The sequence below is a fragment of the Colossoma macropomum genome, unplaced genomic scaffold, assembly GCF_904425465.1.
Source record: "Colossoma macropomum unplaced genomic scaffold, Colossoma_macropomum, whole genome shotgun sequence".
In the NCBI taxonomy this organism is placed as follows: domain Eukaryota; kingdom Metazoa; phylum Chordata; class Actinopteri; order Characiformes; family Serrasalmidae; genus Colossoma; species Colossoma macropomum.
Window position 1 is genome coordinate 21461986 of NW_023494788.1, and position 144179 is coordinate 21606164.

Here is a 144179-nt window from a genome sequence, read left to right on the forward strand (position 1 = left end):
GTGGTCATCGAACACTGGTCAGAATGCCAGAATCTGTTCTCTGTCTACGTAGCACCTTTATACGTGTAGCATGATAATTCACTTGACAGTATAAAGTGGGAAATGTATACAGGTATACAGCTGTCAAACAAGATGTCTGTATTCACTCCATTGTGATATGTGTTTTTGGCTTTCAGTAAAAGCTGACGTGTGTATGGTCGGAATGCTGACCTGGTCCGCGAGGCTCTCCTGGCTGCGCAGCCAGAGCTGCGTGTGGTGCTCAACCCCCAGAAGCCTCGCCGGAACAGCTTTGAGGTGACACTGGTGGAGGGAGGCAAAGGTAATGGCACAATTGAACATAAAACCATAGCTGTTTCTAAAATGGTGTACTTCCATACTACACTTTGGCATTTTTAGTAGAGTTTTGGTACTGAAGGCCTTGACTAACTGGACCATATTCCAGGTGGAGGGTTAGCCAGCTATGCATTGGAAAGACCCCAAATGTAGTTGACCGTCAAGGCACATTTGGTTTCCAAAATGTGATTTGTGCCCTTTTGAACTGAGGCTTACAAGGCTAATGTCGATAAGAAGTAACAGCCAGTTGTTTAGCTTTGTGCAAACTGCCTGCCTAAATCATCACACACTTGCCTCAAATTACTAAGTCATCTCAAATAGACTTACTTATGTGATTTCTGATGCTGTATGACATACTTTTCACTTGTGTAGATAATACTATGTTGCATAACTAAAAACAGTGTGAGCAACCACAGTTTTTCTCTTTTGTTTTCTCCGTGGCAGAGGTGGTCCTGTGGACCGGCATCAAGAAGGGTCCTCCCCGTAAACTGAAGTTTCCGGATCCTGCGGAGGTCGTGACTGCCCTAGATGATGCCCTAAAGAGCAAGTAGAGATTTTTGAGGAGACAGGTATGTTTACAATTTCCAAAATCTAAATTGCATATTGTAGATATGGAATTGGTACATAAATGGAAATGTGCAGTAAGTCATTTTTACCTTTTTATTTACAACCCGATTTCCAAAAAAGTTGGGACGCTGGGCAAAATGTAAATAAAAACAAAAGTGCAAATCATTTAAATCCTACATTTCACTGAAAATGGTACAAAGACAACATATCAAATGTTGCAATTTTATTGTTTTTTGAAATATATGCCCATTTTGAATTTGATGCCAACAACACGCTCCAAAAAAGTTGTGACAGGGGCATGTTTACCACTGTGTTTCATCACCTCTTCTTTTAACAACACTCTGTAAGTGTTTGGGAACTAAGAAGACACTGCTGTAGTTTTGAAAGTGAAATGTTTTCCTGTTCTTATGTCATATAGGATTTCAGCTGCTCAACAGTTCAGGGTCTCCTTTGTCATGTTTTTTATTTCATAATATATACTTTAAAAATATGGTTAACATGATTTGCATACTGTTACATTCTATTTTTATTTACATTCTGGACAGTGTCCCAACTTTTTTGGAAATGGGGGTGTATTAATAAGTCAATATTCCTTTTCAGTCAATCATCTTTGGTTTTGTGGATGCATAATGACGAGGATGGACCAAATGGGCGACTTCCAGTCTGTTCTCTGATGACTTGCTTGGCATCCTGACCTGGATTGTTGCAGCCTCCTTATGATCTCTGCTTACCTCTTGAGTTCACAAACTTACTTTAGTTCTGATCTGTTCTGACTTTAACTGTGGTTTTACTGTTATAGCTGTGGTTGAGTAGCCTTGAGTAGACTTATACATCATTATTTCTTGGTGAATTTTTTGTGTATTTCACAAGCAAGATGTCTCTTAGCTGGATGACTTGGGCCAAAATGATACAGCTACTGGGAACATCCATTAGCTCTCCTCCTATTGAACAGTGGCTCAAGTTATCTGGCTAAATGAGATCCCGCTTCATCCTGCACAGCACTCAGGATCTGTATGATGTTGGGGTTACGAATGCATCTTACCATCTAACAGGACTGTTATATGTTCTTGATGAGAATAAAGCTACTATATTTGTACTTCAGATTTGTCTCCTTTTGTGGTGTATGTTATGACTTGATTTATCTTTTCATTAATAGTTAATAAAAAACACACTTCTCAAAGCTTTAGATTATCAGAAGTTAGAACAGCTACTTTATTTAATTTACAAACAGAGGGAAAAAATATTATGTATTTTAAAATAAGCGTCCACTCACTGTAACTATGGCATCTGGGTGGTTAGTTTCCAGTCCAGTCCTGATATGAAATGAAGTATTAATAAACAAACACGCAGAAAACAAGACGTGACAGCTGAAATAAAATCCAATGACTTTGGGGTTACTCCATGCTGGATCGCGTTCAAAACCACTCATGGACCAATGGGATAATTCAATGAGAAGAGCTGGATTTCGACTCTACAGGCTCGTCACCTGGACTGGTTGCTCTATGGGGTGACGGGGAGCTGCCAAGCTGTCAGTATCCAAGGAGTGAAGTGGATGCGCCCTTCGTTTCTGGGGTCATGGGTTTTAGCTCAGCCTGGGTCCTTCACTTTGTTCGTCTGAAACTGAGTATGTTAGTGTAGACATACACCGATCAGGCATAACATTATGACCACCTCTGTGTTTCTACGCTCATTGTCCATTTTATCAGCTCCACTTACTATATAGGTGCACTTTCTAGTTCTACAATTACAGACTGTAGTCCATCTGTTTCTGTGCATACTTTGTTAGCCCCCTTTTACCCTGTTCTTCAGTGGTCAGGACCCCCATGGACCCTCACAGAGCAGGTACTATTTGGGTGGTGGATCATTCTCAGCACTGCAGTAACACTGACATGGTGGAGGTGTATTAGTGTGTGTTGTGCTGGTACGAGTGGATCAGACACAGCAGTGCTGCTGGAGTTTTTAAACCCTGCCCACTCTATTAGACACTCCTACCTTGTTGGTCCACCTTGTAGATGTAAAGTCAGAGATGATAGCTCATCTGCTGCTGTACAGTTTGTGTTGGTCATCCTCTAGTCCTTCATCAGTGGTCACAGGACGCTGCCCACAGGACGTTGTTGTCTGGATATTTTTGGTTGGTGGACTATTCTCAGTCCAGCAGTGACAATGAGGTGTTTAAAAACTCCAGCAGCACTGCTGTGTCTGATCCACTCAGACCAGCGCAACACACACTAACACACCACCACCGCATAAGTGTTACTGCAGTGCTGAGAATGATCCACCACCCAAATAGTACCTGCTCTGTAGTGGTTCATGGGGTCCTGACCACTGAAGAACAAGGTAAAAGTATGCAGAGAAACAGATGGACTACAGTCTGTAACTGTATAACTACAAAGTGCACCTATATTGTAAGTGGAGCTGATAAAATGGACAATAAGCGTAGAAACAAGGAGGTGGTCATAATGTCATGCCTGACCGGTGTATGTACATACAATCAATAATTAAAAATAAACATTGGGCCCCTTTTGCCTACCGTTCTTAATAAAAGAACTTTTTTTCTGACATCTACCAATGTTTTCTTATATTCTGGGATTTGTTACTAGGTAAGAACAGAATCTGCACACTCAAAAGCACAAAGCTGTGAACAATCCCACGGTTTAAGATCCCATGGTTTAACCCATCATGAATCTGACGTAGATTTTTTCTTAGGACCTTTCTCAAGAACACATTTAAGAAAAAACTTAGGAAGATATTGGTGAATGAGGCCCAAAGTTCTGAAAGCGTTAGATTATCTGAAGTCAGGATAGGCTTCTTATTTCATTTAAATGAAATAGAAAGCCTAATGTTTAAAAAAGATTTGGTGTGTGAAGGTTTGGGGTTTTGGAGGTCATGGGAGGCGGGGCTGGGGCGAGGCAGTCACTGTGCTTGTAGTGCATTGATCTAGATAAAACTGTACTTTTAGTTATAACTTTTTTAAAGGTGCATGCATTTTTCTGCAGGTTTTAGTATTTTTTCTGTATTTATGCAGTGATTCAAAATAGTCACAATATACATCAAAATTGGTAAATTAAAAATCCAACAGCAAAATAAAAATAAAAAAACTACACATATACAAGCTAAAATTCTACACATATGCCAACAATACTTAAAAGAAATAGGAATAATCATAATCATCATCATCATTATCATCATCGCCATAAGAGTAAAATACAGGGCCATTCAAAACAACTGTACATGGCAAAAGTCCAGATGTTTTAGGAATGCACTCCTTTGCTTATTGTTCATTGTAAAGGATGTAGCCAAGTGCTGTCTGTCTGTGAATCGATATTTTTAAAGAAATTTGAGAATGTATCTTATTTAATATAAATGTTATATAATTCGTTTTAAAGTTTTAAACTAATGTCCGGTTATTTGGGGGAAAGTCCATTTCCATTTGAGACCTCGTGCACTGTTCTCTGACGTCATCGGCGCGCGCCCGAGTGGCCCGACGCTGGTGGCTGAGTGAAAACATCGATCCGCGTTTGGAGATTTTACCTTTGGAAAAAGTAAGGCCTGAAAACACAACATGGTGCTGTTTACCAGGATTCAAACACATGTAGGTGCTAAAGAAGCCACATTTCGTCTTAAACGAGGCTTCCGCGAAGGAATGAAAGTCCAGACAGTAGAATAAAACAGGCAGCTGTTTAACGTTAACGGTCTTTTAGAGTCGAGTTGGCTTTCAGCTGTAAATGTCTGTGTAAACGTTACTTTCACCCACAAAACCTAAAGCGATTTACTTATCTAGTACTAAATCACCTGAGCGCAGCCTCATACTTTTTCTCGTGCTTTTACATTTTAACAAGCCTGAAGTTGGCCTCCCATTCGCCAGCTTTTTGTTCTCGTTTTCCTTGCCCACCTTAAATAGTGCCTCACGCCAGAGTGTAACTACTGCACCATTTAAGGTGGAACGGAAGAAATTGAACAAGAAGCTGGCGAATGAGAAACTGACTTCAGCTTTGTTACATCTCACAATATAAACAGTGCTCATGGATTCATGTGGCTGTGATTTCACTTCGAGTTTTAAAAGTGTATGATCAGGTGGAAGTGGAGCTCTTCAGACAATGTGCCAGTTGATGAAATGTCTGAGAAGGGCAGCCTATTCTTGAAAGAGAAAATTATTGAATTTCTAGTAAATATTTTGATTGACACATGTATATTTTCAGTGTGCTCTATAGGGTGATTCTTCAACCAAATATATGGAAGATGGATCTTCATTTGTTGTATAAGTCTCTAAAAGTGTGAAAAACAAGAAAGCTGAAATGTTAACTTTAATTGACCACTTTTTTGATTGACAACGTCCCTCATTAAGCTGTCTTTTTTATTATATTTATCCATTTATTTGCTTTTATTTTGCTCCCCTTTTTGTCTCTGTGTTTACTATTCAGCATGGTGGACTTCGAGTGTTCTGCTGGGAATATATGCCTTGTGTGTTTGTACACTGACAGCAAAATTCTTTATATATGTAAGCCTGTCCAGTTAGTTAACACAGACATGGTTTTGTACTGTTATGTCTCTGTCTTTACAGCCATGAGCACAGAGGCGACCGAGAAACCAGGTGAGGAGGGAGGGACCACTGTCGGAGGTGCTGGAAGTGGAGGGACACGTTTCGACCTGGATAAGGAGACTGAGCTCCGCTTTGAGGTGGAGGCTGGAGAGCGGGTCCAGCTGGAGCTCTTGAACGGCATGGCTGAGGTTTTCGGCTCAGAACTGAATAGAAACAAGAAGTACACTTTTGGGCCAGGCTCTAAGATCGCCGTGTTCACCTGGCAGGGCTGCAGTCTGTCGCTCTCAGGAAAAACTGAGGTGAGGATAATGAGTCTATGTCTAAAGGTATCCAGATAGCCATTGTACTTGGTGAATTCAGCTACTTTAAGGGTAACCCATTGTTGATTAGGTATTTACAAACATTTGGACATATTTGGCCATTTCTGAGGATTTGGGGTCTCTAAGTGCGGAGGTGGGTACAGTAGTGTAAACCCATACTAAAATAAAGTATTGTTACTTCAGCAAAAATGTCTTTAGGACAAGTACAATAACTAAACACAGCTTTAAAAGAAATACAAAAGTACCAGGTCAAAAAATACATAACTACTGAATAACAGTATGACCAGTGTATGACCATAAAATCTGACATTTGTTAGATTCTTCTCTTTTTTTTATACACTTTTGGTCCAGTGATAAACCTTAAAAGCCAGAGGTGTGAATCATAAAGCAGTACAAGTGCTGTCACCAGTGTAACATATAAAAATTACACACACAAAAAAAAGAATTGACTAAATGTTATTGACTAAAATATAACTGAGTAAAAAGCACGTGGATCTGAGTAACTGTACTTTACTACCCACCTCTGCCTAAACAACATCCTACTCTTGGGCCACCTAAATCATCTTATCAACTATTTATGCCATGAAACAAATTGTCATTAATTTTGAACATAAGACAAAACCGCTAGCACAATAAACTAATAATTAATTATATATAATATCATTATCACTGATGGCCGTTCGTATCTGCATCTTACTGTCTGTAGGTGGCGTATGTCTCCAAAGACACACCTATGCTGTTGTACCTGAACACACATGCTGCCCTGGAGCAAATGAGACGACAAGCTGAGAGAGACAATGAGAGGGGACCACGGGTAGGTTACTGTACCACACACACCACTCCTCCTATGGCACTTTTTCATTGGAGACGGTGGTATAGCACGGTATGGTTCTAAATCTGTGACCACGAGTTTTGTTATCATTTCCATTACCAAGTGACTCGTACCATACTGAGTACCTCTACTGAATTTGGCTACTCTTCTTGGCCAGGGTACCAAGCATATCCATCCAGGGTGTATGTGTGGAGCTAGAAATAGAGCAAATCATTTATTGGTTAAATGCAGTTGTCACAGAATTGTAGTCTCAGCTTCAGATGCTCTGGCCACAGAGGTAACAGACTGTCTATTATCTGATGCATGCTAAGCTGACCACAACTATCAGGATTTTGTCAATAGCATTTATTACTGGTTATCTGTATGTCCGTGTGTACGCACTGCTGTGACTAGTTTTAATCTCTCTGATGGAAAACAGAGGGGAAACACAGTTTTGCAAACATTTAGTCAAGACTACAGACATAAAGCTCAAACTAAACACTGAAAACTGCTGATGGCGAGATGGAAAACTTCTTATCAGAGCAAATTCAGTATTTCAGTAAATATTAACCTTTTAAGTTCGAACAAAACGTGGCTACGCAGCGTTTATTTGATATGTAAAGAATTACCTAACAAAAACAAAAATTCAAAGATTTTTGTTTAGTCTCACAAATTATGTCTTTCAACAAATAAAAATCATTTTAATGGGAATATGGTTAATACATTAGACATGATGTATTGTTACTCTTGAACAATGTAATTATTTATTATAAGCGCTTATCCATCCAAACTGTTCTAACAAACAATCCGACAATAAAAGAAGCCTTGTGCATCTTTTATACAGTGATGGGAAACAAAGTAGCTCACTGAAAGCTCAGATTCTACGTGCTGATATTTTTAAAACTTAATATTTTGAATCATTTGTGAATAATATGTCGGCCCTCAGGTATTTTAACACAGTACAATCTGGCCCTCTTTGAAAAAAGGTTTGGACATCCCTGATTTGGAACATAGTAAGCAAGATATTTTTGTGTGTTTTCCAACACATACCACTTTGTTTTCTGTGGGTGTGTTTTTGCTGTAGCCCTGTTTTTAAAATGACCTGCATTTAAAACTCACACAAAACAGTGGTCTGTGATTGGTTATTTTGCATGTTCATCAGATGCCCCATTCCTGCTGAATGAGGTGTTTTTTTTTGCCATATTAAGCAACAAAATGCTCCAGACTCCCTGACTAGAGTCACACATTCAACATCTCTAAAAAAACCTAGCTGCAGCAGAATCACTGTCTGTGGTCTCTTTGCATAAAACTAAACGTTGATTAGAAAGTAAATCGGAAGCTCCTCCTTTGTTGCTGCTGCTTTTTTGTTTAGTGTTATTATTAGCCATGTCACCACCACAAGCTCCAGAGAACCCCGTCAAGTACTGTTATGAAATGGGAGAAAAACACAGGTGCTCAACCTGGATTTGGATAGTTCGGGGTTTAAATTAATAACCATACCGTGCCATACTGCAGTGTCCTGTGGAAAAGCATTATTACATAGTGTCTTTGAAAGCCAGGTCATGTGATAGACATGTATGTAGTGACTAAGATCTGTTTATCCTTGACTTTCTGTTTCTGTATCCATACAGGTCATGGTGGTCGGTCCAACAGATGTAGGGAAGTCCACAGTGTGTCGGCTGTTGTTAAACTACGCTGTGAGGCTGGGCAGGAGGCCCACGCTGGTGGAGTTGGATGTTGGCCAAAGCAGTGTAAGACAATATGATTTACAAACTCTCTCCAGTCATTTACAAGCAGTTATTGTGACAATGATTGCAGTTGTATCTGTAGTTAATCAGCTGAAAAAAGTCAAATGATGACTGATGAAATGATGAAAGTTTAATGATGATGTGTTCAGGTGTCTGTTCCTGGGACTATGTCAGCGCTGTGCATTGAGCGTCCAGCAGATGTAGAGGAAGGCTTTTCTGTGCAGGCCCCCCTTGTCTTCCACTTTGGCTCCACCACACCAGGGACCAACATCAAACTCTATAACAAGGTGAAAACAAAGCCACTCAATGCTAAATTTCACACATCTAGGTTCACATAATTTCTTTATCTCTGTGGTAATATATGGACCTGTTTATCTGAAGGAGTTCATTGAAAATCATAAATCATGATGAAAGTTTAGTGTCATTTGTACAGAAGCCCTTTATTTGTTTTCTCAAAGTTCTGAATTACTTGTTATTATTCCACCATAACAGGTGTTCTTTTTTCAAAATGATGAGATCTTATGAAACACTAAACCTAGTTTTTTCAGTATAACAAAATAATTATTGTGGAGTATTCTAATATTTTATACTAATGCTGTTTGCTATCCGGTGTCGACCAGAAGAGGATGGGTTCCCCTTTTGAGTCTTGGTTCCTCTTAAGGTTTCTTCCTCTTGCTCTTAGGGAGTTTTTCCTTGCCACTGTCGCCATTGGCGACGCTCATGGGGGCTCAGACCTGGATTTTTCTGTAAAGCTGCTTTGTGACAACACCTGTTGTAAAAAGCGCTATATAAATAAACTTTGACTTGACTTGAGTAAATAAAATATATGAATCCTTGCCTTTTCAGGGCTTCTGTACAGTTATAGTAGTTATCAATTGCTAAGTTTAGGCCAGACATTTTGAATGACCATTCTGTTTCTTTTCTAATACCCGTTTCACCTGTCTTGGTATGCACATGCAGTTGACATCATGTCTGGCCGAGGTGTTCTCCCAGCGCTGTGAGGTGAATCGCAGGGCAAGTGTAGGAGGTTGCATCATCAACACCTGTGGCTGGGTGAAGGGCTCTGGCTACCAGGCATTGGTCCACTGCGCTTCGGCCTTCCAGGTGGACGTGGTTCTGGTGTTAGATCAGGAGCGCCTGTACAACGAGCTCAAACGTGATCTGCCACACTTTGTCCGTGTCGTCCTCCTCCCCAAATCCGGCGGCGTGGTAGAGCGTTCCAAGGACTGCAGGCGAGAGACACGCGACGAGAAAGATCCGTGAATATTTCTATGGCTTCCGTGGGGTCTCCTTCTACCCACATGCCTTCGATGTGCGCTTTTCAGACGTACGTATTTACAAGATTGGGGCACCCTCCATCCCGGACTCATGCCTGCCGTTGGGCATGTCCCAGGATGACACCCAGCTGAAGCTAGTGCCAGTGAGCCCTGGCCGGGACTTGACCCATCACGTGCTCAGCGTCAGCTGTGTGGAGGATGAGGTGGAAGGAGGCCCGGGCCGCAGTAGGGGTATTCTGGAGAGCCCAGTGTGTGGGTTCATCGTGGTTACAGCTGTGGACACTCAGGCGCAAGTGATGACTGTGCTGTCGCCCGCTCCAAGGCCGCTGCCACGGCACACTCTGCTCATCATGGACATTCGCTTCATTGACCTCAAATAGAAGACTGACAAGAAGGGAGGGATTACTTAGGGGAGGACAGTTGTGCTGGGTCCACAGGAGGTCAAATAATCTGTTCAGAGCTTTTGGGACTTCTGTTTTGTTCTCCAAAGGAGTTTTTTATTTTAAACTTATTTTGATAGAGAAACTTTTATTACAACAATGTGATATTTATGAAAGCCTGTATCCGCCACTGGAAAAAATCTGTAGCCATTTAGTTGTAATTTTGATTTGCTGTCTCATAAGCATCTCATAATTATGAATCATATCAGTACTTACTGTGACGTAATTATAACTTACAATCTCAATTATGTATTATTGTCTCATGGCTTAGTATGTCATAATAATGCGATTCAAACTCATAATTATGACTTAATATCTCATAACTATGACAGCATTTTATTATAATGATGTCATAATTATTACTCGGAATCTTGTAATTACGACTGACTTTCTCATAATTTACATTGTCACAGTTTCTCATAATTATGAGAAGCTTTCTCATTATTATGAGATACTTATTAGAAGGTTTTCCATAATTATGACTTAGTATCTCATAATTATGACATGGCGTCTAATTATCGTGACTTGCTATCTCGTAATAATGACATTCTGTCTCATAATTATGGAAAACTTTCTCATTATTATGACTTACTAAATGGCTATCTATTTTTCACGGGATTCCATAGATTTTTGCATCTTTTGTGTTAAAATAAACACTGTTATGAATTTATAATAAACTGAACTCTGTCAGTGTAATCTTTTTAATGTTAATTTTTCATTAAGGTTCATTTGCTTTCGTGCATTAATAGAACATCCCATGAGGGCAGCAGTCTTTCGAAATCCTCGGTCTCCTCGTGTCATACCTGAATCAAAGTCAAGTTAGAGTTAGTGTTGGTTTGTAGGGGGAGCCCATCAGAGCATCTCAGTACAGTTGGACACAGGAATCAGGCTACAGTAGAATCAGGTAACTACGGCATTTAACTCATGCCTATTTTACATTTTAAAATAACAGCAAAGTGCAGGAATAGTAGCGTTACCACTCTTTAAGCCAGCTAAATAAAGATTACAGAGTGCTGCATTAAAGCTCGCTCGCCAGCAAGAAATATGAACTGTGGGCACCGCAGCGTTAGGAAGACAACCGTTAAGCTAACCCACATTAACGAAAATGCTCATTTTGGCACACGACGTGCTAGATAAACAAGAAAGTAAGTCGGTTGTTCCTACATACTACACGGCTAACCTATTTTTAGCTTGCGGGAAGGAGCATAAACAAGAGGATTTTAACCGCCCGTCCCTCTGCCTCCCTCTCGTAGTGGCTAGCTGAGCTAAATCCAGAGTACCAGCAGGTCGGCCTAGCCGAGATAACTCTAGCTAGCGTTAGCATCGAGCTCTCCGACTAGGACACCTCTGTAAGTCATTTTCCAAAGCTTATTGCAGCATTTATGTCTCTTTGTTCCTTTCCAGAAAAAGTTCAGGGCAGACAAATTCTACCTACCAAGCAGCAACTAGTAATTTGAGTCAACTTTGAGTTGCTTAGCCTAGCCAACGTTAAGTTAGCCGAACTGTTTGTGGGCCGTTTCTGTTTCTGTTTTGACGTGTGCCGTCAAACTTTTCCGAGTCTTTCTCTGTCAACAAAGATATTTGACAATGTGTAAACCAGTCCTTTGGGCTTTTGGCGAAGTATGAAGGAGCTCCATCACGTTAAATTACTTTATTGGAGGTTCTCTGGAGATACTTTGCGACTGGGGCATTAGCTAGCGTTAACTAACTAGCCAACAGTCATTAACGAGGCTGAGGTTGGCTCATGATTCGCCAGCTGTTTGTTACAATTTTCCTGTTCCACCTTAAATGGTGCAGCAGTTACACAGCAGTTACATTCTGGCGCATCGAGCTGCTGCACCATTTAAGGTGGAACGGGGAAATTCGAACAAGAAGTTGGCGAATAGGAAGCCAACTTCAGCCTCGTAATCATGAACTATCAGAGTAAATTTAAGGTAAGGCTACCTAATCTGAATCGCTCCTGTAAGACTGCGTTTGTATACGTTTTGACTTAATGTATCTCAGGATCTGACAGGCATTTGTAAGGCTTTTACATAAGTTTACATAAGTTAGGTGGCTAGCCCCTGCACCACCGTTTGTAGATGGTCAGTTAACTAGGCAAGACGAAAGGACGAGAGTTTTTATGCCATCACAGTTTGTCATAGTGTTAACCTACATATCATTGAGGTTCGTTGTCATAATTACAGCTGATTGTGTTGTGAGTCAGACGAAATGGTATCGAGATGGGCGATAATGCCCGAGGCAGTTGGTAACGAGGTGTATTATAGTTTCACTTTGGTTCAGATCTCAGGTGGTGATGAATGAGAAAATGTGTATAGAGATGGGTGATATGGCAAAAGTGTAATATCACAGTAATGTAAGGTTTCACGATACACAATTTGTTAAATTGGTTCTATATTTTTTTCTAACATCTAATAAATTACAACAGACAAAGCAGTGCTACATTTAAAAATACACTGTGAAAAACTGAATGAATTATGTTCAACATTTCACATACTGGGCTGCACTAAATCCAATTGAACAGAACTAATAATGCTTTCTTTGTAATCAAACATGCAGTTGGGATAGACTGACAACATCCACGATATGATCACAAAAGCATGTTGTGACATAATTTATCACAATAATAATCCATATTGTTATATTGCCCAGCCCTTTTCTGTACTAGATGTATAACATTATGTGTGCATTTTGAATTAAAGGGCATATTCTTCTCATGATCACAGTGACAACACAATACAGGAACAAAAGATCAAATTAGACTGAGCTATGAGGTTAGCAGTGGCATCTAAAGAGATAAGAGCACGGAGAAAGTGTAAGATAGGCACACCCTTTTCCTGGTGACTCAGATGTGACACCAGGAAGAATGAGAATGATCAAGTTTCAACATGTTTTGTACACACACCGCACAGAAGGGCTGTGTGCTCCCACACTCTCACATTAGAGGTGGAATGTGTCTGTTGGAGTAAGACAAGCACACAATGTTATTGTGGATTGGACCTTTACAGTTCAAGTCAGTGAGGCACGAGTTAAGCTGAGTTTAAGAGCCAACTGTTGATGATGCCTTGAGGTCTTCCAGAGCTAGGTAAAGTATGGACCATAACAGTACAACTGCATCGATGCTTTTCAGTTTTAGGTATATATTTTGTAGATCATGAGTGTCATATCTAGGGATGGGCAGTATGACAGTATTGATTGTTGTCGTGAAAAAGTATGACATTACTTTTCTGAGCATATCATGGATATCATGAGTACCTAAAGAACACTGACCAACTGCATGCTTCATCACAAAAAGCACATAATTAGACCTGTTTAATATGCTCGTATATTTTGGTTTTTCCATCAGAATTTACATGACCAAATCATAAAGCAAATAATTCAGTAACTGCATGAAATAGGTGTAATTTGTATTTTATTTATTTATTTATTTTTTGTAAAAGTTCCCCTCAAATTAACAGAAAATGTGTTTTATGATCATACACATATTGCTATATGCTTACAATTTACTGCTGAAAGCCATAAATCTTAGACGCTCTTTATATTTTTGTATAAAAATATTTTTTCAGAGTATATCACTTAAGAGACATTATAGGAGTAAAATTATAGGAGTAAAATTACGTTACCCATCTATTTGACTGGAAAGTAGACAGTTGCAGCTCTCATGCGACACCCACTTTTTGAATGAAGCCTATGAATATGAAAGTTATGAAGAATATGACAAAGTGCGTTTTGGAACCACCGGTGGTTCCAAGGAGTTTAAAAGGTTAAGTGGGTTTAGTGCAGTGCTGTATTCGAAACATTAAATATCATTGTACTCATAGTTTTTGAGACTATATTATTGGCACTCTTGTGTGTTCTAGCTTATCAAACCTCAGAAGAACCAAATACATTTCTATATCCCATAGATATGAGTACATTTTTTTTATAAGCTGCAATTTTATCTATAGCCTACGTTGGCGACAATGTTGTCTGAACAAGTTTTAAGTGGAGGAGTTTAACCTAATAACACAGAGCTTGCGAGTTGCTCATAGATTAATTAGAGCAATTGGAAGCAATCAAACACCAATATGTTGTGAACATGACAACACAACCACAGCTGACTGGCGGTATGACACTCTACGTTTAGCTTTCAAGCCTCATTCATATCTTTTTTGCACCATTTGTCAGCTCCACTTACCCTTTGCAGTGTTTTAAGACTTTACAATAAGTGTGCTTGGAAATTTGTGGTTTGTAAAAATGGTTACATTGACCACCATTATAAGTTAAGAAGTTTTTTTTTGTTATGCTATAAAATTACCAGGGAAGGTTTTGTTCTGCCAGCAATGATATTCTGGTCTTTATGTCCAAAAAACTAGTCCTGGACCTCAATTTATGGAAAATTATTGTAATTATAAAAATGTATTTAAGTATCATTATGTTATATTTTTGCCCAGGCCTAATTAAATCCATGATATAAAAATAGTGGTGTTCCTGTTGCAAAGCATTTTTTTATTTTTTGGTTCTGTTTTTGTGAGCTTTACTCATGGTACTCATGGTACTACAATGTAAAAGTAAAAACAAAAAAAGTAACAAATATCCTCTATGAAAAGGTGCTTTCCGTCTGGTTAATTTTTCCAATACTATGTAAAGATCATCTTGGTGTAATTTTAAGAGAAGATAGCAGAACAAGACAGTCCAATCAAAGCAAGCTATGTCATGCGTCGTTCTTAGCATAGACTACCACCCCTCAGGAAGCATGGGCTCATTGGGTTTGTTAATATAAACTTAAATCTCATCTGATTGTGTGATGTACTTGGGTAATATTGTGATATTGAATTTTATCAGTGTCAGTTAGCACTGCTGTCTTCTGATCTGAGTTTTCGCTTTTTCCTCAAGGTGCAACTTCCGGCCTGCTAGTGGGATATAAGAAGAAAGCACAGCAATTCCAGATACACTGCATTGTTCTCTGTCTGCTTCAAACAAAGAGGGGTGTGATGGATTATAATACAGGGCTAAAATGCTTCTGGACGCTGATGTGTCACCTGGGCGCCACAACATGCACACTTGCCACAGCAGGCGCACGTGCAGGCGAGGGAGGTTTGTGTGTGCCTGTGGCCCTCTGAAGGACTCCTCTAAACATACCTGTATGAATACTGTTGTAAAGTATTCACAACATTGTGACCAGAGAGAGAATTTATTTTTTGCCTGGGACATGTTTTTGCTCTAAGTGCTGATTGTTCGAAACACAGTTGGATTGAAATATGAGCTTTTATTTGGGCCAGAAGACTGCAAGAGCGCCATTGTGTTCTTCATTTTCATAATTAAGGTCTTTTATTAGACGAACTGTCCCACTGGGTATTGGGACTCTGGACACTGTGGCAGCGTTTTATTTCTTTCTTTTTTTTTTTCAGTTTTACTTTCTGTTGGGCTCATTGTTTCCGGGTACCCCTCTGTTGTCCCCTCCCTTGTTTTCTTTTTGGACTCCCTCATGTTGAATCATGCGTTCATGTTCACTCATCAAGTACGCTGAAACACATGCCTTGTGACTAAGAAAGAGTATTGTAAGTCAGTTAACTGGGCTTTCTGCATCAGTGACTGGGCTTTTGCTGCTGTTTCTCTTTCTTTTTTTTCTGAAACATGGGGCTTCTTAGAGATTTGCACTGAAAGAGCTTTGCTATCACTTGATTTTTCCTTTCTCTACCAAAATCTTGTCACATCCAAGCCATATAAATTTATTTTTGATGGAACTATAAATATTTTTTATATCACAGTTTAGTCATATCATATATTGTATATGTATTTTTTTAAGTATAAGGCACAGACATACAAATCAAAGGCACCTGCACTGTGTTGGGTCACATTCTCTTTTTGCAAAATTTAAAAATTCACTAGATTTCTGAGCTTGTCATATTTTAATGTCGTTTGCTTCTGTTTCCCTTTTTTCCACCATTAATTGACACAGTAATTAGCTGCTCCCAAACAGTTACTTTTATCATGACAAAACATTCCTCCTGTAGCTGGGCAGACGGACAGAGGTCCCTGCCTCTTTGACCTTATTTTAGCATTCGGACCTCTCCCCAATGCCTGCGGGTCTCAGTGTGGGCGGGGCTCTCGGAGACCCCTCCCCTTCCCACCCATTCCGTCCCAGCCGCTATGTGCCTGTCTCTGCGGCAACAGCCTTCCTGGTTGGGGCCACGACTCTCTTCCTATGCTTCACGTGAGTCACAGACTTTTGCGCTCATGCGATGCGTTTATCTCTTTAATTTGCTAGTGGAGCGTGACACTGTATCTTTCTCTCTGTAGTTGTCCTTGGCTAGCTGAGCGTTTCTCCTCTTCTATTCCGCTCTACAACGCTGTGGTCTTCCTCTTCACGCTGGCCAACTTTTGCATGGCCACGTTTATGGACCCAGGCATCTTCCCCAGAGGTACACACTTGGGTGTCTGTCTGTTAAATTGTTTAGATGAGATGTTGTGATGGTACAAAGGGACTGAGCTCCATTAAGAGTTTTTTAATTAACTGATGAAATGATCACATTTATTGTCTATTTGCTGAATTTAACATGTTACAAAAAAAACATAAACAATATTCATACAATATTTTGAGCTTAGCAAATAAATAGAAATTTTGGACAGAATTTACAGAAAAAACACCATATTATGTGTAAACTTATTTTCAATTAGAAAATCAACAAAGCATGTAAACTGACTGGGGATGTTCAAACTTTTGCATACAACTGTGCATCACCAGTATCATCAATACGTCTAGAACACTGAACAACTGCACGTATCATTAAAAAAGAGACCAGATTGGATGTCAAGCCATTATACTATTTTGTTTTATTAATTATTGCTACAATTTTGCCAATATGCCAAAGACTGCTTTACTTACAACTCTTATTGTAAGTTTCCTCCTGTTCCTTCTTGAATAGTTTACTCTGATAACTGATGAATTAAAAATATGCCTTCAGGTTCCATAACATTGTATTTCTTATGTCTCCCGCCCTTGAAGTTGCAGTAGTTTAACAGCATAAACTCTTTGCTTATAATTCAGTTGTTAATCATAAGGCTTATTATGCAGTAACTACTATAAATAAATCAAATACTGTTATAATAATGCTATACAGTCTGTAGTTTAAGTAGTTAATAACTGGTTGCATTTATGTTTGTGTTTGCTTTTTGCAGCTGAGGAAGATGAAGATAAGGAGGATGATTTCCGGGCTCCGCTCTACAAGACAGTGGAGGTGAGAGGAATTCAGGTGCGCATGAAATGGTGTTCCACCTGCCGCTTCTACAGACCACCCCGATGCTCACACTGCTCTGTGTGTGACAACTGTGTAGAGGTATGCATCCACACATCTGTTCAAGTCCTAACTGCTCATGTTTATTTATTTATAAATTTATATTACTTTATCCTGTATTTACATTTCTGCATTGATGTGCCTGCTGTTAGGAGTTTGACCATCACTGTCCGTGGGTGAATAACTGCATTGGGCGACGAAACTACCGATATTTCTTCCTGTTCCTGCTCTCCCTCACTACTCACATTATGGGAGTGTTTGGATTCAGCCTACTTTACATCCTCAACCACACTAAACAGCTGGATGAAGTTCACTCTGGAGTAACGTATCCTTTTTACTCTGTCAGAGAAAAGGTCTTTAAGAACTCACATCTGTAGTATTCTGGAAGAGGTGTTAACCATAATGCTCAAATACAAGAACTACCTGTTTGCATTCAAAGTTAAGCATCATAAGTAACCAAACACCGGTATAGGAAATAATAATCATTAAAGGGGAGCTCCACCAATTTTACACATAATTCAATCACTAAGATGTAAACAATTTCATTCAGAGTGTTTTGTTGTGAAACACTCCTTTCTAGAGAAACTTACATTTACTTCCTTTTTTTAACTTAATCAGAATACAACACTAGCAATTTAATTTCAACATCAGAAAGGGTTTCTGCCCATATTAGCCAGGCTGTTATTAGCTAGCTAAATTAACCCCTTAAAATCCCAGGATTATTACATTCAAAGGCTTATTATTCAGTAACTACAGGGACTTCAGTGCTGACTGGCTGAGCTATTCTTAGGTTGCAAAAATGTGTAATAAAACTTGGGGCCGATGGTCTCCAGCCGTTTAAGGGGTTAACCTATTCTTAAAAGAGGAATACCGCCAGTACAAGTAAAGTATTTTGTGGACAATTTAGTACTAAGCCAGCATAACTTCCAGTGCTCAATGGCAGATAGATGGACTTTAAAGTTTGCCCTTTCGAGTTGTGGTGGTTGTAACATTGAATTTTTATTTTATATATATTTTATTTTATACTATATTTTGCTTGCAAATTTTATTTGAAACATTGAAACATTGTGCCTTTCCTTACTTTGAACTTTGTACTGCCCACACCTTTATGCATCTGTCTATTTAGAGTATAAATAACCACATATAAACAAACTACATACTTGTCGTGTTTACAGTGTAGACATGTACAGTGTAGATGCTTACAGTGTATACTGCACTCTAGCAGCACTTTTTGATATTGTTTAGATCCTTTAGTTTAGACTTATGGATATGAGAAACATTATCCTTAACACTATCATCAGTATGGCAGTGATGTGCATAGCTGGTCTGTTCTTCGTCCCAGTAGCAGGACTCACTGGGTTCCACATTGTACTGGTGGCCAGAGGAAGAACTACCAATGAACAGGTTTGTATGTATGTGTCTTTGTAAGGGAAAATGAAGGCAAGAGATTATACTGTACTGCTGCACAAAAAATAAGTATGTTAACAGTGAAACTGAAGGAGTTTTAGAGTTCTTTTGCTGTCCAGCCACATACAGTCATGTGCAAAAGTTTGAATAACCTGGTCCAGTTACATGTTTTGTTGATTTTCTCATGAAAGTTAAGTTAATACATCCTCTAAAGGGAAGTACACAAATGATATTTAAATGCATTCAGCTGTGAGGAGGGCTGAATTCTCTCTTTTTTTTCTCTATATCTGCAGGTTACAGGAAAGTTCAGAGGTGGAGTCAACCCTTTCACACACGGATGTTGCAAAAACGTTTCTCATGTGCTCTGTAGTTCCCAAGCCCCAAGGTTTACACTGTTATTTGTTTTATACAAGAACAATGTTCACATCAGTGTGTACATTATTTAGAGCTTTCATTGTTCTGACCTTGATGCTTTTGTGTGTAGGTATATGGGGCGGTTGCGGGGGAGTAAGTCACTTCAGGTCCAACCTCCATTTCTGCGGCCTCAGCTTTCTGAAGCGCAACTTGCTGCTAAAGTTCTGGACAACGGCATCCAGCAGGTAAACACATGCTAACACAAACATACATGCTTAATGCTGGCAGTTAGTAAAAGACCTAGCGAAGCAGAGCTGTAATATTTTGAGCCTGAACTGGCCTGCTAATCTTGACATCGTCCTTGCAGATTCCTGTAATGTTATGTATTTCATTGTTGCTTAAACCTGTTCTGTATTGCATGCAATTCTTTTGGCTTTGAAAATTAAATAATGAATATATTTATTGACGACTAAAAGCCCACACTTTTATTGCTAACTACATATAGTGTCATGTACATTAGTTTCATGGTAGTCATAGTATAAATTATAGGTGTTATTGAATAATAAGTCTTAAAACTGTCAACATTAAAGGAGAAATCCACTGATTTTTCAAAATTTCTGTAGAATTCAATTGTTGAGATGTCAACAAACTCATTCAGAGTGGTTTGATGCGAAGTGTAAAGTAACTTACAGATTTTTTTTACAGTGCTGGTGATAGTAACCAGGGCCCATGGTGTTTACAAGACCAGATATTTAGTGTCTTAATTGACCTACATGTGCTTTCTGAGGTTTTTATATGTAATGTCAATAATGTTTTAGGCTAAAACTTTATCTCAAAACATCTCAAGCATCAGGCAATGAATTTATAACCATTTTGTGGATTAAAATTCTGTGAGATAGATTAAACAGACATCTGGTTCCAGTCACCCACTGTGAAAAAGTCTTGGCTCTGAAAATTTCTCTAGAACAAAGCATTTTGAATCAAATGACTTTTCACAATTTATACTGACATTTTGAAATTGTTGGAATTCCCCTGTAAGTTTAGAAACACACATTTGCCACCAAAATATGGATCTAAATCTGAGCTGACTAGAATTTGGATTTCCATGTGCGTGTTGTTTTGTATGTGTTTCAGTCTAAGAGCAGTCTAGAGGCCATGGAAAGTCAGTCTACAGATGCTGATCCTCCTCCACCTCCTAAACCGGAGCACAGATACCAAGGGCTGCCTCACACACACAATGAAGGTGACCATTCACTCACCCACGTCAAGACACGTACACAAATCATCAACTACAAAGAGAACACCTCTTGTTACAGCATGCATTAATTTGCATTTGCTGTGCAATATTACCTGAATCATTTTCAATAGTAAAATTTAGAGACACCACTGACCCAGAATTATGATCTCATACTTCCATGTGAGGTGACCATGACTGCAGTACTGTATATCCAGTCATTTAAATCACTCTGAATTTTCATATAATTTATTTCCTTTTGTCGTTTCCTCTCCCTCAAAAACAGAACAGCAGCAGTTCACTGTCATTATTTGACTTTATTATTCTTCAATAGCTCTCAGTGGGTGGGAAAGGTTAATATGTGAAGTGTTATTGTTAGCAACAATTTAGCTTCCATTTAGCTTCTATTTAGTTTGCTTATTGCTGCTGTCGGAAGAAAACTTTGTATGTCCAAAATGGTAACTTTACATGAGAGGGAAAAAACTTACATTACTTTTAATGTATATCAGTGGAACCAGACTTTTTTCCAAGTCATTTTGGGACATTTCTTTTAGTCCATTTGTCATGAAATTTACACAGAATGTAATATGCAACAGGTATGTTCAAATTATGTCATATTAATTAATATTGCATATAGTTTGCATCTACAAATTTACATCACAAGTGGCGATTATTCGGGTCCAAGCATTACACGATTACATGTGGAACTTGTATAATAGGGCAGAGTTTTTAGAATGGCCTTGATTTATAATAAATTTGAGGTCTCAAATGGACACAAAGTACACAATGACATTTTGACCTTGATAAAGTAATCAACATATTTTTAACAAATAAATCAAAATACCTAGAAACAAGCATGACTTATTTACATAGTTGTTGAGCTAAATAGTTTCCCTAGTTTTAGTCTCAGGAGAAATTATCTACTTAAAAGTAATAAAAAACTCTCTTAGGAGCGATGCTGCCGAGCACCACCACAGGGGATTCATTTCTGAACTTCTCACCGTTTACTGCTTATGAGTTTTCATGTCTGACGTTACAAACGTGGACTTTCCCTCATGATTGTTTTAATATCCCCCAATCAGAGAGCAGCTTGCTGACTGAAGCACCACCCACACCTTCATTATATAAATACCGGCCGGCCTATAGCAGTCCGGGAAAAAACCATACAGCCTTAACACATTCCAGCAAGGTAAGAAAGTATCCTGATGTAAACACAGTGTACCAGATTGTTCCAGATGGTCAGCAGTTCTTGTGTTGCATTTAGTGTTGTTTGTATGCGTGCACTTTCTGAATTTATACCCCTGTTAGTTATTTTTATATTTTTTGTTTAATTTCTTGGTGAATCAGTGGCAAACAGCCAACGAGTAAGTTTTAGCTTTGTGTGCGTGAGTGGTTATGTTTGTTCTTCGTGTCTTCTTGCTTTGTAAGTTTTGCTGTGTGGTTGTATTTGCCTCATGCTGTGTTCATTCCTATCAACATGTTCCTCATGGTCTGCAGTGTCGTATAGAGGCCAGCTCCTGTTTTCCTTACCTGCCCCTTTGATTAACATGATGTGAAACAAACCAGTCTCTTCAGTTCTTTGGACATAAGAGATCACTGAAGATTAGTTCGGTGAAAAAAATCTAATTTAGCCAATTTTCCCCTTATCCCAGATGCAGACGGTCAGTCAAGACAAGTTTGTCTTAAGTTTGCTTTTTTAGTTTTGTATTGGAGCTATGAAGCTAATGTAGCTCACAAGGGATAAAAGCTCATACTGTGCCTGTTAGCATTGTGGATGTCAAAGTCATCACACAATTGCCTCAGACCACTTGCCTCATGTCAAGTCGTCAAGTCATCTCAAATAGACCGCCCACCCCGAACGCTGGGCGGCTTTTGTAGTGCATGACAAACTGTTATCTATATGAATAAGCAGAAGTACATTGCATAGCTTTAAATGCAATGTAGTGGCAGCCATTGTGAATTTTTGTATGTATACTTTTGTCCATTTTGATAGATAACAGTATGTCTTGCAGTGTCAGAAAGTACATTTGGGGAAAGAGAAATATTGTGTAAGTTTTTGCTGAACTTTTGCTTGAAGTGCAGTGATCATTTGATGGCTCAAGAGTTGGTTTTCACATCATCGTAAATCTCCCTGGTGTAGCTGCTATTTGGAACGTTTGGTATACTCTCTCTCTCTCTCTCTCGCTCTCTCTCTCTTCTCAGATGACTCGGGGGGACAGTATGACGGAGTCCCCCTCGATCCCACTCTCTACCAGCCATCCCAGCTACCGCTCTGACCCCAGTCTGTCAGGCCGGGGCGGCGCAGGGTGGCGATCGGGAGGGGGAGGGGAGGGAGGCAGAGCAGGCTCGGGAGGGCTGGGCGGAGCCTCCGTTCTGGGTGGGCGGTCTTACCCCTCCTTCACCGACACTCTCCTGCAGTCAGCGGCGGCTTCGTGCTCCTCCAGCATCCGCTCGGCACACACGGCCCACAATGCACTGGGGCCGCTGCTCTCGGAGGGCACAACCTCAACTAGTTACAAGAGCTTGGCCAATCAGACGCGGAATGGCAGCCTGTCCTACGACAGCCTGCTGACGCCCTCCGAGAGTCCCGAGTTTGAATCAGCCGCTCATGAGCTGTCTCCACCCAGACCACAAGCCCCGTCCTCACTTGGCACCGCCCCCTTAATGGGTTACTCCTCCCCTTTCCTGTCCGCTCAGCAGAGGGAGGGCTCTCTCCAGGCCTGCCCTGCCCCCCTAAGACCCTCCCCCAACAGAGCTTTCCTGCGCCCCACAAGCCCGCCCCCTTCCCGAGCTCCTCCTCCTCTGTCTCCTCGCGCTCGCTCATTGGGCTCCCCTCCTCCCGGCCCCGCCCCCGGCAACACTCCTCTGGGCAAATCGTTGTCCTACACAGGCGGAGCCGACTTACAGCAGCGGCCAACTAACACTGGGGGTGGGACTTCAATGCCAAAGTGAGTAACGCCTGTAGACCTCTGCCGATCTTTCCGCTAGGGATGGGCGTTTTAACAGTTTTTGCTGATATCCGTTTTTAAGTGACTAGTATTCAAATACCTCAAGAAGATTGTTTTTCACTGCAATTAAATAAAAACCGAAAACACGGAAGGATTCATGTTTACATGCTGTTAGCATACAAGCTCGTCTGTATTTGATTGCTCGGTTGATTCAGTGATTTATCTTTCTTTTGTTTTTGATTTAGCAGACAACCAGTTGACCTACAGAAAAATATAACAGTTTTTGTTTGAAATATTATCCATTTAGCCTGTATCTTTTTTTAGATCCTGCCATTTTGCTCAATATGAGACGCATTACCAGCTGTTTCTGTCCTGACATTGTCTGCAGTTGCATCACTAGTTCAGTCAAAAACGGATTTAAAAACATTTACAAGAAAATAAGCGATAATTTAATTTTATTTCCAAACTGCAGATGCCTTATTCAAACATCTGATTAAAGGAATAGTTAAACAGTAAAAAATCTAAATAACAAAAAAGCTAAATTACATTAGTTTTCCACTTACCCCAGATGTAATCGATCAGCCAAGACATGCTTATTTTAGAACTGGAGCTGCAATGTTGATGTTGCTAACAATCACTAGAACTCAATAGTCACCCAAAGAGCCCAAATCTTGTCCGTATAAACATCTCCAGATTTGTCTCAACCCACTCAGATCACATCCAGGTCTTAATTAAAGTCGCACAGGCTTGTCTGTGTGGTTAAGAACACAGTATGGTTTATTGTAAACTATAAAAATTAACAAAACTTTGCCATGTAGCTAAACACTGCATGCAGCCGTTATAGACAACAGTGTCTATATTCACAAACCATTTCAGGCTTATGAGTGCATCAGGAGTATGAGTAGCCTTGGTGTTGTCTGAAGCAATTAAGTTTTGTTCATTTTTATTGTTCACAGTAGGGGTGGTCAATATGGCAAAAATATATCACTATGCTTAGACATTTTCACAGTACATAATGCATATCACAATATTTTAACACACAGACACAATGCAGTAGTATTGCCATATTAGAAAACAGCAATCAAAAACTTTGGGCACAGTGATGTTTATTCAACATTTCACATTCTGTACTGCACTAGGATCAAATATATAGGACTAATTATGTTATCAGCTACACCTGGGTTAAGTGGAAAATTGTGTGAATTAGATTTTTTGCCAAACTATTCTTTTAAGTAAACAAATACTGAGATGAGTTCAGGTATCTGTACATTCAAATAACCGTGCCCATCCCTACTCCCCCCCCACACACCCCCCACGTTCTTTCCTGAATGATGGTAAAGTTTGACATCCCCTCTGAGGTTTGGTGTAGCATGTTCTGTTCCTCTCCCCGTGTTCAGTAATGTGATATCTTTCTCAGTCTAACTACTAGTCATTTATACTCACCTCCTGCCACTTCCTTTGCCCATATCTCGTCCCTATGTCTGCCATCTTCATGTACCCCATTATCCCTTTTTCCTCCTGTATTTTTCTGTTCACTTGTATCCGCCTGCTCTTTCTTCCTCACCTCTCCTGCCTTGTGGCCGTTAAGGATGACTCTGTCTCTGTGCTAAGGTTTGTCTCTCTTTGTATGTCCAGTTCGTTGCGTCTCACTCAGTGTGTGCTGATATGTTTGGAGAGTGTCTGGAGTGTTAGTGATTGTGTGCAGTTTTTTAACCTGAGTGCATGGCATCAGTATGTCACTCTCTCTGTAGCTCACTGTAGGGGTGGGCGATAAGGTATTAAATTACTGATATATAATATATTGGCATTGTCACAGTATAATAAGGCTAGTTGTCACTATAAAGATGATGCCATGAAGGAAATGTATATAAAAATACTAAAGCCCTATTTGGACAGGATTCGTTTTCCATGGAGAGGTGGGGTAATGCCAGTTTACTACAGGACATCTGTAATGATTATTTGCATGAGATAAGAAATCTTGTCATCTTAAATGTCATTGTCATTAGCATGGGAATTCATAACCAACAGTCAACATCACAGCACAAAATCAAAACCTTTTCTGTAGTTTTCACATGTTCCGAGTTGCTCGTGTGAGGTAGGACAGTAACGTTACATATTGGCTTGATTTAGCCACAAATAAACACTTCTTTGAGTGCCTTAATATTTAAACTCTTACTAACCTTATTAAACCTCTTATTAAACACTTTTCCACAGCATACAATAGCATTTTTACTGACTATGTCGATTCGCACAGGATTAATATAATCTGGGTTTATTTCCATGAACATAAAAGGTACCAGAATCTTTACTGATGTGGGAGTATGCAGACAGTGACTAACATGGTACATTCATACAGGATTATAATGACTGAGAAACGCCAGACAAAACCGACATTACCCCATCTCCTCTTATAAAACTAATCCCACCCGAATAGAGCTTAAGACTTAGATATTTGTGGTTAGCAAGATGTTCTTTGAAATGTTTCTCTTTCAGTAGTTGTTCTCAGACCAGACCAGGATAAGTCTGAAAGTTTAAGGAAAGACATAATGACTGAGAAACAGTGTTTAACCCTTGGAAGTCACAAAATCTTGTTGTTATTGTATATTATTTAATTTTGACTCTGAGCTCACTGAAACTAGCAGATATGTTGTCAAAAATGCAGCTTCTAAATTTTCCATCAATATTCCTTTTGTGTTTGTAAGTATAAAAGGTGATGCGCTATATGTTCAAAAGACACTTCTTCTAATTAGTGAATTTGGGTATTATAAGGTGCATCCATTGCTGACGCAGGCATTCAGTTGCGCACACACATGGGAAGCTCTGGAGCAGCTGCACATGCCCACCATGCTTAATTCCAAAGGTCAGCAGGAGGGGTATAAAGTCCCCAGCACTGGCCTGTGGAGCAGTACAACTATGTTCACTGAAGTGATGTTGCTCTATCCAAAACTTTTGGGATGAGTCAGAGTGATCCAGAACTGATCATCCAACAGTCACTAATGCTCCTGTGGCTGAATACATCTTTGATTTCAGAAGGAATGTTGGATGAGTAGGTGTCTACAAACCTGTAATAGTAATTCGTTATGTAACTAAGCATGTAATTACTTAAAATAACTAAATAATTAAAAAGTGCCAAATCCCAATAATAACTCTGGTCTTCCAAGAGTTAAACTACACTATTTGTCCAGAAGTTTGTAGACACTTGCTCATCCAATGTTTCTTCTGAAATCAAGGGTATGAATAGGGAGTTTGTCCTCCTTTGCTGCAGTAACAGCCTTTCTTTTCTAGGAAGGCTCTACACTACATTGCTGTGAGGATTTGATTGCATTCAGCCACGAGAGCATTAGAGAGGACAGTTGCTGATGTTGGATGATTAGTTCTTGTTCACCACCACTACTTCAGCTCAACTCGGACGTATTGGATGGCGCTCCGTCATTCCAGAAAATGCAGTCCCACTGCTCCTCAGCCCAATATTGGGGGGCTTTATATGCCTCTAGCTGATGATTGGCGTTGGGCATGGTGACCTTAGACTTCGCAGCATCCCATTCTATTGGTCAATGTCTTTCTATGGGGATTATACAAGCTGTGTGTGGGTGACTGAACACCTGTGTCAGCAGTGGGTGCACATTAAAGTAGCTATCAGGATGTTTTTGGACGTAGAGTGTAAGTTGCAATATCTTGATACAGAAACTGTCTCACCATAGGTTGTGTCACATCTCTGTATCAATATTTGCTCAGCGTGTCGCCCAGGCCTTGCTCACTGTGTGTTTTAAGGATTCTCAAGCCGTACAAATACATGCTCGGTGTTTGAATTTACTTATGTCTCTCTCTCTCCATTCTTCCTTCCAACCAATCAGCTCTACCAGTAGGCAAAGCCTGGCCAATCACAGCACCCATGCACACAAACCTGGGGGTGGGGTGAAGAAAGTGAGCGGTGTCGGTGGAACGACCTATGAGATTTCAGTATGAACGGTCAGCACCCGATTCCCAGGATTCACATCGCAGGGCTTAACAGCTCTGCCTTGAGGATGGGTCGAGAGCAGTTCAACCAAAAAAAAGTTTAACAAAAAGTACTAAGGCAAATGTCACAAGAGACTTGAACAGGTAGTATCATCAGTCAACCAGTCCCTGGAGGAAGATTGCTAAGAATCTGGACCAGTGAAGATCCCTACATGCTGTGGTTTCTTAATTTCCATATGGTACATGAATCTTCACGAATTCTGTTACATATTTAAAGAATTACTTGTTGTATTACCAGTTTTATACTGTGCAACTGTGAGATCTCTGAAGGCTGGTGCCATACAAGTCTGGAGTTGCTGACATTGGTGGACAAAATCATGTGCGGTTACACCTCGTCGGTAGCCAGTGATCGATTGCTCATTGACTCCTGTGGAAATTGCAGAAGTCTCACAAGTCAACCAATTAGGTGTTTGAAACACTGAGGCAAGAGTAATTAATTTTACTCAGCATTCCCTACAGCCTCCACCTCTGGACATACACTTTTTCTTTCTTATTTCTTTTTTTCTTATTTCTTTATTTCCAAATATATTATTTTATACAGGTACAGATACAGTATATTGTAATAATTATTGAATATGTTTGATAGGAACGTCAGCCAATAATAGTAGCAGGTAGGCACATGAGGTATGAGCGTTTTAGGGGTGGAGCTATTTGATATAATTGATGGCTGCATCAGCCAATCAACACCCAAGCTGGAATTATCAGCCAAAGAGATCTGGTCAGGGACCTTGTTTTGACAGGCAGCACACTTGGCCTCTAGAAGTGAATAACATCTTCAGAGCACAAAACATCTGTACAGTGAAGATATTTTGTGCAGAGTGAACGGCTGTATCTTTTGATTTGGTCTGCCAGTCCCAGGAAGGTTAAACTTTTGGCCAAAGGGGGCATCCTGGCCCAACGTTAGCAGATACTGAATGTGCAGTACACCACTGAGACTGGGGATAGTGATAATGTATTCTTTTATTTTATGTTCATTGATTTTGTTGTTTATTTTTATGGGCAGCGGTTACTGTTGAGAGCTGGAGTACAAGTATTACTGCCCTTGAAGTTTCAAAGCTGTGCATAGAGAATGAAAGAAAAAAGCGATGCTATTCGCAGGATTATTGATGTCTCAAAATCTTGTACAGGAGCACATTCCAACTTTTACCCTGTTGAGAGAATCTGCTAAGGTGTGCGTATTATATAAGCATAAGGGAAGTGGTGATTTGGTTATGAGTTAGCTTTGAGGACCAGTGACTGGTCAGTGCAAGATATAAAGAGCTTATGCAGTGACACACAAAAGTATTTTTATTGATACTCTTTTGTCATTTCCACCATGGCCTTATGAAGCCTTTTTAACTGTAACTTAGGGTCTGAAGATCTCTACCTGCACATCCATTGAGAGGAAAAACATGGAACAATGGGATGGAGTGGAGGAGTGAAAGATGTATTGAGTTCTAGGAATGAAGTGCAGGCTTTTTCTACCCTTCTGTATTCCTTTAATGCTGGTGACACTGGGTCACGTGAGCCAACACATTTCCAACAGAACAATAAATAATACTGCAACAGTGAAAGTGTAACTGTCTTCTCCTTATTCACAGTAATGAGGGTGAACTGAACCTTGCAACTAAAACACTGGCCTCTCACTAATATCAGCCTCCTTTGAAAAGACTAACACTTTCTATAGACATTATTTGGCTTAAAGACAGATAATAAGCAACAAGTAACAGAAGTCAAGGTATCTCTGGCAGAAGCTGGTCAGTGTGTCTGTGATAACTGTTTTTGGTTGAAACAGTCAACAGTAAAGTCAACTGAAGGTGTGCAGGTCATCTTCATTCACCTGATTCCTCTTAAAGCAATAGTTCTGAGAAGAATTACTAAAGCGTAGTGCTATCTTTAAAAATATGTAAAATTAGATTACTTGACACAGTTTAAGACAAGTGTAATGATTTATGCATTATTTATCAGATACATTTTAGCATCATAGCTCCTGTGCAAAACTATAGTATTGAACTGAACTTCTGACACCAAACATGTCTTGGTTAATTGACTACATTTTGGGGTAAAGGGAAACTGAACTTTGTTTCTTTGCCAAATTATAGCTTTCAGTGCTAGCCACTCCAGGCTGCATGTACAAAAACGTGTACCACCAGCAGGCGCTGCGTAAATTAGACATATAAACACAAATGTTATCCAATCTTCCATTAATCTACACTGTGGGCTCTTTCCTTTTATTTGTCTTTCTTGCTCTCTGACTCCTCCTTCAATGTTCTGATTGGTTGTTCCTCATCATGGTCTTCCAGTGGGAGAGACCCCAGCTCTTCTATCTTCTCACTCCGGCCCTTGAGCTTTTTACACTTCTCGAAAATTTCATTCAGGTTGAACTCACGAATTATGTTTTCCTGCAGAAACAAAGAAAGGAGTGTTTTAACACCACTGCTTCACATTCTGTGGAATCAGGCCAGGCATGTGCAACTGAATCTAAACATTGCCTGAGAATATTCTCTGTCTGAGTCTGACACTCAACCCACAGCACTGGGTTTAGAATACGAACAGGACTAGAGCCTGACAAAATTAGTCCAAATCCAACTGTAGTCAGACAAAAGTCAATTCAAACCCGAATGTAAATGGAAATTCAGTCTGAACCTTACTGTAAGCTGACAAACGTCTATCTAAATTTAACTTCAGAACCTTAGAATTCTGTCTAAATCTGACTGTATCCCAAAGAAATTCTATCCAAATCAGACTGTAGCCCTGCCAAATGTTGTCCAAAATGTTCTGTTCGAGTCTGACTGTAGCTAAACGAATTTCTGGCTGAACCTGACTGTATTCCAACAAAATACTTTCCAAATATGACTGTAGCCCAACAAAAATATGTCTGAATCGGACTGTGGCCTGACAAAATTCTGTCGCAGTCTGAGTTTCGCCTGACAAAATTCTGTCTGAATCCGACTGTAACCTTACATTCTATCTGAGTCCAGCTGTGGCCTGACAAAATTCTGTCTGAACCCAGCTGTAGCCCAGAAAAATTGTGTCCAAATTAGACTGTAGCCTGAAAACATTTTGCCTGAATCCATCTGTAGCCCAACCAAATTGTGTCCGAACCTGACCACTAAACAAATAAACCTTAACAGATCATTGATAAAGTTACCTGTCAGATTGAGTAAAATAAATAGCCTAATTACCAGCAATGAGATAAATGTGTAATTATGTTGCATGAAAATTGAACCCAACTCACGTCCACTAAGTGTCTAAAAAACACTAAGTTTGAACAAATATTCTAAACCATATTCTCAGCTCTTTACCTCTGTGAAGCTCCAACTCACAGCCCTCCCCTTCTTGTCCACTTGAGGGCGACGTATAATCTCCCGTCCACCTTGCAGCAGCAGCAGAGAGGGCAGTTGCTTGGAGAGTGGAGAGGGGCTTACTTTATACCTGAACACAGGAGATGTGGCCATCAGTGGGGTCAGGCAAGTGAGTCATATGTTTTACTTTTTAGAGAAGACAGCTTACCTCTCTGCAACACCTGCATATCGTCCAATATCTATTTTTCCAAATTTGAGGCCAGAGCAGTTGTACCTGCAGAGAAGCAGCCAAAAAACTTTGTGATTACATACACTTATCAATAATGTGATTTGTTTGCAATGACGTGTAAAATGATTCTAATTTACTGTGCTACGTAGGTTTTAAATAATGGACTGAAAGCCGTAAGAAATTTTCAGTGTATTCAGAATGATGATTCTAATATGATATAGAAAGCTCTATAACATCAATAATGAAGATATGATAAATTTAATATAGAAAATTAATATAGAGTGGTGATCTGATCAAAATAATGCCTATAAATATACAATTACACTTTTTTTTAGTGAATAACTTTTTCAATTTCACAAAACAACGCTGCTGAGAAAAACAATACAAACTAGCATCCATTCCATGCTGGTCTAAACTAGTCAGTGCTGGTTTATGCTGGTTTGGTGCTGGTTTACCAGCATATGTTGTGTTTTGATGCTGGTACCATGCTGGATTACCAGCACACCAGCATCCAAAACACGACACATGCTGCTTTCCTGGTGATCAGCCTAATAACTTGCATTGCTGCTGACCAACATGTCAGCAACCAAAATACAACACATACAATATGCTGCTTTTGCTGTTGAGCAGCCATGCTGGACTGTGCTGGTTTTTCTAGCAGGAAAGTTATTGTTGAATAAAATATTTATATGACAAATGTGCAAATGTTAGTTCTGATTTCTCAGCATTTTGTGTGGGTGTGCTCGTCTTACTTCAGTGAGAGGTCAGCAAAAACGGGGGCGAAACACTGACACTCGGGAGACCAGTTGGCATAAAACTCGACAAGCCACGTTACTCGACTGTCCCTCTCCAGTTCCTCCTAACATCACAACACACTTCTTCACATAATAATCTCAAACCACAAAAAAAGGAAAAAACAACCATGTATAGTCAAATGATCCAGTATGGTTCTCTGTGCAGTACTCACATCTATGGTTTTGTCGCTGAAGTATTTGATGTACTCTGGGCCCATGTAGATAGGGAGGTTTACATGTAATCAGGAACACTGCAGTTCAAGGAGATCATTCAGATAAATCCATTTTGTGCTTCACATTGAAAAGCGTACATAGTACATCTATTTAAACAAAATACTGTGTGTCCAAAGTATCTAGACTGGCCTTCTAATTAGTTGCTGACACAACTGCATGCACAGCTTGTATAATCTCTAAGAAAAGCATTGCCAATAGTACAGGATGATCTGGAGCAACTGCACATGTCCAATGCCAAGCATCAGCTGAAAGGTTTCATAGTGTTCAATAGCAGTTTTGGGACACTTCTATCATCATTTGTTTATAGAATTATGTAGTTATTTAATGTATTATGGAAACGGTGCTTTACCATATTCAAAAGCAGATCGTTCCACGTATAATTTATCATTCAATACTTTGGTTCCAGCTGAATGAAAACAAATTAGAGAGCTTTCATCTACACTATAAGCCCAAATAAGTTCACATAAGCTATACAAATCGAGGTAACCCGTTGCCCCAAAAATAAGCTTTGGTGAACAAACCAGAAATTTAAGTTCAATTGGGTTTATTCACCAACCGTTCTTAAGAAGAAATTTCTTAAAACCCACTTATGCAATTTTTACAAAAATTCTGATATTCACCGATGTTTTCTTATTTGGGATTTGTTCTTAGGTAAGAAAGAATCTACACACACTCAATAGCACAAAGGTGCGAACATTTCTGTGGTTTAAGAACACATCATGAATCTGATGTAGATGTTTTCACAGGACCTTTCTCAAGAACACATTTGAGAAAAAAAAAATCAAAGTGAATGAGGCCCAATGTGTTACATAAACTTAGATGTATGTTTCTGCAACTAATAAATTCTTATTATTTTAATTTAATTTTTTCAAGTCAAAGTCAAACCCAGATTTTTACTGTGATTATATATTTTAATAGCCATTTAAATGACTACTTCTGATTAACTAATTTTGACCATGTTGCCAAACACTACTGAGTTAACTCTTAGCGTGCATGTGGTCACTGCAGTATCGTGCCAGCACAGGCCCACATTCAGCAGCAGGAAGAACTTTAACTTGCCCTACTAGCCAATGCCACAAGCCCAGACAGCTAACTGCAACACAAATGGAAAGCAGACACATGAGGGACGGTAGGCTGGGTGGAAGAATGCTAAGTATAATAAAGGGAAAGAAACACCTGGTATGCAAATAAATGGAGTTAGGAGCCAATGGGGAAAAGGTAGATTGTGTTAAGCAAACACATGTCACTGCATTTAATTCAATGACACGTCTTAATTGGTTTCACTCCGTTTTACACATTTGTTGAGGAATATTAAAAACACTTTGTGAGTTCAGACCATGCTTTCAACATGGTGGTGATAGTATGGGGAAAGATTGAAGAAGGGGGAGAACTCTGAGAACTTGGGCTGGAGTTCTGGGCATCTTCTGCCTGTAGCTAGAAGGCCAGACCCCCTCATAGCTGTAGTAGGACTGATGTAGGATGAGGAACAGGGAGGAGATGGGTTGGCGGTGGGGATTGCGAAAGTGTTTCACGGGAATAGAAGGTGAGGACGTGAATTTATAGGCCGTTACATTGGAAAAAGGAGGGTTTCGGCCATGCTTCTCCTCCCAAACTTAAGTTATAACATATCTACTTTTAAAATCAACAGCAAATGCAGTTTCATTTTTGGAATGTGGTGGTTTCAAAGCTGCCATGGCAACAGACTAAATGAAATTGCAATAGGTTAATCCAACTCAAAAATGCCATTTAAATGCACAAAATCACCAAAAACTTTCCCTTAATTTAAAATAGTTGAGTAATATGTGGGATATATTCAGTTTTATGTACAAAACACTTCATTTATTTGGGTTAAAACAAAATGTGGGATTACAGGGTAACCCCCATGTCACTAAAAATATTCCCAAAGTGGTGGAAAGAGATAGGACATGTTTAAACCCTGCTACACTCTGGCCATCCAAAAGAGAACATGCAACAAACCTTCCTGAACATCAGGATTTTTATCCAGAAGAGTGGATATGCAACAAAGGCTGACCTAAATATAACACAAAATCTAACCTACAAAAAGGGAAAAGACAATGTTGGCCTCACTAATGTTTGAGTGCTTTGATTCGCCTTACTTACGTTTTCAATTAATTATCGGAATCATTTTGAGTGTCTGTTAGTAAACCTGGCCGTTATTGCTGGTTGTTATATCTTTTCTGATGGATATGAATGAAAAAAAGATAACTTTTGCTCAGAAAGTAATAAATAAATAAGACATAGATTGTATGCAGTGTCCCAAAACTACTTTTGAGCATCAGCATTGGGCTGTGGAGCAGTAGATCTGTGTACTCTGGACGGATGGAGCTCCATCCAATACTTTTGGGATAAGCTGGAGTGATCCAGAACTGATCATCCAACATCAGTACCTGACCTCACTAATCCTCTTGAGACTGAATACAATCAAATCCTCACAGCAATGTTCCAACATCTAGTGCAGAAGTCTTTAAATCTGGATCCTTGAACGACAGTCCATAGTGAAAAGCCTTCCCAGAAGAGTAAAGGCTGTTACTGATGCCTTGATTTCAGAAGAAATGTTGGATGGGCAGGCGTCTACAAACTTTTGTACATACAGTATATCACCATTGACAGTGTTCCCTCGCACGTTCACGTGACAGCTGTGTGTCTGAGTGTTTATGCATTGTTTATTTACCAACACATAATGTGACATAGAGGAGGCCGAATCTCAGGTCCACTCTGAAGAACAACACCACGTTAGCCACTTTACTGAAGAGGAAAATGTTGCCTATATGCTGCTCCAGAGTTACTGATGACCGAGAGAGAGAGAGAGAGAGAGAGAGAGAGAGAGAGAGAGGATAATAGTTTTAATAATAATACAATTATTCATCAATGGTAAATATTAGTGCCATATATCACACATAAGATGAAGCAATTTCTGAACAAAGTGTATAAGACACGACAGCAATGAATGTCACTACAGTTTATAAGAATTATTTATTTATAAGAATTATTCTACCAAATTGGTTCAAACTGATGTGGACTATAATATTTTTGCTTCGAGCCCTAAACCTCAGTTCAATGATTGAACTTTCCCTTTTCTCACTATCCATACAATGCTAATGCCATATAATTCAAAAACACTAGCCAGTACATGACTAGCGAACACAGCTTTGAACAGCCATACACACATAAAATCATAATTTTATAATAATTGCAGAAAATATGTGTTTCGGTAGTGACAATGTTTAATGTTCCACACTGCTTTTCAGACTTTGTGACACATTTACTTCAAAACAATGGGATCTGACTGCTCACCATGTGGCCATGAGGGACAGGGATATAGTCTCACCTCTCTAAAAAGTCTCTCCTGCTCTAAAATGCTGGGGTGTGGCTAAAATAAGACTCTGCCTATGGACTAAAACTCTTTGTGTTTCTGTAGTGACACAAAAACATGGGACAGCATTTTGTAATTGAGACATTTTAATCAATTATTTAACTTGTGATTAATCTAAATCTTTCAATTTCACTTTACATCAAAAAGATTTAATTTTTTTTAACAAACATTAAAATAACAAAAAAGTTATTTTCACAAGTTAAATTTAGGTGTCAGGATTTGAGGCAGACACATTCCAGTAGAAAGTACTCTATAAATAATAATTTTGTATATATTTAGCTTATTAATATCTCAATTAGCATCTAGGGTTAAATTAGGTCATAAAATAAAATATCTAAGGTCTGAATGCTTATTAAATCTCACTAAATTATTTTTTTAAATAGTTTTTTTCATAACTTATTACTATCTCAGTTAATGCCTTGTAATCCATGTGAATATCTAAGGTCTGAGTCATAAAAATACATAGCAGCTAATGAGTTTATACAGTACTGTAAACTTGTGTGTGTGTTAGGAGTGGGAATTGCTGCAGGCCAAACGATAAGATACAATATTATCACAATACTTGAGCCATATTACTTGAGTCATTCAATTGCAATTTAAAGATTTATGATCTGCTAATCATTGCGATATGACATAGTACCATAACCTGAGATTTATTACTATTTCCTGCAAAGTATTCCTCCAAGAGAAAACTTTTCATTTTTATCTAGTGAAGTTTACACTCACCAGTTTTTTTTTAATTAAAGCAAAAGAGAAGTGTAACATAGGCAAATCAACATACGAAAAGATGTTATCATTACCTTTAAATGTTTGTAGCTGCTCTTATTTGTAAAGCAGACAGACATCATGTAAAACAAGCTTTATTCTTGCATATCTAACAGGTGCTTTTGATCCATTTGCAGGTGAAAGTAATTTTAGGAATCTGCCCAAATGACTCTTACTGGTATATTAAAGGTTTACGGAGAAAGAAACACCTCTGTCTTATGGATTTAGACAGAAATGCATTTTGGTAATCTATTAGTCTAAAAGTCTATAATTAAATGACAAATTATCGATCCCTGGGCCTCCATGTATTCACGCTGTTTTTAAATCAAAAGTATATTATCCTGTTTCAATTTTTTCCTCCCACCCCTAGAGTGTGTGTGTGTGTGTGTGTGTGTGTGTGTGTGTGTGTGTGTGTGTGTGTGTGTGGAGAGAGAGAGCGAGGGACTCACTTGCTCTGCGGTTCTTCATCATGACAATAGCACTGAGAAACATGAGGATCTCCACCTCCCTCTATAACACATAACATAAAATAAGACTCAAATCTATGATCTTACATACTAAAGAATATAATAGACTAATGATATTATACTGTTATAACTTTTTATTCTTGCTATAACAATGAGATATTAAGCTGCAATAACATGGCAAATAAGGACAGGATACAAAGTAGCCTACACGCTAAAACGGTGGTTCTTCAGGGGTCTTTAATAAAGCCAATGGTTCTATTTAGGACCATGAGTTCTGTATAGAACCATTTTATGCTTAAATGTTCTTTTGCAGGGTGAAATGTTTCTTCAGATTGATGGAGAATGTGTTGTATATTGTTCAATGTAGCATCAAAAAGGGTTTTGCCATTGTTACTAACCATATGAAATGAAGAACCATTTCACTGTTACGACCCATGTTTGTAATGTTCCTTTGATGCAAAGAACATTTACACATAAATCGGTTCTTTATGGCATTAATAGGTCTAAATAGAACCATTGCTTTTATTAAAGAACCCTTGAAGAACCATCTCTTTTAAGTGTGTACTTAAAAGGCCACTGACTTATAATTTAGTGTACTATGCAGATAGTTAAACCAATTGCTAGTACTGGGCGATACTGATAAAATTCATTACCATGATACTTTACAAATGTATAATGTATTGTGCATTGCACAGTATTAGACCATATTTAAATTAGCACTAATAAAGTTAATGAACCCACACCTTCTAAATGCTGTTGCTTATAGAACGTCTTATAAACCTGACATGACAAACCTGACATTCTACTAAACTTACACCAAAAATTACTATTGTAAACATTAACCAGATAGAAATGTGACTTACATAAAGGAAGCTTACTATTTATTAGTTTTGATGTATTTTAAACTGTTCTTTCAAAACAATCTGAAGCAGCCAGGCAATTACAAACACTACAATTTAATGGTGGGGGCCTGGTTACCATGAGTAAAGTGTCAAAATATAATAAAAAAACTAAAAACAAACTGCATGGCAAAACACTAAGACCGCTATCAGATCTATTAAATATATCGATGATAATATTGCTAATACAGAAAAGCAATATCAGTGTATCAGAATCACACCAGCATCTAAGATATATCACCCCAGTCCCACCGCTGACCCTAGAGAAAATAAAGACAAAAAGCAGGACTTTCAGTATTCAGTATGAAGCTGAATGGTGAAAGAGGGACAGACTAACCCAGTCAAAGTCACACGAGTTGCCGTCTTCTCTTTGAGACGGTAAGTGCTCACACAGTCCCGGGCATTTCCTAACAGCAAGAAAAGCGATGGACAGAAGAAAAGATAATAAATAATATGGCCGCAAGAGCCACTTATAAATCCTTGGGAGGTTGCAGAAGAATGAAAACAGCCCGGTGATTAGCCCCATGGTCAGAGAAATATCAGCAGTGTGGCAAACTGCGTGGAAGAGAGAAGGAAACAGAGAGTGGGGGTACAGAAATAGGCCTGCGACAGCTGCTGGGTTACTCAGAGCCAAGCTGGTTGGCTGAATCCTTTGACTTGTTGACGGGTGAGGATTGCATTTGGAGCAGCCCCTTGGTTAAAGGAATAGTCCGACATTTGTCTTAAAAACATTATTCATGACTTTTAAAATAAAGCTTGTTTTTTTGTGAAATATATCCTTCTAAATCCACTTACCTTGCATATCATTGCTGTCCAAAGAAAACATGTATCTCCATTTTTTTTTCAATTTTTACATTTCTGCATCATTTTAACACGGCAGCTGGACATTGTGTGAAAATTTCACGATGAAAAAGGCAACAGAAATCCTATAAAATTTCTTGGAATAAAACCTCTTTACATTAACTTACATTGAGAGTAAAGAATGTTTTTGTCCTCTCCTGTAAAGTCACTATTTTGGAGATATTTGTTTTTTTTTTGGCAGTGATGATATATGGGTCATTCTACTGAAGTGGTTCAAAGTCAGAGTATTTGGGCTAAAATCCTTTTGTTTTGACCAACTCTACCTTAATTTTGTTTATTTTATCAAAACATATTACCGATCGTTCTATTTTGACACTGCTAAAATAATCATAAAACTACCGAAACTTTACCAAATATTTCAGAAGTGACTGTTTCAGTAGTAGCAATTTTGAGTAGTTTTGAGAATGATTCAAAAATGTTAGCCAGTACATGACTAGCGAACATAGCTTTGAACAAGTGTACACATATAATTGGTATCATATTATTTTGCCTAAAACTCAAAATGTTTACTTAAATGCATATTAAGTGTTTCAGTGGTGACTTCCTTTCTTACTGTTACACACTGATTTTCAGACTTTGGGACAATTTTACTTAAAAAATGGGAACTAACTGGTCACCATGTGGCAATGAGGGTCAGAGATGCAGTCTCACTTCCTGCTCTAAATTGCAGAGGTGTGTAGCATTTTTTGATTATATATATATATATATATATATATATATATATATTTTAATTAAACTCATGATACAAAGTTGGGGCACTGTGCAATATATAAAAATAAAAACAAAATGCAATGATGTGCAAATCGCTTAAACCCTATATTTAATTGAAAATTGTACAAAGACAACATCAAAAGTTAAAACTGAGAAACGTTTTTTTTTTGTTTGTTTGTTTTTTTTAAATATTTGCCTATTTTGAATTTGATGCCAGCAACACACTTCAAAAAAGTTGTGACAGGGGCAACAAAATACACAACAAAATTAGCATTTAGTGTAGTGCTAAAAAAAACACCTGGTGGAACATCTCACAACTAATTAGGTTAACTGGAAACAGGTCAGTAACATGACTGGGTATAAAAGAGCATCTCAGAGAGGCTGAGTCTGTCAGAAGTAAAGATGTGGAGGGGTTCACCACTCTGTGAAAGACTGAGAAACAATTCAAGAATAACATTTCTCAGTGTAAAATAGGAAAGAGCGTGAAATCTCTGGGGACAAGGCCAAAAACCAATACTGTTCACTCACTCCTCCCCTTTGACACATCATTGTTAGCAAGCAGCTCAACACAGTCACAGCATGTCACATACAGAGACCCAACAGTGTCCTAGTTAATCTGTTAATAAAGTTAGAGGGAAAATATATTTTATTTGAATATAAAAATATAAAATATCCAATTTGATTTCCATTCCACCAGTGGAATGGCCCCTGGGGGGCTGAAGAAGGAGGCTACAGTTATTGTAAATTGGAAGTCAAAATTTCTTAAAGGGGAACTAATTTTTCAAAAATTTTACATAATTTAAAGGTTGAGACGTAAACAAAGTCAACGTGATAAAGTTTTGCCTAAAACGTCTTGTTAATCCATTTGTTTTAATTCATTCATGGTGGAGGGGTACACGTAGGTTCCCAAAGAAAATGTATTTTTCAGATTTTTCATTCTTTTTTATTATCATCAGCCTTACATATACAATCTCATAAGACACGCGTAGATTCACTGGTGTTGTAGACATGGCGACAATTAACAGTTTTACATCGTCACTCTGAATGACTGCTATATCATGTATATCTTAACCACCAATCTGTGCAGAAATTTTGAAACATTTCCCCTTTAAGCGCTCGGCAGCACATTGAGAAACGCGATTCGAAAAGACGGCGTAAACCAGTAGGGGTTCCGTAGTTGACGTTTCCCTCTTGGCGGCTAAATGCGAATGTAAACACTGAGCGGAGAACCATGGAGGAGGAAAAGCGGAGCTCCGCGACAGAGCCCAGTTTATCTGACTCTGGTAGGGCTAGTGGAGGTGCTAATGTCTCGGCACAGGCAGCTGGCCGCGAGAACGACTCGGTTAAGTCCGGTGAAGCCGAGCCGCGGCGGAGCAGACTCCGAGTCTTCAACAAAGTGATGGAGAAAAGCCTCCAGCGGCTGGTGGCGGATTCGAGGTTAGTTCACTACAAATCTCCTCTTTCTGCTCGTTTACGGCCGCCTCAGCAACCTGATTAGAAATGTCTGTCTTTTCAATTTAAATCAGGAGTCCATAAGATTATATTGATTATTTTTAATAAGGCGTGGCCACGAATTACTATATTGAGGTTATGAGAAGCTTGTCCCCAAAATCGAGCCCCTGTCTCATTAGCCATGGTCCCTTCAGAGAGAGCTCTTTAACTGGAGAACATAGCTTTGATTTCTGTGCTTATTCACAAAGTGAGAAATGGGACACCCAGGGCTTTACAAGATATATGTTGATGGCGATACATCATATCATTCTGTGCACCACAAATTGTAGAAAATACTAAGTTAGAGAAGTAATGTTTAGTTCTGCTAGATTGTGAGTTAATACATGTCTTTATGCCCACTTACTGCATTGTTCTGCCTCCTTTTCTTCCTCTGTGTTGTCAGTTTCAGCAGGTTTGCACACTCTTTCCATCCTCTGTGCAAGCAGAACCCCCAGATGGCCGAGGTCATCCACAAACAGTTCATCAGTGACCTGCAGAAAGCCATACAGGTGACATTTACATACTTTCTTTCCACATTTAGGAAAAAATGAGCATTTACCACTACAAAAGCATGAATGTGTTGATATTAATTATTGTACTGTGTGTGAATAATTGTGTTATACATATATGTATATATGGCATTTCTAAAGTAGAAAGTAGTTTACTATCAGTGTATGCATTTGTATCCATTTAGTTAATTTGTGTGTACTGTATTTGGAGGGACTGGCAACCTGTCCAGGGTGTTTCCTGCCTTTCAACCAATTAGACTTCAGCACCAACTGCAACCCAGGAGAATATTATATTAAAGTTTTTCCCTGTATTTGTGCATCTTTAAAAGTAGGTTTAGCTTTGATGAATTTTAATGTAGTCTGCATACAACACCTAGGTTACCTCTACAGGCCTCCGTTTTTGTTTACCATATAATAGATTTAAACTTAAAAAAGGCTAATCTACATTTTCATTTGATTTATTTGTTCTTTGTTTTTGTATACAATTACTTAATTACAATAGTTTTTCCAAAAAAACAAAAAACATGCAACGATAATGCTAGATCCCGCTAGCAGCCCTGGGGGTTTAACAATGGTGTGTTGATGCCAGGCTAAAAGTATTGTACATTCAGTTGCCCACGCTGGGTTTAATAATCTTTATGGCATCTCTAGTCCAAAAAACACAGATAATTAAAGCTTGTAACGGACATTTAAGTAACATGTCTCTTACTTTGTGTGTTGCCTTACTTTGAATATGAGCTAGGACCTATTTGCTAAACTAGTCAAACCTCATTCTTAGATAGATTATGTTTAGAATGCTTTGTTTTTGGGCTGTTTAATTTATGTACAGTAGTTGTGATTGCAGTCATGTATGTATTCAAAGGATCCTGCAATTTCTCTTCCTTTTTCTGTTTAAATCAGGCATCACAGGATTTTTTTTTGTGGTTGGGGAAACATTGTAAAAGTCCAGCTATGACGTGCATCAATTCATGGTCTTTATAGTAAGAATCGCAGTGCATCTAAGAATCGATTCTTGGGAGACCAACCCAAACACCTCAGCATAAGACAATTAAATGGTAGAGTAGTGAGGAGGGAATGTTCAGAAGAATTTAAAGTATATTCTCTTGTGTAGATGTAAACAAACATTTGTTGACCACAACAGGCTAACTATCAGTATGAATACTGTTTTCTCTATAATGATCCTTATAAATCATTACAGTGATTTTGGGAAACAAGGCTAATGTATAGCTAACCTGGAGCTTATGTGTGCAGGAAGACATAAGCAATGTGATTGAAGAGGGGAACCTGGAGATGAAGTTGGAGGAATTGGACAAACTGGAGGAGCTGGCTAAAGATACAACTAAGCCGGCCTGGTATGAACAGAAATCAGTCTAGATCCTCCTTTAGGCTTCACAACATGTTACAGACGTCTCAGGTGTTGATGTGGTTATCGACTGGAAGGACTGGGAAACAATAATAAGATTTAATTGTGCTAGGCGATACATCGTCTTTACCATTATGTATCCATAGTGATGTTACCCAGTGATACTGGTTTTTCACTTTTGTTTCTGGGTGCATGAGGTAGCTTTCAAAATACAGTTCAAAATACATGAGAACTAAATAAATGGTATTAGTGTGGGTGTGTATAATACAATGTAAGGTTCCCTTTGGTGTAATTTTAAGAAATTAAACCAAGTCATGTCAGGTCCAAATGCTCCAATTAATTAAATACTACTGACTGTCAAAACCGCATGTCATTCGCTTACAGGTTTCAGTACTGAAGTAGTCAGTCTTAGAATCAGTGAGCCTATAATGTTTGTTCTAAAATCTAGACTGGTGATTGGCTCTCCAAATTACTCTCCGATTCCTAATCAGTCTGTTGTGATCTGTACATACACCCACTTCCAGCACCTCACACTAGTTTCTGGTTTTTGCCACACCTGCTTTTCGGTTTGTACCTCAAAGACGGTATAGAAAAGTATCATTCATGAATCGGTATCGAACTCGGTACTGCAATCATAGTGAAAACAGTAAATTATCACCTGGCTGATTTATGTCATTGTGTGTTTGAAACCTGCAAAACATACATACACTGTCTGCCTAGATTAGGGTTACTCTAACCCTAACAGTGTCTCTAAGTTTTAACCTCTACATGTGTTCTACAGGCGGCCCAGTGGCATTCCTGAAAAGGATGTGTGTAGTGTGTTGATACCGTATCATCAGGGGCAGGAGGAGTACATGCGCAGAGAGCTGAGGAAACTGCAGAAAGAGAACGCAGCCCTGGCTGACAAAGTGCTGGCCGGCCGAGAGGCTGTCGCACACACCGAGCAGCGCATCGCTGCAGCAGTGGACGAGTGGAAGGTTAGAGAGAGATCACAGTGTTAACGTATTGTTAAAGGGGCATTCCGGCCTAAAACCAGAATAGCTTACCTTCATTTATCTGGACTAAAGCTCCTCCCACCTTCAAGACACATCATCAGAAGAGAGTTTTCCTAGACTTTAAGTAAGAATACTGCAGCGGCACCACAAGCAAGCATGTTCACAACAGTGGTTCCAAAATATTCCATGTAGCTGAATCAAAATCAAAATGAAATGACAAAATGATTAATAAGTTTAGAGTTTTTGTGTATATGTGGAGCTGGGGAACAGGGGAATGAGTATGAATGGTCAGACAAAGGTTATAATGAATGGGTCCTAATTCTTACCCCACTTTTATACTTTTTTTCTCTGCAGGCATCTGTTGCTGATTTGGAATCGTTCGTCCTGTCACTTTGTCCATCTGAAAATTTTGAGTCTCTTTGATCTGTGGACTAAAGCAACTTTTAAATAGTTAAACCTTCCATTTTATTAATAATTTTTTTAATAAAACTTTTTCTGTTTTATACTGTTTACTGTTATGTGTTCAATTAAATATTACCTTGCTGTTTTGTCTCTGTACTTTGTCTCCTTTTTTTTTTGTTGATCTTTTAAAACAACTTTAAGATTGTTGATCATAGGGCTGCGCAGTATGACAATATATATCGTTATCATGATAAATTATGTCAGAATACAATACAATACAATATGCTTTTATGAACATAGCATGGATATTGTCAGTACTTGTAAAAACATTGACCAACTTCATTATAAAGAAAAATGAGTCCTGTTTAACTGGATTTACGGCAACACAATATGCAAAATAAAAATTGTTCACAGTTTTTGACAGTATATTTTAAGATGTAGCACTACTGATTTTTTTTTCTCTTCCAACGGATCAGAGTTCTGAACAAAAAAATATGATTTTTTTTTTTAAGCATTGTTAATTATTTTTGCCATATCGTCCAACTAATTGATTACTTCTAGAACAGTCTGCAAACTTTATTTCAGTTCTATTGGATTATTTCAGAAACAGCCTGGATTTTTAGGAGAGCGACAAAAACATTTATGTAGTTTTTAGAGTCAGAACACAAACAGTGGAAGGTCTCTATACATACGAATGGATTCTAAGTGCGCCTCTATTAACTTTATTACGTCACCGCCTTGTGTTGATAATGTGCAGTGAGCAACCGAGCGGTTGATACAACCAGTACTGAAGGAGCTCTCACGTTTATATTTATTGTTCGGATAAGTATTTTGTACCCTTTTTATTTTAGTCATGACGGAAATATTTTCTACTCTCTTTGGTCAAAGTGAGGCTCAGGGTCCTCCAGGCCCGGCCGCTCTGGGCTTCGGGCCGGGAAAACCACCGCCTCCGCACCCGCAGACTCAAGCTCCAGTGCCGCCTCAGATCCCACCACAGCCCGGGGATGAAGGGCCTGCAGCTCGGAAGCCGGGAGTCATGAACGAGCCTTTCTATTTATTGCGAGAACTGCCTGGTAAATAATATATTCGTCTTGTGACAGTAAATCTGGGAAACTCACAGATGCTCACTACTTGAACGAGGCTTCTTTTTAGTCAGCTTCTTGTTCGAATTTTCCCGTTCCACCTTAAATAGTGCAGGAGTAATATTGTGGCACCCGGGACGCCAGGACGTAACTTCAGTTCCATTTAAGGTGGAACGGAAAAATCTGAACAAGAAGCTGACTTCAACTTCGTCAATACGTTTTTAATAAACAGAGCTTTCGTATTCAGTACCTAGCCAAGTTAACAGTGCAAGCCGTGGCTGGACTGTGTGTCCATTAACTTTCATTACTTTTGTTTGCGTTTGTTTCTCAGCTGGAAACGATTTAACAGGAAACACAAACTTGATAACGCACTACAATCTGGAACATGCTTACAATAAATTCTGCGGCAAGAAGGTGAAGGAGAAGCTGAGCAACTTCCTACCAGAATTACCAGGTAACTAAAACTGGTGAAGTGGGTAACTGGGATGTGAAGCTGGTGTTAAAGGGATGCCTGTTTATTAAGACAGCCCACATTTACACCGATCAGCCATAACATTAAAACCACGTCCTTGCATCTACACTCCGTGTTCATTTTATGAGCTCCACTTACCATGTAGGAGCACTTTGTAGTTCTACAAGTACAGACACAGAGCAGGTACTATTTGGGTGGTGGATCATTCTCAGCACTGCAGTGACACTGACGTGTTAGTGTGTGTTGCGCTGGTACGAGTGGATCAGACACAGCAGTGCTGCTGGGGTTTTTAAACACTGTGTCCACTCGCTGTCCACTCTACTACCTTGTAGATTTGAAGTTAGAGACAGTAACTCATCTGTTGCTGCACAGTTTGTGTTGGTCATCCTCTAGTCCTTCATCAGTGGTCACAGGACGCTGCCCACAGGACGCTGTTGGCTGGATATTCTTGGTTGGTGGAATATTCTCAGTCCAGCAGTGACACTGAGGTGTTTAAAAACTTCGGCAGCACTGCTGTGTCTGATCCACTCATACCAGCACAACACACTCACGCACCACCACCACGTCAGTGTTACTGCAGTGCTGAGAATGATCCACCACCCAAATGATACCTGCTCTGTGAGGGTCCTGAGTAAAAGGGAAACAGATAGTAGAACTTTAATGTGCACCTGCATGGTAAGTGGACAATAACTGTAGTAAAAAGGAAGTGGTTTTAATGTTATGGCCAATCAGTGTATATTCTTTGCAAGCTCCAAACACACTTAAAGAGTTCTGATCACCTGGCTTGGGTGTGTTAGGAGATACCTGATGTGTCCAAAAGTTAGTGAATACTCGCTCTTCCAGTGTTTCTTTTGAAATGAAGAGTATTAATAGGGACTTTAATCTTATGTCTAATCTAATGTTAGAACATTGTTGTGAGGATTTGATTGTTACTGATGTTGGTTGATTAGTTGTGGATCACAAAGCCCACAGCTCATCCCAATCTTGATGAAAAAGTAACAGCTAAGGTGTTGGTTCAGCTGGTCACCCAGCATAGTAATGGAGGATGACCAGCGTACCAGCATCTGAAACACAGAATATTCTGGTTTTGCCAGTGAGCAGCTATGCTGGTTTGTGTTGCTGTTTCTAGCAGGGAAGGTCTGGATAGACCTCCATTACTCCATTACTCAGTACTGGGGGGGGCTTTATGCCCTCCAGCCAACACCTGTCAGCAAAGAGGGACCCTAAAAGTAGCTGAAATTACAAATTAGAAGGGAGGTCTGAATACATTTGGAAGTATAGAACAAAACAAATACATGGACTGGCTGATACTGAAAAGCCTTATGATGTACACATCAAAGTGATATTATAACACAAGTCAAAGTCGATATTAATTGTATAACTTCTGATTTTCTTTGTTCAGGTATGATAGATTGCCCAGGCGTTCAGGATGGCAGTTCTCTTCGCTCTCTAATAGAGAAGCCTCCAGTCTGTGGAAACTCCTTTAGCCCCCTGACCGGAGCGCTACTGACTGGCTTCAGACTACACACTGGACCGGTACGCATACACTTAATCCATGCTGCAAGACAAATGGCTTCAAATTGTTTTATGTCTCACTTCTGAAGCTTCTTGCTTTTAAATGCTCAAAAAGTGTACCTGTATAAGTGAGCAGGGCACAAACTAATATAATGTTTGTTTATTTATTTATTTATTTATTTTGTGGCTGAACAGGTTCCAGTACAGTGTGCTTTTTTATTTCCATAGTAACCTCACCTGTGGATTTTAACAGCAGTTAGACATATTTTTTGAGATTTACTCTGAAGACTGTTTTTTGTGCCATAAAACTAACTTCTGCATCATTAGTGTTCTTTAACTGTTATACTGTATGTATGGGTCACAGAATTCACATCTGTATTGTTTTTATCATCCTCTCAGTGGCTGTAATATAGCACCATTTCAAAGCATGTAAACAGTTTACAGTGAAAGCTGGCCAGGCCAAATTACAACAGTGTTACAACTAAGCTGAGCAGAGTAAACAAAGAGAAGTGTGGTGGTTTGTGTCCTGCATTTCTCTAGTATCTCTGATGAGTGATTTGCAAATGTCAATAGAGGAACCTGTATTGAATATCCCTGTGTGTCTGCTAGCTTCCAGAGCAGTACAGACTCATGCACATCCAGCCTCCAAAGAAGAAGAGCAAACATAAACACAGACATCATCGACCTCAGGACCCCATACCTCCAGGTAGCACACAAATAATTACATGCTTAGCCATTGTACAGTCATGTTGTGAGTTTAACAAGCATACACACAGGCTAACATTCGTGATATTCTATGAGCAGAGACGCCGTCAGACATTGACCCCAAGAAGAAGAAGAAAAAGAGGGATGATGACCCTGAGCGCAAGAAGAAAAAGAAGGACAAGAAGAAGAAAAAGGTGAGGGGAGTGACTCAGCTAAACTTAGAGGCAGTTTGAGGTGGAACTGGCATGTCTGTAAAAAATAAAAGGGCAATAAACAAATATATGTATTTATACTATAATTATATAAGCACATATATCTGCATATCATAACTTTAAATGTCAGGTAATGCAATTAGGATTTATTCCAAATAATTTTGGAGCATTTCTGTTGGTCTGCTTATCATGAAATTTTCACACATTGTAAACAACAGCTGGTATTCTCGAATTTTACCCACATGTACGCATATTACTGTACAAGAGTTTTAGGCACCTGGCACAGCTAGTATGAAGAAGATAGTAATTTGAGCAGTGAGTATTTATTTGTGCAGAATAACACTAATATTAGAAGAATTAGAATTAATACAAACAACATTAATACAGTAAGTTTAATCAACTGTGTTGGTAGTGGCATTTCACAAACCTCTGTGGTGGCTGGGGATGTCCAAAAGACATCTTGAACCAAACTTTGTTATTTAGGTCATAAGAGACCAAAAAGTAAGATTTTTTTTGTTACCTTTTATCATGTTTACCATTATTTGCATTTATGCTACTGATGTATGGTGTTCTTACAATCAAAAGAACATTTTCTGCTGAATTAAATGGTTTTACACAAGACTTTTGCACAGTACTATTACTATTACTATGTGTATATGTGTGTTTATACACCAATCAGACATAACATTAAAACCATCTCCTTGTTTCTACGCTCATTGTCCATTTTATCAGCTCCACTTACTATGTAGTTGTGGTTCTGCAATTACAGACTGTAGTCCATCTGTTTCTCTACGTACTTTGTTACCCCACTTTCACCCTGTTCTTCAATGGTCAGGACCATCGCAGACCAGGTAGTATTTGGGTGGTGGATCATTCTTAGCACTGCAGTAACACTGACATGGTGATGTTGTGTTAGTGTGTGTTGCGCTGGTCTGAGTGGATCAGACACAGCAGTGCTGCTGGAGTTTTTAAGCACCTCAGTGTCACTGCTGGACTGAGAATAGTTCACCAACCAAAAAAAATCCAGCCAACAGCATCCTGTGACCACTGATGAAGGACTAGAGGATGACCAACACAAACTGTGCAGCAGCAGATGAGCTATCATCTCTGACTTTACATCTACAAGGTGGACTGACAAGGTAGGAGTGTCTAACAGAGTGGACAGTGAGTGGACACAGTGTTTAAAAACTCCAGCAGCACTGCTGTGTCTGATCCACTTACACCAGCGCAACACACACTAACAGGCCACCACCACGTCAGTGTCACTGCGGTGATCCGCCACCTAAGTAATACCTGCTCTGTGGTGGTCCTGTGGGGGTTGTGACCACTGAAGAACAGGGTGAAAAGGGAGAAACAAAGTATGCAGAGAAACAGATGGACTACAGTCTGTAATTGTAGAACGACAAAGTGCACCTATATAGTAAGTGGAGCTGATAAAATGGACAGAAGGTGTAGAAACAAGGAGGTAATTTAATGTTATTGCTGATCAGTGTACATAGATATATAGTCTGTATTACATATATTGGCCTGTTTAGCCTTATTAGATCATCCACATTATACCTTTTACAGCTGGATGAAAAAAACTTTGAATTTAACAACTATTAGACCAAAACTTTTAAATGTAAAGGTTTATAGTGCTTATAAAGCTTCTAGTGAAAGTTAATTTTATAGTATGAAAAAACTTTGAACAGTATCAGCTAATTTTGCGAAAGCTACAGTGTTCTGCTATGAAATTTCTTCACTGTTTATCCAGTGATTAATATTATATTTCAGTGTTTACTATATGTAATTCTTAAGATTGTTTGTTAGTTTTGAAGCCTCAGGAAATATTGTAATTTCAGCCTAGGCCATATTGCCTAACACAACCTTACTGACATCCTAAAAAAATAAAAAATTTACATCGGGTAAAACCAGATTAGTTTCCAAAGAAATGATAAGATAGATATCAGGTGTTGTTGTCTGTTTATTAAAACAAATCTGTGAACTGTTTTATATTAGGCAATGAGATCTTGATGGTGAAATATTAATTATAGCTATACAACAGTTAGTTCTGATGGGCCAATCTCATTGGTTGAGAAGCGTTCTGTAATTGCGGTTTTGCATGTGCTGAAGTAGAAACTTAGTAACTATTAGCTACAGCTTAAAGTGAGTAGTTACACAACAACCATAGCTTTTTTCACAATAACTATATTGTGCTGAGCACTGGTTGCTAAGTAACAAGTCACTTTATGCTACAGCAAACCGATACTAGGTTTCTGCTTTAACACATACAAAACAGAAAATGAATACATTAGATAACTTCTACAGATAATATTTGACCTACAGCACGTTTGGTCACATTCTGAAGACGTATGACAGCAGGACTAAACCTAAACCTGTCATGGCTTTTCAGTCGGTAACTGTGACAGAACAGCTAAATAAACTGGAATTAGCCAGAAATGAAACAAATACAGTTCGGTCAAACAAGATGGGCTGTGAAATGCATTCCAGACTGATTGGAACAAAACCACATTCAAGTTAATCTGGCAAATATGAAAAGCTGAACTGAACCTGATGCTGTGGCAGTTCTGTGGCTCTATCTGTAACACAAAGGGTTACTTTTTTCGGTAAAAATTGCCACTATTACAGCACATTTGAGATAATGCTGGGGGCTTTTTTGCTTTTTTTTATTTTGCAGAGCAGTTATATGAAAGCAGTAGAACTCTAAAATACTTGTGTGTTGTCATGAATAACATAATGGCTGTAAACTACAGTAGTGGCATTTGGTTCATGCCTGTAACAGATTCACAGTCATAATGTTATTTGAATTTCAGCCAGCTGTTCTTTAGATGTAACTACTGTGTGACCTGAAGCTGCTGTGATAAGGGACTGTGGTACTAATACAAATATCCTTTCTTTTCCTCTCACTCTGTTTCTCCCTCTCTCTCTCACAGAATCGACACAGTCCTGATCATCCTGGTATTACTGGTTCTCAACCCAACAGCAACAGCCTGAGATAGATAGAGACAGTTTTGTGTGTTTGTGTGTGTGTGTGTGGGTGTGTGTGTGGGTGAGTGTGCGCATGTGCTTTGTGGCTGATATTGATTGAATCTGGTTGTTACAGATCAGTTCTATTTCCACCTCTATTTTCTCTTCATCATTCAGAATGACTCAAATAAATTTTGTTATTGTAAAGCTCAGCCTGTCTGTGCTTGGAGAGAAACCAAATGTCAACAGTGAATGCAGCAGCAAAGAGCAAACACTAGAGGGCAGTGTTGGACAGAGTATTATTGCAGATAACGAGGAGTCTGTTTTAGATTGTGTTGAGGTTGAGGGAGGCCTTCTATTTTGAATAAGCCCACTAGTTTGCTTGCATCCCTTTTCTCCCCAAATAGAAGTAAATTAATGAATCAAATGAAGTGGTTCAAACAGAAAAATGGTTCACAGCTGGACTAGAGCTTGTCATAAACATGATAGAATATCGGACTGACAGAATGTGAGTCTTATAGACAATATGCAGAACTGCAATGAAAAAGTGTGAAACCTTTCCTTCAAGGTTTAAGTTTTGCATGTTTAAAACCCTCTAAAATTATACCTCGTCCTTTTTTCCACTGGGCATTCCAGTTTGTACATCCTAATGGAATTTTTTGCAGATCTTTTCTTGACCACTTCTTGAGCATTCCCTAAAAAGACGGCAGTAAATGATAGAAAGCAAGGTTTTTATTTATCAAGTAGCTCAGAATGTGTGGAGGGACCTACTTAATATGTACAAATTGCCCAGTTACTGAAATCCATTAGTTTTATTAATTTTTTTTTATTGTTACACATGAATAAAGGTATTTTTTGAGGACAGGGTTTTTTCACACAAGTTGTTGTTATTATTAGAATTATTACCTATTATTAATGATGTTACTGAAGTGTCAATGTAAATACTCATCTTTCCTAATAATTTTTTAATCTGACAACATGCTACTACTATTATGTGCATTTTCCTTTTTAATATGCTTCTTTATGCACATTACAATATATAAACACATTTGACTAAAAATTGTATTTGCATAAAATGAAGCCTACAGAATATGTAAACAAAATGTTTCTGTACGAAGGTTGAACCTTCCTTTATATCAAGGCCTTCATTTTGTGTATACTTGGCTATGCCACCGTTGGAACTTGCCAGCTTGAACTGCAAACAACTTAAAATGTCTTAATTAGAAAAATAATGGCTGCACTGCACTCGGTACAAAGAAAAACCACTGAACCTTAAAACCTACAGAACTGTGCTTTTCACCACAAATATCAAATATTTACAAGGAATAATTAAAACAGTGTTATCATCTACAACACTCCTGTGTTCCTATTAGTTCTGACAGAGATCTTCAAGTAATGATCAGCACATTGAGAGGAATGTTATACTTTGTGCATGTTTTTATTTGGAAATTTATATCACATCCTCTTAAACAACATTTCTCACATGGCTTTGTCACCTGCCCACAGCAAGGCGACGTTAACTTTGGTTGCTTCCCATACGCTCTCACGTACATTCAGTGATATAAAAGCAGACATTCAAGCAAGGCACTGGTTCCACACAAACACGGAAAAGTAACAGAAAGCAGACTGCAGTTTGGCTGTAACAACATAGTGCTCTCAATGGTTCATGTGTCTTTCTGTGACACTACAGGTCATTTCAACCCCTGACCACTGCTAGCATGATGAAAGCATTACAAGCGAGTTAAGCAAACAGAATGAGTAAATATAGCCAATGCTTTTTACAGAGCAGCACAAGTTTCAAGCTCAAATATGTTAGAATAACAAAATAATACAATAGCAGAGATAAAAATGGAAAATTTCCCTTTCAATGGCTAAGCAAGTAAAAAGTACAAGAGAAAATACAGCACACAAAGGTTCATGACTACTGTTCACTGGTAAAGAGTCTTTTAACAAGGCTGCTTTGGGTATTTGCATATACATTTTAAAATACATGAATATATATATATCATTCATCAGTGTCTTTGGTATTACTGAAATGTTTGCATTGATGGTCTCATTAATTTTTCAAGATAAAATGGACAAAAAAAGACAAAAACAAATTGTGATGTATCGACACACACTCTTGAGTGAATGAAAACAAACACAGGTCACAAACTGCCCAAATGACCACAGGTCAGTGTGACAGAGACAATGACTGAGGTAGCTTGTCTACAGTCAAGTGAAGTTACCTTGAGCTTATGTGTGTGTGTGTTAGGACATACAGTCGTACACAAAAGTTTGGACACCCCTAGTCAAAAGTTTTGTTAGTTTAAAATAAGTTAACATCCTCAACAGGGAACACACTTAAATATGACACTGTTCTTTGCTTAGTTTAACATATTGGGAAAAAATAAAACATAAAATATAAACTGTGCCAGAACTTTTGCACGGGCCATATTTTATGTTTAATTTATTTCTCCATGTTAAATTCAGCAAATAAATGGTGATGCATTGAATATGCAGAACTGTGTTCTCTGTAAACGAGAACTTATTTTCATTTAGAAAATCAACAAAACACATTTTGATCAGGCGTGCCCAAACTTTTGCACTGCACAGTTTATGTGTTTTATGGTTTTTTTTTTTTTTACTTTTTTTCTTTCAACACATTGGATTCAGCTCCAGTAGTGACGGTTACTACTGTGATTATTATTACTTTATTACTGACCACAGACGTAACTCGGTGTAAGCTGCAGAGAAAATATGACGCTGTGCAGCCCTGGAGGTGAAAAACACTGCATTAGGGAAAGGGGAATATATCAGTTTCAGCCAATACTTAAAAAAGTATAAATATAAACTTTAAAAAAGTTATCATAGCATTACACAACAACTACAACTCCTACTGAAACCTCGCAAAAAGTAAAAGGGACAGTGTTCAAGTTCTTGCATAAAAAGTGTAACGTCTCTAAGTCCAGGTATGAAATTGCATGGCTTCAATGAAACAAATTCAGCACCAACATAGGAAGCTACTAACAAGGCGCATAAGGTCCTGACTAACAGCTGAGTTGCCATGTGTGGAGCTGTTTTTCAGTTATTGTGGAAAATGAATTAAAATTGAATGGTTCCCCTCAAAGACCTATGAGCTTTCTTCTTTGAATCTAGGCCTCCTGGGGGACATGACCATTGCTGTGGTGATTAATGCCGTTAGCATCGATTTGGTTGAGAGCTTGACTCTCTGCAGCAGTCTGTCCAGTCGCCTTGTCTTGTGCTGCCCTCTCCTGCATCAGGTGTTTGCGATGATAGAGCAGGTATCCGGGCAACAGGAAGCCAGCCAATGAGAAGATGAGGAGCCCTACATTGATCTGATTGATGGAGAAGATAAATGTATTGTTCAACTGTTTTAAATTTTAAACAAAAAAAATCTCTACAAAAAAGTTGTTTTGTCTAATAATAAAAATAAACAAAATCAATTATCCTTCAGAATATCCTATGGTTTAACCGTTCACATTAACAGATGTACATTTCTGTCTCAGAACTCAGAATTGTTTCCAGATGAGAACCTAAAAAGTGGCATACAAATCCAGTTCTTGCAAAACACCATGAGGGTTTAGAGGGGAGCTTTGGCCTAAACATTCTGCAACTCTAACAAAATGTTCAGTGGGCATGAAGACTATGAGCTAGATCACGCAATCAAGACCTCTTGGTTATACCCAACCCCAATTCCAAAGAAGTTGGGACGGTGTGTAAATTGTAAATAAATGTAAATATAAACAGAATGTAATGATTTGCAAATCTCACAGACCCATATTTTATTCACAATAGAACACAGAACACATATCAGATGTTGAATGTGAGACATTTTACCATTTCATGAAACACATTAACTCATTTAGAACTTGATGGTAGCGATGCATCTCAAAAAAATTTGGACGGGGCAACAAAGGCTGGAAAAGTAAGCAACTAACATGACTGGGTATAAAAAGAGCATTTCAGAGAGGCATGTGTTATGTTCAACACGATCCAGAAACGCTGCCATCTTCTCTGGGCCAAAGCTCATTTAAAATGGACTGAGGCAAAATGGAAAACTGTTCTGTGGTCAGATGAATCAAAATCTGAAATTCTTTTTTCCCATCCAGACAGCGTCTCTTTCAGGGAAGGCCTTGTATATTTCAGCAAGACAATGCTAAACCACATACTGCATCCATCACAACAGCATGGCTTTGCTGAAGAAGAGCCTGGGTGCTGAATTGACCTGCCTGCAGTCCAGACCTTTCACCAATAGAAAACATTTGGCGCAGCATGAAACGAAAAATCAGACAAGACAAGAATGGGACAACATTCCTCTCCCAAAACTCCAGCAATTGGTCTATTGTTGCCATCAAGTTCTAAATGAGAATATATCTTTCATGAAATGGTAAAATGTCTCTCTTTCAACATCTGTATGTGTTCTATGTTCTATTGTGAATAAAATATGGGTCTATGAGATTTGCAAATCATTGCATTCTGTTTTTATTTACATTTATTTACATTTTACACAGCATCCCAACTTTTGTGGAATTGGGGTTGTATTTTTGGCAATATTGTGATCACAATTCTGCCAACTATTTCTATATTATAATAACTTTTGTTTCAACATTTGTATAATACCCAGTCCTAATACAGCCAGTGTCCAAACTGTACAGAACAATGTACTTGGTTCTCCAACATGTTGCTTTTTTCCATTTTATATTATTACAACATTTTATGTGATTGTGTGTGTGCCTTACCCAGTAGGCATCTCCTTTCAGAGGTCCCAACATTGCGATGAACAGAGGCTGCTGCAGCAGAGCAAACACAGCACTGATCATAGACTGCAGCCCCGTCAGAGTGCCAAAGTGGTTAGAGGGGTAGCTGGAGAGAGAGAGGCAGCAAGAGACAGATTATTATAGTTTCTAGTTTTCATTTCAGATTCTTTTTTTGGTTCACTGTAGTTTCCACTGCAGCTTCAGCACAGCGCTAGTGGCTGAAGTCTTAGGATGATAACATGAACATTCTGAAATGTCGCATCAGGAAATATCTGAGGGGCTACTTTACACAAAATGACATAAGATGTTGAGTTGAGTCATTAAACTGACTGTGTCTGTGTTGGATACTTACACAGCAGCATACAGTCCTCCACAGCAGGAGTGGATGAATCCTCTGACCATGGTGTGCAAGATAAACGTCAAAATCTAGACAAAGAGATGAGATGTTGTTGAGCCGCTAGCGAGCAATGAGGGCTGAACGGGGAGGGGTGAGAACCCCCTGCTGTAAAAAGAATCCACAGCTCTCCACAGAAACTTGACTCCCATACTTGTACTGTGAGTGTCATAGAATACAAGACTACAGATCAGATAAAGTCTGATATCGAATTTCTGCTCAGTTAAACCCTTGGGCACATTTCATTTTTTTTTTATAATCGTTTTGCTCAGCAATACCTGCCCCAGTCTTAATTCAAATGTCTTGCCTGGGGGCACAGTAGCACAGCAGTAGAATCTGCTGAAAGGGCAGCACATTTCACATATGAAGCAATTCATTTTCTTAAAGCAAATAAAATAACTGCAGAGGCGTTACCTGGCAGGATTAACTTCATGCGTTCAGTTTGGTGCCCACACCCAATTGAATTTGCCCCACTCAGTTCCTGTGATACTGTACAGAACTCAGAAATCACTTTACAGCTGAATTTACTGGGACCAACCACACTTTAAAAACTTTAAGTATTAAATCAATGTTATTTGCCCTCTAAAAAGCAAAAAATGCCATTTACAACCAACAGTCTCAAAATAAACTGCTGACAAAACAGACTGAATTATTTTTTCAGGACAAAACGCAACACAGCTGGGAGATCCTTTCAGCATCAGCTTTTACAAAAGGGCAAATAAGTCAAGATACAAGACTCGCTGACCTTATGAAAATATGTTAGACTATTTTTCAGAGTAAGGTCAAGGACTAATCTGCAAGTTTAGAGCACCAGTGGTCTTCAGTTTCATCCTCGATGAACAGACAATTCGCCTGCGATACATTCAGAAACTTTGGAGATATATCAGTGCAATACATCAGCCTGTAGAAGATGGGCTTTCTGTGTGGTACCGTGTTTTCTATCAGTATATAAATAATGCACAAGGCTTTCTTTCTGGCTGGATGCACTGTGGCTTCTTCTGAGAGAATGTACTCAGTGCACAGTTCAGATTGGTAAAAAAGGTCCAGTTGTGTTCCTTAAATAAGTTTTTCCAGGTGAAAAGTACATATTTGTACTTTTCAGAACCGAATGTTTTAAAACAGAACAGTAAAATAAAAAACCTGGAGACGAGACGGGCTGTGTGGAGTCAGTACAACTTAGAAAATATAATTATAATAGATTATGGTACAGTTATGTTCCCTGACTGAAGGTACTAAGACCATCCCAGTGACAGTTTTGAACATTTTTTTCTAAAAGTGTAATGAGAGGGAGCAGTGGAAACATCTCACACGTGAAACCACCATTTTACAATATACTATGTCATTATATTAGTTAGAGAGAACTCATCATGCGGCCCGTCACACTACAAAATCAGAAAGTTGAAACAGAAGTGAGGACACTACCGGGGTTGTTAGGACAGTGTTTAGGATTTTTTTAACACTCTTTTCTTGTCTGGACTTAGGATAAGATTATTAACTTAAGATCTGTTATTCTGCAATAGCTTCTGTTGTAAATCAGTCCCAAGTGAAACTACCATGGCGACTAAACAGTTTTAAGATTTAAATCAGAGTTAGGATGTTTCTGTAATATGACTCCAGACCTCTCACAGACTGGGACTGAGTGGAGTATAAATCAGATCACAGTTCTGATGACTGCTGATGGTCTAGCTGTAAGTGTGCTACTGGTGGGTCTCTTTACCTGTAGAGGTAGGCTGTCGATGAGTGAGGTGATGCCAAACAGGACAAGCAACAGGTTGGTGAAAGTGAAGGCTCTCATGGCGTTCGTCAGTTTCTGGATCTTTCGGTCTCGCTTTGGTGTGCCTGCAGAACTGCTCCTGTACAAGACAGTGAAATCTTTCAGCACCTTTTTATGTATCTGAATTAAGAGGTGCTTGTTTGATGTTTACATCTCCAACACTTCATATCAACCTTAGCACTTACTATGGTGCTACACAGACAGTAAAGTAAACACAGAGTGCATGTGGGCTATTAAAAGTGCATATACAAGCATTAATCAGAAGATTTCTTACATAACAAAACCATGAGATGTACATTTCACCCTTACACAGTTGGACCGCACCCACCATCTTAGGAGCACCACTGACTTGATATTATTTGATGTGGTGGACCACTCACAACAACCATGATAATGACATGGTAGTGGCAAGGTAGCGTGTGTGGTGCTGGTATGAGTGTATCAGGAATGTCAACATTGCATTTTATTTTAATAAACAGTACAAATCACTGTTACAGTTAGGAGAACAGTCTACAAGATCTGCAAGATCATCCTGCGGTGGTCTCTTTCCATTGATGGACAAGGCAGAATGTGAAAGGGTGAAAAATTATGCAGCAACAACTGGGCTACAGTCAGTAACTGTAAACCTACAAAGTACAATAAGTGCACCTGTAAGGTAAGTGTTTCTGATAAAATGGCCAGTGAGTGCAATTACAAGGAAGTGCACCTAATAAACAGGCAACATAGTGTAACAGCAGTATGATTTTTGTCTATACTCAATTCTATAACTTCATAGTAAACAGTAAAATGTCTCACAGTTGGTCTCCCTTTGCAGGAGCCGTCTCCTCCTCACACTCTTTCATTTTCCAGTCCATGATGTAGCCAATCAGGGGGCAGGTGACCAGACACAGGAGCTGAAGTGTGCCAAAGATGGACGAGTAGAAGTTCACTGCAGAAAGCACACATACAAATCAGTACTCGCACATACGCAATGTTCACGTACACTGATGCCTTAAAATGGCGTGAATATAGTCATATTCAAAAGTCTGGGCACCCCTGGTCTAATTCCATATTTAGTTGATTTTCTAAGTGAAAATAAAGTTAACATATTCTCTACAGAGAACACACCTCTGCACAGCGTAAGGCACAATTACTGTTTGTTTGCTAAATTTAACATACTAGATAAAAAACATAAAATGTGGCTTGTGCAAAGGTTCTGGCACATTTTATACATTATGATTAATTTTTTTCCAACATGTTAAAGTCAGCAAATAAATGGAAATCATGCACTAAAACCTGCAGAAAAATGCCATATTTAAGGGTTTTCCCTGTAGAGGATGTGTTAACATATTCACCAAAACATGTAATTTAACCAGAGGTATTCAAACTTCTCCATATGACTGTATGTGCTGCATCTATATTATGTAGTCAAAAAGTGTCAGTGTCCAAGTGGAGATCACAAACGTACATACAGAAATTTCAAACTATTCTCCTTTCCCACAAAAGTGATTCTAACTTAGCACATCCCTCACCTTTTTCTTCAGCTTCAGTCACCAGATCATCAGAGGCTGCAAAAGTGCAAAAAAAAACAACTGAAGCCAATTAAACCACAACAGGAAACAGACTGCAGTGATGTTCAATAGATGCTTTTATGTAGACACAAACGGAGGGGTCTGTTGGCATACGGGCAGCTGTTGAGGCTGATGTGTGTGTGTTTGTGTGTGTACACTCACAATGAGGGTCGCCATGTGTGACCAGGAACTCCAACATTTTGTTCATGGCTCCCATGAAAAAGATGATGCGCAGCTGAGTCATTCCCATGGTAACCAGACTCCACAGGAAAATTGGGGAAAACACAGATTGTCTAAAAGGAATGGCATCTGAAAAGGAGAGCAGGAAAGAGAAAGAGAGTTATGTGTGATGTTTTGTTCATCAGAATGATTGAACTCACTGTCACTGGACAAAAAGACTCAGTTCAGAGAGATATTATATTATGTCTATATCGAACCTTAGTGACAACATTGGCTTCTGCTGCTAGCACAAGCAAGCACTAGAACAAGCACTAGACTCTGGTCCGGTGTGCAGTATAGTTTGGAGGCTGCCCCACTTAAACACACCCACTGAACCTGGCAATTAACAGATAAGTGTAATCAGGCGTGTTTAAGTGGGTAAATTACCTAATAATGCTGGATACCGGTCCAAATTATATGATTTATAAGGGCTATAAAGTGTGAAGTTTGTGACTACTTATATTATGCTACTTTACCGCTACAAACATGGCTTAATAACATCATGTTGGAATCACAAACAATGAAAGAGCATTTCTCTGTTTTCAATGTAATTTTGACAAGCTAACTTGCTGGGACACTAGTTAAAAAATGTTGACACATCATCTACCGAGGAGTAAACATACTGGTTAGAAGACGAGTTTCCCTCATGTTTTTCCTTTGTCTAGTTTTGGAAATCCTTTATTTTTAAAACACGATACTAATAATTTTGCGGTGCTGAATTGTTTAGTCTGCTAGCACCAGTGCAGCTGTCACCTAAAAAAGTAAGCATACAGCCTGGTTTGAAAGTGTAGTAACCTTAGCCATGCACTAGTTTACCACACATTTAGCCTAGGTTATGTTATAGGTTATCATATTTTCAATGATGCCATGATATCAGCTGAAATCCTTCTCTTTTCCTTCCCTGCAGTTAACTTAATATCTGTTCATAAACTCTTATGAATACACAAATATCAGAATTACTCAGAATGCACATTTGGTGCATTATATATTGTGTTGGAATCAATTCGCAAGAAAAAGCTCTGGGAAAAAGTTTGGCAAGCTAATGTCCAGCCCCCACCGAGAATGTCATTTTAGAAAATCATATCAATTTTCAGCTGCTGCTGTGTCCATGGGGATTTTGCATTTATTTGACTTTTTACGTGAATGCTGTTGGCCGTTATATGTGACCCCGAAGGAGCAAGCCGAAAATGAAAAGTTCCCAATAACGTTTGGAATTCATTATTAAGCCTGGTTTAAGCACCAGGTCTGGCTTTTTTGTCCCCCCAAGAAATACCAAATAAAACAGAGAGATGAGGCTGACTTTAAACAGTTTTGTCATTGTCTCAGTCGCTGAAGAGACTACTTTTGATTAGATGAACTCGACGGCCTTCCGACCTACATGGTCCTGCTTCCTTCCTGAATACTGTGAGCTACAGACCTAACTTAAACTATATCAACCTACAGCCACACCACATCTGTGATTATCAGTAAGGGATGCATGTACATCACTCCTTTTTTCATGTTCTTAATATCTGAACATTTTTACACCAGCTATAATGTTGTTTGACAAAGAGACAGGATGCCATTGTGGAATAAAAAATATCTATAAGGCAAAATATTCCCACTAAGATCTGAGAGAAAAGTCTGTTTGACTATGAAGTTTTCGTTTTTTCATTTAGGGCCATAGTGGTCTGCTGCTGTGGGGAACTCACGTGGTGTGTTCTGGGTAGATTCAGTCAGTTTGTCAGTCGAGTGGGTCACCTGCTCTTCTATTTTCTCTCCAGTGGAGGTCAGAGTGTGCTTTTGAGCGTCGTCACCTGAACGCATCTTCTGCCTGTGAGAGAGAGTGGCCAAAAGAGATCTATATATAAGAGTTTTATTCCAAAATGCTTTATGTCCATTTTTAACAGTTCTGGATTTAATGAGTTTTTAAAAGGAATAGAAGTTCTGTAGTAAAAAATCATTTCTGTAATAAAGGTGGTATTCATAATAAACACTGTATGGCTACATTTACTATAACAAAGTATTTGAATATGCTCTTAATTATTGAGTTCAGGTGTTTTAGCCACACAGGTGTATAAAATCGAGCACACAGCCATGCAATCTCCACAAACAAACACTGGCACTAGAATGGATCGTACTGTAGAGCTCAGTGACTTTAAATGTGTCACAAGTCAGTTTGTAAAAGTTCTGCCCTGCTAGATCCGGCCCAGTCAACTGTAAATGCTATTACTGTGAAATGAAGAATCAACAACAGCTCAGCCATGAAGTGATAGACCAAAACTCTCAGAGTGGGGCCGCCAAGCGCACAGCACAGCGCTGCTTTACTCACTACAGACCTCCAAACTGCGTCTGGAAGCAACGTCAGCACAAGAACTATGTATCGGGAGCTTCATCAAATTGGCTTTCATGGCCGAGGAGCTGCTTCAAGCCTTATGTTACTATGTGCTACGCAAAAGTGGTGTAAAGCATGTCGCCACCTTCTTGTCCAACATTAGTGCCTGACCTCACAAATACTCTTTTGACCTAACAGCCTTCTCAGAAGAGTGGTGGCTGGTTTTGGAATGGGATGTCCAACAAGCTCAAATAGGTGTGATGGTCAGGTGTCCACATACTTTTGGCCAAACAATGCAGGATTGATATTTCTTGTCAACAATGTATTTTGTAATTTAACAATTATTTAGCTTAGGTTGTTTAAACACTTTTTAATTTAACTGAATTTTTTAAATAGTGCCAAATTAAAAGGGTTAAAAGACTTCACGCAAATTATGTCTAAAATACCACATGTTTATACTCTCAGTGTCGCCTTGGCCGTACTATGGTGACTGTGCTTGAACAGCAACACAAAAATCAAGACAATAAAAGGGTTTACACTGACATCTCCTCCATCTCTTCTGGTGTGGGGAAGGACTCCACTGGCCAGTTCAGGAAGCAGTTAAGGAAGACCAGACCAGCAAGGCCAGCCCAAACCCACATGATCACAGTGAACGTCACACCAGCGTCATATATCAGCTACAGAAAGAGAGACATACAGAAAGAAAAAAAAAAAAAGAAAGAATGTGTTACAATGTTAAGATTTATCTTGTTTGCCATGGGCAGTCACTCAGGTTTATCCATTTAGTCTTAAGTCATGCCACAGGCAATAAAAAACTTTCTAATTTTATATGAATAATTTCTCACTGAAACAAGTGGGATAGCACATTTGCATTAGTAAGTAAAAGTGGAGATTCTTTATTATAATCTGAATTTGAGAAAAGGTACTGTGCATCCTGTTATGCAGCAAGAAAACCTATGCTTTATATTTTTCAATGTCTGTAATTTTTTAACACGGAAAGAAATGGAAAAATGTCAGAAGTGCTGGCCTGAACATATTGCTACAGAGAGTAAACTAAACGTGAATGTAATTATGTAACATTTTTACTTTAGATTAAAATTCTATAGCAAAATATGTGTACTAACTCTACACTTCTATGGATTAAGTTTGGAGTCTAAAATCAGATCCAAAATGCTGCCCCAATACACCTGGAATGAACCATGTTAATCATCTTCATTTCTGATGCAATAGTTACGAGGCTTTGCAGTAGCGGAAACTAAGCGTGTTTCCCAATGCTTGTCAGAGCACATTCTCCTTTCTGTTTTATCTCAATGGGTATGCCAGGGTTTGGTTTCTGGCAGCATGACAATGCATTTACATACCAATAGTGCATAGTAACAGATCGAGTTTCTCCCTTGAATGCTCCCTTTTTTGACAAACAATAAACTTCTACTACCGAATGATTTAATGAAAAGTTAGATATACACTAGATTCAAAGATAGTGGTAAGATTACTAGAGAGCATTAAGGGCGAGATGGTCTTTAGCAGATCCTTATAGATGCCTATGATGGTGTGTACTAATGTCCTCCTAATATCCTCATACCTTAACTCCAGGGAAAGTGACTGCAGACGACGCATACGATCCAATCATCAGCGACATCACTGTAGAACTGAGACTTCCAAACATGTTGGGCAGCTACAGCAAAGTGGACAGTAAAAAGCACAAATGTTAAAACTGTTGTCCACATTTAGCACATTCTTAACAAAACTGACCTGCAAAAGTAGCAGAACCCTTTTACATGCTATATAGAACAATATTTAAGAGATGTGTGAAAAGGGCCGACATGCTACATTTTGTTTGTATTTTATTTTTTCCCCTTGAGGTCCATTTATAACATTTGTTTTTATGCACCAGAAATGGTCTTAATTCATTTTTACATGACCGTTTTTAACCTCTCCTTATCCCTTAAAATAAAACAAGCTGTTTTTATTATTGTACATTTAAGAATCATATATGTAAATGAGCTCTGTTCTGATTGGATGCCCAGTATTGTGCTCCACTCCTAATAACTTTAGTGTAAATGGGCAGGTTAAACTGCTGTAGGCTGATTAGGTGGATATGTAAATATGTTGGTTCCTGGCATGACATTACAGAAATAATCCATTCATAACAAGCTGTTTTCGCAGCATAGTTTCCATATATACACTGTAAGGAGTGGGGCGTGATTAGCATGTTCTGAAAGTATAAGAATGTTTACATATTACTTTAAAGTAACTACACCACAAAGATGATGTTGAAGAGTACTGACCATCATACTGCAAAGAGCAATTTAAGCATTCATGTCATGGTTCCATATATAACCATTTCCAACTATATATATCAAAATACATAGTTTTGACGTGCAAAATATAGGATCAAATGACTGTTTTGCAGAAAGTTTAAGGTGTTCGTTTTTCCTCAAGCTTTTCCACGTGAATTTAACTGAGCAGTGTTAACTTTCTGGCACCGTTTTCTTCTGCAGAAATCACACAAGCGTGGAAAGGCTTCAGATGCCTGTGTCAAATGACAACAAGGTAACAAACTAGCGGCATGAGGGTGTGAACAGGTTCTTCCTGCTCTCGGGGGAAAGAGCCACTCACATACCGGTACAGAGTTCATGGAAAAGGAACATTCTGACATCCTCCAGTCACTCAAGCAAACATGCAGATGTGGAACATCCATAGGTTCAAGAATGTGACAGAACTCACGTGGCAGTACTACGTGAGTTCTGTCACACACTCAAATTCATTATGTGTAATCATGTGACCCATCTCAGATCTACATTTACAAGGTTAGGCAGTGCTTTTATTTACTTCAACTCTCAGCTGTGCTTGTGCTTAAAATCATTTAAAGCAGTTGTTACAAAACAACAAAGCAAGGGTCACCAACCTTCCTCCAGGAGATCCTGCGGAGTTTAGTTCCAACATGCATCTAACATGCTGCCCCCTAAACCAGCACTAATGCATATGACACAGTCAATCAAGGACTTCTGAAGAACCACTGGAGACCACTTGTTTAAAGGCTTCCTGAACAGGATAGTCTTTATTTCTTTATAGGCTTAAATTAATCAGAACTAAAAATGATGTAAAAAATAAAGACTAATCACACGCCAAGAAAAGTCAAATACCATGTATCAATTAATTAGTATAAACTAAATTTGCTTCATTTAAGAGCTAGAGGAGCACAGAAGGGCCAGCCAATTAGCTCATGTGTTTCAGTGATGGGCATTGCAGTCAAACCTGATATACAAATTTATACAGCATTATAAAAATATCTGAAACTATTTGGAAAACACCCACCCCTAAACCCAGAGTTAGCTCTTAAAGCTAACACTTGCTGTTAAACACTTTTACTTATACTGTACTATATAAAACCATGAAATTCCACAGTAGGTGTGGCCTAAAATTTACACTGAGAAACACAGTCAATCTACAGTTTTAATGATTAACAGACAAATACTAATGGTCTGTTTTTGCCTCAGCTAACATTATTAGCCTACTCACACTGTAATTCATCTCGCATGTTTTAGCTTAAAAACGTAAGTATGTGAAGAGTTAAATGGCTGACACCAAACATGGTAAACTAACGTGATACCTTTAATGTGATACCTGACAATCTACATGAGAGTGTACAGTGAGTTTGACGTTTATTGGCACTTTTCTGTGCTTTTTATGCTGCACTGCATGCTGCATCTCATTTTGTGTGGGGCAGCATTTAGAAGGCTGCAGTAGTCTTTCTATGCTCTCTCGAACCTCGACGCAGACTCTACACTGTCCTCCAGTGAAGTATAGAGTTCAGACATCTCACAGTTCTTAAATGTGAGAAAGTATATTACAAGGAAGCTAAACTGCTCGTTAAAAATTCAAATTTACTATTCACTTTTTTAAACTTTCACGACTACATTAAGCATGTGAAGCATGAAGTTGAGTTTGATGTGCTGAAGACCAAACTGATTGATGGATCCCTGCAATGACCGCATCAAACATGGTGGCAAAAACTAAAAAATCCAGGTCATGTTATTTAAGAACTTGTTTTAAGGCAGTACGTGTTACCGTACAAAAACCACAAATATGTTAATTGTAGTTCCTGCCCGGAACAGGATCTGACATTTTCCACTCACAGACACTCATTAAGCATTGATACAGTCTCCTCCATACACACTCAAACAGACACAACAGAGGTCACAGAGGGCGCTTCCTGGTCTCAGTCCAACAACTAAGCAAATCCTCTTCAGTCCATCATTCATATCTATACTCAAGGATAGGTAGGGCCAAGGATAGGCACAAGCCAAAAAAAGTCTTTGCTTTTAATGTAACAGGAACCATGAGAATGATAAAGAATGAGGGAGAACCATGTAAGATAGCACATCATCAGTTCCCAAAGAGAAATTAGACGATTTTTTTCTTTTTTTTTGGCACCAGCATGGAGAGAGCTGCACCATGTTGTTGTGTTGTTGAAGAGCTTGACCCACACCATCTCACACATAAGTCATACCCTTCAACAACACAACAACATAATGCAGTTCTCTCCATGCCGGTATAACCCATACGTCGAGAGAGAGAGAGAGAGAGAGAGACAGAGAGAGAGAGAGAGAGAGAGAGAGGGAGAGAGAGAGAGAGAGAGAAAAGGAGGAGAGAGAGAGTGTGAGTTATGTGCTATGTTGTGCTTCTCAGAAGGACAGGACACACTGTCACTGGACAAAAAGGGTCAGTCGTGTTCAGTGCAGCATGTGAGCCGTGTGTTTTTCCAATTATCACGCACGTACAGGACTGTGTGTGTGCATGAGAATCAAGGTGTACATGTACATAAACTGTCAACTGTCTATACATATAGCCACTATTTTACATGGCAGACTCTCAATTCACACACTGCACATACAGTACTGTGTGAAAGTCAGAGCCCACCCTTCATTTATTTCATTAATGGTGACCATCAAGTACAAGGTATGAGATATTTCTCAGTAGACATGATATAAGATAATACACATGCATTAAGGAAAAGGAAAATTACGTATAAAAACAGGAGTTTCCAAAACTGGGATTTAAGAAATGGTTAAAAGGTGCAGAGTAAACTAAAACCACCAACAACCATGCAAGACCTGGCAGACCACCAAATCTGCCCTCATCAGTCAAACAGTCCTTAAAGCTTTCATCTTTCACAGAAAGAAGAAAATGAAACTCCACTCTTGCTTCAGATCTGAAAACATCCACAGGTGTTTCTGTCCATCCTTACACTGTGAAAAGATAACTTAACCCTATGGGTCTTAGAGGATCTGTAGCTGCCAAGAAGCCCTTACTGAGAAAATGAAATAGACAAAAAGAGGAGAATTTGGCTGCTGGTGTTCTCAGAACAACAGACTGACCACTCCAGAGTCCAGACCTCTACATCACTGAATGTGTTTGGGATTATTTGGATTGAACTTTGGTGGTGTGGGAAAATATCCCCGCAGATTTCTTTGAAAAAACCCAAAGAAAGGCTCCTGAAACAAATGGAAGGTGCAATACAGGCAAAAGTGGACACACTACTAAAATTTCTGTTTAATACTTTTCTTCTTTGCTTCTGATGCTGAAAAATGAATAACTTTGACTGGAAGTTAAATGAAGGGCAGTGTCTGACTTTCACACAGCACTGTGTAAACAACTAAAAAAAAAGATAGTGTATGATGTGCATAATGTGTTAAGTGTGTGTGAAAACATTACAGCACTATGTGTTTGTCCTTTTGTGCCTTAGGCAAAGGAGGGTGTGTGTGAGAGGGCTGGTAGAAGGCGTGTAGAAATTTGCACCCGTGATTGGTAGAAACAGTTTCCACTGCATGCTATCCTAATACACCCCCTTTCTCCTTACAGGGACACACTGACGCACACACACACCCCCTCATACCTGTCATGACAAAGCATACGCGTTAGCCTGCAAATAACAACGGCACAATAAAACAAGTCTATGACCCCATGTGACCCACCTTCCTTTCGTGTTTCTTACCGTGAGAGAAGTGAAGGTCAAACAGATCCCGCCGAAACCGTTGAGCGACAGAGCAAGAAAGATGAGGGCAGAGAGAACTGGAAAGAGGGAGAAAGACAAAGAGAGTGATTAGATACCTTGTAATACCAACGATTATTGTATGTAATGTACGAATCAGAAGCAGCTCAATAACTTGGGCCAAAAACCCTGTAAGTTCATGCATTCGTGTGCATTCTCTTTGGCTCACCTTCAGGATTATATGCAGACATAGACATCATCGCACAGGAGAATGCAAAACATGCACTAAGAGAAAGAGAGGGGGAAGACAGGATAAATAACCCAAACTGTGATTGTTTTTCTCCACAATTAATTAAAAAGCTATAAATAGTATGTATTTGTGAGTCACAAGTGGCCACTATAGATAAAAGAACAAAGAACATAATGCCAGATAGGCCTCTTTTAAATGTTGCAAGACAGTCTATAGTACTGTAGATGTGTGACTAGCAAATCGTTCAATTCAATAAATAAATCACAATATTTCTTTGAAAATAATAGAAACTGAGCCATGTTTATATACAGGGCTTGGCAATATTTACTGATATTGTGATAAATCACATCTCAATGTGTTACAATGTGTTTTATCTGAGCATATCATGGATATCTTCAGTACTTCTACTGAAAACTGACCAACTGCATGTTTAATTACAAAGAGAGCATCATTAGGCCTGTTTAATTGGATTTACTGCAGCATGTGAAACTTTGAATACAAATCAGTTGTTTTTTCTGGTCCAACATATCAGATATAAAAAAAATTGGCGATATATCATGAAAATTTCTTGAAGTATTGTGATACTTTTTGCCACATCACCCACCTCATTAATATACACAAAACGGTGTAGCCAATTAAAATACAGATGGTGAATGGCACAAGACAAGCAGTAGTTGAAGACTGTAGTAGTGCACTGATAAACACAGAACCATATCAAACACACACCCACAGTCACACCCTCCCAGACACACACATGCTCAGTCCCAGTCATTCTAGGAATACACAGATACACTGCTCTGCAAAGCAACTAACAGGAACTTGCAAACGCCAAGTTGCAAACACCAAGTACAGTTAAAGCCTGGAGCAAGACTTCTAAAACCACCCCCTGATGGCTGTCTGGGACTCCCTGTGAAGTCTCACCATATTCACACAGAAACATCCCCCTATCCCATCCCCCCACTTTGGTCAACCAGCTAAACCGGTTTTACTGCCGTTTAGCTTAGCGTCCCTCTCCCACCCCCCAACTATGACTGCAGTTCAGGTGGTGGTTTCAACAGGGCTCCCCTTCCTCCTCCCTTTCTTTGATCTGCACTTATGTTCATTCCAGTCCCACACTACCTCTTCACTCTCTTCCCCTTTTCTCTTGTCAAAACTGAAGTAGTTCACGAGCTCTTCCAAAAACAGAACATCAGGAACACAGCTGGACCTTGCGGCCTTTTATTTCTGGCACTTTGAAACACATATCCATTGCATAGTTCATCAAAGTGCCACATTCACAAACCTGTAGCCCTGATATTTGCAACTGTGGACAGCTCTGAACATTTGGTATCTGTTCCAAAGCCCTTCGTGGACCCTTTACAATTTGCCTACAGGACACCTGGGTTCTACACATCTGGTGGGGGGGGGTTGTTGGGGCAGAAATGCCAGTAATGACTGGAAAGACAACTGGTGAACTTGCCAGAGTGCATTTGATGGAACCCCAAGAATCAAGGATGTGCATTCCAAATAGTTCTGATACTCAGGTACCTCTAAGAGTTCATGAATGGATATTCACTTTACCACAATGCAAAAAACAAACAAACAAACAAAAACCTTCAGACAATATGAATTTAAGCCTGGGTAGGTTGATAGCTTTAGGTGTATAGCTTTACAATATAGCAGCACACAGAGGAACACAATGGAAATAGTTTTAAATTATAAAAAAACTGAGGGAAACTGTTAGGTTTTCTTGTTGGATAAGTAACAGAGGCTGCCTCTTCAGATAAGCTACTAAGCTAACAGAGCCAACAAGTGTCACGTTGGATACTGATGAGGGTTGCCTTCTACACAATGTGTTTTATCCTCATTGGACAAGGTGCCAATATATTATTTGCAGAGATATGCATTTCATTATTTCTGAACATTGGTTAGATTAGTTATATCAGTTCAGCCACTTGTGCTTTAGAGTAGCAAAGTATAACAAAATACATTTCCTGCAACAAAACAATAATAATAATACTGGCAACTTGAATGGTTAACCAGTATTTGAATACTGACATCTTATTACTTACTGCACTTTATTATCTGTTCAATGATGTACTACAGCAAAGTCATGCACATGGCGTGTGTTGTGTGGAAGGGTGTGGTTTGGTTAAACTGTCAGTTAATCTACGGAGGGAAAGCACCTGTACTGTAAACTAGTGCAAACAGGAGCTAAACTGATTAGCTGGAGTATTTGTGGAGTGGTGGTGTTATTCACTTGGGTGGGTTCAAATGAATGTAAATGACCAGCACTAGTCCCTCAACATGCATCAGCCCATGCAATTACAATAACAGCAGGGCATCCTATCCAAGTAAAGGAAGGCAGGGCCAATGCTTGGTGTTGGGGCTTATTTTGTTAGAGGGTTTTTTTTAGGCAGCTGCAGAAAGGTTTATCAGCACAGCCGCCAGTGGCGGCTGTATCTTGTAACTTCCCCCTCGCCATTCTTACAGTACACTAAAGACTGCTGTTCCCATGACCAATCGGTCAAGCTGCTGAAGTCTGCAGAGGACACAACCACAGTGGGCCTCATCTCTAACAATAATGAATCTATCTACAAGACAAAGGTGACCCATCTTGCATGATGGCCATTAAAGTTCCTGTGGACTATCTCCCGTGGGACTGTAATATTTGCAACACTGTCAGGAAGTCTCAGCAGATGTCTTGAGCTAAAGCTCAAAGCTTCTAAGTCAACCCTCACCCATTTCAACACTGCTATTACTGGCATGTCCTCACTACTTCCATCCAAGTCACTCATGTATTAGAAATGCTTGTTTGCATTACTGGAAATATTGGGCACCCAGCAGCTCATTTTTGAATGTCTTTTATTCATGCAAATATTAGCCATGTCCTTGTATTTAATTGCATGCGGGCTCTCAAGACACTTGCCAAAGCACACTCCTGGCACGCACATCACATCTGGCAATAAAGAGTTCTGATTCTGATTCAGCAGGGCAAAAACAGAATTAATGGTATGCAGATTTCCTTGTTTCATTCCACTTGCCTGGTGCATGTTGTGTGTATGCGCATATGCGTACCTCCCAGTGAGACGCAGGGGCCTGGGGCCATATCGGTCCATAAGGATGCCGAGTGGCAGCGTGGCAGCACTGAGCAGGAAGGAACCGATTGTGAAGCCCAGGTTAAGCATCTCTTCCTGGGCCACACAGCTCAGCCATCCCTGTGATGCATTGGTGTGGCTAACATGAGTCACTTCCGTCTCATTTTCTACAACAAAGAAATTTAGAAAGAAAAAGTGAGCGAGAGAAAGAGAGAGAGAGAAGTGAGGGTAAAAAAGAAAGGCAGGAGAGCCAAATGAGAGAACGGATCAGTTTATAGTTTATTAATGACTTTGGATATCTCAGGTTTCCTGGCTCTTGTTTCATGGTTTTCCAGCTGAGATTGACTGTGTTTGTTTCCATGTCTCCATTGAGCTGTTAAATAAGTAGCTCTGTCTGTCCAAAGGTATATTTGAAAAACTTTCTGAAACTGTTTGTTTTATTTTAATCTGCAGGACATCTAACACTGCTGCTATGATAACCCATTACCATGGTTTCAGGCTTGTAGGGCAACATACCTGTGCAGAGGTGCGAGTAGAAGCCTTCGTTTTTCAGCATGATGAGCAGAGATCCCCAACCGAGCAACACAGCTGAAAACCACAGATTCTCCAGCACCGCCGTGCCGGCCATCCACCATCTCCTCCTATACGCTTGGGTGAGTGAAGGAGCCATCCCTCTAACAGGGAGAAGGAGAAAAGGAGAAAGATACATCATAAAAAGTCAGTAAGTGCGCCATGCGTAGGATTACAAAAGAGAAGAAATAATAAGTGCCTTTGTCTGGTCCTCTCTCCCTCAGGACACCGATTTAAACTCACTATGCATGTAAACAAGCATCCAAATAACTGTATAATTGCTTGAAATGCAATGTCAGCAGCATTTCTGAATGGTCGGTATTTTAATCTGCCCTGTAATTTTCCTCAGTCTTTACAAAGCACGTCAAATAAACAGCTACAGCTGCCTACACTCAAGTCAAGACAGTGCTGTTTCATAAAAGTAAAAATTCCCACAACCACTACATGGCACATTGTCCCACGTCAGACACTTCTTCTGTTGCTCAACAAAACAAACAGACACAAACTCAGTTCGCTCTATTTGCGCCACTAAACTTGAGTTCACAAGGCTAATAAGTAAACCTGAACACAGCTGTCATCTCTCAGCTCCGTGTAATTTTTTCCAATGTCTATTTATGGTGCACAAAATTATAAATATCCAGTTCCAATCTTTTTGTTCCAGATGGCTTGCCATCCAGTTTGACTCACAACAAGCTGGATAAAATGTCATATGAAACAGCAGGCCCAGATACTGTGTATCTGTATAGCTGTGTGTACCAATGACACTGACATTGTTGTGACCTTTTCACACGGGTCAAATACTGGGCCTGCATGGCAGGATAAGAGCCTTCCCCTGATATTACACACCAAAATAAGTAAATAAATAAAAATACACATGCACACCCACACACAGAGGTCATGGAGTCATGCATGTCCCATAAGTACAGGAAAAAATCTCATTACAGTAATACAGTAATACAGGAAACCTGCAGAAGTCTGGCCGTAAAGCACCCTCTAGCGGTTCGCGGGCCTGTACTCAGAAGGAGGCAGTAGTTCGTAGTGCGCCGGTAACATTCCTGTAAGTCATAAATGATTAACTTAATAATTCAAAATCCAAGAATTAAACGTTTTACAAATGTTTTAACCAATATATTATATTAAATATTAATAGGGACATGCAAATAAAAAAGCCGCAGCAGTGGTCCAATCAAACATTATCAGTTTCAGACAATGCAGCCACGAGCTTGCGACGCAGACAGCTAGCCAGAGATGGAGAGGTTTCTCAGGGTGTTTAGTGTGAACATATCACACCTTTTGCTTTAGTTCACTGCGTTTTAACTTTTGATCGAGGCCGATCTGATATTTTCAGGCCCTAATTTTCAGGTTTTCAGTGTCAGCATTCAAGAAAAGAAAAATATATATATATATTTTTAAGTTGATTTTAGTTTTTCCTGTGGGCCACTATGCTTTGTATTTAAACACAGGTGGGCCATGGGTGGGGAAAGGTTGATAACCCCTGATCTAAAACACATTAGCTGCCTTTTGAAAGAGTTTTTTGGCAAAAAAAAGATAGTATGTGAAGAGTTTTGTTTAAACATAATGTCACTTGGTTTGGCATCTTGTTTCAAAAACAATTAACTTAATGTGTCCAAATACTTTTTTGGGGAAACTGTACAAATGTCATTGCTGTCAGAACAAAACTTCGCATCTCAACTTTATTTCTTTTGTCTTCCTTTTTTTCAATAAAGATGCCATTTACATCATGCAAAAATTTAATGATGAATGAGCCAATAAAAAGAACACGGAAAATTACTCAGAAAAAAAGTTTGCTACATTAACTTACTTAATGTAAGTTAATGTAGCAAACTTTTTTTCTGAGTGTTAAAAGTTCTGATGCCTTCTCCTGTAAAGTTACCATTCTGGAGATTCGGGGTGCTGTTTCGACAGCAACCCTTACCCAGAAAAAAAAATCTGGATGGTATATTAGAGAAAATGATCGGAGAGAGAGAGAAAAAACGTCTTTTGCTAGAGTTAAAGTAAGGTCAAGAGAAGGGTGTGGGGGTCACTTCTTCAGAGCGTGTGCACCATTGTGTTTAATGTGATTAGACGCACCCCACTAGACTGCTTTGTCCTCAACAGCCCAGCTTAGGAGGGGATTTCTATTGTAACTCACTCTGCTTATTAGCATACGCTGTGCCGCACACACAAAGTCACTTGTCCCTGTACAGCACAGCCCGTTTCATTTCCTCTCAATTTCAGATTCTGTGTAAAAAAAAAAGTAGAACATTCCACATTTAAGTGGATCATAAAACTTCCACTTATGTGCCTCTGGACTCAGCTATGGCCGATGGCAATTACAGGTCTGTGGCTGCGCACAGTGCTTGAACCGTGTGTCTGTAGCAGAATTTACATTCTAACATTTTTGAAAATTATAAGCAAATTTCCAAAAAGTTGGTAAAATGAATGCCAATCAATCAGTGTTTCCATCAACTACTTCTTTGTGCAAATTCCTGAAGATGATGTGACTCTTGTGGCATATAGCACGCAAGATCTCGCTCATCATGTGTGGCATCTACAAAGGAGGGATTTAAACCTTTATTAGCTTTCTTTACAGCAGTTTTGACAGCCCTCTGTTAAGCGTACCTGGCCTTAGCCCTAACAGTTTAGAGACACCAGCGGCCCATTTAATAAGGACTGAAGTCACTGTTTCACTACACCGCACATGACTTTCGTTCCCGATATTTCACTTCTTATTTTAAAAATCTGTTTCTATCACCGTTTTCTGTATTGCTCCTTTATCAATAAACCAACTTTTCCATCACATCCAAGCATAAATAAAAAAGGCATTTTTTTCAATGCACATTTTCAAAATTTGCATAAAAGACATTGATGGTAAACCCTTGTAAAGCCTGTCACTATTATTACATAAACACATGTTCACATTTGAGCTGACTGCAATTGTTTTCCACAGTTGTTAACTTTCACTCATCATATGTTAAAGAGAATAGATATTTTTCAAAATTCAAACAGTGAGAAGTCATTAGATGTGAAAGGCTTAATTCCTGAGAAACTTACAGAGTCAATTTATCTCTACAATGGCCATGATAGGAACTAGAAATGCTTAAATTTTTTCATGCAGAGTATAAGTACATGTTTTTTTAGCACTCGCCGATACCAAGCCCAATACCATACTGAGTAACCTACTTGGAATTAAGTAGTTTTTAATGTAAATGAGAGCAATGTATCTTAAATACAGCTAAATCATTCAAATTAAAAGCTGATTTTAAATGAAGTGCATTAGCTAGCTAACGTCTGGCATGAATATACCAAGGCTTAATGTTTAAAGTGACTGGCGACTTGTGTCCAGTCAGTAACACCTCACTGTTTGAGCAGAGCCTTCCCATCAGTGTTTGTTCAGTACACTCAGCTTACGTCACACAGTACTAGGTGGTATCAGAACGTTGGCATCGGCAAATCTTTATGAGTACAAGTAAATGAACATGGTTACGGCCTTATTCCCAATATTAATATTGGCATCGATACACCAGGGGTTGAAATGTCTGCAGCGCAAGTATAGCCATTTTATTAGCTATGCAAAATGACAATTGAACCGACACGTATTTACTGAGTTTTAAATTTAACGTAATGCTGGTGAACCCAAGAACTGAGTTTTGTCTGCATGTTTCCTGCATGAAATCACATCTACTAAGATACATCATGAGTTGTACGGCAACAAAAAAGGTCTAATTTTTTGTTTTGTTTCTTTATTTGAGCCAAGTGAATTGTTAATCACTAATATTTTTATGACAGTAAATCATCAGCTAAAATTTTATGAAAGTGACAAGCCTACTTGTTAAAACAAAAGGTGTGATTTTGCACGGAAACGTGAGGTTTGGTAGCAGCGCCCTTTTTTATTGAGTGTGTTGATAGTTAAGCATTACACAGCTGGGCATGATACCAACAAACGTAAGCAGGTATGACTACTCTAAATAGTGTAAATAAGTCAGGGTGTGGATTCCCTTGTGAAAGTGAAGTGATTCACAACTCTTTTCTGATGACCTAGCACCACTCTGCCAACTGTTGGAGTGTAGACACAACCCATCTAAATGTTTGCAGACACCTGCTTCTTCCCAAACAAAAGGTATTAGGAACGAGTTTGTCCACTTTGGCAGCCTCTACTCTTCTGTGAAGGCTTTACACTAGAGCAGGGGTCAGCAACCCAAGAAGAGCCGTTTTGTCCTTTCAAGAACAATCAAACCACTTTGGGAGCCACAACTTTTTTGTGCATTTTACCATCTTGGCTGTAAATGTTTTAGTATGTGCTAATGTGCTATTATAAGCTAAAAATATAATGTAAACGAAAACGCAGACTTACTTTGTTCTGCTTTAAGCTTTTCTCGCGTCTCTGGCAGGAAACTTTTCCTCAAAAGTTAATTAGTTTCTTGTAAAATGTTTCTCAACATCTGATTTTTTATGAGGCTGTAGTCAGCATTCGTCAGCTTCTTGTTCGAATTTTCCCATTCCACCTCGAATGGTGCCTGAGGCGTCAGAATGTAACTGCTGCACGATTTAAGGTGGAACAGGAGAATTCAAACATGAAGGTGGCAAACAAGAAACTGACTTTAGCTTCGCAACTTTTTAGTGTTTGACAGTTTCTCGCTGCAGACTAAACGTATCAGGAAACCAGCTGGAGTGATTATAAATGCAAATAAGTCCATTTGTCTCCAAATCATCAATATTCGTCTTAAAACTTTCTCTTTGCCTTTTCATTTACTAGCTAGGCGAGACTGTTGTCTGTGTTGCTGTGCCCAGCAGTCTGTGCACCAACCTGAATGGTTAAAAGGTGAATTAGCAGATATAGGCTACATTAACTACAGTATTTAAGACCGTTTATTGTTAAAACTGTGTTAGAATCGTTCAGCAGAGCTTTATTTTACTGCAAAGGAGGATTATTTTATTTTTACCTAAAAATCTAATTCTGCTGCGGCGCCGAAACTGGGTAGTAAAAGAGCCACATGCGCCTCCGGAGCTGTGTGTTGCCGACCCCTGCACTAGATGTTTTAACACTTGTGAGGATCTGAGTGATTGCCACAAGAGCATTAATGAGGTCAGGAACCGATGTTGGATTATTAGTTCTGGACCATAAACTCCACTTCATTTCATCCCAAAAGTGCTAAATGGAGCTCCATCACTCCACAGCCCACTGCTGGGGGGGCTTTGTACAGCTCTAGCCAACAGCTGACATTGGGTATGGTGACCTTAGGCTCATTTGTGGCTGCTCCAGAGTGTCCTATTCCATCGGCAGTGCTTTTCTACGGAGGCTATACAAGCAACAGGTAGCTAAACCCTCTAATCTGAAGGGACGTCTACAAATTTACAGTGTATGAAAGTGTGTGTGCGCGCAGCGTGTCAGTGACAACAACCACTGCTAACAATAACTTCTGATCTACCCCCTTCTGATTCTGTACTCTCCAACCCCTTTGTGCTCGACCTCTAATCACCCTTTCTAGCTCAGAGCGCACAGTGGGGGTGGTCAGTCTCCAACTGTGTAGGGTCAGAACAGTTGAGACATGAGTGGGGGGGTCAAGAGTATCCAGCTGCTCAATCTCAATGGCTCTGACCTCACATTCAGCTCCAGTACTGGCTGATATATCGCCTATTCCTGTCTACCATTAGTGTTGATTTTCATTTAATATATAAAGATCTTTAGTCAATGCAGGCTGTTTAAGCTGGGCAATATGACAATATTTATTATTAACACAATAAATTACATCACAGTATGCTTTTCTGAGCATATGGTGGATATCGTCAGTACTTAAAAATCCCTTCCTAACTATGTTTGACTAAAAAGAGGGTATAATTAGTCCTGTTTAAGTAGATTTAGTGCAACACAGTGTGTGAAATGTTGAATACAAGTAATTGGATTCATAGTTTTTGATGGTATTTTTAAGACATTGTACTAATTGTTCTAACTTATCATCAGAAAAAATATTGTGTACCATAAAAAAATGTATCGTGATTTTACTCTTTGCCACATCGCCCACCTCTACAAGCTATAGAAGGTTTGTAAGACATGCTTTTAGCACAGCATAGTAACATTCATGGGTCCATTGCCATTTTAATGCAAACACAAAAGGTATCACGATACTTCATATGTGACACCATATATTTTGGGAAATATCGTGATGTTGGATTTTATCAGTTCCGCCCATCACTGAGACAAAGGAGTGTGAATGACATGAAAAGTACTGATAGTAGACTAAACACTCGCTCACACACGAGGTAATTCACTCCCTCCGACCGAGACACCATGAGCGTTTTTCGGGAAAGAAAACGGCCTTTGTTTCACAAACTGGCAAGCAACGCTGTTAAACCCAGCCCAGTAAGACGAGGCTGAAGTTGGCTCGCTATTCGCCAGTTTTCTTGTTACATTTCTTCCGTTCCACCTTAAATGGTGCAGCAGTTACATTCTGGCGCCAGAACCAGCTGCTGCAACATTTAAGGTGGAACAGGATACATGAAAAAGAAGCTGGCGAACAAGAAAAGCCTCAGAAAGTTTGGTCCCAAGTCCAATTACATACTTAAAAATGTCCACAGGTCACATACAGTCTTTAAAAACGTGGTTCAGCCGTCAAATAACGCTGTATTAGATGAGTGAGAAGGAACAAAACAAAGCTGAAAGGCGGCTAATGTGGTAACTAAATCAACGATTGATGTGTGTGGAAATTACTACAGTGCCACGTGTGTAATAAGTACAGGAAGATAACCGGGCTACTTTATAAACGTTCATTTATACGTTTATAAACCACCCTGCTCGTATTACTGTTCAGTCCATCCTCTTTTTATGTTTATGGTATCTTCTTACATCTTTTGTACTTGCTGTACATAAATAATACAGTAACTTACCTCATTTTATGCCTTCTCAGTTGTCAAACACCACGTGTCGCTTCTTTCAATTCCTGCTGGTTTTTTCGATTCGGCGGGTAAAAAATGAGCAGCTGCTTCTCTCTATCTAGTGCCCCGACTTCGATAATTTAACTTAAGTAGGTTATTCAGACCAGATGTCCTTCGATGTTGTCCACCAACTTTAAATACATCTCAAACTGTGTTGGACGACCGCTTTTAACTCTTTCTTTGTGAGTCTACTCCCTCTCCCTCCCTGACCGGGTCTTGGTCGGCTCTCAGAAAATGACCAATTTAACTCTTTACACTCTCTAATCCCCTCTAACCTCGACCGACTGGCCGCGATCTCCTCAGTAAACGACAAAGTTAACTCTTTATAGACTCTTTAACCCTCCCTAACACTGGCCGGCTGCCCCTGAGGTTCCACCTAAACGGCACAGCAGACCGAACTCGTGAACTAGTGATGCCCGGGCTTTCAGGAGTCGACTCCTCCCTGTGAAGTCAATGAAGTCAACTCTTCGACTCGGCTCACACTCTTAAAAAATGATTCTTTAAGGGTTCTTTAGTAAAGGCATGGTTCTATTCATAACCATGAGTTCTATATAGAACCGTTTGCATGCTTAAATGGTTCTTTGCATGTTGAAATGGTTCTTCAGATTGATGGAGAATGTGTTGTATATGGTTCTATATAGCACAAAAAGGGTTCAAGCTTGAAACAATAGAAGAAGCCTTTGTGGTGCTATATAGAACCATTGTCATAAAGGTTACCCATTTTCAGAAAGGTTAAATGGTATGTAGAACCACATACAAACATTCTCCAACATCCTGAAGAACCACTTAATTGTGCAAAGAACCATTAATCACGCAAATAGTTCTACGTAGAACACATGTTTCTAAATAGAACCAAAGAACAAATGAAGAACCATCCTTTTTAAGACTGCAGAACAACACCAGAGCTGGTGATAAAGAGATACACATGAGAATAAACCATCCTCAACATAGTTTATCCATTTTTTGAGCAGCTACAGATTACATGATGAAATGTGTAGATGAGATCAACAGGGTTGGGCAAAATACTGAAAAAGTAGTGTGGGCTGAATACTGAATACACTGTCCTTCATGTATTCAGTTATGTATTTCGGCTCTGCATCACATTAATTTATCAGTCTACTCAGGTTTTAGGAGGAGCGTCGGTCCTCTTTAGAGTCTGTATGTTTGCTGAATGCTGTGCACTGATTTTAATATAGTCAATAAACAAGCACTCACGGTCTTTTAAAGATGTATTCAAAACATATACCACGTGCCTTAAAACCAGAGTCTGATTCTAACTAGAAAGGGAAAGTTTCCTTGACAAAGCCAGATAACAACTCTTTAAAAGTTAAAGGCTCGTGCTATGCAATCCCAAGTGGTTGCTAAAGTGTTACTAGGCTATGGTTGCTTGGGTGTCCCAGGTGGTTGCTAGGCCATTGATAGGTTCTTCTAGGTGGTTGCTAAAGTGTTGTTAGGTAATTGCTATGTTATCCCAGGTGGTTGCTAGGTTGCTGCTAAGCTGTTCTCATGGTATCAAAGGTGGTTGCTAAGGTGTTGCTAGACCATTGCTGTGGTTGCTAGGGGTGAGTGATATTTGTTCAGAATTTTAGGCTTAAATGTATTGTTCATTATTTTGGTTTTTTTTTGGGGGTAGAACTGTTTCATAACTGTGTGTATATGTATATAGCGTGTACTAACTGTGAAAAAGAAGCTTTTAAGCTTAAAAAAGTAAGTACCCAGGTTAACTAATGCCATGAGAAGCTACTGAGATTTTATCATGGGGAAGGGTGTTAGACACGATATGAAGCGGAATGTCTAAAACTACCTTCTCCATGATGAAATTGCAGTAACACATGTTCTCAGGTGCCTATGAAATGCGGCCAACATAAAATATTCAATCATTTCATGATTTTTTTACTTTTGTTGCATAATAATGAACATGTTATAACATAGCATTGTTTAATACATAAAGATCCGCTTTTTAAGTACTTTTTGGTTACCAAATTACCTCTGCAAGGCTGAATCTCAAATAGCTCCCAGCTTCCTACATAGTGCACTACATAGCAATTAAAATACTTACTCCTGCACATCAAGAGTGCATAATACAGCTAAAATGATCACTTGGGATTCAACAATGTCTATACTTGACAAATAGTGCACTAATAGCTAGTGCATTTCATTGGCTCTGTACCTGTACTCTGCACAATGACAATAAAGTTGAATCTAATCTAATCTAATCTAATAATCTAATCTAATGTTAGCACACTATTTAGGGAGTATGGTGTCGTTTGAGATTCAGCCTGGGTTTGATATTAGCACACTATTTAGGGAGTATGGTGTCATTTGAGATTCAGCCTGGGTTTGATGCTAGCTAACTACTTAAGGCAGACCTCAAAGTCGAGTCAAAGTGAACTGTGTTGTCATTCAGACTATACAGCAAGCAGCGCAGAGTCTGAACGAGATTGTGCTTCTCCAAATCTGATGTCCAAAAATATACGTAAATATAACATAAAAGGAAACTCCACATAGACACACTAGATAGCATAGACTGACATAAAACATACACATTGCACATTGTATAGAAAAAAATATTGCACATTGTTCTCAGTGATAGTATTATTGCATAGTGTAACAGGAAATGTAAACTTGACACTGGTGAAGAGTGATAAAGTGCTCAGGTGATGAGAACAACAGACCTGACTGAAACAAGGATGCATGTAAGCTATTCAAATGACATGCTTTATACTTTTATATTGCTGTTTTAAGGTGCATCATATTGTAAGTCTTTTAATTTAAACCTGTGATATTAATGATGGAGTTGTTTAGCGTTTTGCTATGTTTTAGCCGGTTAATGTTAAAAAGAAAATGAGGTATCAGGGTTTTTATTTCATCAGTGGACCATTTGAGCAGCATTAGAGTCAAAGATCGTTCCATTTACAGCGCAAGGATTTTTGTGACATGGTGCAGTAATACAAAGTTCAGTCGCTGTGAGGGGCTCATAGGTGTGCCTAAGTGGTGTATTTTAAAACCACTTCCAACGCTGCTCAGCCACTCAGATTTTAGGACCATACTATCTGTTTTACAATTTAAATTTTGCGTTCATAGAACTTGTAATTTTGAATTCACAAAAGTATAATTTGTGTTTTTGCATTTGTTAACTTATTATTATAAGTTCAACAAACTCAACATTTCAAGTTAACCCAGTTACTTTTTTAAGTTATAAAAACTGCATTTTTTACTGGGCAATAGTGTCTATATATCTGTGTCTGTATGTAATTCCTATGTGTCTTTGAGGGAGGTCTCCATTGGGATAAATTTGTGGCAGTTAGCTCTGAATTTCTGAACATTTTGCCATTTGTTTCCTATGGGAAAAAAACTGTATTTGGATGATCACTGCGCGAAAATCTTATGTCCAATCACTTAGAAAAGCACAGGCACGCTATTCAAGTATAGACTCTATGACAATATGGCAAAATTTGGTGGTTCTCATTGTTTCAATTTGGCGGGAGTTTTTTCATCCAATAGGCCTTTACAGATTGACGTTACAGTGTTAGGCTCATGGGGCTTTCAGTAATCTGTAAGATGGGTGATACCATCGATTTAATTTTGATTCAAGTAACACCAGTTACACTATTTTCTGATATCAGTACTAATTCTATGGTTCTTCTATGGTAGACATTGAAAATGACAAAAACATATAGTTGAAAGGTTTTACTTTAACATGACAGACAGTTAGTTTGAAATTAAACTTCCAAATGAACTGGGCTGGGTTTCCTGAAAGCATCTTCACACAAAGTTGATGCTAAATGGCAAACTGAGCAACAACTTGAATGCTCTCTCTACCATTATAGACACATTATAGATTCTCGTTATAGCGCTTTTCCTTTTCCAACACCAATACTGAGACACTGAGTATCAGCCAGTGCCAGCATGAATAATGAGCTTTAGTATGTAATAAGCCTCGGATGTTAAGGGATTAAAAACTACTAAGCTTTAACTTTAGCCATTTTTAATTAGCTCACTTTACTTCAAGAGGCTTTATTGTCATTTCAGCTATATACAAGTACACATTGAAATGAAACAACATTCCTCCAGGACCAACACAGCAACACAGGTGCAAGACAATACAATATACACAGTGCAGACAATACAGTACAGTAAATACGAATTACTTACAATAAATACAAAACAGAGCACAGACAGTACATGGTACTCAGAATATGTTGAGTTGTGCAAAGCAGGATGTAACACATTATGACATAATAGCAGATAGCCTAGCATATATGAGCAAAGCAGTCACTGTGGTAGCAACCAGAACAGCAATGGAATACAGTATTTGGTGGACCAGATACATAAATTATATTAAGTAAAGTATTTCAGTGTGAAATGCAATAATTATAATGAATTACAGGATCTCAGACATAGTCTGGAATTGCAAGGAATGGGGCGTGAAATGATGTTTGTATATGTGTAAGTGTGTCTACGTGGGTGTCCGTCAGTTCAGTCCGTGGGAGTTGAGGAATCTGATGGCTTGTGGAAAGACACCTGTCGCACAGTCTGGCTGTGAGGGCCTGAATGCTGAGTACCTTCTTCCAGATAGCAGAAGAGAGAACAGTTCATGTGAGGGGTGTGCAGGGGTCGTCTACAATGGTTGTGGCTTTTCGGATGCAGCGTGTGGTGTCAATATCCGTGATGGAAGGAAAAGAGATCCTAATGATCCTTTCAGCTGCCCTCACTATTCACTAAAGGGTGGGAGATGAGCTTTCCTTAGCTTCCACAGGACGCTGCTGGGCTGTCTTGGCTGGTATTTAGGGTCCAGGTGAGGTTCTCCACTAGGTTAACACCAAGGAATTTGGTGTACCACAGGAAGAACTTCACAGGATGGTTTAGGATAATGTAAGAAAAACAGCTTTTACTCTACACATGTATTTGCAATTCTCTAATCAAAACTCACTGTTTAATTTATCTAGACTGGAATAAATCTTGCAAGCTTGTTAGCGGGCTACTTTTACTGTGTACCAATTATGTAGCTCTTACCTACTTAAGAACTAGTTAAGAACCCAAATTGACAGTTGCTCATCTTCCTAAACCTTCACTTTTTTAGAATGTGTTGTATATGATTCAATATAGAACCTTTTTGAAAAAGGTTCTCTATAGCACTTTCTATTGTTAAAAGCTTGACATCATAATAATAGCAGGACCCTTTTTGGTGCTATATGGAACCATGCACAACAAATTCTCCATCAATCTGAAGAACAATGCAAAGAACCATTTAAACATGCAAATGGTTCTACATAGATCTCATGGTTCTAAATAGAACCATAGCCTTCACTAAAGAACCCTTGAAAAACCATCCTCTCTAAGAGCGTAAAACTCAATTATTAATGTTTCTTGCTTTAAGAGGTATAGTCACCCCAAGCTACCAGAGTGGGCATTGGTTGAGAGAAGTGTGGTGCCTAAAGCTTCTTCTCTTTGGGGCCATAAACTTTCACTACATTAGCCTTGTAGTTCCAATGCTAAAGAAGCAAACTTGGAAAACAAAAGTACAACATTTTTGCCCAACCATCACTTTAAAATTAAAAGTAAAAGAAAGAGTTATGCACAGAAATACAGAGTTAGGAGAAATCACACTGTATTCCCACCATATATTGATTTCATTATAGAAAAAAAAATAAAAAATGAAGATCATTGCGAATTTTCTTTCTGTGCATTCCTGTGTTTTCCCTTGTCCTTCTGTATGATTATGCAATTTCTGAATAAAACAATCAAATATTACAGGAGAGGATAAACTTTCTCTTTTTATGGTGTTGTCTGGTATGAGAAACTGTGCTTAATATGAACCGAGACATGAACTAACAGGCTAAAAGGCCTTTTTTATTTCAGGTTAGGCAAGTATATCTTTTTTCAGTAGCATGTTAAAATGACACGCAGAAGTGACACACAGAAGTGTTGGTGTGACATCTGCTGGCTGAACAGCGTAACTGCAGTTGAAAGTATAAGCACTGACATGACACACAGAAGTGTTGGTGTGACATCTGCTGGCTGAACAGCGTACTGCAGTTGAAAGTATAAGCACTGACATGGGCACCTACATCCAACAACTTCTGAGGGCATATTGCATCATCAGTTACATTTCTCTATTTTACCATTTACATCTCTGACGCACTCACTATATCTCTCTCGCTCCCAGTGATGATGTCAGGGTGAACACACATAGTTCATCTTCTACACATTGTATGCACACATACACCCTATTTAGCACAGTGCAAAAATGAATAAATAGATAATTAAATATATACATATATAAACTAAACTAAAGTTTACTAAAAATATCCTAGGTCAACTTTTTTCTCATAAAGGTGTCTTAATAGGGCCACCACTTCTCAGAAATTATTATTTCTATGAGCCATAGAGGAATTACAAAAAATTATGCATTCGTAATGACATGTTCATTCTTTAGGTTTATTTAAATTGCTTAAAACTATTTGCAAAATACTTACACTTACTGAGAAATAGTAATAAATACTTGGAGTTAACCTGTACCATTAATTATTTAATTTTATTTTAAATAGTTACTTGTCCTGCTCCCTTTTTCCACATTGAAGTCTCATAATTTGATGCATTAAATATTATATATATATATATATATATATATATATATAAATTAAGTATCTGTGTTTAGTCCAAGTTAGGGCAGTATTTAGAATACAGTTATAGAAAAATTGCCTACTTCATTAAAAAAACATATAATATCTTTAAAAGAAAAAACATTAATACTTGTTTATCAACTCTAATATAAGCCTAAGTAGACTGATAAATCAATATGATGAGTCAGTTATTAATCTCAGTGTTACTGAGCTCTGCTAAAGCCTGAGTAGACTGATACGTCAATGTTATTATCAGTTATTAATCTCAAAGTTACTGAGTTTTACTAAAGCCTGAGTAGACTGATAAATCAATGTGATGATCAGTTATTAATCTCAGTGTTACTGAGCTCTGCTAAAGCCTGAGTAGACTGATAAATCAATGTGATGATCAGTTATTAATCTCAGTGTTACTGAGCTCTGCTAAAGCCTGATTAGACTGATAAATCAAGGTGATCAGTTATTAATCTCAGTGTTACTGAGCTCTGCTAAAGCCTGAGTTGACTGATAAATCAATGTTATTGGGATGTGGTAAATTATTATAGTTCATGAGATTGCAGTGGGATTATAATGTTATTATATATAATATTGAGAATTCTGGAACTTTATTTAAATGACAAGTGATTTTTTCATAAAGCATATTAACAGAAGCATTAAATGAAGAAAACTGACAATCAGTGACAGCGAGGAACTCCATGAAATAAACAATTTACTGGAATATGTTACTGAGTACATTTAGGACAATATTCAGTATTCAGCCATCACTACATTTTCTAAGTATTCTGCCCAACACTGTCTGTGTAACATCCTGTCTTGTCCTGCTTTATCTTTCCTTGTTTCTTTCTGTCTTTGTTTATCTTTCCTCCTGCGTCTTGTTCCATGTGCTTTTGTTTACGTCTGCCATGTGCATTTGTTGTTTTGGTCAATCTCCTCAGTCTGTCATCTGTCCCACCTGTGTGTAGTCTGTAGCCCAGCCCTCTCATTAGCCACAGCTGTTTCTCATGTGTTCTTTGCTTATTTGTTCCCCTTGATTTGCTCTGTTCCTTGCTTGGCGTTATTTCTAGAGTGTTTCTGATTCTTAGTTTAATTAGTTATTCCTAGATACAATGCATTCGAAAATTCTTCAGACCCTTTCACTTTTTTCACATTTTGTTATGTTGCGGCCTTGTGTTAAAATAAAAAAAATCTATTTTTTCCCCATCATTCTGCACTCTATACCCCATAATGAAAAAGTGAAAGGAGAATTTTAGAAATTTCTGCTAATTTATTAAAAAGGAAAAACTAAAATTTCACATGGACAAAAGTATTCAGACCCTTTGCTATGAGTTTTTCCTTTTCAATAAATGTGAAAAAAATCTAAACTTCTGTTTTTACCTTTCTTATTGTGGGGTTTTGAGTGCAGAATGATGGGGAAAAACTTGATTTTTTCTTTTTTTCTTTTAGCACAAGGCCATGACATAACAAAATGTGAAAAAAGTGAAAGGGTCTGAAGACTTTCCGAATGCATTGTATTTTGTTCTCTGTTCTTTGCTTTCAGTTGTTCTTTTCATTTCTTCAGTACTTTCTACGTTTTGCTTTTCTTTGGTTTCTGTTTTTTACTTTGCTATCTTCCATATCAACGACAAAAAAACCTGCTAGCTCGCACTTACATCCTGCCTTCTCGTCTCCTTCGGCTTCCAGGACACTACAGTCTGTGATTCATGACGCATTTTTCTTCAGGAATTGATGAGAAAGAAAGTGTTAAGCAATAAAGTATAAGATTTGTTTCCTTAAGTCAGTACTTTCTCAGTCCCAGTCTTAGTCTTCTTCCTTGTCATTCTCCTTGAAAAAAATTTCACATGGACAAAAGTATTCAGACCCTTTGCCATGACACTTGAAATTTAGCTCTGGGGGCCTCCCATTTCTCTTAATCATCTTTGAGAAGATTCTACACCTTAATTAGAGTCCACGTATGGTAAATTCAGTTGATTGGACATGATTTGGAAAGACACACACCTGTCTACGTACGGTCTCATAGCTGATAATGCATATCAGAGCAAAAACCAAGCCATGGGGAGAAAAGAACTGCCTGTAGAGCTCAGAGACAGGACTGTGTGGAGGCACAGATCTGGAGAAGGCAACAAAAATGTTCAATGCATTGAAAGTTCCAAAGAGTACAGTGGCCTCCATAATTCTTAAATGGATGAAGTTTGGAACAACCAGGACTCTTCCTAGAGCTGGCCACCCACCAAACTAAGTAATCAGAGGAGGAGGGCCTTGGTAAGAGAGGTGAACCCAATGGTCACTGTGGCTGAGTTCCAAAGATCCTGTGTGCAGATGGGAGAAACTTACAGAAGGTCAGCCATTACTGCAGCACTCCACTCCATCTGGGCTTTATGGCAGAGTGGCTAGATGGAAGTCTCTCCTCAGTAAAAGACACATGAAAGCCCACCTGAATTTTGCAAAAAAAAGCACCTAAAGGACTCTCAGACTGTGAGAAACAAGATTCTGTGGTCTGATGAAACCAAGATTGAACTTTTTGGCCGCAATTATAAGCTCCATGTCTGGAGGAAACCAGGCACTGCTCATCACCTGCCCAATACCATTCCTAAAGTGAAGCGTGGTGGTGGCAGCATCATGCTGTGGGGTTGTTTCTCAGCAGCTGGGACAGGGAGACTGGTCAGGGTTGAGGGAAAGCTGAATGGAGCAAAGCACAGAGATATTCTTAATGAAAACCTAATCCAGAGTTCTCAGAACCTCAGACTGGGCCGAAGGTTTACTTTCCAACAAGACGATGACCCTAAGCACACAGCCAAGACAACAAAGAAGTGGCTTAGGGACAACTCTGTGAATGTCCTTGAGTGGCCCAGCCAGAGCCCTGACTTGAACTCAATCGAACATCTCTGAAGGGACCTGAAAATGGCTGTCCACTGACAGTCCTCATCCTACCTGAGAAAGCTTGCATGGATCTGCAGAGAAGAATGGCAGAAAATCCCCAAACCAAGGGTGCGAATCTTGCGGCATCATACCCAATAGGCTGGAGGCTGTGATTGCTGCCAAAGATGCTTCAACAAAGTACTGAATAAAGGGTCTGAATACTTATGTCAATGCAATATTTTAGTTTTTCCTTTTCAATAAATGTGAAAAAAATCTAAACTTCTGTTTTTACCTTTCTTATTGTGGGGTTTTGAGTGCAGAATGATGGGGAAAAACTTGATTTTTTCTTTTTTTTTTTTAGCACAAGGCCATGACATAACAAAATGTGAAAAAAGTGAAAGGGCCTGAAGACTTTCCGAATGCATTGTATTTTGTTCTCTGTTCTTTGCTTTCAGTTGTTCTTTTCATTTCTTCAGTACTTTCTGCGTTTTGCTTTTCTTTAGTTTCTGTTTTTTACTTTGCTATCTTCTATATCAACGACAAAAAAACCTGCTATCTTGCACTTACATCCTGCCTTCTCATCTCCTTTGGCTTCCAGGACACTACAGTCTGTGATCCATGACGCATTTTTCTTCAGGAATTGATGAGAAAGAAAGTGTTAAGCAATAAAGTATAAGATTTGTTTCCTTAAGTCAGTACTTTCTCAGTCCCAGTCTTAGTCTTCTTCCTTGTCATTCTCCTTGAAAGGCAAAATGGGAAAACACACCTTTAGCTACCTTTATTGCAATCCTGGAATGAGCTGTTTTCTCTGTAAGTCTGTGATGCAAGCATAGTATTGCTATCAGGAACACCATCACTTTTTGTCAGCATCCATAGAAGTGAGTCACCATATTCACCCTCTGATGAGCTTCAGGACAAATAAAATATCAAATTCATCCTCTTAAAATAATCACAACAAAGCTAATTTCCCATTTAAGTGGGAATCTGTGTGGCTGTGCTAAAAAAACATGATGGTGTTTGTCTTTTTCACCAAGTTACCATGAGTTAGAAGTTGCTTACAAACCCTTCATGAGCTTATCAGGCTGCCTTTGCTCATATCAGTGTCAGGCTTCAACTTGTCATAGCATGAATTTTAGACAGTGGCTGTGTGACATATCAAATGTTCAGTGCTTTTCAAGACCTGAATATGGTAAACTATTCACTGGTGGATCTAACATAGCACTAAAACTACTGCACTTTCTACCCAGGGACTCCCAGCAACAATGAATGTGTTTATTTGGACTGAATAATCTGATCATAATCGGATTTCTGCAGTTATCCAATTATTCAAATGGTCATGTAAACAGCATACTTTGATCTAGAAATCCGATTAAGAAATCCAATAAAGAGGCAGGATTTTAGCTCAGTAATCAGACTTCTCAGTGCATGTACACTCTTACTCTGATTTCTTTCAGATTGTGGAACAGACTGCTGTACCATAGATAAGCAAGCAATGTTGCTGCGAGATGCAGCATAACACTTTTGGAGCGATGCTAAAACTGACTACATTCTTGACTAAATAAAGGATTCAAATATTCTTCATATTCTAGGTGATGTATGCTCACCTTTTCAAATAAAGTGGTATGATATTTTTAAAACAATGGCACGAGTTTTACATTACGTTTTCATCACGTCTTCTTTTGTGAGTTTACTGGCTGGTTGTAAAGCAGAAATCTGACTACTGCTTGCCTCATGTAGGCCTGGAGTTTCCACATGATCTGATTACTCAAGTGCATATGAACACATTGATCGCATTACTGACAAAATCTGATTTTCTGCAGTTATTTAAATATTAAGTGCATGTAAACGCATCCAATGACCCTGAGTCATGCCACCTATTTAAATACTGGGTTTAACACACGCTCCTTCAGTTTCCCTCAAGGGAATCCTCAATGCCTGAAAAAATGGAGGACAGAGATATTCAAAAGTCATAGCCGTCACCTACTTTAAAATGCTAAATATTTCGCTAAATTTGCTCAGCCTAAGGTTGCAAACTGCTCCATCGGTTATACATGACTGCTTACAGCTTTACCACTTTACTCTGCTAGTTTGCTAGTTAGCAAGCTAAATGCTACACAGCTGAAGCAAGAACAGGAAAAGGCACTATGCCATGGTTCGAAAGCAAAACATATAACCCGACAAAGCAGTTATTCACAGTTTTTTGAAATTATGTTCAAACCTCTTTAAAAAACCCTGTAATGTAGTTTCCATGGGTAATCAATTAGGACACTGAGGCTAACCTAGCTTAAGTAAGGAGCGGACCTAGCGTACACTAGGAGCGGACTTTTCAATACACCGTAGTTTCTCTTAGACAACGGTGACATCAGATAGAAACACTCTCGATGCTCAGACATTTCTTCTGAGCAAAGAGCCCAGTAATCTCACGTCTCCTCTTGAGATTAAGCAGAGATCTCAATAGTCATACATTGTGCTTAGATTTGCTGAGATAATAACACACAACTTCATCTTCTACTAAACTCACCTCTCTCCTTTATCTCTCCTGTGTCTCATATCTGCTTTTTGTCTAATGCTGTTTCTCCTAAGGAGTTTTAGGAGAAGTCTCTTGAGCCATCAAAGGGCAATACTTGAGCAATACAGTTTTCATCTGGGTGCTGAGTTGAAGTTGGCAAAGACATGTTTTACAAAAGTGCTGAAATGGGTCCATGGAAGATAGGCTCTACGGTGCAAATGTTCAACTCTGGTCATGGAGGACTGGTGTCCAGTGTGGAGTTTGGTAATTTTCCTGCTGAAATACATCTGATTTAACTTGTTTGTTAATGCCAGGTTTAGCTGGTGTGTTTGATTAGGGAAATCACCAATATGTTGAACACTAGCCCTCAGAACGCCAGTGTTAAACCCCTCTACTTATTGACTTGTCATCTAGTCACTGACTCAGCCTCATCAAAGCCAAACTAATATACTTCATGAATATTATCTCACTTTTCTATTAAAGGTCAGTTCCACCATTTTTTATAAATTTGCCCATAATTAAATAGTTGAGATGTAGACAAAGTCATTCAGAGTGGTTTTAATGTGAAATGGTTCATTGTAGACAAACTTAACGACTCAGTGGTGGTGACAGTAACCAGGAATCGCAATGTCTTCAATGTAAATGTAATCATTTTATTTAATATCTAGAACCTCCATTAATGGATTTAAAAATTACATTTTAGGGTAAAACTTTATCAAAACTATTGTAAAACAATGTCTCAGGCTTCAGGCAATGTATTTATAACCTGAGGGAGCTTTTAGAGAAGTAAACTCTTCAGACATCTGGTTCCTATCAACCCCACTGTGAATAATTCTGACTCTGTCAATTTCTCTTTTTACATGAAATTATGCATATTTTGTGTTAATTTAAAACAATGTTGTTAGTTTTCATCGCTAAATTAAGAAATGCACTGTCGCTACAGGATGCAGAAACATTATTTCAAGCCTTTATCACGTCCAGGTTAGATTATTATAATGCTCTGCTTTCTGGTTGTTCCAGCTTCAGTTAGTCCAGAACGCTGCAGCCAGAGTTCTCACCAAAACCAGGAAATTTGACCACATTAGCCCAATTTTGTGTACCTTACATTGGTTGCCAGTTAAATTCCGCATTGAGTACAAAATTCTTCTACTGACGTATAAAGCTTTGAATGGCCTTGCTCCTCAGTACCTCAGTGACCTTATTTCCTATTATCAACCGACATGCCCACTTAGATCACAAGGTACGGCTCATTATTAGTACCCAGAATAAATAAAGTTATGTCAGGGGGAAGAGCCTTTTCATACATAGCCCCCCAGCTTTGGAATAGCCTACTAGTCTGTGTTCGGGACTCAGACACAGCCTCCATCTTTAAGTCTAGGCTAAAAACTTACCTGTTTAGTCGAGCCTTTGGTTCATTTGTTTTCCTGTTAGAATAAGGCGCAGATCTGTCCTACTGTAAACTGGGAATGTTGGTACTGAACTAACTATCTGTCCCCCTTACCCCCCCTCCCCCATCCCGCCCTTTTCCCCCCCTCCCCCTCACTTTCCCTGAGCTGAGTGGCTGCTCGTCCTAAGAGGGTCTGACGTGATGCGGCCGGCGCACTGCACAGAAGTGTAAAACTGTATCCACTTATACTGCTTTGTGTCTGGGCTGTTATCCGGTGTCGACCAGAGGAGGATGGGTTCCCCTTTTGAGTCTGGTTCCTCTCAAGGTTTCTTCCTCCTGTTGAGGGAGTTTTTTCCTTGCTACTGTGGCCAAGCCTTGCTCACTGGGGGCGTGGACCCGGATTATCTGTGAAGCTGCTTTGTGACAACATCTGTTGTAAAATGTGCTATATAAATAAATTTGACTTGACTTGACTTGACATGTATGCCGATGTTGAGATTTCTGGGATTTCAGGAACATGTGTTTTTTTTAAGAAATTAAAAGTAAGTAAACCCTTAAAAATGGCTTCATCCAGTTTCTTGTAATAAGAAGAGTAATAGAAGAGTAAGAGTAATAACTCTAGTAGTTATTAGTAGGTCTCAACTAATAACTCTGACTAATGTATTCATGTAAACGTACCTAATGTTTCTTTATGGTTGGTTTGAAATCTGGCATTAAGACAACCATAATTGCCAGTGATTGATCACATCAGATCTGATGCTGGTCTGAATGTGAAAGTAGAAGTCTGAGGTAACCCGAGGAATTGAAGTGTTGCATTTTGAGTGTCTCCTGTATAAGTTTCATAGTTACATCTGAATTCATTTGAATTTAGGAAGTGAGGCAAGTTTCCCTAGAACAGATTTACAGTATTCAAAGTTACATCTGCAGCTCAAGTCAGTATTTGCCCCTTTGATGGTAAGCAGCACTCATGACTGCTGAGGCCGACCTAGCGTGAGACACATTGCTGAGGAATTCTTCCAGTGCTGTGGGCTAGGGTGTATATTTATGATGTAACACAGCCAGCCAGCAAGTTCGACATGCAGAATCATTTAGGAAATTGGCACAACACTGTATTATGACCTCATTGATTGACAGCAGATTGATAGCTTAGCTTTACATACCCTTAACTGAATTAGTAAGATATTTACCATTTAACAAATATTATTGATAATACAAAACACATTTATTCAGTAATGGTGCTCAAATGAAGCTATTAATAATCAAAGAAATGTGTGTCTATTATGTTAGTCACAGTACCTGAAATTACACAGTCAAACATGGACATGGAGTAGGTTGGGGGATGTGGGGATTGGGGTACTAAGGGGCTGCAGCATTCCCAGATTTCAGGATTGTTTAACTGCAACTGCTTAAAATAGAAATAAATAAATGAACACAAGAACTAAACTTTAAAATAAACTGAGTGTAGTAGACACGTGTTTGCTTTAGGGTGAAATTTGTATTTTAATTTTATGTTCTACTTATATATTTTTAGAATCAGTAGCCATGCACTGTTTTAAGTTTTAATACTGTTGTAACACTGCATTTTCACTGCCCTCACAAACTGAAGGCCACTTTGGTGTGCTGTAAAACATAATAACTGCACCAAGTATTTTTTTTTTGGTTTACTTATTTATTAAAACTTATTAATTTAAATTGATTAATTTAGTACATGCATATGTTGTTATCTAGTAACACAGTGTTTCTTGTGTAATCGTTACATAAATCTGCACTTTTAAAGATATTCAATAAAGACAGTGTCTCCGTGAACACTCAGAACCGTGAACACTCAAAAAAACGTTTGCATGATTAGAAGGTTCTTTGCATGGTTAAATGATTCCTCAGATTGACAGAGAATGTGTCAGGTTCTGTATAGAATCTTTTTGAAAAGAGTTCATATAGCACCAAAGACGGTTCTGTTATTGTTACAATGTCAAGCCTGTGACGATAGAAGATGCAAATGGTTCTTTGAGTGTTCAAGCTTCTATGTAGAACCATTGTCTTTACTAAAGAACCCTTGAAGAATCATACATACATACATACATCATCTAAACCGCTTATCCTTCTGGGTCGCGGTGGGATGCTGGAGCCTATCCCAGCTGTCATTGGGCAGAAGGCAGGATACACCCTGGACAGGTCACCAGTCCATCAGAGGGCAGACAGACAGATATACACATTCACACTCACTCACTCACTCACTCACACCTAGGGGCAATTCAGCATGTCCAATCATCCTGCATGTTTTTGGACTGTGGGAGGAAACCGGAGTACCCGGAGGAAACCCACACAGACACGGGGAGAACAGGCAAACTCCACACAGAAATGACCCTGGTCACCCGGCCGGGAATCGAACCCAGGCTGTGCGGCAACAGCACTACCCACTGCACCACCGTGCTGCCCTTGAAGAATCATATTTTAGTTAATTTAGATGAGTCCTATAGGCTGAAGACTCTTTTGCCCCAAAACTTCCCAGCATTCTCAGTGGTTTTCATGGTTTTATTGCTTTATAAATTTAATTCTCCTTGCAAAATGTTATTTTTGTGTCGTAGATACTCTCATGTAAAATGTGAAGGATGCATTCTACATGTTGTTGTTATTCTTCCTATGATGGTGTTTTGTGTTCAGGTTTACCAGTTCAGTCTGGAGCCATGAACACTAATAGAATGGCAAATGTGCCTTAAGCCATTGGTCTTTCTGAGCTCCTAGAAAAAGGTGATTCTAGTCTTGTCTGAGCCATTTATTTGATACTGTACAAAACAGTCCATTTATTACAATGGAGTTTTTTATTTGATGCCAAATAAGACAATTTGATTTATGTTTAAGATTAAGCAGAACTTGAAAAAGCAGGGTACTGCTAGCTCAGTGGACAGCATTTAAAATGCATGTGTTTTGTAAATTAAGTCAACTAATTTAAGTTTGCTGTGTTTGTCATTAGAAAACCTGCAATAAAAACACTTAATTTTGCTTTTAAAAAATCATCCAACACTATTATGTTCCATGTTTTAAACACTTTGTTTTTCTAACCTTATACCTCTTGCTTGGTGTGTGTTCAACAATTGAATCTCAGCAAGACACAATCACTTCATTAAGTAGAAACTTCATCATTGTTATAGGTACCTGCATCAAACCTGGTTTTATATTTTTGAAAGTATTTTTTCAGTGTTTAGTGTGTCCACCATTTGCCTTTATTACAGCTTCCATTCTTTTCAGGAGACTTGCTTTCAGTTTTTCATAGAAATCTGCAGGTATATTTCCAAAGTTGGTATACCTCCAAAGTTCAGTCTTAGAAGTTGGTTGCATTTTCTGCTACTCACCATCCCAAACACATTCATGTTAAGGTCTGGACTCTGGGGTGGTCAGCCCATTGTTACATTGTGCAGCTTATTTTCTTCTTTTTGTCCGTCTCCTTTTCTCAGTGAGGTTCTTCTTGACAGCTACACATCCTTTCAGACCCATAGCACTGAGTTGTACACATTACCTCAGTTTTGAGGCTTGTTGTGTCTCACATTTTGTTTCATCGCTTTCAGTTTGATGCGTTACTTGTACATTTTAGTAATTTTTTTCACTAAAGGACAATTCCAGCATTTTTCTCAAACAGAATTGAAATGCAAATTTGCTAATATAATCACCAGTGTTCTCCAGCAGTTGTGCTATTTTTTTCTATTTTACATTCAGACTCAATAACAAATAATACAAGTATAATTTTACACTGATAATGACTAATTATGTGTTTCTGTACATCACTGTTTTCCACTTTTAACTCTCAGGCTGATAAACACAGGTGAGTGAAACTCATACGGCCAGAATGTTAGCTTCCTAACTATAACAAATAAATAATGATTTTAAGCTTAAATATTTTGATGAATTTGTTAAAATAACATAAATCACATAAATCATACATTTTTGAGACATGAGTTTGTAAGATATTTCTTTGTTATTTTCAGTTTTAAGTTGTTACTTTCAGATTTGTAAATCATTTTTTGCATTGTTTACTTGGACTGATTCCATATCTGGTGCTGGTACCAACAAGCAGAGGTGCACCAGCACATGTTCGAATGATTGCTCAATTTGAATCTGTCTTCTATTTCCGTCCTCATCTCCCACTCCCGTAGTCACGGAGGGAAAAGGTATGTCTGGAGTAGAAATTCCAAAAAACTGTGATGTCATTCAGACTGATTCTTACCTAGGCTATATAATAGAATTCAGCTTCCCAGACAGACAGAAAACCTGACAACAAAAAGAGTAAGAACTCTTTATTTCTTCCCAGCATGCCATTTATTCAATTGCCTATGTCTATCTCTCTCTATGCATGCTTTTTAATATTTTTTATCTGACACTAAAAATCTGCATCTCTCTTTTCCATTTCTCATCCATTTCACAGTGAATGTGGCTCAGCGTTTGTGGGTGCAGGTCTTCCCCGTGTCACTGTGGTTGTGGGGATTACACAGCCACCCTCTTCTGCCTATTACTACCTCTCATGCATTGGACGACATAAACCTCCTGCTGGAGAAAACTGTCATTGAACTCAGAGAGGTGGAGAAAGAAGTGGGGAGTGAATACAGAAATTCAGCAGAGGTAAGAGTTAAACGGATAAATCTTAAAACAGAATTAAGAGAATTGTAATTTTCTTTTGTCTAATTGGATCCAAAGCTCAGTGCACATTCATCTGTACTTTGAAGACCATGAATGGTCTAGAATAGAAGAAATTGTATACAATTAAAAGACATTTAAAAGACATGGGCTGGTTTTCCAGACATGGATTAAGGATTGGATTAGGATTGGGTCAGGTTTAATCTGGGTCTGGGAAACTGGCCCTTTGTGTCCAAAAGTTTGTAGACACCTGCTCCTCCAATTTTTCTTCTGAAATCACTTTTTAGTAAGTGAGCAATCCTAACTGAAAATGAGTTACCACATCCTCCACATGGAACAATCTTAGACATGGCATTTTTTCCTGCATATTTTAATGCATAATTTCTATTTTTTAGCTGAGTTTAAGATATTGGGAAAAATTAAATCTAATTTGGTGGCATGACTTTCACACAGGCCACATTTAAGTTTGTATATTTTTTTTAAAATGTGTAAATCAGCTAATGAACAGTAATTGTGTATTAAAATGTGCTTTTTTGTAGAGGATGTGTTATCATTGTTGTTAAATCTTATTTTCACTTGAAAATCAGCAAAATGTCATTCAATGAGCAGCACACAACTTTCACATGCAGCTATGGGTTCAGTGAACTGAAATTATAATACTTTTAGTGATACATTCTGTTTTTTCTAGGGATGCTGAACTGATCATGAATTTTTATTACCAATTCTGATTTATGTACAGCTGAATTGGCAGATGGCTTTTTGGCCAATTTGTATAATTATAAATAGAAAAAAACTGCTGTCTATTTAAATAATATGAATCAAATAACATTTCATCAAACATAAGAGGCAACTGACTGTTCAGTTCAATGAGTCATGCATAATTGTGCGACAGCGTTTTCACACAGGTGTAACAGCAGTAATAAAATACAGCATGACTGTGCTTACCTGGCATACGACTGCAACACAGATCACAATACCTGGCAGATTGATAACTACAGGTTCAGAGTAAAAATCTGCTGATCGGCCTGCGCAATTTATTAGAACAGCTTTTATGGCTTGTTTACAGTTAACCCTTGTGTGGTGTTGATGTTGTTGTTACTCAGTGGTCTGGTGGACCCACCGCATTATTGGCTTCTGAAATCAATACAGCCATAACAATTTATGTAAAAAATACCAGATGTTTAAAATATCACGAGTGGCCAGCGTAGGGTTCTCCTTTAGCAGCTGTAGCCAGTCAGCAGCCTGTCCACGTTGTCGACGCTCACACACACACACACCCACATATATATACAAACACTCACATACACTAACAGCAGGCCATGTAGGAGGAGAACAGAGTGAAGGTCACAGCTCCTCCACACTTTTACTCCCCGCGGATTCAGCCCAAGACCACATGTGTAATATAAATGTGTGGGGGGTGAACAGAGTGAAGACACTGAAAATGTGTTATTTTATATGTTCTTCACAGAAAATGAGCAAAGACCAAAGAATCTGAGGTTGAAATAATAATAAATCACATCAATTTTTCTTTTGGTAAACACTGAAAATGGGCCCACAGACCCCAACACCACACAAGGGTTAAAATAACACATTTTATTCATGTTTTCTTTCAGACCGTGTTACAAGGTGAAGTTACTGATGAAGTGGAACTGGTAGGTGACCAGACCATCATTTGTTTGATTATGTGTCTCATTTTATGACTCAAAATGAAATGCAATGAATTCAGTCTTAGAGATTATACTCCTCTGATTGTAATTTCATTTTTCCATTTTTGTAGACCTTTTCTGTTTTGCACCAGATCGAGTGCTATAGCCATCACGCCAGTGTGTCTAAAGAAATTCTCAAAGAAGCAGGTTCAGTCCAGGAAGCCCTGAGGATGCTGGTGAGTCCAGAAATGACCTTTCCTCCCACTCTCTTCTCATACATGGTCTCTGAGATTTGCACTGGAAAGTTAGAAAACGTCCTAACAAAAATTCTGACTCGATCATGTTACTACTGCACACTCTTAAAATGAAGCATTCTTGGTTCCTTGCACCTTTTAATGGGTTGTTCTTTAAAGACCAACATTTGTAAGTAAGACGTATGAGTGTGAAGAGCAAAAGTTTAAGTATAAAGATTCTATACCATTTAAAGGTGCACGATATACCCAAGTCAATGAACTATTCAGGTTTATGCTTAAGTGTGAACATTTCTCTTTTACTCCTCTCCACTTTCTGTCATGCATATACACTCTCAGAAATAAAGGTTCCTAAACAGTTCTTGGAACAGTTCTTGGATGTATGGTTCCATGAAGCATGCCTTTAATCAGTATAGAACCTTCACATTATATGAAGGCTGTTTTGGGTGGATGTCTTAGGCTAATTTTGTATAAAACCTGATTTCTTCTTGAGCATGCAGTCCAGCTGATCGTTCTTCAGTTCTGCCGTGAGGTGTGCACATTGGTTATGTATTTCGTGTGGCAGATGTGCCGTGAAATTTCTCAGATGGGCATCTGTTTTTTAGCTAAGAACGCTCCAAAACACTGCCATTGACATTAACCATGGTGTTGTGAGGGTGTGTGTATATTAAGGCTGTTTTAGAGTAGTGCAGTTAGTAGAGGTGGGTAATCCAGGTCCAGATAATAAAAACCCTGCCCAGTTGAAACAAAATCCTAGGGTGAGTTTTTACTTGTATCTGGATCCACCTTGGGCAGCAGATACCATGGTGCATTAATCTACATTAGAAATATTCAAATCCAGACCTTTAATCCAGCTTCCGGTCCTGAATTTTATAATCACTGGTAGGTATGACAGTACGAAGCCAATCAGCTACATCACTGATGACAAAATATACGACTGGAAAATGGATTCAAGGCCTGGACTTGAAGACCTTTGGTTTACAGCTTTAGATGTATTCCACTGTGTTGTGATTGCTTTTAGTTGTTAAATTTGACCAATAACTATCCACAGACCGGCCACTATATTAAGTACAGCTCCTTGTGTCTATCCTCATTGTCCATTTTATCAGCTCCACTTACTATATAGGTGCACTTTATAGTTCTACAATTACAGACTGTAGTCCATCTGTTTCTCTGCATACTTTGTTATCCCCCTTTCACCCTGTTCTTCAGTGGTCAGGACCCTCACAGGAACACCACAGAGCAGGTACTATTTGGGTGGTGGATCATTCTCAGCACTGCAGTAACACTGATGTGGTGGTGGTGTGTTCGTGTGTGTTGCGCTGGTCTGAGTGAATCAGACACAGCAGTGCTGCTGGAGTTTTTAAACACCTCAGTGTCGCTGCTGGACTGAGAATAGTCCACCAACCAAAAATACCTAGCCAACAGCGTCCTGTGGGCAGCGTTCTGTGACCACTGATGAAGGACTAGAGGATGACCAACACAAACTGTGCAGCAGCAGATGAGCTATCGTCTCTGACTTTACATCTACAAGGTGGACTGACAAGGTAGGAGTGTCTAATAGAGTGGACAGTGAGTGGACACAGTGTTTAAAAATCCCGCAGCATTGCTGTGTCTGATCCACTCGTACCAGCGCTACACACATAAACATGCCACCACCACGTCAATGTCACTGCAGTGCTGAGAATGATCCACCACCCAAATAATACCTGCTCTGTGGTGGTCTTATTTTCTTTGTTAAACCTAGAAGCTTCTACATCCTTGTGTATACTTCTGTTCCTGCCTGACAAATAGGTTCGTCTAAGTAGGGTTCCCAGGTGTCCAGTTTTGGACCAGAGAGTAAAACAACAACATTGCTATACACAGTCCAGATTCACCTATTGATGAACCCGTAGATCTTTAATTTATTAAACTGCCGCTGAGCCAAGATCTTTCACAATCCAGACCGTGAAACGTATCCTTGAACTCTGATGATGGGATAAGGGCGTGTGTTAATGTAACTCCCACAGCATTTTCTCCAAGCAGCCGCCCACTCCGAAAACTTGCTTGTTCTTGCCTTTTCTGCGTGTCAGCTACGTAATTTGCTCTACTGCCAGTTCCTCTTGTTCTCTGGGATTTTCTTCACTGTGGGCCTAATGTTGCACCAGCGCTCAGCAATGTTATGCTTGTCTCTGACAGCTTGGATTACGCTAGTCCAAACTTGATAATATCTGCAGTCCACTTTTGAAAAGAAACTTGAATAACACACACACATATATATATCAACCTTAGTACACAGTCGATTTAACACATCCTCTATAGAGAACACACTTCTCACGTTTTAATACACAATTACTGTTTTGTCTGTTCTGACACTCTACAATAGATATCGGGAAGAAAAATGCCATATTTTTTTGTTCCCTGTAGAGGGTGTGTTTACTGATTTTCACTTAAAAAATTTAATTTAATAGGAAGTTTCAAACTTTTGCACTCAACTCTATTCCAGTTAAAGACCAGTTCTATAATGATGAAATGCTTTTGCGTGTAGTCCTAGCATGTGGCCTAGCGCTTGATGATATATCATCTGTACCAGTCTACTAGAATTGCTGCCACATCAAAATATTGACTTTCAGTTTTTATTGTTGATACGAAAGAACAATTTAGATGAGAATTCCAGTAGTTTTTCAAAATGTCTGCAGAAATACACTATTAGGATGTAAACAAAGTCATTCAGAGTGGTTTAATGTGAAACGCACTGTTCTAGAGAATCTTATCGAGTCAGACTGTTTGACTGCGGTTTTGATAGGAACCAGACGTCTAAATGAGTTTAATGCCTCTAAAAGCTGCAGAGAGTTATTACATGAAGTGGTTTTGAATACACTTTCTGACACCTGAGACATTGTTTTGAGAAGGTTTTGATCTAAAACATTTTTTCTAACACATTCATAGTGGAGAAGTATATGCAGGGCACTGTAAGGCAAAATAGTCCCCAAACTAATTTTTACCACTTATATAAGTGGTGATTTTTACCACTTGAATGATGTAGAAATGATGTATTTGAAGCCAGGTTTTCCTTCATTAAATGTGGGTTCCATCTGGTGAGTGTTTACTGTGTGAGGTTCCTTTAGTGCAATTTCAATTTTAAGAGAAGAAAACAGGGAAAAACAGTATGGTCACTTATGGGTTGTAAGACATTAGAGAATATAGAATAGCAGCCCTAAGAGCCCTAATGGGTTTATTAATTCTATCAATGAAATCTATTCATTAATTCTGTTAACGAATAGAGTTTTGTCACTACTGCCCAGCACTACCTTTGCCACTGTATTTCTGATCAGTGAAACCTGGAAGCTCACACTAGCTTATTATTTTATATAGTAATATTTGTGTTCGTGTTTCAGAATCATGAGCCGTCAACCTTGGCCCCCTGTACATCTCTGGAGGGCATGACATTGTGGGAAAAACAGACGAAGAAGTTCTACTTGCTTCAGGATGTAAAGACAGTACTGGAAAAACTGAAGTTGAGATTTGACACCGCATTACTTAATTTACTTAATTAGATTTTATTTAAGAAAGTTATAAGTTAAAGGTTTAGTTAAAATATATTTAAATGTTTTATTGTTAAAATAATATTGTATTTAACTTATTTTATTGTATACAATTGTCTCTTTTTGCTGTGTAGTAGATCTGTACTTTTTATTTTAACAATTCTGAATAAACTATTTTTATATGTCAAGTGGAATTCACAGAGTTTTTAGATTTCTTTTTCTTCAGCGCTATAGTCATTTGACCCTTTAGAGACATAATAGGACAGTCATGGGCTAGAGGTTAGGGAACCAGTCTTGTGACTGGAAGGTTACCGGTTCGATCCTCTGAGCTGATAGTATGTGCAAGGCACAGTAAGGGCTGCCCACCACTCCAGGCAAGGGTGCTCACTGCCCCCTAATGTGTATGTGGTGTTTAACTGCATGGATGGTTTAAAATGCAGAGGTGAAATTTCCCCATTGTGGGAATAATAAGGGTCACTTAACTTAACTAACTAAATGATGTGTGGTGCTTCCAGCACCTTTGACTTCAAGCTGAGGTAGTTGCTGTATATGAGCCCTGCTGTTAGCCTGAATGCTGTCAGTGCAGTTACATAGAAGGTGGTGATGCTGTAAATGATTACAAATCAACAAAACATGTAATTTGAAAGGAAGTGCCTAAACGTTTGCATACCACTCTATGCCATTTTTTATTTTTATTTTATAATCAAATTAAAGTCTTTGCTTGTAGTCCTAGCACAGGAACCAGGTGTCTGAAGAGTTTAAACATTAGAATCCATTATAATTGATTATACAGTACAAGTTATTTATTTGTGAGGAAATTAGATGTAAAATAATCCACCTGCATATGGGACAGATGAAGGAAAAACAGAGGTTTCCAAAACTGGAGTTTAAAAAAACAAAGTTATAGAGATAGAGGGACTCCTAACAATTATACAAGACCTGGTAGACCACCAGTAGGTAGACCAGTACTTACTTTCATCTTTGAGAGATGAGAAAATCAAGCTCCACACACTTCAGATCTGAAAACATCCACAGGTGTTTCTGTCCATCCTTCCACTGTGAGAAGACGACTCAGCACTGAAGCCTCACTGAAAAAAGGAGACAGACAAAAAAGGATGAAAATGAAACCAACTTCTAAGACTGAACTTTGGAGGTTCTCAAAATATGCATAAGTAGGCTTCTGTGTATTTTTTTGTTAAATATGTTTTTTTTTAAACTTGTACTTAACACCTTAAAGTTTTATTACACACGTCTGTAACCTAAGAATAGCTCAGCCAGTTTGCATTGAAGTCCCTGTAGTTACTGAAAAATTAGCCTTATTATGTAAAAGACTGGGGTTTTAAGGGGTTAATGGCAGTTTTACTTGGAAATTAAATACATAAACAGTGGTCTCTGACTTTTGCACAGTGCCATATGTGCTCATTTTTGCTATTTTTGAATGTAAAACTCAAAATGTGTTGTACTGTTTTTAGATTTACTCTGTATGTCTTTTTTTTGTAATCACATTTTTGTGAGATCAGGAACTGACATCCCTGCTGTTTGAGATGTGCATGATTTTTGATGCTCTACAGTTGATTGAAGTCATGGAATTTCCAGTGAAATCACTGGTGAATAAAAATGAAAAAGACCATAAATGCTGTTAACAAAGCTCTCTGTAGAATTTAATATGTAAATAAACCACTTAACCACTTAAATCTTTCACAATGAATCACTTACACCCAAAATTAGTCAATAGTTGGCAATTCAGTTCAAAAACAACATTGTTTTCTTTAAAATGAACTTACGGGGGGAGAAAAAATCCCACTGTACCAGTAATAGGTACAATCTCTATAGACATTTCCAGTGAAGTAGATGTTCAATAAACAGTTGAGAAACACTCAGCAAATTACAGGCCAAGCTTAACTTGTTTTAGCAGGAGAAACTGGAAAATCTGTCAGTTGTGAGTATGTTTTAAATACGGAGGTGCAGGATCAGGCTGTGGAACAGGGTGGCACAGTTACTCAAAGCTGTTTCAGTGGAAATATTTTGTATTAGATTTACACAAATGCATTTCAGGAACTGATGAGGACAAATTTTGTTTGATTTGGAACAGTTCAGTATTTGATTTAACAAACCACAATTCAATAATTCTCCATTTATTTTTTGGAGGCCAAACGCTGCCAGACGTTAGATGTAATGTTCTTCTGCGTTTAGTGAATTTGCCGTTCTGCCTTCTCCATTCCTAATGTTTCACTCTGTGTGTGTGTACAGTCGCGCAGCTGTATAAACATCTTTGGAGCCCCAATCAGGATGAGTTGAGTATCGATTCGATTGTGGGCTTTTGAAATTGTTGTAGGTTTGACATTTTTCATGTTTCCTATAGCAGATTGAATTGGCAGTGAATGCAAAGAGCTCAGAGAGTCCACTAGTTCTTCTCCGGAGTAAAATACACCATATTTGAGTCTAGCATGGCCGGTATTCATTCCGCAGCACTTTTAAAGTGCCTGTTTCATGGAAAACTGCATTTTCCACACCGTTTTGAGAGGAGTTTGATGTAATATGTAAACACAGTTAAAGTTTTGTAAAAGTACTATTCACTACCAAGTTCAAATATGGAAACTAAGCTGCTGTTTTGAGTTCACTGTTTTTGTAATTACATTTATCCACCTTTTCACTCAGTTTAGTAAGACCACATTTTGGATATGAAGCACCTCATGGACCTGGTTTGTATCTCACTCACTCAATTTTATTAGGCTGAAGATTCTTCACCAGGTGAGGCTTTGCATCTGTGACACTATGTGTCCTTGTTGAATGAGGCACAATACAGGACAGAAAATTAAAATGATTTTTTTAAAGATAATGCCAGAGGAGTGTGGGATATGGCCCCTTTAATCTATATGTTTTTTAAAAGGTAGTCCATTTGAGGTATACAGATCAGGTGTCTCAAACTCCCAGCCCACAGGCCAGAAACATAAGGTCCGTCACATTTACCACTCACCCTTGAATTCAGTCCGCAGGAGGAATTATTAACACTTTTTTTGAGGTGGGTAAATTTGCTTCACCCACCAGACACTGTGGCTAGTTACCCAACATAAGCTATATAACATCAGCCTAGTGTAATGATAACAATGTTAAAAGCAAAAACTTAGCTTTGCTACGATTCTAGTTTAGACTAATTACTTAAATCTGCCTTCGTAGATTCATTCAGAATTAGGAAATTAATGGGATTATCAATCTAATCCATGGACAACGCAAATTTAATCACTGTCCAAAAACTTCCCTCACGTTTAGCAGGAATCCCAACATTTCATAATAAAAGTCCCATGTAATTCTATTTTTGAATATACATTTACTGAATTAGATTAAACACTAAAATATTGATTAAGTACTTTTATTTTTAATTTATTATTATTTTTTATTATTTTTAATTTATTAAATTGTTAATTTATAACACCACTATTGCATGTGAGAAACAGCCCAAAATCACTTGGGAAAAATTCTGGTTCCACTGACTTACATTAAAAGTAAAGTAGGTTTTTTCCTTCTCCTGTAAAGTTACCATTTTGGAGATACAAGGTTTTGTTCCGACAACAACGATATATAGACTTTAGCTAATAAGACATTAAAATTCATACTTGGATTTTTTAACTGCCCGCCCTCGGAGAAGACCACCTTGCTAGTGGTTCCCAGGTAATTAGAGTTTGAGACACCTGGTATAGAATGACACACTCTCACAAAAATAATGCATCCATTTTTTTGTTGGGGTGGGGGTTGGGGTGTGGGAGCAGTGGCACATGTTGATAATTGTAAACTTATGTCAGGATTTTACTGAACTGAGAAATAGTTCTAATAAAAAAAGTCAGTTAAGTTTGACATCGCTTTGAGTATTTTGCAAACATAAGGTGCTGACTATGTTTAAGAATAAATGAAGAAAAGAAATGTCTTTATGGAGAGATCTCCTATCACTAAGCTGATCTTTACAAACTGATACTTTTGGCCTGCTGTAGACTCATACTAGGAGACTGATTTAGCCTTTTTAGTATTTCCTTTAAACCACAATACTACACAGCAGATGGAAACTGGTGCAGAAGAAAGATGACCACAGATTTTTCTTCCTTTCATCTGTGAGGAAATTCTCTTCGTTCTGTGTCCATTAAGTTCAAGGTAAGAGGACCTTGGAAGGACACTTGAAACGTGTTGCCTGTTAAATGGAATCGGCCTGGGCCCACAGAACCTAGCACCATGCTTTCTAAATGCTTTTAACTGCAGATTTCCCAGAGACACACTCATTTCAGAATTCATTTGGATTCAGTGCTTGGAAGCACGGCAGTCCCAGACCTTTCGCACTGTCTGAATTAATGCGGCTATCTGAGCAATGTTTACTTCAGCGTATCTGAAGACAATATAGTCAGCTCTCCTCACCCGCAGGGTCAGGATCAGAGAGGAACTCTCTTCAATTTCGATCTAATTATCATTCCTCAAGCTGTCTCTTGATGATTGGACTGCAATCAGTATGAACATATAAACAGACATCTCTCCCTTTCTTGCTCTGTCTCACTCTCCCCCTCTTTCTCTCTCTCTCTCATGTGGTTTTAATTTCCAACCCCAGGCAGTGGAGTTGGAGTTTGGCCGAGCTTGAGTTTCATTGCAAAACTGGAGGGATTCCACCCCCAAGCCCAAACGTAAAGGCTTCAGTTTATTGTTATTTCTTCAGATGGAGGGTGTGTTTAAGATGTGAAGAGCCTCTGAGGTTTTTAAACAGCTTTATATGGAGGCAAGTGCACCAACTACAGCTGCGCTACTTGCACTGACCACAAGGTGGCAGCAGAGCACTTGAGATGTTATGTGTGTGTTGACTTAACTGAGTTAGCAAGGTTAAATAGTTAGCATTTGATTTCCTCTCATACTTCAGTTCAGAAAAGCAGGAAGCTGATTGTCTATGAATGTTTGCTTTGCTTAACTCACTTTATTTCATAATGAATTGGGGAAAAAAACCCAAAAGACACTTTTTTGCTTTGAAAAAAAGGAACTGTGATAAATGACTGTGCATATATGGTCTATAGTTGGCTGCAGATTACTAAAAGGCCAGGATAGCTTGGTCCACCAAAGGCCATACTGTGTGTCTTCTTTCTAACTCTGTGCACACGGCAGATCAAGTTGATACCCCTGTTATAAGGGCAAAACAACCTCAGGATTGGTGCTGGTTTCAGTGTCCTAGGACCTGATGTTCCTTCTATTAGCAGGAGTCTTAAGGAGTAAAAAGTTCTTCCAAGAGTGAGAGAGATGATGATGATCTTAACTGAAAAGACAGGATGGAAGAATGATAGATGGTTTATAACCGCCAGCGACAGGGATGATGGATGACCACGAAAGTCAAGAGAAGAAAAGCTGAGGATAAGGTTAAATTGTAGGAAACAATAGTCTTCAGTGGCCTAAACTCTGTCATTGAACCACGTCCTCTTCCCGGATACACTGTGCGCTCTGACATATTACATTGTTCAACTCCACATTTGACGTTTGTGTCTAGACCTACTAAAATCAGTTGGCCATGATCATTAACCCTTTACTGGATGGCGTTGCCATATGGCAACAGTAACTTTTTTATTTTTTGCCTGACTACAATATAAAAGTCTTTTTTTTCTTTCCTTTTTAAGAAACTTTTTAAGAATACCTTTATCTGAGCAGAAACCTTCCCGTTGTAGTCATACTTCTTTTTTCACACACATAATGTGGTGAGGCTGGGCCTCTGAAGAGTGTGTGTAATTCAATATTCATTCACGAAAAAATTAAGAAAGACATTTAAACACAATTTGTGGGAATTTATCATTTCTTTTTCATAAACAGTTTAGATGTTAAGCCTTTTATATTAAGTGATAAAATATAATTGTTGCCATATGGCAACAGCATATGATGAGAACTGCAATCTGTAAATGAATTCACTGCCACACATTACATACCACATTGATGGTTTTATGAATATAATGTTTTCAGTATCCCTTCTGCATTCTTAAAACATTTATCCATGCAGTCAGAAAATCTGAACACCCCTGGTCAAATGACATGTTTTTGTGACAGTAAACTAAAATATTGTTGGCAAATTTCTGCAAATTTCACATCACGGTTTCTATTTTTTGCTTAATTTAACATATTTGAAAAAAAGTGTAACATTAAATGTACCTTTGTAAAGGCCATATTTTATGTTCTGTCTTTCCCTAATATGTTAAATTCAGCAAATAAAGAGAAATTGTGCATTTAAATGTGCATATGTATACTTAATAATTACAGATATGTATCTATTTTCAATTAGAAAATGACACGGGGTGCCAAAACTTTTGCATATGACTATATTTGGCTATGATGTTTTCTTTATAGCCTGGATGATGGCTATATCCTGTGGTGGTGTATTGGTTTATCAATGTATGCACTGCAGACCTTCCATTGTTGTATGCTGTTGCCATATGGCAACAAAATGCAACCACTCCACTCAAAAATTATTATTTTTAAAACATTTCTATTAATTATGCCATCATCACTTTTAATGTGTATTTCACAATTCATGCAGTAAATTATTAAGCCTTTTTGTCCTACACATCCATAGCAAGATTGTTATTGTCATCGTACCATATCTGTTTAAAATGAATTCAAACATTTCAAACTTTTTGCAAATGTACAAACCACTCCTTTAGCTCTCAGTAAAAACTGACAACTCTAAATGCTATAACACTTGACATGATTTCAAAACTAGCTTACAAATGTTCTTTGGCTATTTAAAATCAAAGCCTGTTTGTCCATGCCTTCGCTGACATAGCATATGACGGTGTTATATACATGGGTTATGAGCCGTAACTCATTGCTGTTGGAAAGAGCACTTTATCCAAATGTTTTCAGAACCACTTTAAAGTGATAAGATCAAGTTTCTCTTTTTTTTAAGACCTACCTTTATAGAGCTATTGAAGTTGCTGTAGCCATCCTGTTTTTCATTATTCGGTGAAAATGAGGCCAACTTTGTTCTTTTCACTGCCTCTATTTTAAAATGATCCAGGAGTTGATTTTTATCTGAGATTTTCTGTTTCATTGTGTGTTTTCTTGACAAGCTGCATACAAGACAGAATCTGTCCAGTGGATAAAATTTTCATATACATAATCTCTCTTTCCCTCACACTGGATTCAATTCAGTTCATTTCAGCATAATCTGTTTAGAAATAATTGTAAATTGTAAAAGTGCCTGTGCTATATTTTGTGGCCTGATTTTTACTGAAATGTTTGCCCTAGATGGTCAACACAGAGTACTGATGTCTTTGTTAATTTTATATTTCTATACACACATCATTGCCTGTCTGTATTTCCCATTACAGTTTTTTTCCCAAATTTCTTGAGCTGTGGTAGAGTCTGTATTATTTGAAAAAAATATCTTTTGTATCTTCTTTATTTTATTACTTGTAGCTTTATTAGGAATGAGATAAAGAGCCGTCATGTTTTACGCCTTTAATGATGGTCAAAAATGTGGACACCCCTACTATTTAGTCCTTTTGGCTATTTCAAATACAGCCATTGCTAACAGATGCATCAGGCATACAGCCATCTCTATAGGCAAATACTAGCAGCAGAATCAGTCACACTGCAGAGCTCAGTGACTTTCAATATAGTGCAATCATAGGATGTCACCTTTACAACAAGTCAGTTTATGAAGTTTCTGCCTTGCTAGGGCTGCCCCAGTCAACTGTAAGTGCCATTTTTCTGCAGTAGAAACATCTAGAAGCAACAACGGCTCAGGTACAAACTGGCCACACAAGCTGAAAACAAGACACCCAAGTACTCAAGCACAAAGCAAGAAAAAAAATAATCTGTCCTCGGTTGCAACACTCAAAACCAGATGACTCACTATTACAACCACTATCAAATGCCTCTGGAAGCTGTATCAGCAAAAGATCTGTGCATAAGCTTCATGGTTTGGGTATAATAGCCACAAACAAGCTGAAGCGTCAGCTGGAGTGGTTTGAAACACACCACAATTGAACTCTGGAGTGGTGGAAAAATGTTCCCTGGAGTGAGCCATGATCTGGCAGTCTGATCAGCAAATCTAGGTTTGGCAGATGCCAGGAGAATGCTACTGGAACAAATGCACAGTGCACACTGTAAAGTTTGGTTGAGGAGGAATAATGGTCTGAGCTGTACTTCATGGTTTAGGCCCCTCAGTTCTAGTGAAGGGAAATCTTAATGCTACAGCATGCAACAACATTTTAGAGAATTTGTGGAAACAGTTTGATCTGGAAGAACTTGAACCTGCACTAAGCCCTCATGTCAACCCCATCCAACACCTTTTGGATGAATTGGAACACTGACATCTCTCACTGATGTTGATCTCCCCACATCAGCGCTCGACCTCAAGCATCTAATGCACTTGTTGCTGAATGGAAGTGAATCCTGACAACAGTGTCCCAAAATTTAGTGTAAAGCCTTTCTAGAAGAATAGAGGCTGTAAAGCCGTCACAAACTCTGCATTAATACCCTTAGATGTGGTGTCCAAAAATTTTCAGGCACGTAATATATCACTGTTGTTGGAAGGAAACCTTGTATCTCCAAAATGATAACTTTACAGACTTTTTTCCAAGTAATTTTGGGCTTTTAGTCCATTCATCATGAAATTTACACACAATGTAAAGGACAAGAAGCATTTTCAAATTATGTCAAAAACTGAGAAACAACAAAAAAGGAGATATGATCGGATTTTCCTCCAACAGCAGTGATATGTTAAGATGTTCTCAAAATTATGTTAAACACCAACAAAATTAGACAATAGATTTAGCCCAGTGCTGTACTGGCTTATGATTGGGAAAGCTTATTTTAAGGTAAAATGCATTATTTTGTGGAACAAAAAAACATGTATTTGAATCAGTTGATTTCAGCTGGTTCTATCCATGAATTGCATTGATGTGAAATGTAAATGTAAATCTACTAACCATATTGAATTACATTTTGTCTGATCCCAAGTTTCCATTTCTGTAGATTTGACCCTGGACCTGAGACTGCATCCTCAAAGGTCACCAAAGGTCACCAACCTCTGTTGGAGTTCATGCAACTGACCTTTTACTTTGAGAGCCAACATGTGTCTGCAATTTCATCCCTGCTGCTGCCCTGAACATTGTGTGAGTGAATCTGTGTTCACGTGTGTGCGTGCATGTGTGTGTGTGTGCATGTGTGTGTGTGTGTGTGTGCGTATTTTCTTCCAAAAACAGGTGTGTTTCCCTAAAGACTATCATTCAAGCATTTAAAAGGGGAAGCTCCAGTGAGTTTTCATTGTTTCAACGACATGTCTTTACCTTGACGGTTCTCACTAAATGGAACATAACATTTCTTGGACTCAGGTGGAGTTGAGGAAGAATCTTTCTAGCTAAATTCCAGCTGAAAGCAGTCTTATCTTGCCATCAGAAGACACCGTCTACCCAGAAGCTGACACAAAGTAGAAATGATTTGCAATCAGCCTTTGCATACTAACCACATAATCTAGACAATGTGTGATTCATACACTACCCTTTAAGAAGTCAGATGTAGATAAGATACCATAGACTTTTTAAAAACGGCCCAGTTGGAAACAATGGACCTCTTCAGCTAACCCCTGTAGGGGAGAAGGTAGATCTCTTTCCAGAATATCTTTGAAAGGCACTCAGGGCTTGTCTAAACCACCCCATAAAACTGTGAACATAAATATCTGTATTTCCATCATGACAGATGGACATATCATATTCAAGGGTATGTATAACAGTCATACTGAGGAAACATACTGGACTTTATCATAATGTACACTGGCATTGGGAAAAAGATACCATATCCTAAATTGAAATATTTAAACGCAATCTAGAATAAACAAACACACATTAAAACACACACACACACACACATACACACTATATATATATATATATATATATATATATATATATATATACACACACACACTTGATTTTTACTGTTTTAAATGTCAGCTGAATGCATTAAAGTGGAACTCCACCGATTTTGCAAAATTACTTAATCATTCGTCTGTTTAGATGTAAAATAAACAATTCAGAGTGGTTTGGTGTGAAATGTGCCTTTCTAGAGAAATTTACTAAGTCGAAATTGTTCACCATTATAGTACTAGGAACCAGACATCCATATGTCTACACTACAAATATCACCATTTTATCTGCTTTCCAAAATGACCAGTGAACTTACATGTATCTTATAAGGTCTTATATGTGATGTTGATAATGGTAAAATAGTGCTAAATTAGAAAAAATATGTGTTTTGGATACTATTTTTTTGCCCTGTATGTACGTCTTTGCCCTGCACGCCTTTTGTGTTGTTTGGGTTGGTAGCATTGCGTAAAACAGTGTCAGCAAAATTCAAAGCTTATCAACGGAAACGTGAATTTAAGGGGGAACAGAATTGGATACAACACCAGCATTAGCCCTGTTGAACGGCTAAAGCTACAGGCTAGTAACCATAAAAGCACATTAGCCTGTGCGCATTGATCTCAGTTTAGAATGCAATTCTGAGAGGAAACACTGAATTAATCCTGAAGTATATGTTCATACTAAAAATACGTTTTAGGCCAAAGCTTTATAAAAAAACTATCACAAAATGATGTCTCATGTATCAAGCAACGCATTCTATGTAATAACCTAACGGTATGTAGCTTTTAGAGCCATAAAACACAGACATCTGTTTTAATGGTGAACAATTCTGACTGTGCCTTTTCTCTAGAAAGGCACATTTCACACCGAACCACTCTGAATGATTTGTTTACATCTAAACCACTGAATGATTAAGTAATTTTAGTGGAAAATTGGTGGAGTTCCCCTTTAAAGTGACACATATATGACTATGTTATGAAAAATGTATTCACAACATTCTATATCTGAATATTAGAGCTGTTTCCTGAACATTTGCAGGGAAAGTTTTCCTGACAGTTTGTGCAGGGGTATGAAAAATGTTCCAGGAGTTTTGCATGATTTTTTGGCTGTGTTTGAAACAATATTTTGCAATGATTATAATTTTTTTTGGGAATAATGACAGTAAGTATTTCAATGACTCTTTTGTATCAGAGATGACATCAGCCTGATTGTTTTGCTGTTTCATTGCTGTATCCTAGCAGATGATCTCTTACAAACAGCATTGCTCATGTAGAGGTTCAGAGGAAGGGTGTTGGAAAAGCCATGACGAGCACCCATGGCATCTAAGTATTATGCATTACAGTACACCAACTTACCCACATCTGCCAGCATAACTAAACTTCTTAAATTCAGTGCATATTAAAATGAAACGTTAAGGTGATGGACTGCTAATACACTATGCTGTGCTCTGCATGCATGGGATTGGATCCCATCTTCATTGACAAGCCATTACTTGGGCTCCTCGTATGACTTGTATTGTGCAGGATGTTGGTACTCTTTGCAAGACAAGTGGAGTAAACGATTGTAGGTTCAAATCCCAGCAGTGACTGGTTACTCCCGGTTGTGGCCTTAAGCAAGGCACTTAACCTTCGCAGCCCTAAGTGCTAAAGTTCAGTGGTGAACCGTGACTGCTATGGCTAGGTCTCTAGTTCAAGACATAAATGTTAAAACTCAGTCAAAAATGAGAAAAAAAAACACATTTTTGATTGCTCTAGATTGACACGGACATTTGTCGCTTGTAAAAGATATCTCACTTTTTATCTGACACTTCAGACATACATTAACATATATTTTACCTTGTAGCAGTTTTATAGTGACTCTTTCTGGCACAGAGCTGCTGTCACTATTTTCCATTTCTAACCTCTGAGAGATACACACTGGTCAGGCTACTATGTGCACTGCTAAAACATGATTGGTTAATTCCACTGTCACTTTCTAATTAAGTGGTTAATCTGACATGTTAGGCCTTCAGTCCAGCTTCTGAAGTCCTACCCTATGGGAGAGCTCACTTGGCTGTATCTACCTAGATCAGGGGTCGGCAACCCAAATGTTAAGAAGAGCCATTTTGGGAGCCACAACATTTCATGTCCATGTAATGAAGTAAGATTTCACCATCTTGGCTGTAAATACGTCTCAGTATGTACTAATGTGCTAGCTAAAACATTCATTCGCCAGCTTCTTGTTCAAATTTTCCCGTTTCACATTAAATAGTGCCTGAGGCGCCAGGATGTAGCTAACTATGTAGCTAACTGTTGCACCATTTAAGGTGGAACGTGAAAATTTGGATAAGAACCTGGCCAATGAGAAACTGACAGCTTTGTGACTTCTTAGTGTTTGACAGTTTCTAGTTGCAGATTACTAGAAACGTATCAGGAAACTAGCTGGAGAGATTATGAATGTAAATAAGTTCATTCGTCTCTAAGTTATCGATGTTTGTCTTAAAACTTTCTCTTTGCCTTTTCGTTAGCTACTAACTACACGAGACTGTTGTCTGTGTTGCTATGGTGATGAGCAGTCTGCGCGCCAACCTTCAGGGTTAAAGGGTGAATTAGCAGTTCTACATTAACTCCAGCGTTTAAGACCATTTATTGTTAAAACTGTGTTAGAATCGATTAGCAGAGCTTTATTTTACTGCAAAGGATGATTATTTTACCTAGAATCTAGTTCTGCTGTAAACAGGGTTGTGCTGCTGACCCCTGACCTAGATACTATGGTGAAAAAAATCTTGATTGTATAATTTTTCACTTTTCAAGAATTTAAATCTTTTGTTTCCAATAAAACGTGTGAACAGTGAAATAAGAATATTGCTACAATGCTTTCAGAGTTGAGGTATAACAAGTGTATATGAATCCAAAGATCAAGATTCAACTAGCCAATTAAATTAGTTGGACAGCAAAATAACCAATTAAAGAGCAATAATAATTAATCAGAGTTTGCAACATTGAATCACCAAATCAGATTGCAGAATTCAAGTGGCCAGTCAGAGCACAGGATTTAAGACAATCAGACTGCAGGATCCAACAAGCCAATCAGACTGCAGCACTCAACTAGTCAATTGCAGTGCAGCATTCAACTAGTTGATCGAAATATAAGATTCAACAATCTATTCATTTGAACTTAGACAAAAACTTATACTTATACTGATGCTAATGACAATTTCAAAATAATACATGTCCTCAGAGGTCTATTTAAAAAAATCCTCCCTTGTAAAGTCCAGGGAGGAGGTGCCAGCACATTTTACAAATGTCCTCATTAATATTTCCATACTATTTGGGGAGTTTCACAGTCTGTAACACTGTAAACTAGTTAATATTTCACAGCATAACTTTTAAAGAAAATTCCCTCAACTGTTAACAAGAAACTGTAATGACAGCTGCAAAGTCTTGGTTGGTTTTCCTACGTTAATATTTACAGAGGAATTAGGCTCTTTTTTCTTTAATAACTAATAAAAACTCTAATGTTGTCTTGGACTTTGTATGGTTTCGACTGTTGAGCCATTTGAACTTGAAATCACCTGCTCGCTCTCGCAGCGTGAGAAAACCATTCCTCACCTGTCAGCTCGTGTTTGGGTCAATGAGAAACAACAGGACGAAGATGGGAGAGAGAGACCTTAGGAGAGAGAGAGTGTGTGTGAGAGAGAGTGAGAGAGAGAGCAGAACGGAATGAAGGAACCTTTCTTTCATCCGGATTTTAGGGAACCCGCACGAAGCTCATTCGTTTATGTTGAAAATTCTTGGAACTTTTAAAAGCCTCTTAAAATAGGACTGGCCATGTGTGTGTGGAAAGAGGGAGAGTGTGAGAGAGAGATGAGACTGGATAGGTGTGTGTGTGTGTGTGTGTGTGTGTGTGTGTGTGTGGGAGGTTTTGGTACTGTAATCTCTGTCGCTCAGTCTGGGACACTAAAAGCCTTTTTATTTACCTTTCACTCTCACACACAGCACTCTTTGTGAGTGTCCTCATGCATGTGTGTCTGTGTGTGTGTGCGTGTGTGTGTGTGTGTGTGTAACATACCCGACACTCATATTGACAGAATTCAAGCTCTCCTCCATCCCTCCATCTCAGCTCCTTTGTTTTTTGTGTTGCTCATTTGAGGGTTTTGTGAAGCTGCCAGCATTCATGTTAGACCTCCCATTAGGTTCCACTGAACATCTACTCAGTCATCCTATTTACTCCATCACTCAACACTCAACACTCCACCTCACACACACATACACACCCACACTTGTTTTTAATACAGTGCCAGGACGTGGGTCATACAGATGCCCTATACACATATACATAATTTCTTCAACCCTCCAACATAACTTAAACATGTCATGGAAGATATGATGTCATGAGTTGTCATGACAGATGATTTTCAGTAATCAGTGTCATGTTACTATTACCAGTAATTGTCATGGTGTCATAATGTTTGATGTCGTGACGGCAAACTAGATTACACAGTAAAAATTAGCATGCGATGTAGGCTGTCATAACATCAAACATTGTGTCATCTGTCATGACATGTTTATAGTATTGTTATAAAAGTTTTATGTAGCTGTTATGTACTCAGAAAAACACTATTATAGAACAAATACTAATAATATTAATACAATAATATGTGCTTTGTACATGGCTGTAGATCAATGTGTTCACATTTCCAACCCTCTCCTCATAGAGGCCCAGTATTAATTGTAGTAATCATACAATACCTGGTTGGGTAATGGATATTTCATTAAATTAAATCATGTGTACTGCTGGTAGTTGTAACATATCTAAGTAATGAACAGATCTATGTAATTTGTAGAAAAATTGAGTCAAAACTACTTTTTACTAATTTTATGTTTAATTATATTTATTTTACTAGCACAAACACACTTTCTGCCCATATGTATATATATATATATATATATATATATATATATATATACAAATCTACTAACATAGTGTTTCTTGTGTAATGCTTAGCTACTTGGGTAAATCTAAACTCTTAAAAAAGACTCAGATCGTGATATTTGAGTCCTGAGTCGAGTCCCAAATTCTAATCTTCAAGTTCTGAACGTTATCATGCATTCTTCATCTAATTTAAGCCCATTTCAACACGGAACACCAATAATGATGCTCACTGTAATACAGACTTTTAATGACAGCATGCAGTTTTTTAACCCTCTAAATAAAATATAAAATTCATGGTATACAGATAACACAGAGTAGTCCAACTACACATGAAAAGACCTTTCAAAGTACTATTAAACTTAATCTAATAATTAATTATCTTCTAAGATATTTTTTTTTGATTTTTGGGAGCGTAGGGTTCAAATAAAAACTAGCTTAGCACTAAAACAAACACTAGTTTTAATTGAATTTAAGCCACTAGCAACAGAAACCAAAATGACTAAGCTAAACAAAGTTTATAGAAAAGATAGCAAAATGATGGTGAATGATGAAGCTGAAGTTGGCTTCTTCTAATTTTCCATTTACCTTAAATGGTGCAGCTTTTAGGCACCAGAATGTAACTGCTGCACCATTTAAGATGGAACAGCAAATTCAAAATTGAAGCTGGTGAATAAGAAGTTCAGATAACTTCAGATCACGTCCAATAAAGGGAGCTGTGTTTCTTTTGTTCTGCTAAGATGAAGACAATGGTCATTTCACTTGGTAAGTTTCTATTCAGTAAGACTGGAGTTTAACTGCTAAGCGAGGGCGCACTGATGCTTCGCTTGTTTCTAGCTTACGGAGGCGAACTTGAATTCTGACGCTTTCTTGTCTTCTGAAATAAAACAAACCGAGCATAAGTGCAATAACAGACATGTGACTACATTGCTGTGTATCAGATTTATGGCAGGAAACAAATTCATTCATGTGAAATGTAACGGGCTGTGTAGAGTCCTGTCTGCAGTCAGACACCTCTCCACGTCTCTCTTTGTATCTCGAGTCTTTCCGAGTCATGAGGCTCAAGTCTGAGTGTTTGTCAATGTTGAGTCGCAGGTTTTTCTTGAGTTTGTCGAGTCTAGAGTCATTAAATTCGTGACTCGAGTCCAAGTCATATGACTCGAGTCCACACCTCCCTTAGGCCTAAACCTACCCGTATACCTAATAATGCCCTTTCACTTTTTTGGTTTGGAAATCGTACAGAAACAGACACACACTCACTCAGCTGAGGTGCATGTTCAGTGACATCGAGCTCTGTGAATCGAGTCCAAAGTAATCATCCGCAATCTCTTCTCAAAACATGTTAAATAACCCTGAAACACACATACACACGCCCCACACTAATGTGTGCGCGCACACGCACACACACACACACACACACACACACACACACACACCTCTGTGGTTACCTGCTGTTATCTGGGAAAATCGGCTTAGTAAGCCGTAAATCAGTCAGCTGGTGCCTAAGGTGTCCCCCCTCCACCCCCCCCCACTCCTACCCACACTGAGCTCTTGGAAGAATCCGCCCAGCCCTGCAGCAGAGGAGCCCGGGAGATTCCATTGCACGGCAGCAGCGGGGGCGGGGGAGTGGCAGGTGAGTGCAGAGAGGTGACACGAAGGGTTAGGCCACAGGTAGGAGAGATGGATAAATAAGTAGATACGTTAACAGAGAGAAAGAGGGGGGGGGAGCGGGAGAGAGAGAAAGAGAAAGAGAGAGTGCAGTGAAATCAGGGCATTCATTCTGGCAAAAGATGCAAAGAAATAAAGCGACAGATGGGGCGAGTTGAGAAGAGAGGAATGCAGTAACTCCCTGGGAGACGGTGCAATCCTCTGGAGAGAGAAAAGAGGAATTTTTATGTGCTGCAGGTGAGCAGGAGAGAGTGAGGGAGAGAGAAAGAGAAAGAGAGAGAGAGATAGAGAGAATATGAGGATTAATAAAGGAGATACGAAAAAAGAGGAAAGAGAGAATGAAGAAAAAGGAGATAAAATGAAAGAAAGAGAGAGAGAATGAGTAAGGGAGAGAACAAGGGGAGAGTGAGTGAAGGGGAGAGAGAGAGAAAGAGAGAGAGAGAGAGAGAGAGGAGCGAATAATTGGGGAATAATAAGGGAAACAGGAAAAAAAGAGAGAGAGAATGAAGCAGAATCAGAGAGAAAAAGTGAGAGCAAGAAAGAGAGACAGCATGATGAGTGAGGGAGAGACAGAGAGAGAATAAAGAGAAACAGAAAGAGAGTGAGAGAGTTAGAAGAAGAAAGACAGAGAATGAAAATGAAGGAGAGAGATAAAAAGTGAGTGAGGGAGAGAGAGGGCAAACAATGAAAAATAAAGGAAATGAAGGAAAAAAGAAGATAGAGGCAGAGAGGCTGAACACGGATTAATAAGAGAAAAGAAGATGCAAATAGAGAAAGAATAGGGAGAAACAAATCAAGAGAGAGAGAGAGAATGAGAGAGGCAGAGAACGTGAAGGAGAGTGAAATGGTGAATGGGGATTAATAAGAGAAACAGAGTAAAGAGGAGCAGACAGAGTAGGACAGTGAGTCAGTGAGGAGCTGTTCCAGTGAGTGAGAAAAAAGAATGAGCGGTGAGGGAGAGATAAACAATCACTAAATACACAGCTGATGAATTGATGACAGACTGATTGGCAGGAGAAGAGCAGGAGAGACTTGAGACTGGGATGCTGTCAAGCATATGGCAAAAAGATTGTGAGAGAGAGAGAGAGAGAGGGAGAGGAAGAGAGAGAGAGAGAGAGAGAGAGAGAGGATGACACAAGATGAGAACTTGGGGAAGGGGCTTTTAAACCAGAACAAATAAAACAGAGCAGAAATACATAAACAGGCTCACACACACACACACATTCGTAGATAAACAGACTCACACACACCCACCCACATACACACACAGACCAACTGTGATTCACCGAGAGACATTCTCAGTGATTCACTGAACCCACACATGATGACACACACACACACACACACGCATACACACACTCACACACGCATGCACACACTCACACAAAGCTGCCTTTGTTGGCAACGTGTGGTCATCTCCTTAGAGCTGCAGTCTACTGGACTCTGCATTACGCATTTAAGTGAATGCTCTGGCATCAGTGTGTGCATGTGTGTGTGTGTGTGTGTGTGTGTGTGTGTGTGTGTCCATCCTAAACGTCCTCACAAAGAGCTAAAAACTAAAAGGGTTCCTCAGTGTAGTTAAGGGTGGCCTCTTTCTGCAGGCCCCCTAGTAGCCATTCCGCCAGCAGAATGGAAATGCATTCAGATATCTTTTATTAATATTTTGATTTCCATTTTTGTCCTAACGGAGTCATCAGATTAACTCGGGCACTGTTGGCTCTCTGTGTGTGAAATGTTGTGACTCTGTGTTGACCTGCTAGTGAGCAATGAGGGCTGAAAGTGGAGGAGTGAGAACCCCCTGCTGGGAGAACAATTCATACCTCTCCAAAGACGACCATGCTGATAAAACCAAGAGCACCGCTGCTTTCTTCATATCAAAAAGTCATCGCCGTTGTCGGATGAAAACCTCGAATTTTTTTCGCTTTTCTGTTTTTGGCATAATTTAAAATGCCTGTTGCATGCCTTTACATTGAAGTTCATGATGAATGGATCAAAAGAAATGGCCTAAAATGACTCAGAAAAAGTCTGGTTCCATTGACTTACATTAAAACAAAGCATGTTGTTTCCTTCTCCTGTAAAGTTATCATTTTGGAGATATGGGGCTTTGTTCTGACAGCAGCAATATGTACAACTGCCACCACACAAAATATAACTTTTATAACTGTTGACTCTCTTGGTCACCAGTTCGTCTCAGGTTTTGTACAGTACTGTGCAGAAATGTCAGAGATCACCTTTCATTTGTTTTATTTCTGGTCAAATTTGCCATGCAGGTTTTCTCAGAACAATGGACTGACCACACCAGGGTTGCAGCCAACTTCTAAGACTGAACTTGAGTGCAGATTTCTTAGAAAAACTGAAAGCAAGTTTCTCAAAAGGAATGTAGGTTGTAATAAAGGTACAGAGCAGGCACAATAAATACTGAAAAATATTGATTATATTTAGTTATTAAAGCTGTTAAATATGTTTTCTGCTTTTTTCCTGATGCTGAAAAATGAAAAACTTGTACTGTACTGCTGTTCTGACTGGGAATTACTCTGACTGTGCACAGTGATGTAAATCATATACATTTCCATTGAAATATATTCCATCATCATTATTGAAGGAAAGAATGCAAAGTTCAACTGAGAGACAGACAAAACAGATGGAAGTTGTGTTTTATGGCTACTGTGAAATGAAAATTGATTAATGTGTGTGTGTGTGTGTGTGTGTGTGTGTGTGTGTGCGTGTGCGTGTGCGTGTGTGTGTGTGTGTTTGTGCATGAACCTTGTCAACTTTAACCTTTGTCATCTTTAGCAACAATTTCACATACGTCAGTGAAGGCCTGGCACGTGTGTGTGTGTGTGTGTGTGTGTGTGTGTTGGGTGTGGTAGCAGTAGGACTACTAGCATGCAGGTGTGTAGCTTGAAGGGACGAGACAAATTCCCACTGATTCTTTACTTTTACCCCAAACACCAACTGTTTGGGGGGACAGGAGGGCTGAAGTTCTCCATTTAACACACAAATCTGTCATCTGTGTGTGTGTCTGTCAGGGTTATTATAGCTTTGACATTTTCATTAGTTTGAACTTTTAGGTTGTTTTTACTTTGTTTTTCAGCTTCAGTTTAGTTTCTGTTAGTTTTAAAGGGCCCACATCCTGGATTTCTTGTATTTTTTATTTCTATTTTTATTTCTATTTATAATATTTATGTGGTTTTATGTATCAAAACCACTCTCCTTATCCCTTTGATTTAAATAGGGTATGAGTATTTACTGTATTGTATTGCACTGCACTATGTTTAATTCTGCTCCTTTTTCTCTAAGTATCAACCTGGGCTTTTGTTTCTAGCAGTATCTGAGCTCAGGACTGGCTTTCTCTTTAACCTGTTTGTAGATAGTCTCTAGGTAGACAAAGCACTTCTTTTAAGTCGCTCTGGATAAGAGCATCTGCTAAATGCTCTAAATGTAAATGTAAATACATATACAGGCTTTTTAAAATTATGTCAAAAACTGAAAGATGAGATTCAAGTTTTTGTTCAGACAGCATTGATATTTATATATATATATATATATATATATATATATATATATATATATATATATATATATATATATATGTGTATATATATATATATATACACTCAACAATTTTATTTCATGATATGGGCCCTTTATGAATGTATGAATAATTTTCAATTTTTTTCTGAAAAGAACAGGTTTTAGTTCAGTATTCAATTAATTTCAGTTTTAATTTTGCATTTTAATATTATGATGACTATTTTATTTGAAATGGGTCCTAATTCCTTTTGGGCTGCGCTCAGCTAGATTAATTAAAGACATCTTCATCTCCTTTCATACACTGAAAACAGAACCCTATAATACGATACTACTATTCGAATGTTTGTAATGAATGTTTTTAATATAAGACCAGTTTTGATGCTGATATGTGTATAAAATGATTATATTAAGATGCTACTACTCTATAGCTTCATAGATCTCAACTAATTCATAAATAAAAATAAAGAAATATTAGATGTGTCCAGTACAGAAGCCCTAAAGGACCATGGATTCTCAGATTTTTTTTTTTTTGCTCCATTTTTCCATCAAGACCTCAAGAACACAAATGAAAATAACTCCATTACTCCATAAAAATGGAGTAAGGACAACATGTGAATCTATGGCCCTTTAGGGCTTCTGTAGTCCAGAGTGGTGTACAGAGCTGTAGATAAATCTATGACTGAGCTGTATAAAACTGTATGAGGTTGAAGTTGAAGGGAGGAAGCAGTAAGGACAGTTACATAGGGATGAACCTAAATTCATATTAACATATAGAATCCCTCATATTTCAGAAGTCATGATGGAAAACATGTTATTTATGCTTCCTTTTAAAAATGGTTCTACATAGTACCAAATGGGTTCTGCTGTTGTTACAAGTCATAGAACCATTTTGGGCACTTTAGAGAGCCCCTTTTTGCTAAGACATAGAGTTTAGTTTTGTTCTGCACAGTTTTGATTTAATGTTTGTGTTTTTAAAACCTACTTTTTGTTAATTTTATTGCAGTCTGTTTTTTTACTGTTTTTGTTTTTGGTTTTTGTTAACTTTGGCACTAATTCTGTATTATATCTAACATGTCCAATAAAAAAGTTATATATATATATATATATATATATATTATATATATATATATATTTTCAGTTTTTGACATTATTTAAACATGTCTGTTTCCCTTTTCTTTTTAATGTAAATTCCATGATAAATGGACCCAAAGAAACGGCTCAAAACGACTCTGAAAAAAGTCTGGTTCCATTGACTTACATTAAAAGTAAAGTATGTTCTTTCCTTCTCCTGTAAAATTATCATTTTGGAGATACAAGGTTTTCTTCCGACTGTGATATATACATATCTTCATTTTCACAGGGCACGTTTAATCGTATAAAAAAAATCTTAGCTCTTAATTTTTTTTTACACCGTTTGAAAGTGTCAAACATCCTTTAACACTGTGTGAATGTTTCATAATGATTCGCTCTTTGGCAATGGGGTCAAAATTACTCTACATTATACAGGCTCCTTACATTATCTCACATTAACATACAGTACTGTGCAAAAGTCAGAGACCACCTTTCATTTATCTAATTTTCAGTCAAAACAGCTATTATGTGCCATTAAGCCACTAATAAAGCCATAAATTATTAATTTTTGGGGATTACTTGATTGGTGAGAAACAGAAAATGCAACAAACTTCTGAGACTGAACTTTGGAAGTGTGGAAAAATATTTTTGCAGATTTCTCTGAAAAACTGAAAGAATGTTTCCTGAAAAGAATGGAAATTCTGATGCAAAGTATAATCTTTTTCATGTGTCTTCTTGTTTTGAATACCCTTTTTTATTGTTTTTTCCCTTTTTTTTCAATGAATGGCTGGTGGTCTCTGACTTCTGCACAGACTGTACATTAATGTGCATTAAAGTCATGAATGTTTCCTCCATTCTCTGTAAAGTTACTGTTTCAATGAGTCAAGCTTTACGGAGGCGTATTTCATTTAATGTATATGTTTTTGTTTCATTTTTTACTGGAGTGTTAAACGGTCATTGTGTGTGTGTGTGCGCGCGTGTGTGTGTGTGTGTGTGCATGCGTGAGAGAGAGACAGTAGGTGAGTGTAAGGGGAAAAGGAGAGGCGTGAGAGAGATTGAGGGGAAGAGAGCGAGGGATGAGAGGATGTGGTGTTAGATGAAAGAGTGGCCATAAATTTCATTTAGACAGACTAATAAAACTCTCTCTATCCTCCGAGTCCCCCCGCTCTTCCCTCCAGCGCTGAGACCTCTCTCACACAAACAGCACAGCCGCACAAAACAGGCTTTACAGAAGGATTTATTCATGTGACACTGTACCAAAAAAGAGAAATAAATAAAATAATTAATAAATACTTTAAAAAAAACCCATCGAAATATACAAACACACAGAGATGTGACTTTTGCACATGAGAAAAGTTCCTGGTCCACTTGTGCATGTGCTTCTCTTGTTTTTTATCAGCGGCAACAACACCTACACACACATGTACCGACAACCATGTTTGTTTTTACACCCTATCAGGACGTGGGGTCAGACCTTTGTCCCATATATTTTACATATATACCTAGTCCAAACCATTACCTCAGTAACTGAAAAGAAATGGTTTTAAAGGGCCCATATGACATCAGAACCACGTCTCCTTGTTTGTTTTTAAATAAAAAAAAGATTGATATAGTATGTAAACAGTGTTAATATTATAAAAACTGGGTCCATACAATTCATATATGGAAAGTAATTGTGAAAACAACACTTTGCATTCACTTCATATATTCATATACACCAATTCATCCTACAGCAGTTTAGCTCCGCCTATTCACATTGATGTTATAGTGTTTTAGCCCAGACGACTTTCAGAAAAAAGGCACAAAACAACCCAGATAGCAGACAGTTTTAGGCCAATTATGGCTTTCCTATGTGACTGTTGGTTGACTAACGGGTAAATGCTAGGTATGCAGGTCAGAATACGGCCAGATCCTGGAAAGTTTCATACGGTTCTGCCTCGTGTCTACATTCATGGGACAATTCTGGCGTGAATGTTGTGAACCAACAATGTAGTTGGGCCAGATTAGGGCCAAATTTGGGCCATATCCTTTAGTTCTACTCACTTTACAGTGTGTGGGCCAGATCTGGGCCGAGGACCCAGAACAAACCAAGGGCCAGAACAAACCAAGGATATGGCCCAGAAGTGGGCCTGACAAATTTGCTAACTGGGAAGGCAGCCAATCAGAACATATACATATATCAGTCATAAAGGCACAGCAATCAATAACAACCAGTGATAGAAAGAAGTTTGAAAAAGGTCATTCAAAAATGAAATCTGTCAATTTTTCATACATGACCCCACACAAACATCATAAGTGGACCACTGTGGAAAAATAAAATAAGAAAAATATAAGATATGGGCCCTTTAAAAAAATGAAAAACCATGGAGTGTTTGTAAAAAGCACCTTACACAGTCAGGGCAATTTTGGCGGCACTGTTTTTCATTAGTTTTGCTACAATTTGGGTCATTTTGGTCCTGAAAATGTACCAAAACAAACACACAAACACGTTTGCGAACACCGTACAGGAAAGTTCTCGTACGGGACACTAGTGATCCACTCGTTATTGGGAAAAGTGAATAAACTGGGTGATCTGCTAACGCACCAGTTCCACACACACGCATGATGAACAGCATTATGGTAAGTCTGCTGGTGTGCTGGCGTGTGTGGGAGTGGAAAGACTGTGGTGACCGCTAGTGACGAGTTGCTGAGTCAGTTAATGAGACAGCAGGAGCTTTCTCTGCTCTTTTTTTCCATTCCTCAACTCTCCCTTTTATCCTTTATTTCCCCCATTCAGCCTTTCCCCTCTGTTTCAGTCCGAACGTGATTCATGATTCACTTTCCCTAAACTGCTGAGTCGCCTCTCGCACTCAAAGAGTGGCCTGTCTCCTCCGTTTCAGGCCAGTTCATCTGTGTCCTCTTTTTCAGGCCAGTCTGGTTTTTCCATGAGAGTGCAAAGTGCGAGACCGAACCGTGTTCTTTTCAGTCCTGTCCTGGAGCGAAATTCATCTCCACACATGACCTTTCACCCACATACACACAGAAACACCACTGTTCAATAGATTGGAATCGCTTCTCATATTATCACTTTTTGTTATTTCATATACAGTCATATGCAAAAGTTTGAGGAATACAGTCAAATTACATGTTTTGTTGATATTCTAAGTGAAAATAAGTGAACACATCCTCTACAGGGAACTGGGCTAATTTTAGCACACAATGCCTATTTATTTGCTGAGTTTAACATTTTGGAAAAGATAAAACTTAAAATATGAAATGTGCCATAATTTTTGCACAGGTCACATTTTATGTTTCATATTTTTCCCAATACATCACTCAGCAAATAAATGGTGATTGTGCATTAAAATCTGTAAAACTTTATCTGTTTTCAGGTGTCTAATTTATAATATTAAAATCTAAAATGTATTATTATATATAAAGTAGTGCCTGACCGATATGAACATATTGTGACCAAAAAGAATACCAATTTTAGGAGACTAAAAAATCAGATAACTGATCACACTGGCTGATATTATTGTATATTCTCATACAAGATTTTTCCTTCTAATAGTTTTAGTTTGGTGCTTTACTGATACATATAATTACCCGTTCTCAATTATTAAACTGCTTGAATTCAAACGACAGAAACTCAGTTTTAACTACACTCTTTGCACGATGCCGTAGAAGAAGCACCTTTGGTTCCTTAAAGAACCTTTCATATGTATGCATGTGGGGTGCTGGAGCCTATCCCAGCTCTCATTGGGCGGAAGGCAGGATACACCCTGGACAGGTCGCCAGTCCATCGCAGGGCAAGAACCTTTCAATGACTGATAATTTATAAATGTTATGCATCATATATTATAATTAGATTTATACAGGCATTTGCAAAAGACATGCCTTGTCAAATTTTGTTGACTGTGTAAGTTTCTATTTTTCAATTTTTCTTTTCTACATCATTTGAGCACAGCAGCTGCCCTTTTCGCTGCGTAAAAAAATCATGATAAATGTACCAATGGAAATTGCTTGGAATAAAAAAAAATTACCCATAAAACTAAAATATAAAATATAAAGTTTACCATAACTTTTGCATGGCTACATTTTCTGTTAAATCCCCCCCAGTATGTTACATTCAGCAAATAAACAGTAGGTGTGCGTTAAACTGTGCAGAGGTGTAGAGGATGTTTTGACTTATTTTCACTTAGAAAATCAACAAAACATGTCATTTCACCAGGGATGTCCAAACGTTTGCATACAACTTTTAATTGAAGTAAATCGGAACAACATCCAAGTACTTTGAATATTGGTCCACCCCACAGACCACTTCAGTAGCACTCTCTATGTTTGTTATGTTTGTACATTTTAAATTTTGGACCATTTCTATTGGTCCATTCATCATGAAGTTGGCCAGCTGGTGTATTTATATTCTGCAAAAAAAAAAAAAAATCAAAAAAAGGAGATACAAGGTTTTGTTCCCACAGCAACAATAAAGAACAGGGGTGCTTAACTTTCGTACTGGCGTTTTGGCATCCAGTATAGTTTGGTGATTCCCATCATTCCTTTAAACTATTGAAAACAGTGAATCCATACATTTAAGTGATGATTCCAAACTTTTGAACATATAAGCACACTCGCTCTCATACACGCAGTCGTTTCTTCAGTCTGGTGAAGTCTTTGGCGGACCTCCACAGCCAGCTCTGCAGCTCCCGCAGCACCCAGAAGCCCTCCACCTTCCGTGTGAAGTCGTTCAGTGCAGGACGTCCCGTGGTCAGCGAGCCAGGAACCTCCGCGTCTGAGTATAGGAGTGTGAGGGGAGAGAAGGTCGAGGGAGGAGGGAGGGCGCGTCCTGAGCGCACTGGTCGGAGGGATGGAGAGGAGAAGAGGACAGGGACGCTCTGTTTTTCTTCTTCTTCTTCTTCTCCACTTGTCCTTCGCACTCTCTCTCTCTGTGGTAGAGCGTCTATGGGAAACTGGCTGTTATTGCTATTAATGTTACTGTATTTGTCCTCACTGTATTGGCTGAAATAGCTCATGTGGGTGTTGTTCTTGTTGCTGCTGTTCTGGTCATAGCTCTGGCCAGCTCCTTGACCATCTTCGTCTTCTTCCACCGTCAGCAGCTTCCTTCTCCTCCCCCATCTTTCCAAACCTTCCTCCCTCTCTTCTTCCTCTCTTTCTGCCCAGCTCTCTCCTTCTCTCCTTCTTCCTCTCCTCCCTCTTTCTCTATCCCTCTTTCTCTCAGCGTCCACTCCAGGCGTCCCCTCTCTGACCCCTGATGCGGTCATGCCACCCTGGTTCCGGGCCGGGTTGTTCCTCAGTGGGATGGGGCTGTTCGCGCTGGCTCTCTGCAGAGAGGTCAGCAGAGGTCCGTATCTCTGATTGGCCGGTCCGTTGGCATGCAGGGGTGGAGTGTATCCCAGGGCGTTCATCAGGCCCGATATAGAGCCCAGCAGGCCGCTGAGTCCAGAGCAGAAATGCAACAGGGAGCTCTGGAGGTAGGGGCACAGTGTGGAGCGGGCCAGCTCCCTCACAGCGCTCAACAGGACGCTGTAGGCTCGCTGGTTCTGTGCCAGGCGCGCACCGTTCTCCAGGCCTCGCCACAGATCTACCCGTGTGGCTGCGCTAGGAACTGCCAGAGAGGAGATGTTGGGGCGCGGCGGAGAGAAGCCAGGGTCACTGAACGGAGGGCCAAGATATGAGAGCTGAGAGAGAGGAGAGAGAGAGAGAGAGAGAGAGAGAGAGAGATCAAATTTCACACATTTTACAAATTTCAGTCAATATGAATGGCATTTATTCATGCATGCAAAACTTTCAGTTTACATGCTTTGTTGATTTTTGAAGTGAAAATGAATTAACTCACCCTACATGGAACACACTTCAGATCTGACTTCACATGTCAGATTTCATGCAAATTTTTATCACCCAATTTTTATTTATTACATATAGGAAAAATGTTTAAATATATCGCTGCTGTCAGAACAAAGCCTCTTATTTCCAAAATGATAACTTTACAGGAGAAGGAAAAAACATACTCTACTTTTAATGTAAGTCAATGGAACCAGACTTTTTTCCAAGTCATTTTGGGCCGTTTATTTTGGCCCTTTCATCATGAAATTTACATACAATGTAAAGGGCAACAGGCATTTTCAAATTATGTCAAAAACTGAAAAATGTCAAAAATGGAGATGAGGTTTTGTTCCAACAGCAGATTTACAGCAATATGTGCAAATGTGCCTTGACTTTTACACAAACTACATGTTACACGTGTATTTTTTCCAGTATGTTATTCTCACCAACATTCATTGTGTATTAAAATGCGCAGAAGTGTGTTCCCTGTTGTGGACGTGTTCACTTATTTTCACTTAGAACATCAAAAAACATGTGACCAGAGGTGCCCAAACTTTTGCATATGATTACACACTACTTACACAGCTGTTCAGACTCATCATTCAAAAGTTTGGAATCACTGTTGATAAAATTAAACTCGGTTCCTTACAGACGAATAGAGTAATTCTACTATATAATCATATATTGGTCAAATTACACGTTTTATTGTTGTTCTAAATGAAAATAAATAAACGCATCCTCTACAGACAACATACTTCACATTTTAGGCACAGTGACTGTTTATTTACTGAATTTTTTTCATATTGCGAAGGCATTAAACTTAAATTGTGGCTGTGCAATAGTTATGGCACATTTTATATTTTATATTTTAGTTTTATTGGTAAAGATTTTTTATTCCAAGCAATTTCCATTGGTCCAATTATTATGAAGTGTTCACGCAGTGAAAAAGGCAGCTGCTGTGCTCAAATGATGTAGAAAAAGAAAAGTGAAAAATGAATAGAAAAAAAGAGAACATTATATGTGGCCTATGCAAAAGTTATGGCACCTTTTAATTTAAACTTTTTGTCAGTTCTAAACTCAATCGAGAGAAACAGCAGGTAAACGCAATAGAAATTGTACATAAAATGATTATATTATTATATTTAAGTTCCCTGTATAGGATGTGTTTTTCATTTAGATAATTAACAAAACATGTTATTTGTCCAGCAATATTCAAACTTTTGCATACGACTGCAATAACACTGTGCAACTTCACAAATTTCAAATTATTAGTGGAAAGCTGTGATAAATCAAATTTTAGAGTGTTGAACAGAGCTCTATAATGATTCTGAAATGACTGAGAAGAGCTGTCTAACATCAAAAATAAAGGTATATTAACATTAATATCCACAAAGCCTCATATTTTATAAATCTTACAGAAGATAACTTAACAAGAACCTGCTTTGAATAGATAATTGACTAGAAGTTGTTCCCAAACTGAAGTATTATAAGAGTAAAGCATCTAAAATACCTTTAAATATGTAGTTAAAAGCATTTAAAACTAGGCTGAAACTTATTGTTGTATTTAAAATGCTGAAAAATATTACTACGACAAATGAGTCCAAACTTCTGAACAGTTTTGTGTAGCCTCAGAAAAAAAAGAAAAAGAACTGGGTTTCTGTTTCCCACTGTTTTTCATCCAAAATAAACACAGACAGGCTATTTGGACAGAGTTGCAAAAATGGAACAGGATTTAGAGACAAAAGCAGCGAAGAAGACAGAAGAGTAGAGAGGAAAAAGTGTGTGCGGGTGTTACGCTCTTAGTGGGGACCTAATGTCCTTTTAGATGGTGGAAAACATCTAATTTTGACATGGTGGAGACATCTGTGTGGTGTCCATGGGGATTTTTTTGTGTTAAATGAAAAACAAATAAAAAACAAGAAAAAGTAAAAGATTTTCGATGTGGTTCCTGAGGTCAAGTTCGGGGTTGGGTTAGGCACAGTGGAATTTAGCTACAATCATACAAACATCAGTGGAAATACCCCACAAAGGAATACAAACTTTTGCATGTGTGTGGTGGTGGTTGTGGGGGGGTCACAGAGACGAGTGACGAGAGGGAAAAACACACACACAAACATAAACATGCGAAACCGCAAGCGCAATAACTCAAGACTCACGTAAGTGTCTTTGATTTCTTTCAGCTGGTGGTCCAGGTATTTGGTCAGCTCGTACGTCCTCTCTATGGTGCTCCGCTCATTGGACAATATGACAGCGCGGTCCTGCACCTGGACACACCCCACCACGGCAGCCAAAAGCAGCACAAGGGGAGCCTGATGGACTGGAAAGAACAAAACAGAAAGAAAGGATGTTTATGGTGTTCAGATGGTCCTCGCAAACTGTCGTGTCAACAAATTGTAACTACCTGTTGTTTCTAATCGGCAACTGGTAAATTTCCCTTATATAAAGCGTCAAGATTAGGACTTTAAGACTTTAGATTTCCATAGTGCTGTATTGGGGGGGGGCACTATAGTGCTATCTTGGCCACTGTGTATTTTACATTGCCTCTGTCATTCTTCAGCTTCAGAGAGGTGAGTCTCACCCTAAGAATACAGCTTGAGCCGAACATAAAAACCCCCAGGATGCCTGGTGAGTGGATTACGATTAGAAAACTCAAATCATATTTGAAGGTGGTCAGAGACAAATCTTGACCGCATTTAACACAAGTGTAAACGGACTGCGTTTTTGTTATCCATATACAATTACGTGAGCAGAAGTCTGCTGAGCGCTGACTAGCAGATGAGAGAATAAACAATGACACAGAAGACCTGGGACTCACGAGGCCGAAGTTAGCCCCAAACCAAATGCCTTCTTGCACTCCAGGCCAATCAAAATGTCTAAGCCAAGTTTGTCCACTCATATGGCGATGACGCGTGTGTTGACGTGCTTTTTACGTGGGAAAAGTACAATCGGATCTTATCTGGTAACACTGGAGACGCATTTTAGTGAAAAGCGTAAACGGAATTCGGTAAAGTTTATCCAGATATGATCCGGTGGTGTAAACAGGCTCCTAGAGTCACCACTCTTGGGCCCCCCCTTCTGGTGCAGTACCTCGGCCTGTGGTTTTCCTGATTAACTTGTCACGCGTCATCACTGCATGGGCAATCCCAGCAATGAAACACTGAAAATCTCTTTAAGAAAGTGTCACATTCTATTATGTGACTATTTTGAACAACAACCAAACATAATTTTGGCAATAGGTGGCATTAATAACTTGTTAGACCAAGTTTTCATTATTAAAAAGCAAGCATTTATACAAAACTCTGAAGCTTGTAGCGCTATAACTCACTGCTACACTCCCATTCAATAGCCTATGTAGTAATACCATGGCTTGCATGCCAGCGACTGGGGTTCAAATCTCTGCATAGACAGTAATGGTAATATTTTGCAGGCTTAGGAAAAAAATGTTTTGATAAAAAATTTTATCTGAAACAATAATAAACTGTCTCTTTGGATAAGATTCTTCGTAATATGCGTTAAACTAAATTAAGTTTATTTGTTGTTCATGTTGCCCTTTTTCCTAATGAGCCCCTACACCCTCCACCCAAAATGTGTGTGCAGAGTTTTAGACGATAGGCGGAGTCTTTTTTAGCCACACCCCTGCATTTAAGAGCAGAAAGTGAGACTGAATCCCTGTCCCTCATGGCCACATGGTGAGCAGTCAGACCCCATTGTATTGACATAAATGTGTTCTAAAGCCTTAAAATCTGTATACAACATGAGAATTGTCACTACTGAAACACGTATTTTCTGCAATTAAGTAAACGTTTTGTGTTTTAATAAAAAAATTATGATTTTATGTGTGTACAACTGCTCAAAGCTGTGTTTGCTATTCATGTATTGGGCAGTATTTATGAGTTCTGCTTAAAAATAGCTACAATTGTCATTATCTAAATAGTCACTACTTAAGCATTCGGTAGTTTTGGTAGTGCTGTGATTGTTTTGGTGGCTGCAATGGACTAGAAACACTGTTCACTGCAAAATATGATTTGTTGTTGGTTGCTTACTGATTGGCCCTGCCTATTTACTTCAGGTATCATTAATCTCATGATCATTTACACACATTATGATATATAAATTGAAGTGTCATCAGCATATTTACCACTGGTGCACTGACTGCTGGTATGGTCTATTGTTTTCATGGAGACCTGACAAAATATAAGGTTTTAGGTCAGGTTTGAGCTGATTTTTCATGTACAGTGTTTGTTTTTGTTTGAAAGAAACTGCCAACATAAATTTCACGCACCCTCATGCATTTTCTCTCTTGCACTCTCACTCTCTCTCTCTCCCTCTATCTCTCTCTAGTATAGTCTAGTATGTATACAAAAGGGCCAGTCTTCCTTACAATTCGTCTTGGATGAAATAAAGGGGAACAGTTTAAAATTTCACGAGTCACAGTCGTCTTCATTGTGGACACATTATGATCTGGTTGTTTGGTCAAATAATATCACACTGGCCACATACAGTGTCCAGTTTGCCTTAGTATTTTGAGTTATAATAGCAGGAAGACTGGCATGTCATCTCTTTAGTGACATGTTTACTGTGGACGCAGCAGTTCTGCAACAGATAGACAGCAACAAATGTCAGTGTCAGGGTATTTCCTCACACCCGTTAAGTCACTGTCGGCTACAGCAAAAGCTCGGCCTTTGGATTCGTTTTTTGAAGTCCAATTTCTATCAATCAACTCAAGCGCTTACTAACAAACCAAAGCACTGTAAACTGTGTCTGGGATAATCGATCACTATTAGCGTGTGTAAGCAAGTTCAGGTTTCAAATTTCGCACTTCGGGTTGGGTCAGATCTCAAAGTCGTGGGTACGCTTCAGGTTCGGGCTTCAGTTTTAAGCCTGTGCAGACCTCTATTTCACGTGGCATCAGAAACAATACTGGCTGGCGATGTGTCACAAGTCGTAAACTCATGCCTCTTCCCTGAGTTTACCACTTGTATTTACAATTTTGTCAGCCGTTTGAGCGCAGCTTCCTTGAGGTAAACTCAGAAATTCAGAAGTTTACAAGGACCGTACAAACACACCATTAGCAGTGAAGACATGGTCTTCACTAAAGGTGATTTTAATCAGTATTGCTCCATTATTCACTGAGTGAGAGGTTAATCTTTTGGCTCGAACGTAGAATTTCTCAGACATGAATTCAGATTTACAGCGCAAGTGCCAAGACGCAGCATTTATCAAAACACGTCGCAAAACCCAAAGAAACAAAAATGTTGATGTTCTTATGAGAACCATTTCCTGCAAATCCCGTCGCAGCTGTCACAATTCAAAACACTCGGATCAAATAAAACAATCAAATCAGGCGCACTGACTACAAGACAAATAGTGTGTTTACTCTTCAGTAGACAGTGACTCAGTCAACACTAACTACAACTGTCAGCTCTAAATATGCAAAAAGCCAAAGGCCTCTTTCCCAATGTCTTGCTGTGAGCCTTTAGACAAAGTGCGGAGAGTTTTGCTCAGTACAGAACTGTCACTTGTGTCGTAATTTGCAGAACAGCTGTAAAAACCGAAAACCAAAGTAAAACAAAATGGTCAGCTCTTCGTTCTTTGACTGGGATGCAAATTGAGCTCCCAAAAATCTCTTTATTTCGCTAAAAGAAGTGGACAATTATGAACCTCAGGTATTTGGCAATTAGTTTCAGCTTGGACCTCTTCTAATTTAATATATGTTTTGTTTGCTGGTTTGCAATAACTTTATATGTTACATAATCCATTTTACAATTTGTTTTCTTTTTATCCATTTACCACCACAACACTAATGCTAGTTAGTGCTAGTATGTGATTTGCAATATTATGTTAGCATTGAGCTAACGGTGGTGTATATTTACCTTCCTACACTACGTATAGCAGCTCTAATTTAAAGTTTTAGCAAATATTTCAACTTAAAGGCTTAATTAGATTAGCCTGCTAGCTATTTACCAAGTTAATAGCTGTAATGAACAGTGTGCCTATATTGGGCTATATTAATTTTTAAAGCAATGAAATGAATTAAAATGAAACCAGATACTCCCACAAGAAATGTCTTGCCACAGCCATTAAATTGGGTGTTGTTGTAAAAGCATATGGCACATCTTAGCATTCATATTAAATATTCTATCTATAGAAACATGTTTACTTCACACCCAATGGTTATTCATTTTACAGCATGGTAGGTAACAGAAGACGTTTTAGTGTGGTGGCTAGGTATAGAATGGCGTGTTATCTGCTATCAAGGTCTCTGTAATATATCTGGATATGATTTTTTCCCTTTGTTGTGATGTCAGCATTCAAAACTTCCAGGTGTTTAAACCATTTTTGTTCCAAAAAAGTTTCAATGATAAAATAGTTTGGAAAATAAAACTATTAAATCATTCTTTAGCTAAAACCTGCTCTCCATACCAAGGAAGACCTCATTAAGCTAAACAAAATATACCTATAAGACTAGCACCATGACGGAAAAACCAGTACGGTTGGTCACCAGCAAAACCAGCATATGTTGTATTTTGGATGCTTGTATGTCAGCATGACCATGTTGGGTGACCAGCTAAATCAGCACTAGACAAGCATAAACCAGCTTAGACCAGTCTGTGCTGTTTTTTCTGCAGTGCAAAGAGCTGTTTTATGTTTTAGATCCTCAAAAATGTATATGTTTAGATTTCCTTGGATGGTGTATTGTGATAAAGGTAGACTGAAATTTGTATCAAATGTGTTAAGTTCACATTTTTCCATCAAAAAAACATGCTTTCTCAGCATATCTGGAAAAAGTAATTCGTGGTGAGCTGTACAGTGCAGCTAAGTTTTGTATGCCACAAATGAGCTTTAACCTATGAAGGTCCAATATACTAATGTGCCAGTCACCATTGAGAGTCATAAGGGGCAGCATGAGGGCAGCACCCAAACCTCAAGTACCAATGAGAGCGCTAAAAGCTAGCATTAGCTTAGCAAGAAGGCCTAAACAGCTGTACACACAACTGCCCAGGTTTACTCCAGCTCACTGAAGCCTCTCTGATGAGAAAAAAGACTGAAATCTGAGCTGATAAACCTCGGTTTGTGTGTGTGGAACTGTAAGCTCAAGCTATTTTTAATTCATGTCCTTGTTAGCACCAGAGGCTAACGTTAGCCTAGTGAGAAGGCTAAACCATCAGCATTTCTGGCTCACTGATGTTGCAATGAGGCATGTTTAGAGGATAAAGACTCAAATCCGAGTGAGTGACAGAAACACAGAATCTTTCTGATTACTAAAGTTACAGTGGGACCTTTGTGTTTGTGCTCTGCTTCATCTGTTCAAACATAGAGACAGTTTACATAATCTTGAATCTTCATAGATCTTTGCATTCTTTATGAGTACTGAGATTTAGGGACGTTGCGATGCCATTAGTAGTAGTTTCTTTGGCACAACAATAATACATAAAAATCTGTTTATCATTCAACACAGATGACTTTTTTGTGTTTTAATTTATGACTTTATAGAAACAAAACGCAGGTAAAGTTTTCTTCTTAATTGAAAAGTTACCGTGGAAATCCAAAATTACTGGGAATATTGCAACAGAAGGTGAAGTGTCCCCAAACCTTTGGCTGTCAGTAGGATTTGGCTGCTTTCTCTCCCACTGAACAGGGAAACTGCTTTGTGATGAACATTCTGGCAGGAGATCAGCAGCTACAGGCAAATTTCTCTTGCATTACACATGAAACATTTTTTCGTGTCTTAACACAACACAAATACAAAGATTAATAATTGCTCTAAATCATGCGTGACATTAATGCCTGTCTATTAGGATCACATACTTTTAGCCTTTGTGTAGTAGTTATCCCCTCTGCAGCAGAGTGCTTTGAAAGTGAAGATTCATGTGCGGAGTGCTATCAGTAGAACTGGGTGTACAGTGTATTTATGCGAGAATACACATTCACCTAACACTTTTCAACAAACACTGACAGTTATAAGGTAACATTACAGCTAAAGCTTTCCTTTGTAGTAGATTAAAAGGGGAATTCCACTGATTTTTTAAATTACTGTACACGGTACCCAAGTTATTCAGAGTGATCTGATGTGAAATGGCTTACTGTGGAGAAATGTACTCACTCAGATTTCTTTCCAGTGGTGGTGATAGGAACCAGGGGTCACAATGTTTACAATATAAATATAGACAATTTATTTAATATCCAAAGTGACTAATGGACCTACATGTGTCTTCTGAGTTTTGTATGTAGTGTTGATAGTGGTAGAAATCGTAAAATTTGAAAAAAATGTGTTCAATTTAAGGAATATTTTGCTTTGAATGTGCAATCATACACTAAATTTTGGGAACCCCAGTAAAATTCCATGTTTTGTTTATTTTCTAAGTGAGAATAAGTTAGCACATCCTCTACAGAGAACACAGGTCTGCACAATTACTGTTTATTTGCTGACTTTAACATATTGGAAAAAAAACGGAAAAGTTGTTGCAAATTTTATATTTTATCCTTTTTTTCCTCTAATATGTTAATTTCAGCAAATAAACAGAAATCATCCTCTACAATTGCAGAAAAATGCTGTATTTACACGTACACTTCTTTTCACTTCAGAACATGTCATTTGACAGGGGTGTTTAAACTTCTGCAAATGACTGTATCTCTCTGCCGTGAATTGATTTTTAAAAATAGGTTTCGGCCAGACGCTTAGAACAAAACTATTGGAAAGCAATGTCTCAGGCATCCAAGAATGTATTTGTAACCATTTCCTGAAATAGCTTTCTGTGAGGGAGCTTTTAGAGGCATGACGTCTGGTTCCTATCACCACCACTGTGAACAATTCTGACTTTGTTTCTTTAGAATGAAGCACTTCACATCAAACCACTGTGAATGACCTTGTTTGTGGTCTTTGTGATTCAATTATGCACAAATTTTGTGAAATCGGGGGAATTTCCCTGTATTACTGTATACGTTATATTTAATATATACTGACATATACAGCAGACTGCTAATATAAACTATTAAGCTAGTAAATTATTAAGTCTTGGTCTTGGTTCCTGATGATATCAAGCCATTTGTTTTTGTCTAATGCCGTGCACAAATGAAGGTAAAATCGTTGGTTCAGTTCATTTCTGCAAGGAAGGAACTACTTTGTTGAAATAGAAAATTATGTTTCTGAGAGAGTGCCAGTGACCTGTGGTGTCCCTCAGGTTTCGATTCTTGGGCCACTCTTATTTAATTTATACATGTTTTTTTCTCCTGGCCAAATCCTAAAGACTAAGGGATATCTTACCACAGCTATGCATGATACTCAGATGTACTTGGCCCGCTCCCCAAATTGCTATGGTCCCCTTGACTCAGTTTGTTGAGCACATTACTAACTGGATGGAACATAACTTTCTGCAGCTGAATAAAAATAGACCAAAAATTATTTTATTGAGGAATAGCAATGAGAGGCACAGACTAGCTGTCTATCTGGATTCGAATGCCCTAAAATCCAAAGAGCTAGTGCGTAACCTTGGGGTACTAACAGACTCGGATCTCAGTTTAAGCAGTCATGTCAAAGCAGTTATTAAATCAGCTTTTTATCATTTTAAAAACATCAACAAGATTGGAGATTTTATGACTAAACCAGACCTGCAGAAACTCATCCATGACTTTATTTCTGTCAGGATTGATTACTGTAATGGTCTTCTAGCTGAACTCCCAAAAAAAGACAATCAAACAGCATCCGATGATTCAAAATGCAGCTGCCAGAGTCTCACTACATGTAAAAACAAGGGAACACATCACCCCAATTCTTAAATCCGTACACTGGTTACCAGTAAGTGACAGAGTAGACTTTAAGGTATTACTGATCTATAAATGTCTTATTAATGTAGGCCCAGCATATTTATCTGATATGCTGCAGCAAAATGAGCCGAGCAGAACTCTCAGATCATTAGGAATTAGTCAGTAAGTCCTGCTTAAGGTGAAGACTAAACATGGAGAAGCAGTGTTTAGCTACTATGCTGCTTTAAATGGAACCAGTTGACAGACAGCATTCCTATTTGAGCAGCTTTCAGCTCAGTTCAAAACACTGTTAGCTCTACTGCACTTCTCTCCTGTAAAGGCACTACACTAAACTACTTTAATTAATTAGATTTTTAATTTAATGTTTAATTTCTTGTCTTTTAAATCTGTTGTTTTAATAATACTGTAATATTTTCCCACTATCTTTTTAAATTTTAATTTAAATTATCTTTGTATTTTCTTATTTGTAAAGCACTTTAAATGACCACAGTGTATGAAAGGTGCTATATAAAAAATCTTGCCTTGCCTAAAAAGAAAACATTTTTTTCAGTCTGGTTTACTGAACTGTGATTTTGTGAGATTGTGAGGATTGTGGGTGCATTTCTGCACATGCTAATACATTTTGTGAGAAAATAATGAGCATCACTACTGTGCACTGTTCATGGGTGTTGGCCATGTGGAATTGGTTTGTGCGACTTGAGCAACTGAAAACACTGTGGTGAAGAAAAAAGACGTGCGAGAAGCTGCTTATAGTTATAGATCTCCCAAGCATTGTTTCTCTAATTTCTCCCCTGGTGAATGCAGACCCCCTCACAATCGATCAAAATGATTCTCAACTGGCAAAGATGACGATGCTGCAGGCAAGGCAAAAAGCGGCTTGATTCCAGTTTTATAGTTATGGTTACAAACAAATTCAGAGAATGCAGCATTTTTAAGAAGTTAGCATATGAAAAGCATTTGGAGTTTGATACAACTTGGACTGCATATAAAATCAGAGTGCAGTCTTCCCACGATAGGCTTTTTTGGGCCTGCAGATTTTTAAAATGGACAAGGCTGACAAAGCTGATTTCTTTACACGTTAAGCACTTAAATACATTAGCTGTTACTTTTTGAGTGTGAAAACGTGAAGTATGGGGCCGTTCCTCTGTCAAGTGTGTGTGGTCTTGCTTGCTGGAGATGCTTTTTTGTTTGTAGACTGCATTTGCATGGAATGATATCTTTGTCTTAATGCCAGTGCACTGTTTACATGCCTTACATGGTGATAGTCTGCTTATCTGGGTGTTTATGATGAGTGTTTATGATGAGCGTGTTCATATGTGTGTGCGTGTGTTTGTTTTCGTATATATTTTCGAGACAAAAATGTCCTGAGAAGAGGAGAAAAACAGGGCAACCTAGAGTATCAGGACCAACATACAGTCCTGACTTGGTGAAGTGTTTTTTATGCTTTTAAAGCTGCATCTTTTATTTGTTTAAAATAAAAGCTTCAAAAAATTGTTATTGTATATAGGTTGCATATAATACGCATAGGGCATATTATTATTGCATGTAGGTACTTATATATACAGGCAGGGAGCTGTCAGTGCTTCTAGGCCAAAGGTTTTCTATAAAATAAAATGTTTAGTTTAATTTTATTCAACATAATCATATGTCTTTCAACTCTGGGTGTATTGTAGTAATAATCTTATTTCATTGTTTAGTTTTGGTTGAAAACAAAAGGGTTACATTTCTGAACTGCCTTACAGAAAATTTTCCAATCGGGATTTTTTCTGTATAGTATCTAGGTAGATACTGCCAAGTGAGCTCTCCCATTGTTAGGCCTTCATTTCAGCTCCTGGGGTCATAACCAATGGGAGAGCTCACTTGGCTGTATCTACATATCTATCTTCCTGTCAGACTAACCACAAACATAATTAGGGACTGACAGTAGAATAAACTGCATTTTGTTTTCTAGTGGGTGAGACCAAGTTTGTGAGAAAAAACATCACTCTAGGCAGTTCTGGACACCAAGTCCGAGTGGTACGCTGACCGATACGATTCAATCAGTTGTTAGAAACGGAAAACAACAGTAGCTGCTCACTGCCCGAGCTCTTTACTGAGTGAGTCACTGTAAAAACGTGACACAAAGATAAAACATACTAATATGTCTTTCACAAGCTTCAAATAAAACAGCTTAAAATGTCTGAGTTTAATCTAGAACAGTCCAAAAACATGTGAATTGCCATTAGCTTAGCACCAAGATACTACTAGAATCTAATAGGGGCGCTAGCAGAAATTAGCAGTATTGTTGCGTTTTCTGTAGTTTTGGTTTTGGTCTGAACCAAAGTCCCAGTTGTAATAGTCACTGTTTACCACTGATATATACACTGTATGTGTCTAAAACATGTGTCCAGTCAAAATTGTCTGGACACCCCTTTTGATAACTGAATTCAGTTACACTCACTGCTGACATAGGTGTTCATCTCCATAGAAAATTATTGCTAGTTGAATGAGAAGCTTCGGAGCAGCCACACATGAACCTAATGTCACTATGTCCAATGCCCAAGTGTCGGCTACAGGGGTATAAAGCCCCCCAGCACTGGGCTGTGGAGCACTGGAACAACGTTCTCTAGAGTGATGGAGCTCCACCCAGTATTTATGGAATGAATTGGAGTTTGTAATCATCCAACATCAGTACTTGACCTCACTATAGCTTTTGTGGCTGAATGCAATCAAATCCTCACAGCAATGTTCCAACATCCCAGAAGCCTTCCAAGGTGTGTGTGTGGGGGTGGGGGGCAAACTCCCAATTACTACCCTTGATTACCTGTGTATTTCATACATATAGGACATATTGTATGGATGATACCATGTCCTGACATTGTATATAAAAAAAGTGTGTGTGTATTCTTGTATTGCTATACTTCTGAGGACCTCATGTCCTCATTATGATAGGACTATATGAAATTTTTGCTCAAGTGAGGACATTTTGCTGATGTGTTGTTTTCACCACAATTACTTTTTTGTTTGAAAACTAAAAGAGCAGAAAAATTGCCAGTTGAATACTGAGGTTAAGGGTTAGGGTTTAGGTTTAGGTGTAGTATTATTTAGCTACAGGAACACAAAAATCAATAGAAACTTACGGACGTCCTCATATGTATAGCAAGACAGACGTGTGTGTGTGTGTGAGGCCATCATCAGACTGTGAACCCTTTTAGCCTCATGGAGGCACACACACACTGAGAAAATAGCAGCAAATGATCTCTCAAACTTCAGAAAGGGTCTGACAGTACTCTAGTCGTGCGTGTGAGAAAAAGAGAGAGAAAGAGGGAGCGAGAGAGAGGGAGAGAGAGAGAGAGGGAGAGCCTCAGGGTGTCCTCCAGCACAAACATCACACACACTCTTCTGTCTCTCTCTTTTGTCAGGCAGTCAGAAGGACACGGTGGAGATGTGTAATTACTTGTTTGAGGCGTTGAGTCTTCAGCAGGTGTGAAATATGCACTCCTCCTCCTCCTCCTCCTCCCTCTTTCCTCTCCTTTCTTCTCCTCTTTTTGCTCTCTGTCACCCTCTCGCCCACCCAGCTCCACTCGACCACTCCCTTCCTCCTTACACCTCTCTTTCTCTTTTCTTTCACCTCCTTCCATTCCTAATACATTCTGCAATGTACCTGTATTTTCTACCACTATTACACACCACATACATACATTCATAAAGATACATACTGTACATAACCAGAGAGGAACCGTATACATCTACACCCTGTTCTCTCCTTACACTATAGAGTATTCAGTCTTTCTTTATTTCTTTTATTCTTTCGTTTTTCACTGTCTATATCTATTGCATTTTCTTTAATGATATCATACATTGGTTTCTGTCACTCTTTCTTTCTTTTTTCTTTCTTTATTTCTTTCTCAATGCTATATAGCAGTCTTACTTAATTTCTTGCTCTCTTTCTTTCTTTCTTTCTTTCTTTCTCAATGCTATAACAGTCTTACTTGATTTCTTGCTCTCTTTCTTTCTTTCTCAATGCTATACAGTAGTCTTACTCAAGTTCTTGCTGTCTTTCTTTCTTTCTTTCTTTCTTGCTTTCTTTCTCAATGCTATACAGCAGTCTTACTCAATTTCTTGCTCTTTCTTTCTTCTTTAATTTATGCCTCTATGCCATGTTCTCTCTCAATATTACACAGCAGTCTCTCTCTCTCTCTCTCTCTCTCTCTCTCTCTCTCTCTCGCATTATTTTTTTCTTGTTGATCTATTTATGTCTATACCACAGCAGTATCTTTCTTTCTTTCTTTCTTTCTTTCTTTCTTTCTATATTGCTTTACAACAATCTCTCCTAAACCTTTACAGCAGTCTCCCTCAACCTTTCTCTCTTTCTCTCTCCCCCTCTCTCACTCTTTCTCTCTCTCGGTCCGTTGGTCTAGTTCTTCAAGTTGTTTTTATTCCTCCTCCTGTGCGCGCACCTCTTTTTCTCTCTACTGCGTTTGAAGTGGTTTATCTCTTTTTCGCCTCCAGCCAAAATAACAGCAGCTTATTAACCTCGATTAGCCCTGGCAGTTTAGCTATTCTCTCCTCCTCCTCCTTTATTCCCTTCTTTCTGTTCTTTTCCGACACTCTCTGTTTCAATCTAAATCATAAAAACGCTGTACACAAATCATTTCATTAGAATCGTAAAGGTCAGAAACTAGAAATCTCATACACACACACACCACCACGTCCACACGGTAACGCTGCACACACACACACACACACACACACACCGACACGCCCTCTCCTGACTTTAGGTTGCAGTAATTATTCTCGGCTTATAGTCAGTAGTTTGATGAGAAAGAATGAGTGGAAAAGTTCAGCAGCTGATTTCACATCCAAGGACACACACACACACACACACACACACATACACACACACACACACACGCACGCACCCACACACACACACACATACACACACGCATACACACACAGGCCTTCAAGATCTTCTCATAAAACTCAGCACAGAGTGAAAAACGTGCTGAAAAAGTGATGCACCTATTTGATTCATTTTCACATTAATCAGTTATTGACAAAAGTAAATAATTTGTGCTATAACTGTGTCAATAAAGTGTTAATGTGCACAATTGAACCAAGAAAATTCAATGTAGTGCTGGCCGGTACATAGTCATATGCAAAAGTTATGGCACTACTGGTAGGTCAAATGACATGTTTTGTTAAGAGAAGACATTTTAATGCACAATATATTGGGAAAAAACATAAAATGTACGCTGTGCAAAAGTGGCACATTTTATTTTTTATTTTTTCCAACATGTCAAACTCAGCAAATAAATATTAATTGTGTACTATTTGCAGGAAAAAGCCATATTTAAGTGTGTTCTCTGTAGAGGATGTGTTCACTTATTTTAACTTAGAAAATCAACAAAATATGTCATTTGACCAAACCTTTTTGCACACGACTATCATTTATACCGGTATACCATTGTATTGGCACACCACTATGTGACATATAATGATATTAAGTACATAAAATAGCTGTGTCACTGTTGCCAAGCAGTTTGCCTTTAGTGATTTTAATCTGTCATCTGCACTTTAGTCAAGATTTCCAGCATCTGACAGATCTCACCCAACTGAAATACAGGCCGTTTACTGGCTGCTTCAGATCATTTTGAAAGAACAGTTCAAAATA

At 38.6% G+C, this 144179-nt stretch overlaps 8 protein-coding genes across 12 annotated transcripts in view; 5 read left to right on the forward strand and 3 right to left on the reverse strand.

The window, feature by feature from the left end:
- Positions 1-1847, forward strand: part of selenoh (selenoprotein H) — a 2751-nt gene extending 904 nt beyond the window's left edge. Inside the window, exons 2-5 of the mRNA XM_036568807.1 lie at positions 1-17; positions 177-319; positions 778-902; positions 1501-1847. The exon at positions 1-17 is cut by the window's left edge and continues 107 nt beyond it. Coding sequence (XP_036424700.1) covers positions 1-17; positions 177-319; positions 778-884 — 267 coding nt within the window. The 3' untranslated portion in view covers positions 885-902; positions 1501-1847. The remainder of the gene's footprint in view (positions 18-176; positions 320-777; positions 903-1500) is intronic.
- A 2487-nt stretch (positions 1848-4334) lies between these two features.
- clp1 (cleavage factor polyribonucleotide kinase subunit 1) lies at positions 4335-10713 on the forward strand. Its single transcript, XM_036568812.1, is given in 7 exon segments — positions 4335-4442; positions 5462-5739; positions 6467-6574; positions 8203-8322; positions 8469-8606; positions 9280-9570; positions 9572-10713. Coding segments are annotated over 6 exon segments (1338 nt in total). The 5' UTR covers positions 4335-4442; positions 5462-5463; the 3' UTR covers positions 9977-10713.
- Positions 10714-10819: 106 nt separating this feature from the next.
- On the forward strand, positions 10820-28826 carry zdhhc5b (zinc finger DHHC-type palmitoyltransferase 5b). Of its 4 annotated transcripts, none has more exons than XM_036568808.1 (12): positions 10820-10940; positions 14912-16232; positions 16319-16440; positions 17198-17355; positions 17466-17638; positions 18615-18717; positions 19014-19105; positions 19205-19319; positions 20209-20317; positions 21391-21497; positions 22511-23256; positions 27111-28826. In XM_036568808.1, the coding sequence occupies exons 2-12, from the start codon at positions 16096-16098 to the stop codon at positions 27220-27222; spliced, it is 1974 nt and encodes a 657-aa protein (XP_036424701.1). In that variant the 5' UTR covers positions 10820-10940; positions 14912-16095; the 3' UTR covers positions 27223-28826. The 4 variants fall into 4 exon arrangements, with proteins under 4 accessions (XP_036424701.1, XP_036424702.1, XP_036424703.1 ...); XM_036568809.1 differs by lacking the exon at positions 10820-10940 and adding an exon at positions 11249-11385; XM_036568810.1 differs by lacking the exon at positions 10820-10940 and adding an exon at positions 11891-11970.
- tmx2a (thioredoxin-related transmembrane protein 2a) lies at positions 28538-37930 on the reverse strand. The gene is given in 9 exon segments (XM_036568813.1): positions 28538-29654; positions 30558-30687; positions 30766-30831; positions 31539-31645; positions 31754-31807; positions 31809-31831; positions 34507-34620; positions 36423-36483; positions 37677-37930. Coding segments are annotated over 9 exon segments (915 nt in total). The 5' UTR covers positions 37866-37930; the 3' UTR covers positions 28538-29483.
- A 2166-nt stretch (positions 37931-40096) lies between these two features.
- Positions 40097-43827, forward strand: si:dkey-6i22.5 (polyamine-modulated factor 1). Its single transcript, XM_036567862.1, has 5 exons — positions 40097-40348; positions 40806-40911; positions 42163-42263; positions 43056-43251; positions 43624-43827. The coding sequence occupies exons 1-5, from the start codon at positions 40143-40145 to the stop codon at positions 43690-43692; spliced, it is 678 nt and encodes a 225-aa protein (XP_036423755.1). The 5' UTR covers positions 40097-40142; the 3' UTR covers positions 43693-43827.
- A 569-nt stretch (positions 43828-44396) lies between these two features.
- On the forward strand, positions 44397-51974 carry med19a (mediator complex subunit 19a). The gene is made up of 6 exons (XM_036568817.1): positions 44397-44744; positions 45085-45207; positions 46628-46761; positions 47350-47446; positions 47545-47639; positions 50591-51974. Exons 1-6 carry the CDS (start codon positions 44525-44527, stop codon positions 50654-50656), a joined length of 735 nt encoding a protein of 244 aa, XP_036424710.1. The 5' UTR covers positions 44397-44524; the 3' UTR covers positions 50657-51974.
- Positions 51975-52039: 65 nt separating this feature from the next.
- Positions 52040-78887, reverse strand: slc43a1a (solute carrier family 43 member 1a). Of its 2 annotated transcripts, none has more exons than XM_036568815.1 (15): positions 78413-78887; positions 71474-71631; positions 70938-71124; positions 67860-67915; positions 67634-67710; positions 63218-63310; positions 62179-62312; positions 61013-61134; positions 59265-59411; positions 59064-59099; positions 58348-58480; positions 57496-57631; positions 55737-55810; positions 55367-55490; positions 52040-53962 (listed from the first exon to the last, which is right to left on the reverse strand). In XM_036568815.1, exons 1-15 carry the CDS (start codon positions 78415-78417, stop codon positions 53759-53761), a joined length of 1686 nt encoding a protein of 561 aa, XP_036424708.1. In that variant the 5' UTR covers positions 78418-78887; the 3' UTR covers positions 52040-53758. The 2 variants fall into 2 exon arrangements, with proteins under 2 accessions (XP_036424708.1, XP_036424709.1); XM_036568816.1 differs by lacking the exon at positions 78413-78887 and adding an exon at positions 71727-71973.
- A 48664-nt stretch (positions 78888-127551) lies between these two features.
- Positions 127552-144179, reverse strand: part of clcf1 (cardiotrophin-like cytokine factor 1) — a 28398-nt gene continuing 11770 nt past the window's right edge. Inside the window, exons 2-3 of the mRNA XM_036567732.1 lie at positions 130915-131075; positions 127552-128613 (exon numbers count right to left, since the gene is read on the reverse strand). Of these exons, the coding sequence (XP_036423625.1) occupies positions 127552-128613; positions 130915-131075 (1223 nt within the window). The remainder of the gene's footprint in view (positions 128614-130914; positions 131076-144179) is intronic.

What these genes read in the sequence shown, in the direction of transcription:
- zdhhc5b (XM_036568808.1), top strand. Translation starts at nt 16,096, where the DNA reads ATGCCTGCGGGTCTCAGTGTGGGCGGGGCTCTCGGAGACCCCTCCCCT. An exon ending in TGTGTGACAACTGTGTAGAG is followed by an intron (nt 17,356 to 17,465) that starts GTATGCATCCAC and finishes GCCTGCTGTTAG; the next exon opens with GAGTTTGACCATCACTGTCC. An exon ending in TGGACAACGGCATCCAGCAG is followed by an intron (nt 19,320 to 20,208) that starts GTAAACACATGC and finishes TATGTGTTTCAG; the next exon opens with TCTAAGAGCAGTCTAGAGGC.
- si:dkey-6i22.5 (XM_036567862.1), top strand. Translation starts at nt 40,143, where the DNA reads ATGGAGGAGGAAAAGCGGAGCTCCGCGACAGAGCCCAGTTTATCTGAC. An exon ending in ACCTGCAGAAAGCCATACAG is followed by an intron (nt 40,912 to 42,162) that starts GTGACATTTACA and finishes TTATGTGTGCAG; the next exon opens with GAAGACATAAGCAATGTGAT. An exon ending in GATACAACTAAGCCGGCCTG is followed by an intron (nt 42,264 to 43,055) that starts GTATGAACAGAA and finishes TGTGTTCTACAG; the next exon opens with GCGGCCCAGTGGCATTCCTG.
- med19a (XM_036568817.1), top strand. Translation starts at nt 44,525, where the DNA reads ATGACGGAAATATTTTCTACTCTCTTTGGTCAAAGTGAGGCTCAGGGT. An exon ending in TCAGGACCCCATACCTCCAG is followed by an intron (nt 47,447 to 47,544) that starts GTAGCACACAAA and finishes TTCTATGAGCAG; the next exon opens with AGACGCCGTCAGACATTGAC. An exon ending in AGGACAAGAAGAAGAAAAAG is followed by an intron (nt 47,640 to 50,590) that starts GTGAGGGGAGTG and finishes TCTCTCTCACAG; the next exon opens with AATCGACACAGTCCTGATCA.
- slc43a1a (XM_036568815.1), bottom strand. An exon ending in GTCTGCATATAATCCTGAAG is followed by an intron (nt 67,711 to 67,859) that starts GTGAGCCAAAGA and finishes CCCTCTTTCCAG; the next exon opens with TTCTCTCTGCCCTCATCTTT. An exon ending in TCACTTTCCCTGGAGTTAAG is followed by an intron (nt 62,313 to 63,217) that starts GTATGAGGATAT and finishes CTCTTTCTGTAG; the next exon opens with CTGATATATGACGCTGGTGT.